The 144,179-nt window shown below is 43.1% G+C and overlaps 2 protein-coding genes, 5 long non-coding RNA genes and 1 pseudogene across 8 annotated transcripts; all 8 read left to right on the plus strand.

Moving 5' to 3' along the window:
- The first annotated feature begins 3,255 nt into the window (after nucleotides 1-3,255).
- Nucleotides 3,256-9,615, plus strand: LOC310864801 (ras-related protein O-RAL-like). Its single transcript, XM_083773587.1, has 3 exons — nucleotides 3,256-3,276; nucleotides 5,593-5,719; nucleotides 8,341-9,615. The coding sequence occupies exons 1-3, from the start codon at nucleotides 3,272-3,274 to the stop codon at nucleotides 8,443-8,445; spliced, it is 237 nt and encodes a 78-aa protein (XP_083629713.1). The 5' UTR covers nucleotides 3,256-3,271; the 3' UTR covers nucleotides 8,446-9,615.
- Nucleotides 9,616-51,187: 41,572 nt separating this feature from the next.
- On the plus strand, nucleotides 51,188-56,292 carry LOC310863929 (fibronectin type III domain-containing protein 7-like; the record flags this gene model as incomplete). The annotated part of the gene is made up of 11 exons (XM_083772464.1): nucleotides 51,188-51,326; nucleotides 51,442-51,702; nucleotides 51,794-52,054; nucleotides 52,555-52,815; nucleotides 52,961-53,265; nucleotides 53,387-53,619; nucleotides 53,851-53,917; nucleotides 54,639-54,719; nucleotides 55,170-55,213; nucleotides 55,713-55,973; nucleotides 56,113-56,292. The coding sequence occupies 7 exons, from the start codon at nucleotides 51,188-51,190 to the stop codon at nucleotides 53,876-53,878; spliced, it is 1,488 nt and encodes a 495-aa protein (XP_083628590.1). The 3' UTR covers nucleotides 53,879-53,917; nucleotides 54,639-54,719; nucleotides 55,170-55,213; nucleotides 55,713-55,973; nucleotides 56,113-56,292.
- A 713-nt stretch (nucleotides 56,293-57,005) lies between these two features.
- LOC310864670 lies at nucleotides 57,006-59,425 on the plus strand. Its single transcript, XR_014569752.1, has 5 exons — nucleotides 57,006-57,074; nucleotides 57,796-57,876; nucleotides 58,303-58,346; nucleotides 58,846-59,106; nucleotides 59,246-59,425. It is a non-coding gene; the product is annotated as an uncharacterized lncRNA (long non-coding RNA).
- Nucleotides 59,426-60,926: 1,501 nt separating this feature from the next.
- LOC310864132 lies at nucleotides 60,927-62,501 on the plus strand. Its single transcript, XR_014569720.1, has 4 exons — nucleotides 60,927-61,009; nucleotides 61,438-61,481; nucleotides 61,981-62,241; nucleotides 62,381-62,501. It is a non-coding gene; the product is annotated as an uncharacterized lncRNA (long non-coding RNA).
- Nucleotides 62,502-64,052: 1,551 nt separating this feature from the next.
- On the plus strand, nucleotides 64,053-65,659 carry LOC310864238. The gene is made up of 4 exons (XR_014569725.1): nucleotides 64,053-64,135; nucleotides 64,596-64,639; nucleotides 65,139-65,399; nucleotides 65,539-65,659. It is a non-coding gene; the product is annotated as an uncharacterized lncRNA (long non-coding RNA).
- A 1,551-nt stretch (nucleotides 65,660-67,210) lies between these two features.
- LOC310864083 lies at nucleotides 67,211-68,815 on the plus strand. Its single transcript, XR_014569709.1, has 4 exons — nucleotides 67,211-67,293; nucleotides 67,752-67,795; nucleotides 68,295-68,555; nucleotides 68,695-68,815. It is a non-coding gene; the product is annotated as an uncharacterized lncRNA (long non-coding RNA).
- Nucleotides 68,816-70,368: 1,553 nt separating this feature from the next.
- Nucleotides 70,369-71,953, plus strand: LOC310864044. The gene is made up of 4 exons (XR_014569700.1): nucleotides 70,369-70,451; nucleotides 70,890-70,933; nucleotides 71,433-71,693; nucleotides 71,833-71,953. It is a non-coding gene; the product is annotated as an uncharacterized lncRNA (long non-coding RNA).
- Nucleotides 71,954-72,033: 80 nt separating this feature from the next.
- Nucleotides 72,034-107,807, plus strand: LOC310863930 (H(+)/Cl(-) exchange transporter 4-like; annotated as a pseudogene). Its single transcript, XR_014571061.1, has 15 exons — nucleotides 72,034-72,130; nucleotides 72,271-72,489; nucleotides 72,595-72,602; nucleotides 73,684-73,764; nucleotides 74,314-74,385; nucleotides 80,621-80,743; nucleotides 82,334-82,540; nucleotides 84,258-84,338; nucleotides 96,675-96,797; nucleotides 96,888-97,007; nucleotides 97,711-97,999; nucleotides 99,217-99,402; nucleotides 102,719-102,915; nucleotides 103,381-103,518; nucleotides 106,681-107,807. The product of XR_014571061.1 is annotated as a H(+)/Cl(-) exchange transporter 4-like (transcript).
- Nucleotides 107,808-144,179: the final 36,372 nt, after the last annotated feature.

The following is a 144,179-nucleotide window of genomic DNA, read 5'->3' on the forward strand; positions in this document are numbered from 1 at the left end:
TTACGTATTTTCTTCCAATTACCGGTACACACCCGGTTATCCTTTTAGCCTAAATGTCTGACTATACCTTGTGGTGTTTACATTTTGTTTTCCTTTTTTAAGATACATTTTTGGGCCTTTTCTGTCTTTATTTGAATATAGTAGTAGTGGAGAGTGACAGGAACCAGGGAGAGAGACAGTGAGTGACGCGCAGCAAAGGCCAAGTGCTCAGGAATCAAACCTTTGACATGCTGTCAGGCTGCATTGGAGCCTATATGTGATTGCACCTTAATTGCTAGGCCATCGGCGTCCCCGCTGTTTACATTTCTGACTATAACATTTATAGTCAGAAATGTAAACAGCGGGGACGCTGTTTAGTGAAGTATGAATCAAAACCCTATATGAAGCCTTGAATTCATGGACATTTTCGTTAGTTTTTGTCACATTCCTGAGCCAATAATTTGATGACCAGCGACGACTCCGGTAGGAGACTCATGAGTACTCAGTTGAGTCTCCTACTGAGCAGCCACCCGGCCATCGAATTATTGGCTTAGAAATGCAAAAAACCCATGTCCATCAGTCCATGAATTCAAGGCGTCATGGGGTTTGGGTGAACTGCTCCTTCTGCGAACGCTTTGGATATTTTCTAGTGGGCCGTGATCCAGAAAAGGTTGAGAACCATCATGCACTACTATAGTCTGTCTGACTCTGATCCCGAGGGATTGAATTGGGATGTAAATGTGCAATGCAGTTGAGGTCATGAATTGTGGTGTTTATAACGGAGCCATTGCAAAGTACTTGTATTCTGTTGTGCATGTCCGATGTAAAGTTCTGAAGGACAATAACTTGAACTTGTATTGTGATGTGTGTGTGTTTATATAGGTCTACCGGGCGTGTGAGCTGAGATGGCGGCGTGCTCTGAGGCCTGTGCGGTGGGCTCAGGAGGAGACTCCTCTGGAAGTGAGGTGAGCGTGCTGTTCCATTTGGAGCCGTGTGCTGATAACCCTGTTTCTCTTGAGGTTGGCAGTGGGTGGCCGCCGGGGCTCAGGAGGTAGCGCGGTTGCTTGGGAACCAGAAGGTTCCCCAACCAGTTCGATTCCCGCTGCTCCTGGGTTCATGGTTATGCGTCCCTGAGCAATACACTGAAACCCTAGGTTGTCTCTGCTGCCATCAGTCTGTGAACTGGTACTATGTAAGGCATATACAGTAGAGTAGGCTGTTGTATTACTTTTGAAAAAGGTGCTACAGTAGCTACATTATATAAATAAAAATGGATCTTATCTAATTCCGAATAATTACCAATAAATGAATAAACTCATGGGTCATTAGCACACAATTCTAGGATCATTTTCAGATCAAATTGTAGCCCACAGTAAAATGTCAAGACGGTGTGAGATAGTATCTAATTTCCTTGTTTTGCTTTCCCGACAAACACAATACGGAAATGCATGCATCTCCGTTATCCCACAGCCAGCGTTGTGCAGGCATGTCATGTTTGAACGGCTAAATCAAATGAAATGATGTCCCATCAGCAGAACTAAAAAAGTTGCCAAGCTTTTAAAACAGACTATAAAGAGGCCGGGCTCCGGAATGCTCTCATTTAGTCAGATTTTGCAGTTTGCTTTTTTGTGTTATTTATTTATTTCCCCCCACAATTAGTCCCCACAACAACAGTCGGTGGGAAATGCTCTCGCCACAGAATTTACTAGTATTCTGGCCATAATAATCATTCTGGTCGGCCCCAGCTGTTGGTACAGAAGCGCTTCCCGGCGCTTGATTGACACCGCATTTTTTATTTTGACGACGCATGCGCACTGGCGCACCGCTTATGTGCAGCCCTGATTATTAAAATGGGCTTAAATTGACACTTCACTGTCATCTGTTCTCTAGTTAGATTAGGTATCACAATCCGTGGCTGGATGAGGTTACAGTTGCCATTACATTAAAGTTGGATATTATTACATCCATCAAAATGTCAGCCACACTAATCCTCATTTCCGTGGCGTGTGTTTGTGCGTCTTCCTCCTCCTAGATTCCAAAGGCTCTTGTCGTCCTCATCAAGTGTTGGAGAGAAGAGGAGAGGAGAGGAGAGGAGAGGAGAGGAGAGGAGAGGAGAGGAGAGGAGAGGAGAGGAGAGGAGAGGAGAGGAGAGGAGAGGAGAGGAGAGGAGAGGAGAGGAGAGGAGAGGAGATACCTGCTGGGCCGAGGCCGAGGGGCTGACAGTACACAGAGGAGATACCGAGGGAGGGCTGTAAGGTAGGCTAAAATCAAACGCACCTTGTGCAGATTCTTGTTCTTTTTCTGTTAATTCATGGAAACTGTCTCCTGCTCAGAACCACCTGTCCACTAATAGAATATACTGTTCTGTTGATTTGTTACTTTTTAAAGTAAAACTCTAGCAAAAAAAATAAAGTCAACAAGGCAGTTTTTTCCTTTTTGTATTTGTATTTGTATTTTATATTTTTTGAGGATCATGTATGAGAGTCAGTCTATTTGTCTCTTTGCTTTGACTTTCACAGAGCAGAGAGGGGGGGGGGGGGGGGGGGGCTGTAAGGTAGGGCATTCACTTCTAGTAATTTTTACTAGTTGACAAGTTGTTTAGTTTGCTAGTTGACTAGTTGTTTAACTACCTATTATGTAAAAATATATATATTTGTACATTTAAAAACTGTGTAGATTGGTGACTATAACTATAATCTACCTGATCTTGAGGCCTACAAAAAATATATTTGTATTTTTTTCTTATTTAGTACCAACAAGGTAGTGGATTAACAGTGGATGTACTAGTCGACTAGTTGAATAGTCCACTAGTTGCTTAAAGCCCTTATTGTAAGGTAGGCTAAAATCAAACACACCTTGTGCAGATTCTTGTTCTTTTTCTGTTAATTCATGGAAACTGTGAAAGTGTGTCAGAACTTACTGTTCTGTTGATGTGTTACTTTTTAAAGGTATTTTCTCAGAGCAGCAGAAACAACATGGCCTCCGGGAAGAACAAGAACCAGAGCTCTCTGGTTCTCCACAAGGTGATCATGGTGGGCAGCGGAGGTGTGGGGAAGTCTGCACTCACCCTGCAGTTCATGTACGATGAGGTGAGTTCCATCATGGTGAGGTGAGGTGTGGGGAAGTCTGCACTCACCCTGCAGTTTCCTGTACGATGAGGTGAGTTACATCATGGTGAGGTGAGGTGTGGGGAAGTCTGCACTCACCCTGCAGTTCATGTACGATGAGGTGAGTTCCATCATGGTGAGGTGAGGTGTGGGGAAGTGTGCACTCACCCTGCAGTTCATGTACGATGAGGTGAGTTACATCATGGATCAACAACACACTTTAGACCTGAGGATTTCTACTAAATGTCTTCTAAATCCTGACGGTTTTCTGAAAATCCTGTGTTTCTGTGACAGTCGTTCTCAAACATTTTCATGTCAAGGACCCCCAGAATTATCTGTATTTGCGCACCGAGTCCCAGGATGCAGGGATGGTCTTTTAGAAATGAGTCCCAGGATGCAGGGATGGTCTTTTAGAAATGAGTCCCAGGATGCAGGGATGGTCTTTTAGAAATGAGTCCCAGGATGCAGGGATGGTCTTTTAGAAATGAGTCCCAGGATGCAGGGATGGTCTTTTAGAAATGAGTCCCAGGATGCAGGGATGGTCTTTTAGAAATGAGTCCCAGGATGCAGGGATGGTCTTTTAGAAATGAGTCCCAGGATGCAGGGATGGTCTTTTAGAAATGAGTCCCAGGATGCAGGGATGGTCTTTTAGAAATGAGTCCCAGGATGCAGGGATGGTCTTTTAGAAATGAGTCCCAGGATGCAGGGATGGTCTTTTAGAAATGACTCCCAGGATGCAGGGATGGTCTTTTAGAAATGACTCCCAGGATGCAGGGATGGTCTTTTAGAAATGGGTCCCAGGATGCAGGGTTGGTCTTTTAGAAATGAGTCCCAGGATGCAGGGATGGTCTTTTAGAAATGAGTCCCAGGATGCAGGGATGGTTATTATTAACCTAATAAAACTATTGAATTCACAAAAGTAGCTACGCTTTGCGCCACCAGAGCGAGCCACATCACTTCCTTGTTGTGCTCGGCAAGTAGGCTATGTGACGGGAGAATAGCGCTTGATGTCTTTACGGGGCTGCCTGGAGCCACACATTCACAGTCATATGAGCCGGGCGGTGCTTACACTCCCGCACGGCATGTGTTTGTAAAGCAATCAATGCCAGCCAAGGTGCGCGCCACCGAGTGGCACGCTACGAGCTTGTAGGTCTGCTATTTTTGAAAATTCTTAAAAATGCGGCACTAATGTTTGAATATATATTCTTTCAGAGCTAACTTTTTTTTTTCCCTACGTCTCATTGTACTAAATGGGTACAATGAGTTTGTTCTTCATAGGCGTAACTGATGAAGGTCTTCACAGCGAATGAATTGGCCTACAGCCTGTTAGCGAATCACCAAACATCACAGCCTGTTAGCGGGCATGTTTTGTCTGTGTCGAGTATATATGAATAGAGACGGCACCGGGTTTCTCCTCCATCCACTTGCATTAACCCATTTTGACCTGAGATCAGATTCTATAAATGTCGTCTACATCCTGACAGTTTTCTGAAAAAGCTATGTTTCTATGTCAGTCGTTCTTTGATTTTTCAAAAATAGCAGACCTACAAGCTCGTAGCTTGTAGATCTGCTATTTTTCAATAGCAATACGATATCGTATCGTATCGCAATGTCCAGAATTGAATCGCCATCAAATCGCATCGTATCAGGAAGAGGGGTGAATCGCATCGCCAGGAGATTCCATGTATTGCTTGTTTTGATTAGGTGTGGAATGGTGCTGGTTTGAACCACGGCTAGAATGCTGTTTCAACCAATCAGATTGCTTCCTCGAAACTACCTGTGGTATAATTCCTCTTGACTGTGTGTGTGTGTGTGTGTGTGTGTGTGTGTGTGTGTGTGTGTGTGTGTGTGTGTGTGTGTGTGTGTGTGTGTGTGTGTGTGTGTGTGTGTGTGTGTGTGTGTGTGTGTGTGTGTGTGTGTGTGTGTGTGTGTGTGTGTGTGTGTGTGTGTGTGTGTGTGTGTGTGTCTCCCAGGGTTGGACTGACTGCCTGAGGGAGGAGGGGGTGGGTTGCTTGTGTTTCATGTGTTCTCTGCTCTCCTCTCAGCTCCCTGCCCTTCCCCTCTTCTCTTCTCTGCTCTCGTCTCATCACTTCTCCTCTCCTACATTGTAATAGTTTGTATTGTATCTACTTGTGGTACACAAAAGAGATGCCCTTTGTTACAACGTATGTCTTTTACAGACAGTTTACGAGTCTCTGTGACTGTTATGCCCCGACCAGCGACCCTCTCCATGCCTAACTTGATACCAAAATAGATTATCGTCCCCGCTCTCTTTCTTTCTTTCTTTCTTTCTTTCTTTCTTTCTTTCTTAGATACTGGGCTACTGTTTGCTGGGAAGATAAATGGCTGATTTAAATTCATTATTTATTTATTGCCAACATAGCTTTTGGCAGGTGCTTGAAAAGCACATTTGCTACTTCTCTACTAGCGACCTTAATGGACACTTTTTTATCTCCCCTGTGTGTGTGTGTGTGTGTGTGTGTGTGTGTGTGTGTGCGCGTCTCAGGGAGCAGATCCTGCGTGTGAAGGGGGAGGAGGAGGGAATTCCTCTCCTGCTCCTGACGAGCAGAGCCGCCGAATGGGGCGTCCGGTACGTGGAGACGTCGGCCAAGACGCGCGCCAACGTGGGCAAGGTAACCCTAAACTCTAAATCTAGGTACAGCGACCTTTAACCCATTTAGGCCTGACGTCAAAAAATCTAAAAATAAGTCTTCTGAAAGAATATATATTCAAAGATTTGTGCCGCATTTTCACGATTTTTCAAAAAATAGCAGACCTACAAGCTCGTAGAGCGCCACTCGGAGGCGCGCTATGAGCTTGTAGATCTGCTATTTTTCAATAGCTAAAGTATAACATAAAGATTAGTTAAAACACCAAAAGGGGCTGCACGATTAATCGAATTTTAATCGAAATCGCGATTTTTGGATTTGGGCTATGGACCAGAGCTAAGCGGCGAGCGGGTGCTGCTGCAGAACATCATCATCATAATAAGGGACCTACTGTCCCTTATTATCGTAAAGTCGTATTTTGCATCGAGGAGCCAATAGCCATGTGTGTCTGACTGTGTTGACTGTGTACGTCGCCTCGGCTAAAAACAAAAGGGAAGCCTGTCTTACGTTTTGCTGTACGACCTGTTGCATCAGCGTGCTAAAAAATAGCTGATCTGCAAGCTCACAACGTTTCGCCTCCGCAACGCGCTGTGAGCTGGTAGATCGGCTATTTTCAGCACGCGTAAAAATGGAGGATGAGACGTTCAGAAACTTTTGTCTTCACAGTACAAGCATCAGCTGTCACAAGTTGAAAAGAGATGTGGCATCATTACTTTTCACATGGCCCATAATATGACGAGACAGAATCAAAATGGAAAAGGATTAGGCCTACAGATTCAGTGGCATTTCACATTGCAAAAGGGTGCAGGAAGAGTGGGCACCTAAACATTGACCCATTTTGACCTGATTAAAAAAATGTTTTCTACGTCCTGACAGTTTTTTGAAAAAGCTATGTTTCTATGTCAGTATTTCTTTGATTTTTCAAAAATAGCAGACCTACAAGCTCGTAGGTCTCGTAGATGAGCTTGTAGATCTGCTATTTTTCAATAGCTAAAGCATAACATGATGCTAACACCAAAAGGGGTTCTCGCCCAAAATGGGTTAAATTGGCTATTTTTTAAGAATGTATTTGGACATAAATATTTGTATTTCTTTCATAAAATAAAGTTGGGTAGTGTACACTGTTTATCTTTCACTCAATAGAAACGGCTCCTGTCGCAAGTTGAGGATGTCATATGACATTATGTCCAGTCCATGTGTGCTCCAGCCCCAGGGAATGTATGGGATGCACATGCTAATGTGTTTCTAAAGGAGTCTACTAAAAGATTGAAATTCAACTCCCGTGGGAATTTGAGTTATTAGCATATGTGACCATACCATTAACATCCTATATAAGGCAAAAAAGTACAAATTCTTTAAGTAGCATGTGACATATGGAATTAGGGGGTTTTCATGATTCTAAATCCATTCCAAGCATTAGTTTTACACAAATACACTCCTTGGGCTAAATTAGGCCATATCCACCAAATGTGCTGACCTCATCACGTTTGTGATGACGGCTATGGCCGTTCTCCTTTGTAGTCTATATGTATGGGGTCCAGATGGCGTATTGGTGAACTCGTGTGTTTGATGCCTAGTCGGCGACCAATCGTTTAGTGTGAAATTAAAGCCACAACGATATAATGACAGACGATTTAAAAAAAAAAAAGACTGTTGTGTGAAATACATGACGATCTGATGAAGCGTCTGCTTCAAATGGGCTGTAATGGTGACATAAAGGGTTACTAAAAGTATCTCTCTCCCTCCTTTCTCTCTCTCTCTCAATTCAATTCAACAGGCTTTATTGGCATGACGTTTTACAAGTGTTGCCAAAGTACAATCAGATATGACAAACAACAACATAACAACATAATATCAATGATATGAAAAAATAAATAGAAATAATATAAAATAAAGCAGGTGGTGCAGAAAATAAAACATGGCATACTGTATGTGTGTCCTACTGGTTGTCCCTTTTCTTGTGACAGGAATTGACATATTTTGCAGCCAAATCTGCACATTCTTTCTGTTCCCCCAGAAGGACTGGTAATCTTTCCCTTTCTGTCATACTTCGGAATTCTGGGAAATTTCTTTCAAATTTTGGGAAGAACTCCTCTCTAATATTTGTGTAGTTTTTACATTGTGTTAAGAAGTGTAACTCTGTCTCTATAGCTCCGTCATCACAGTGTGTAGTTTTTACATTGTGTTAAGAAGTGTAACTCTGTCTCTATAGCTCCGTCATCACAGTGTGTAGTTTTTACATTGTGTTAAGAAGTGTAACTCTGTCTCTATAGCTCCGTCATCACAGTGTGTAGTTTTTACATTGTGTTAAGAAGTGTAACTCTGTCTCTATAGCTCCGTCATCACAGTGTGTAGTTTTTACATTGTGTTAAGAAGTGTAACTCTGTCTCTATAGCTCCGTCATCACAGTGTGTAGTTTTTACATTGTGTTAAGAAGTGTAACTCTGTCTCTATAGCTCCGTCATCACAGTGACAGCACAGCCTCTCCTCTCTGGGCAGCCTGTCTGTCTGTGTCTGCCCTTCTCTATTGCCAGACTATGATCGCTCAGTCTCTCTCTCTCTCTGTGTGTGTGTCTCTCTCTCTCTCTCTCTCTCTCTGTCTCTGTCTCTCTCTCTCTCTCTCTCTCTCTCTCCCTCTCTCCCAGGTGTTCTTTGATCTCATGCGTGACGTTCGTAAAAAGAAACTGTTGGAGAGCAAAGAGAAGAACGGCTCTAGTGGCAAGAAGCCGAAGAGGTGCTGCGTCCTCTAACCCCCTCTAGTGGCAGGAAGAAGAACCCCCGACGCACTCAGAGAAGCTTAATACAATGTGCCAAAGCAAAAAGGGAAGCGTGTCGCAGGGCCGGGCGATACGGTCAAATCAATATATATCACAATTTATTTCAAACATTAGACGAAGGATTCTTTTATACTCTTTGTTTTACAGGGCCTATAGAGCGTCGCAGTCCCGCCCCCCTTTCATGACGACGCCAGGCCCAGGAAATAGTTCCCAATGCATTTTTCCCTCATAGACATTTCAAAACGTATTTATTTAAAGACCTTTTATCAGCGTCGTACGAAGCCAACTCTTGAAAAACAACAAAAAAAGTGTTGTAACCTGCTGTTTTCAACTTCTTTCTAATTATTTGTTCAGCCCGAAAAATTGTGTTTGTTGTCATGATTTGTCACGACAAGAGTTGGCTTTGTCGGCGGCGTAAATGTCTTTAAATAAATACTTTATTTATTTTCCGGTTCTCTTGAGGGAGGCGGGTCTGCGACGCTGCTCTATACTGTAAATATTATGGTTGCAACACAGCTGAACAAAGTCTTTGATTTAATCTAAAATCTAAAATAGCCACCCTTGTACAACGACTCAATTTGTTGTGGAGAGAAAAAAAGAAAACGGCTTCTCGGTTATTTGATTAACCTACTAGATTAAGTTGGTTATTGCTTCTAAATATCTGTATCATTTTGGTTCTTTAATTGCCCAGCCCTATGTTGTATAAACAGGTGGTTTATAATAAGGAAATGGAAACATGTCACATGTGATTCCTAAGATGTGACTAAATTTGACTGAGGGACTGCCATTGGACTTTTTTTCTTTTTTCGTTTTGTCATGTCATGTGAAAGCAGGGACTCCCAGCTTCAAATTGACATATTGGTTGTTCAGTTTGGCCTACCAGTTTTGGAGATATGGCTTATAGAGTAATGTCTGGCAGCGAGTTGAGAAAACAAGCTTGAAAGGTTCACTTCTGTGGACTCTAACATTACACCTAGCTACATGTTTAAGCATTTATTTCATATTTACATGTCTTCTGTGGTCTCTAGCATTACACCTAGCTACATGTTTAAGCATTTATTTCATATTTACATGTCTATTTCAGCTCTGACACTTATTTCAGACATGCTCTACTATGTGACGAGTCTGCCTGTGCTATTAACTCTTTGTTTTTTTTAAATAAGCTTTTCTCCATTGGTGAAAAGCTGGAGTTTGCGCGATGGCAGCAGGCTCTCAGTCAAATCTGGTCACATATATTATAATTATATAATGTATACCATATATTATGATATACATAATGCATATTATGCCAATCACTGTGTTGAGTCAAACTATTTCACCTTTCTATGTTGCCGTATACAGTTCAATAAATAGTGAAATAATATTAAATATATAAATAAATAATGAATAATATTTTAAATTAGTTGGTTTATAGTTATTTGTTTTCGTTCATTTGTTATTTTTAGTTAGTCAGTTATTTTGCATGTGTTTAATATTATATATAGATAAAACTAATAGGAGAGATAACAGATAATGTATGGTGAGACATCTAGATATGTGATATAGGGCTCCTGGACTAATAAGAGAGATAACAGATCTACATCTAGTTGGATGCTATGTATGTAAATCTAGATAAAATGTGTAGAATGTGATAAAGCTCAAGGACCAATAAGATAATAGAGGGTATGCACGTCACGTGACATTATCATAACTGTAAGTTATGCAGGAATGCCCACTGCCCCACTTAGTGGCAAAAAACTACTTTCAAACTTTCATACATCCAAACAGAAAAGTCCTATTTGACTGCATTAAATGACTTTAAACAACCTTAAATTAACTTTGTCACTCAATTTTCCACTCGATTTGCCATTCACTTTATGCATGTGCATACCCTCTATAAGAGATAACGGGCAAACTTTGGTCAATACAATATGGGTCTATTTGGACACACGCACGCACACACACACACACACACACACGTTGCTTCGCCACAACAATGACTAACATTTAGAACATACACGCAAAATATTTGCCGCCTTGTGGTGACCACGGACACATGCAGAATACACAACTATGCATTCTAGCTGCTGGTGTTTATAACGATACTAATTATATAGCTTCCGGCTAACTTATTATTATTAATGTCCTCACTGTATTATTTACTGCTATTATTTTAATGTTTTATTCCTGCTTTTCTTTTCTTTTTTTCTCCAACTTTGAGCTGCATTTTATTTCATTTCATGAAAGGTGCTACAAATAAATAAATACATTTTATTATTATTGTTTAGTTTTATTAACGCACAGTGCGCATGCTAACTTCATAGTTAGGCTGCCTAACTATGAAGTTTATAACGATAATAATTATAAAACTATGAATTCTACTGGTGTTTATTTGGGGGTCCTTGACATGAAAAGGTTTGGGAACCACTGCTTTATGGTGTCGTCCACAGTTAACAGTTTTGTTTTGAGTTGTGCTTGAAATGTAGGCTACTGTAATTCTGCAATATGTCAAGTGTAATGCTTAATTGGGTCGTCCACTCACAGTTGACAGTCTTTGTATTGAGTTTGTGCTTAAAATGTACTGTAAATTCTACAAACATCAATCAGTCAATGAATTAATAAACAAACAATCAATCAGACAGGTCCATTTGGTTCCATTTGTACACTCTCAGAGTTAAATGAACATTGATATTACAATGTAAATGGGGGTCTCAGAGATATAAATGCCATTAAATGGGGGTCCGTAGACTAACGCATGTAAAACCGGGGGTCCTTGAAATGAAACGGGTTGAGAATCACTGCTAGAGCCGTAAATATGGAACCAGTGCTTTGAGCTGCGTGTGTTGCAGAATGCATGGAAAAGTGGGTATTAACGCCATCTGGTGGTGGAATTTTACTGACAGAGGTAGCATTATACTTCTTCCGTACAACAGTGTTTTACAGTCAGTCCGTCAAGTCTGTGTTTAGTCAATTTATCTATCTTCATGGATATTAATACGTGTTTAAGTGTTTTATTGTTGTTCTAAAAAAATAGAAGATTATTTAACATAAACTGTCGATTCAAATAAAGAAAGTTTTACAACAAATAAAGTGTCTTTTTTACGTCATGAAGAGACACAGCTACTAGCTAGCTGCTCAGCTAGCGGCTAGCTGGCTAGCTAGTCTTCTGTGACTCGGCACTGCGGCTGCGCAGTCGTCGAAAACAGCCGAAGTACGAACCCTAAACATCGGCTGTTTTCGACGCGCGTCACCGTCGTACGGATGAAATACACATCGGCTGTTTTCGACTCCCTCCATTTGGTAGCACAGAATAGATACAGCAGAATGTAGTCTCTGATGCCACCTGGTGGTGACAGCCGACAACTGCAGGACTCCGTCGAATGAGCAAATTTTGAATTTCCTGTTGGAGAGCTAGCAAATTTAAGACATCCGGTTGCCTTCAGAATAAAATAATTAATAATAATTCGACAGTGCTGTGACGGGCCTAGCTAGCCAGCTAGCCGCTAGCCGCTAGCTGAGCAGCTAGCTAGTAGCTGTGTGTCTTCATGACGTAAAAAAGACACTTTATTTGTTGTAAAACTTTCTTTATTTGAATCGACAGTTTGTGTTAAATAATCTTCTATTTTTTAGAACAACAATAAAACACTTAAACACGTATTAATACCCATGAAGATAGCATAAAGCTATCGATAGCTAAAGCTAACTTATTGTAATTAATGTCCTCACTGTATTATTTACTGCTATTATTTTAATGTTTTATTCCTGCTTTTCTTTTCTTTTTTCTCCAACTTTGAGCTGCATTTCATTTCATGAAAGGTGCTACGAATAAATAAATAAATACATTTTATTATTATTATTATTTAGTTTTATTAACAGCCGAGCGGCTGTTTCCGGTGGGGCGGTTGTATTTTGAAAGGAAAGCGGAAACACTTGAAGAATTAACTTGACACGTCGCAGTAGCTTTTATTTTGTAAAACCGGAAGTGAAGACACACAGCTACTAGCTAGCTGCTCAGCTAGCGGCTAGCGGCTAGCTGGCTAGCTAGGCCCGTCACAGCACTGTCGAATTATTATTAATTATTTTATTCTGAAGGCAACCGGATGTCTTAAATTTGCTAGCTCTCCAACAGGAAATTCAAAATTTGCTCATTCGACGGAGTCCTGCAGTTGTCGATTGTCACCACCAGGTGGCATCAGAGACTACATTCTGCTGTATCTGCGCTACCAAATGGAGGGTGGTGAAACACTGTTGGACGGAGAAGTATAATTGTAGCTCTGTCAGTATAATTCCACCACCAGATGGCGTTAATACCCACTATTCACTGCATTCTGCATCACAGTGCAGCTCAAAGCTCAGCTCAGCTCAACAGTTCTACAAACCCACAGCGCGTTGCATCCACGACGTGTTGTGGTCTTGTAGATCTGCTATTTTCGGCGCTCGACACCGTCCTGCGACGAAGCACAAATGTAAAGAAATTAGCAAGATCTACCAGCTCACAGCGCGTTGCAACCACGACGTGTTGTGGGCTTGTAGATCTGCTATTTTCTGTCATACGACGGTGCTCAAATGGAAAGAAACTTTAAATGAATGGATGTGAATTAAACTAGTTATTTAACTACTAATAATGAATGGATGTGAATTAAACTAGTTATTTAACTACTACTAATGAATGGATGTAAATTAAACTAGTCGTTATTTAATTTATAACTATTAATAATGAATGGATGTGAATTACACTAGTCGTTATTTAATGTATAACTATTAATAATGAATGGATGTGAATTAAACTAGTTATTAACCTACTAATAATGAATGGATGTGAATTAAACTAGTCGTTATTTCATTTATAACTATTAATAATGAATGGATGTGAATTAAACTAGCTCTTTATGTGAATTAAACTATAGTTGTTTATCTCATTTAACTACTATTTTGTGAATTAAACTAGTTGTTATTTCATTTATATAAACTTGGTTACCTGATGTGTTTTAATATTTATATAAACTTGATTGATGTGTTTTATGTATACAAATTTGATAACATGATGATTGTCAGTAAATAAAAAGAGAATAAAACATTTAAACATATAATTTAGAGAAAAACACAAGCAGACTTTTGGCAACGCCGCTTCAAGCCTGCTTCTGATTGGCTCGTTTGCCATGAGTGGAATAGTTAGAGAGTGGCGACACGCTTTGATCTCTATGGGCTGTAGTTCCACACGTTGGAACTATCCCATTGAGATAGAATGAGCACTTCCGCATTCCTTTATTACAATGGGGGGGGGGGGTCAACGCTACTGACGTCATCTCTCTCACTAGATTACTCTGGGTCGGCGATGTTGGTCTTCAGGGTTGATGACGTCGGCAGCTCAGCCTAAACAGCTCGAGGCAGCCGGATGAACCGTTAATGTGTTTTATTTACTTTTATAGATGGAGTAATTAATCAATGACGTAGAATTGATCCTTAATTGATGTAAACAGTCCACGTGTGAAGCCGACAGTCTGAATAGAGCATTAGTATTCATAATAAGTGACATCATCAGTTCTGTTTAGCTGATTATAGCTACAGTAGCTCATCTTACAGCTGGAGTCAACAGAGGATATACATATTAATAAAGTGATGAGTATTAATGACATGAAGTCATATTAAAGTCCATGTGATTGGCTCACATGGAGCTGCAGTTGTGAAGGTTGAAGGTAAGAGCACTTATTAACAAGTATTTGTTAACAGTTTGCAGAATTACAGTACATTTCAAGCACAACTCAATACAAAGACCGTTACTATATGACTGGACGACACCATTAAGTATTACACTTGTTTACAAGAGGGTCCACCATGTTCAATTAAATTGTTGTTTCATCTGAAAAGATCACAGGATCTATTGAATGTGACAAACTGACATATTGATCTTAGTGAAGTATTTAGACAGGTACATGGGTATCTTAGTGAAGTATTTAGACAGGTACATGGGTATCTTAGTGAAGTATCTAGACAGGTACATGGGTATCTTAGTGAAGTATGTAGACAGGTACATGGGTATCTTAGTGAAGTATTTAGACAGGTACATGGGTATCTTAGTGAAGTATTTGGACAGGTACATGGGTATCTTAGTGAAGTATTTAGACAGGTACATGGGTATCTTAGTGAAGTATTTAGACAGGTACATGGGTATCTTAGTGAAGTATTTAGACAGGTACATGGGTATCTTAGTGAAGTATTTAGACAGGTACATGGGTATCTTAGTGAAGTATTTAGACAGGTACATGGGTATCTTAGTGAAGTATCTAGACAGGTACATGGGTATCTTAGTGAAGTATCTAGACAGGTACATGGGTATCTTAGTGAAGTATTTAGACAGGTACATGGGTATCTTAGTGAAGTATTTGGACAGGTACATGGGTATCTTAGTGAAGTATTTCTACTGTACACATATACTGTATGTGTATAAATACATGTGTATATGTGTGTACTCCAGGATGGTACACGCGGGGTACATCGGGCTGGAGAGGGACCGTCCTCTCATCAGAGTCCCGTTTCCCCACCTGGCCATAGGGACGGTTCTGTTGGCTCTGACTGGACTGATCCTCTGTCTGGTTCTGTCTCTGATGTACCACTACTCTGAGAGTACTTATACTCACTGTCTGGTACGTACACTGTACTGTACTGTACACTACACTACACTACACTACACTACACTACACTACACTACACTACACTACACTACACTACACTACACTACACTACACTACACTACACTACACTTATGTATTTAGCTGCCAGGGGCAGGTGGGCAACCCTTAGTGTTTTATTTAGCTGCCAGGGGCAGGTGGGCAACCCTTAGTGTTTTATTTAGCTGCCAGGGGCAGGTGGGCAACCCTTAGTGTTTTATTTAGCTGCCAGGGGCAGGTGGGCAACCCTTAGTGTTTTATTTAGCTGCCAGGGGCAGGTGGGCAACCCTTAGTGTTTTATTTACCTGCCAGGGGCAGGTGGGCAACCCTTAGTGTTTTAATTAGCTAACAGGGGCAGGTGGGCGACCCTTAGTGTTTTATTTAGCTGCCAGGGGCAGGTGGGCAACCCTTAGTGTTTTATTTAGCTGCAAGAGGCAGGTGGGCGACCCTTAGTGTTTTATTTAGCTGCCAGGGGAAGGTGGGCAACCCTTAGTGTTTTATTTAGCTGCCAGGGGATTCATTTACCTGCCAGCAGAGCCGTAAGCCAACACAAAGTGACTTGATTAGCTGTCATTTCTCCCAAAAAGAGGCTAAAAGTCAGCTGTGGTCTACTACTATAACAGCTGATCTGTTTGGTCTGTGTGTGTCTGTTAGCATGCAGGTGGACATGAAGCTGATAGACCTGGATGAAACCAGCTCCTCGCCACTCGCCCTACACACTTGCCCTCGATATGCGCGTTCACGCGAGGCTGCGCCATATTAAGTGTCGTCCGAAACCAAGCAGCCTTGAGTGGAAGTGGCTTATAAAGCCCTCAAGAGTGAGTCTGTGCCGATCTAGACTCTCTGTCCGCATGGAAACCGCCACCTACAAATGTAAGTACCACCACAAATAAATGATAAATAAACTCCTCCTAAACAATCTTCATCTGATGCAGAATAGACAACGCTCTAACTGATGTTCACAAGGGCTCTTTATTTACCCCACCGTGAAAAGCTATAAATTAAACCATACAAACAAAACAACTTTTAACAATGATTTATAAACACCATGGATGTATATGACATGTCATTTTTGACAGTCACGCTGTATTTCCTTTTTCCATATTAATGAAATCCACATGTCACACAAACGTACACGATGCAATGCAATATAACTGTACAAACAAAATAACAGGTAACACAATTGCATGATGGTAACCATGGCAACGAATGGTGTCTGTTTCCTGTTTCTGCACAAGGAGGGCAAGTGTATTTCCAAACTGTTTTTTATACCCAGGACCCTAATCAAGGGAACTTGATTCAGCTGGAGGGGCACTTCCTGACGAGGGAACCTCCCGAGAGCACTTCAAGTCAAGGGACTGGTTTCAGAAAGGGCCACGGGGAGAACATACAGTCTTCATCATGGCCCCTGAAGAGCCCCAGGAAGTCAGGAACCTGATGGATCAGAGTGCCCTGCTCACTACAGGTAATATGCACGCTCGCACACACGCACACACACACACACACACACACACACACACACACACACACACACACACACACACACACACACACACACACACACACACACACACACACACACACACACACAGGAGATGTTTATTGTTTATACATTTTGAAAACTTTAAAAATGGCACATTCCGTAAATATGAAAATGTCTAGCAGGGGGAGTGTTTACTGGGTAGGTACCCTCACATGTTCTCCCCGTGTCCCCTAGGGTAGGTACCCTCACATGTTCTCCCCGTGTCCCCTAGGGTAGGTACCCTCACATGTTCTCCCCGTGTCCCCTAGGGTAGGTAGTAGGTACCCTCACATGTTCTCCCCGTGTCCCCTAGGGTAGGTACCCTCACATGTTCTCCCCGTGTCCCCTAGGGTAGGTAGTAGGTACCCTCACATGTTCTCCCCGTGTCCCCTAGGGTAGGTACCCTCACATGTTCTCCCCGTGTCCCCTAGGGTAGATACTCTCACATGTTCTCCCCATGTCCCCTAGGGTAGGTACCCTCACATGTTCTCCCCGTGTCCCCTAGGGTAGATACCCTGACATGTTCTCCCCAAAAACATGCAGTAATCCTGGTCTCTAAACTACCTCCCCCTGGCCAGTCACATACATGGAATGCAGAGAGACTGCATATAGATATATATAGAAGATAGAGTTTTTATTAAAGTGTCCTACATCATAAGATGCCCAGCCCGCACGGGCTTAATAATAATAATAATAATAATAATAATATATACGATTTATATAGCGCTTTTCTGGGTACCCAAAGTCGCTTTACAGAAAGAAGTACAGACATATTTATTAGAAAACTATTTAAAAGGTTTAAAAGGTTAAAAACTAGAAATAAAAATCTGTGTGTGTGTGTGTGTGTGGGGGGGGGGGGAGGGGGGCAGGGGGGGGGGGTTATGTAGGGAAAGCCCGTTTGAAAAGGTGGGTTTTGAGTGTGCTTTTGGTCATTTCGGCTTACAAGACACTCACAAATTTGTACATACATAATGATACATATACACAAATAGACAGTTACTCATGGATACATCGTTCTCCAACGTAACTGCCATGCCTTCTCTACGAATTTTCTTAAAACAAAAACTTCATTACTGAACAACCAATTTAACATAAAACATTCAGACAAATCTGGGTACTTATCCTGAATTCTTTCAAATAAAGAGTTTCTTAAATCATGGTATAGTGGACAATAGAATACAACATGAAACTCATCCTCTACAACTCCCAGGTCACAAAGAGCACACAGTCGCTGCTCCTCAGGAATGCCAGTATATCTGCCAACCTCAACTGCCAGAGGTAAAGCACCACATCTTAACTAAATGCCTAAATTGCACAGAGGGACCTCTGTCCCCCCCCCCCCGAACCTCAAATGACGTCACATTGTAGGCTCTACAACTACGACTTGTATTCGGCTCTAAAATAAGAGTATGAATCGGCCCTAAGGTTCAGTCATGTAGTCCTCTTTGAATTGAATATAACTTCTTATCATCATTGACCCGAACATGAAACTATGGTTACAAATCTTTGAATATATATTCTTTCACAGCAAACATTTTTAACTCAAATATTTGCCTCTGGTGGACAATATTTTCAGATGGGGGTCGTTTTCTTTCTTCAGAAAAGCGTCAGGATTGATTTTCAGGACATTATTTTGGTCTAATGTGCTCTCAGGTCTCCATGGGTTTAACAACGGTATGTGCACCGTGCTTCTTCAGATGCTGCTGGAGGCCATCGATGTTCTGAAACCAGAGGTGTGGCGCAGAGAAGGTACATTCATTTAACTCTGAGTTGTCATGGCAGATTATATGATAATGCCACTACACTGCCGCTGTTTGGTCTGTGAGTATAGTTCATTATGCATCCTATGAGCCTTTTACTAAGAGGAGGCATAATGAACGATACTCACAGACCAAACAGCTGCAGTGTAGTGGTATTATCCTGTAATCTTTGATTAAGAAAGGAAAGAGGCCGCACAGCTCGTAGTCACAATGCTATAAACTTTATTAATCCAACGTTTCTGCAAGCAGGATGCCTTCTTCAGGGTATGAAGAAGGCATCATGTTTGCCGAAACGTTGGATTAATAAAGTTATTAATTACTACTACTACTATAATATTAGTAATAAAACTTTATTTGTATAGCACCTATATATTTCATGACATGAAAATGATGGCAGTAATGCAATACACTGAGGACATGAATAACAACAAATAATTTAAAAGTTCAACTAAAAGCAGTGTAGTGTAGAAGTGAGTCTACAGAGGCTGCCTGTGGAAGGTACAGTGTTATTAAACTACAGAGGCTGCCTGTCGAAGGTACAGTGTTATTAAACTACAGAGGCTGCCTGTCGAAGGTACAGTGTTATTAAACTACAGAGGCTGCCTGTCGAAGGTACAGTGTTATTAAACTACAGGGGCTGCCTGTCGAAGGTACAGTGTTATTAAACTACAGGGGCTGCCTGTCGAAGGTACAGTGTTAATAAACTACAGAGGCTGCCTGTCGAAGGTACATTGTTATTAAACTACAGAGGCTGCCTGTCGAAGGTACAGTGTTATTAACCCATTCTGACCTGAGATCAGATTCTAAAAATGTCTGTTTGAAAATGACAGTTTTCTGAAAAAGCTATGTTTCTATGTCAGTCGTTCTTCGATTTTTCTAAAATAGCAGACCTACAAGCTCGTAGTGCGCCACTCGGTGGCGCGCTATGAGCTTGTAGATCTGCTATTTTTCAATAGCTATAGCTATAGCTATAGCATAACGTAATGCTAACACCAAAAGGGGTTCCCGCGCAAAATGGGTTAAACTACAGAGGCTGCCTGTCGAAGGTACAGTGTTATTAAACTACAGAGGTTGCCTGTCAAAGGTACAGTCTTATTAAACTACAGAGGCTGGCGTCGAAGGTACATCTGATTAAGACGACCCCCATTTTTCAAGACTCATTTGTGGAAAAAGAACATTGAATGTCAAATAGTCTAGTCCCTGATTATAATACGACCCAGTTATTTCCATTAGGAAAAAAACATTATTTCAGACCAATATGATATGTGATTTCAGTATCTACTATGTTCTATCTGTTCTTAACTAATATTCTGCTCTCTCCTGTTCAAGGTGTAATGGAGTGGGACATGATTGCAGTGAGTGGAGCCAAACAAACCAGAGATGAGAGCTCAGCCCAGCATGAATTGATAGTCAGGTTTTCTTTGAATATATATTCTTTCACAGCAAACATTTTTAACTCAAATATTTGCCTCTGGTGGACAATATTTTCAGATGGGGGTCGTTTTTTTTCTTCAGAAAAGCGTCAGGATTGATTTTCAGGACATTATTTTGGTCTAATGTGCTCTCAGGTCTCCATGGGTTTAACAGCGGTATGTGCACCGTGCTTCTTCAGATGCTGCTGGAGGCCATCGATGTTCTGAAACCAGAGGTGTGGCGCAGAGAAGCAGCTGCTGGAGGCCATCGATGTTCTGAAACCAGAGGTGTGGTGCATAGAAGGTACATTCATTTAACTCTGAGTTGTCATGGCAGATTATATGATAATGCCACTACACTGCCGCTGTTTGGTCTGTGAGTATAGTTCATTATGCATCCTATGAGCCTTTTACTAAGAGGAGGCATAATGAACGATACTCAGACCAAACAGCTGCAGTGTAGTGGTATTATCCTGTAATCTTTGATTAAGAAAGGAAAGAGGCCGCACAGCTCGTAGTCACGATGCTATAAACTTTATTAATCCAACGTTTCTGCAAGCAGGATGCCTTCTTCAGGGTATGAAGAAGGCATCCTGTTTGCCGAAACGTTGGATTAATAAAGTTATTAATTACTACTACTACTATAATATTAGTAATACAACTTTATTTGTATAGCACCTATATATTTCATGACATGAACATGATGGCAGTAATGCAATACACTGAGGACATGAATAACAACAAATAATTTAAAAGTTCAACTAAAAGCAGTGTAGTGAAGAAGTGAGTCTTGAGCTGTGCTTTAAAAGTGTCTACAGAGGCTGCCTGTGGAAGGTACAGTGTTATTAAACTACAGAGGCTGCCTGTCGAAGGTACAGTGTTATTAAACTACAGAGGCTGCCTGTCGAAGGTACAGTGTTATTAAACTACAGGGGCTGCCTGTTGAAGGTACAGTGTTATTAAACTACAGAGGCTGCCTGTCGAAGGTACAGTGTTAATAAACTACAGAGGCTGCCTGTCGAAGGTACATTGTTATTAAACTACAGAGGCTGCCTGTCGAAGGTACAGTGTTATTAACCCATTCTGACCTGAGATCAGATTCTAAAAATGTCTGTTTGAAAATGACAGTTTTCTGAAAAAGCTATGTTTCTATGTCAGTCGTTCTTCGATTTTTCAAAAATAGCAGACCTACAAGCTCGTAGCGTGGCGCGCTATGAGCTTGTAGATCTGCTATTTTTCAATAGCTAAAGCATAACGTAATGCTAACACCAAAAGGGGTTCCCGCGCAAAATGGGCTAAACTACAGAGGCTGCCTGTCGAAGGTACAGTGTTATTAAACTACAGAGGTTGCCTGTCAAAGGTACAGTCTTATTAAACTACAGAGGCTGGCGTCGAAGGTACATCTGATTAAGACGACCCCCATTTTTCAAGACTCATTTGTGGAAAAAGAACATTGAATGTCAAATAGTCTAGTCCCTGATTATAATACGACCCAGTTATTTCCATTAGGAAAAAAACATTATTTCAGACCAATATGATATGTGATTTCAGTATCTACTATGTTCTATCTGTTCTTAACTAATATTCTGCTCTCTCCTGTTCAAGGTGTAATGGAGTGGGACATGATTGCAGTGAGTGGAGCCAAACAAACCAGAGATGAGAGCTCAGCCCAGCATGAATTGATAGTCAGGTTTTCTCCAGGCTAGCAGAAAAACGGCGACAGCTGAATGTCCAAAACAGGTCTAAGTCCACCATGGTTATTTTATTTATTTTCCTGAGCACAGAGCATGATTTGAATCATTTTATATAGGAGCATGCAGCACATATTTCACCACATATGAGTGTGACGATGCAGTGAGCCTCGTCACACTCATTCAGCCAAACTTTAGGCCATAATTGTCGTACTCGTTCAGTGCTAACCTTAAACATTAGCACTTTGGTGGACTTAAAGTCTGCTACAGCTCAGGAAGACGTCCAGATTGAAACACACCACACACCACACATTATAACTGAAATGTATCATTGTTACAGCTTGTGAACCAAACATGTTTATGGTTAACAAATATTATGTTATATTATTATTATACAAATGTAGAATCTATGATCCTATGTCCTAGGATAGGTGGTGGTGTAGCAAAGATTAGGCACAACATTTGGAATAGAATTATACCGTTTTATATTCTGTGCTTTATTGTTGCTACACTGCCTGTCTTTGGTTTAGGGGTAGGGTTAGATAGGGTTATTGTTGCTAAACTGCCCTCTGTCATTGTTGCACATAGGACTAAGAGACTATCAAAAACGAAATTACGTTTCTCCTAGTGTCTTTTTAACTAGGAGAAACGTGATTTCGTTTTTTTCTGCTGCTACAGTTGGGAAGAATGACAAAATAAAGCAATCAATCAATCATTGCACTGAATTATTGTTACATATTCCTGTAAATGTTTTGGAAATGCATTGGTAAAAATGTGTGGGAATCCTGCGACACGATCATAGTGCCCTTAAATTATTTGATCTGTGTTTATTACTTAGTGCTGATGTTTTATTGTGTATCTTTGTTTTATCCAGTGTTTTATTGTCCACTAATTGTCAGTAGATTAGTGTAATGCTTTTTTTTAACTTGTAGTCAGCTCAATGAATGAACTGGTTGGTGGTGACGTGTAATATTTCACCACTACACCCATAGGTGTCCCTGACAGACTTATCAAAGTTCCTCTCCACCTGTAAACAAGAAAGTGCTCCTTGGCGTTGCTGAAATGGTGAATATTTTCAGCTCCATCCATAGTTTTAAAGAATTAAATGTTTCTTCTGTATTCTCTTTTTTTGATAGCTAGAGTCTGGTGTTCATAAGAAAATAATAACATGCTTCTTTCTCTGTTGGTGTCAACAAGCAGCCTAAATTACAATGGGTTCAATCTATGACTTAACCTTCAGGAATGAAATAATGTAACTATAATTCATGGGTTAATTATTATCCATTTAAGTTTTTTCACGGTACATTATGTGGTCTGTTATATTGTAGGCCTATAGTTATTTTAACCCTATTTTCAAATATAACTTTCCTCATCAACTCTACAAAAGGCATCAGGGGAAATGGTTATAGAGCTGTTACTGATTTTGTCCACTTGAGGGCGTCAGAGACCCTATTTTCCTTTGAGGGACAAAGGCCGTTGAATAAGAACAGAACTCAGAACTTTGCAAGGGTGATAATGAATATAATGCTTTATGAAAACAATAGCAATCTCTAGCAGTCACTTTGGGACAAATAACATTTATTTCCCCTCAAAACTATTTAAATAGTAGTCTAGGCCGCACACGCAGTCACGCACACACGTACACCTGTACCTGTCTAAATACTTCCTTAATGTAAACGAAGTCCACACCCACAACACCAGAGGGAGTGCAACAAACCATGTACAACCCAGATTCGGCACAAACAAGGGACTAAATTCTTTTCGCTCCTATGCCACCAAAATGTGGAACGCCCTACCAACAGTCATTAAGACATGTGAATCCCTTGACTCCTTCAAAACCGCTCTCAAAGGGCACCTACGGATGGCTGCAATTCGAAACTGGCCTCTGTAAAATCTGAATCCCCCCCACCCCCCCCACCCCATTTTCCCTCACTGTATATTGTATCTTTTCCCTTTTTTGCTTCCCATATGATGAATTTAGCTACATAGAAATGTCTATTTGTATGTCTCTAAATGTTTGTATGTCTTTAAATGTTTTGATGAATTGAACAATGTGGACCCTGTTGTAAACAAGTGTAATGCTTAATTGGGTCGTCCACTCACAGTTGACAGTCTTTGTATTGAGTTTGTGCTTAAAATGTACTGTAAATTCTACAAACTGTTAATAAATATTTCAATCAATCAATCAATCACACACAGGTACAACCCAGCCTACGGCCCCGCCCCTACTTGAATATTATGTCACTCCATTCAGCCATCCTGTCAGCCAATCACATCGCGTCGTTCTCCGCACGTGACCTGCCCCGCGTCATTTTGATTGAATGATTGAAAGCATTTGTGTCGGCGTCTTATCACGGCCAGGAGGAGGACCGACCATGTTGTTGTTGAATGATTCCTTTTCCACTCACGTCGGCAGGTTAACATTACAAAACATAACAGCCAAAACCCAAAACCATCCCTGACGGACCAGCGGCGGACCCCCTGGCTGTAGCCATTTAAACCCTGTGCTAACCGTACCTGCTACTGGTAAAGGATTTATCATTTTGAGAAGGGCTTTCATAAATGGTGGATTTATTGCGTGGTTTGACAGAGGAACTGTTTTAAGTTGTTTTTTTGTTTTGAGAGAAAGGTAGGAACTGTGGAACATTTAGGAGTGAGCCTCTTGAGTTGTGTGAATTTAATTATTTCGTTTGGTTTGTATGTAGAAGGTTGCTGTGAAATGAAATGTAAGGTATTTAAACCAAATGTGTTGGAAAAAGTAACCTTTCAGTTGTGTTGACACACTGACGCCACACAGCTGAGTCAAATGACTAATTGGCATCACCAGTGCAATGGGATGAATCTAGAGTTGTAATGCATGCCGTCCATTGACAGCCCATTGATCCACATTGAATTTACAATCTGCTTGTATTAAACAATACTAAACTCCCCAACGTTGCAGCTGTAGGGCAAGCTTGAATTATAGCCTACTCTCAATCTGCAAAGCAAATTTGTTTCATAAAAATACACCGCAGACGTGTTGTAAGTGACGTTGAGCTACTGGAAGCACTTGTTTTTAATTAATGGGTAGTGCTGCTGCCTCCTGCATTGTGACAATTCGAAACAGGTGGTAGGCATGGCTGTTCAGTGACTTCCAAAAGTACTCGACATTACTTGTAATTTGTATTTTAAATTGCTTTCTAGAAGCGGATAAGCTATTGACTCTACAAACTATTGTGCATAGGGTTACATTTTGATATTGCACTTTTAAATATTCTTTAAAGGATCCCTGGTTAAAGACAAATAGGCCTATGCCTTAAGACATTATACTTAACCCTCTATAACAAATCTTAAAATGGAAACTATTTTATTTCTTTCATAAATAAATAATCTTTCACTTTCACTGCCCCTGTTGCAAGTTGATTTATGTCATGTCCATATGGTCTATCCCTATGGAATGCATACCGTATGCTAATAAAAAACAGCTTAATACTTCCTAAGATTAATATAGGCATCAAAGCAATATTTTAAATACTTTTTTATGCATTCCATGGCGCTGGACCACACATGGACATCATCAACCTGCAACGGGAACAGTTCCTATGGAGTAAAATATTCTCTATTTATGAAAGAAATAATATATTGAAGGTGTTATGTTACAGAAGGTTTATTTTTACATTTTAGTTATAGATGTCTTAAGGAATATTTGTCTTATGTTTCTATTACTGTGAGTGATATGGTCAGCTTCTGATGTCTTTCTTTCTTTCTAGATGTGGATGGAGATGACCATAGATGCCCTGGTCTCCTGTGTCCCCATGTCTGAGTGGCCTCCAGGCCGACCACCCCATCCTGGCTGCTAAGATGTCCATGTGAAGGTCACCAGGGTTCTGAGTGGCCTCCAGACCGACCACCCCATCCTGGCTGCTAAGATGTCCATGTGGACATTATGAGTGTTTGTATAGAGAGAAGCATGGCTGAAGAGCTTTGCATATCAGTCGTTTCTTGCTGCTGCCAAAGTCAAATTGTGATATCTGTAGTGTTTAGTACATGGCCGCTTATGAGATGTAGATATAAGTCCACCTGACTGGTGGAACTAGCCTTGTGATACATACTGGGTGTGCTCTTTGGTCCTTCACAAAACAAAAAAACTAAAGTAAACAAAATGCCACAAACTCACTAAAAGCTGCACAAAGTCACACAAATCAAGGGATGTCCGACAGTCCGTGTCCAACTCCTAATTGCCGATATCAACAGATATATATATATATATATATATATATATATAGGCTTTTTCCAGTGGTGGAAACATAACTCAAACGTTTTACTTAAATAAAAGTAGGCTATAAATACTGCAATATAGAAATACTCCGTTACAAGTAAATTCAACATGTACTCGAGTAAAGGTACAAAGGTTTTGGTATAAAAATGCACTTAAAATACCAAAAGTAATTATTAATAATTACTCATGCAAAATGTCTCATCTAAAATTATCTAATCTCTCATCTCAAGTTTTCAAATGTATAAAAATCATTTGAAAATAGCAGATCTACAAGCTCACATGTGTCTTATTGTATTGTGAGCTTGTAGATGTTTTTAATGTAAAAAAATAAATAAAGTAAAATTAAGGGTTAGGGTTATTACTTTTTAATGCCTTTATCGGCCGACAATATCGGACATCCCTAACAAAAAAAAATATCAAATGTGTCTACATTTCAAAGTGCCACTAAAACTTCACCAATAAATAAAAAAACATCCACAAGGTCCATAAATTAAATGCCACAAAGGTTTGACAAACATGCCGAAAAAATGAAGAAATTACAAAAGATACGTTTCATAAACATCTTCTGCCGTATGTCCATAGAACAAGCCAGTACAGTGTGTCATTGTCTAGGTCACCTAAGCCACGATCACCATTCGGTGGCCGGTATTTGGGGCAAATGGTCATTACGTGTTCCACAGTCTGTAGTGGATCCTCGCATTCACAGTGGGCACTGTCCGAGATGTCCCACTTCTGCTTTGAGGGTTGTCCACTCCTTGCAGGGGAGGTGCTGGCAAAGAACATATTTGGGGTCCTCAATGTATTCCACTGGTCCCTCTGTCTTGCCTTCACCCAGGATGCCTTGGAGGTGTCAGCTGGTGTTGTGTGGAGCAGTTCTTGGGCCTGTGTTGGCAAAGGGGCACTGTGACTTGAGGCACGTGTGCTGTGGCAAAGGGTGCCGTGACTTGGTGTGTGTGTGTGTGTGTGTGTGTGTTGTGGCAAAGGGCACCGTGACTTGAGGCACGTGTGCTGTGGTGTCTCTGATGACCTTGTGGAGGAGATGGCTGGGATTCACTCAGCCGTGCCTTCCCGGTGAGGGCCAGCGTGGCTGCTTCTCGTCTGACCTCTGTTGGAGTGATCCCAGCGAGAGCAGGCAGTTTGTTTGGGGTGGCCCATCCTGTGTTGAGGGCAGCATCCAGCTTCTTGACATGAGAGCTACGGCTCCAGACTGGGGAACAGTACTCTGGTCGTCTGCATAGCCATACTACATTGATGTTGTTGCAGGGAGGTCGTGGATGTAGCTGTTGAACAGCAGTTACTGGTGTGGAACCGAAAAGCTTCACAAACATGCCAAAAATTTCTAGTTTTTAATCTAGTTTATTTTCAAATAAATTAGTTTTTACTTCTGTTTTGTGAAGCAACTTTGGGTACCTTGAAAAGTGCTATATAAATTGTATGTATTATAAAAAAAAACGCAATTGTCGCCACACAGACATCACAAATTCCTATTGGCAGCAGCAACAAGTGAGTGATGTGCAAAGCTCTTCAGCCATTCATAGACTATAACCACCATGTCTTCCTTCCAGATGCTGAGAGGCTCAACCGGAGCCCCTACAGGTGGATATCTGCGGCTCTCACTGTCCATGGATGAATCTGCATGGGGGGCTCTGAAGGCGGCTCAAAGTAAGAAACCACTTAGACTTTTCTATTACTGTGAGTGTTATGGTCGGCTTCTGTTTTAAATGTTCTCTATACATTTTGTGTATGATGTGAAAGGACACACTGTACGTATATCTGGCTCTTGGTCACTTTAATTCATCTTTCGTTCTTTCTTCCTTAGGGTGGATGGGTCGTGGTAGACGTCGTGGAAGGACAGAGATCCGTTTCAAAGCTTCCCTCCCGGAGGACTTCTGCTGTGAGTAGGAATATTTCTTGTTGGGATGGATATCTGTTGTACTGTTATGGTATGAAGTATAGCATGGCAGTATGATGCCTCCTAGTGGCACTGTGGTTGAATGTCTGTCAGCTCTCCAAGCTAATCAAAGTCTTAATGACACTTTTGTTAACCACTTCAACCCCAGCATCTCTATTCTGGGGGAAGCGTTCAGCCAAATTAGCAGATCTACAAGCTCACACTGCGTTGCAACGTGTTGTGAGCTTGTAGATCTGCTATTTTTGGCAAATCAATTTGTGTAGAGTGAAATCGGAGCATATACCAAATGCTCTCTTTAAAGGTCTGTTTTATCAAATCTATAGAGCGTTTAAGTGGTTCTGAATATGCAGCTCAACAAAAGCTAATTTGGTCTTTATTTCTTTCTTTCTTAGGACGGAGATCTGTGTAGATGCCGGAGGACTTCAGACCTGGGCCTGCCCGGTGAGGAACCGCACAGTAAGAACCACTCTAGGCCTTTCATGATTATGAGGTTTCTTTTTACTGGACGATTATTGTCGCTTAAATAAATTGCAATTAAATATTTAAGTGTGGCCCGGATGGTTAGCTCAACTGTCTGGGCACCTAGGCTGCCAAGCCAGCCGGATGGCGTGCTGCGGGTTCGACTCCCGACGGCCTTTGCCGCGTGTCACTCCCCATCTCTTTCCCCCTTTCCTGTCTATATACTGTTCACTATCAGTAAAGGCATAAAAAGCCCCAAAACCAACATGAGGGCTATGGCTCCAGACTGGGGCACAGTACTCAGCGGTGGGGAACACCAGAGCCTCGGTACCGGCTAGACGCCGTATCGGTGCGGCACAGGCGGTGGTCTTTCTCTTGACGCTGTCAGGTGTTGTTTAAAGGACAGTGTTCTGTCCAGCTTCACCGCAAGATATGATGGGGAGGAATGGGACTGTAAAAATATACAAATGAAATGACACCACTGCTATCACCGAAGAGCACACCCTAATTGATCACGTCTAGGAATTTCAACAATTTAGGCAGTTATCACATACTTTATACAGAGTGACTTACAGTAAGCAACAACGACACATAGTAATACATCAAATTCATAAACAATTGTCATCAAGAATAAGAAGTAATCTAAGAACCTAACAGTAGACTATTGGCAGCAACAACAAGGGAGTGATGTGCGAAGCTCTTCAGCCGTTCATAGATGATAACCGCTATGTCTTTCTTCCAGATGTACTGCAGGTCTCCCGCTGTCCAGGAATCTGCATTCCTCTGAAGACGACTCAAAGTAAGAGACCCTGTTAGGCCTGTCAAAAATAACCCTAACTTAAACGTTTATTACTTTAAGTGATATGTTTAGCTTCTGTTTAAATGTTCTCTATAAATAAAAGTTTGATGTACTAGGATGTATATATGTTGTGACAGGATAGAATATATATCTGGCTCTTGGTCACTCTAATCAATCTTTCTTTGTTAGGATGAAGATCGTGGTGGATGTCGCTGGAATGCCGTTGCTGGACAGGGGGCGCACACACATACACACACATACACACCCCCCCACACACACACACACACACACACACGGAAAGGCTAATTTGGTGTGTTTTTTTTTCTTTGTTAGAATGGAGATATCGATAGACGAGCTGATGTTCCCTGGACAGAGATCCGTTCCAAAGCCCCCCCCCCCCCCCCCTGGGGGCTTCCTCAGAGGACTCTGATGAGCTGTGAGTAGGAACAGTTCTTGCTTGTTTCTGAGGATGGATAACTGCTTTTGTTCTGTTATGGCACGAAGAATGCCATCATTTACAGTAATCCAAATGTTTTAAATATTTTATGATAAATCTAAATGACTCCGCACAATAGTTTGAGAGTCAATATCTCATCTGCTTTTAGAAGCACTTGAATACAAATTACAAAAGATGTTGAGGACTGTACATGTGTTGATGCCTCCTAGTGGCACTGTGGTTGAATGTCTGTCAGCTTTCCAAGCTAATCAAAGTCTTAATGACACTTTTGTAACCACTTCAACCCCAGCATCCCTATTCTGGGGGAGCGTTCAGCAAAAATAGCAGATCTACAAGCTCGCACTGCGTTGCAACGTGTTGTGAGCTTGTAGAGCTAATGGTTTCTTTCTCTCTCTCTCAGGATGGAGATCATAGTAGACACAGCTGGAGCCTCTAGAGATGGAGATCTGCAGGTCTGTCCATAGATGGATGGGAGGACGGAGGACGGAGATCTGGGTAGACGCTGGAGGACTTAGGACCTGGGCCTGCCCCGTGAGGAACTCAACGGTACGAACCGCTTTAGGGTTAGGGCTTTTTGAGGCTTCGTAAAAAGCCAATAATCGTCCGTTGCCGATAATTGGTCGATCCCTATTCTTAAACGTTACTGTAAGTGTATGTGTATGTTGTGACAGGACACGCACACACACAGCAAAGCTAATTTGGGGTGTGTCTCTTTCGTTCTTTGTTAGAATGGAGATCTCAGCCGATGCCCGAGATCCGAAGCTTTCCCCGGGTGTTTCCGCTGAGGACTTCTGGGTCGCTGGGAGGCTCGGACGGAGCTGGAAGGTTCGGTAGACGCCACTGGAACCCATTTAGGCCTGTCAGAATCTAAGGTTTTATAATGGCCGATTTAATTGTCGTCATACTAACATTCTAAATAAAACTTTGGCTTTTGTAGGCTTTGTAAACAAAAAGCTGCACATGGCATAATTCAATAACTTTATACACTAAAAAAGAAGTAAATTACAAAGTGACACATTTAGAGCTTGTAGAGCCTCGGTACCGGCTAGACGCCGTATCGGTGCGGCACAGGTGGGGGTCTTTCTCTTGACGCTGTCAGGTGTTGTTTAAAGGACAGTGTTCTGTCCAGCTTCACCGCAAGATATGATGGGGAGGAATGGGACTGTAAAAATATACAAATGACACCACTGCTATCACCGAAGAGCACACCCTAATTGATCACGTCTAGGAATTTCAACAATTTAGGCAGTTATCACATACTTTATCCAGAGTGACTTACAGTAAGCAACAACAACACATAGTAATACATCAAATTCATAAACAATTGTCATCAAGAATAAGAAGTAAGCTAAGAACCTAACAGTAGACTATTGGCAGCAACAACAAGGGAGTGATGTGCGAAGCTCTTCAGCCGTTCATAGATGATAACCGCTATGTCTTTCTTCCAGATGTACTGCAGGTCTCCCGCTGTCCAGGAATCTGCATTCCTCTGAAGACGACTCAAAGTAAGAGACCCTGTTAGGCCTGTCAAAAAGAACCCTAACTTAAACGTTTATTACTGTAAGTGATATGTTTAGCTTCTGTTTAAATGTTCTCTATAAATAAAAGTTTGATGTACTAGGATGTATATATGTTGTGACAGGATAGAATATATATCTGGCTCTTGGTCACTCTAATCAATCTTTCTTTGTTAGGATGAAGATCGCGGTGGATGTCGCTGGAACGCCGTTGCTGGACAGGGGGCGCACACACACACACACACACACATACACACACACACACACACACGGAAAGGCTAATTTGGTGTGTGTTTTTTTTCTTTGTTAGAATGGAGATATCGATAGACGAGCTGATGTTCCCTGGACAGAGATCCGTTCCAAAGCCCCCCCCCCCCTGGGGGCTTCCTCAGAGGACTCTGATGAGCTGTGAGTAGGAACAGTTCTTGCTTGTTTCTGAGGATGGATAACTGCTTTTGTTCTGTTATGGCACGAAGAATGCCATCATTTATAGTAATCCAAATGTTTTAAATATTTTATGATAAATCTAAATGACTCCGCACAATAGTTTGAGAGTCAATATCTCATCTGCTTTTAGAAGCACTTGAATACAAATTACAAAAGATGTTGAGGACTGTACATGTGTTGATGCCTCCTAGTGGCACTGGTTGAATGTCTGTCCGCTTTCCAAGCTAATCAAAGTCTTAATGACACTTTTGTAACCACTTCAACCCCAGCATCCCTATTCTGGGGGAGCGTTCAGCAAAAATAGCAGATCTACAAGCTCGCACTGCGTTGCAACATGTTGTGAGCTTGTAGAGCTAATGGTTTCTTTCTCTCTCTCTCAGGATGGAGATCATAGTAGACACAGCTGGAGCCTCTAGAGATGGAGATCTGCAGGTCTGTCCATGGATGGATGGGAGGACGGAGATCTGGGTAGACGCTGGAGGACTTCAAACCTGGGCCTGCCCGGTGATGAACTCAACGGTATGAACCGCTTTAGGGTTAGGGCTTTTTTAGGCTTAGTAAAAAGCCAATAATCGTCCGTTGCCGATAATTGGTCGATCCCTATTCTTAAACGTTACTGTAAGTGCATGTGTATGTTGTGACAGGACACGCGCACACACAGCAAAGCTAATTTGGGGTGTGTGTCTTTCGTTCTTTGTTAGAATGGAGATCTCAGCCGATGCCCGAGATCCGAAGCTTTTCCCGGGTGTTTCTGCTGAGGACTTCTGGGTCGCTGGGAGGCTCGGACGGAGCTGGAAGGTTCGGTAGACGCCACTGGAACCCGTTTAGGCCTGTCAGAATTTGAGGTTTCATAATGGCCGATTTAATTGTCGCTCAAATAAATTACAAGTAACAATTTAATTGCGTCATACTAACATTCTAAATAAAACTTTGGCTTTTGTAGGCTTTGTAAACAAAAAGCTGCACATGGCATAATTCAATAACTTTATACACTAAAAAAAGAAGTAAATTACAAAGTGACACATTTAGAGCTTGTAGATCGGTTGCTTCCATTATTTCTTTAAAATGTTTGAAAATATATGAACATTTTCAACATGGAGACGATTATGACTATTATCCCTAAAAAAGTATCTCAAATACTTGGCGATTAGGTAATTGTGACAGGCCTAAATCCTTCTAGTTGTGTTTTTTTTATATCATGTTCTGTAATCAGTTAGCGTTGACTATAGACTTTTTTTAGGAACAAGATCATCATGCCGGTGAAGAGCACGTTTCTAGCCAATGGAGCAACTATTTCTGATCACCTTTGGAGTTACATCACAGCAAGGTAACACACACACACACACACACACACACACACACACACACACACACACACTATGATCATGACATGACATCAGCTTGTGACTGCAACTTGTTCCTGTTCGCAGATGACTCGGCACTGCTAGTCTCGGACAGGAACAAACTGCAGGTTGAAAAGGCCCTCAGCTCTGAATTCGGTAGAATCTGTACCTGGCTCGCTGATAACAAACTATCCTTACACCTGGGAAAAACTGAATCCATTCTCTTTGGATCTAATAGTAATCTCAGCAAGGCAGATGGCTTCTTGGTTAGAGTTGGTGACAATGTTATCACACGTAAAGATGAAATTACCTACCTAGGTTCCATCCTGGAGGCTAATCTTTCCGGTGATAAAATGGCGGCCATCGTAATCAAAAAAGTCAACCGAAGAACAAGATTCCTTTACAGGATCTCCTCACTGTTCAACAAAAACACCTTGAAGACCTTAACAGGAGCCCTCGTACAAGGTTTCTTTGACTATGCATGCACCTCCTGGTACCACAGCACCTCAAAGGCCCTTAAAACAAGGCTCCAGACCTCCCAAAACAAACTGGTCAAGCTCCTACTTGGCCTCACCCCCCGAACCTACCTCACTCCTGCCCACTTTGACAGGCTGGAATGGCTTAGTGTCGACGACTGAGTACAGCATCTTGCAATGGGTCTGGTCCACAAGATTCGATACACCACCAAGATTCCCATGTACCTGTCTAGATACTTCCTTAATGTTAACGAAGTCCACACCCACAACACCAGAGGAAGTGCAACGAACCATGTACAACCCAGATTCGGCACTAACAAGGGACTAAATTATTTTCACTCCTATGCCACCAAAATGTGGAACGCCCTACCAACAGTCATTAAGACATGTGAATCCCTTGACTCCCTTTTTCCCCCTAACTGTATACGTTTATTTTCCCTCCCTTCCCCATAGTGTCTTTTTTGTACGTCTCTAAATGTTTTGATGAATTGAACATGGTGGACCCTCTTGTAAACAAGTGTAATGCTTAATTGGGTCGTCCACTTACAGTTAACAGTCTTTGTATTGAGTTTGTGCTTGACATGTACTGTAATTCTGCAAACTGTTAATAAATATTTCAATCAATATTGTTTTATGAACAAAGTAGTAATGAGCATTTCTTTCTTTTCTTTAGGACGTTGCTGGTCTCCTGTGTGGCTCCATCTGGAGGTCACCAGGGTTCTGAGTCACTCAGATCCTGACTGGTAGTGGTGATATGTAGATGTGATCAATCAGGGCTCTTTGAAAATAATAAACAATAAAATAATAAACCAATATAAATAACTAGATAATAATATAAATAAATGGATAAAACGTACGATAAAAAAATAGATTATATTATAATAAAATAGTTAAATAAAATAAATAAAATAAATAAAATAAATAAAATAAATAAAATAAATAAAATAAATAAAATAAATAAAATAAATAAAATAAATAAAATAAATAAAATAAATAAAATAAATAAAATAAATAATACATAAAATTAAAATAAATATAATTAGTAATATAGACAATAATACATAAAATAAATTAAATTATCAATATAGTAATGCATAAAATTAGTAATAACAGTAATACATAAAATAAATAAATGCATACAAAATAAAATTAGTAATAACAGTAATACATAAAACAAATAAAATTTGTAATGCATGAAGTAAAATTAGTAATAACATAGTAATCCATCAAATAAATACAATTAGTAATATAGTTATACATAAAATTAGTAATAACATAGTAATATATAAAATACAATAGTAATACATAAAATAAATACAATTACTTTGTATTGTAATTATAGAATGACTTAAAAAAACAAATATCAATCACATCTACATATCACAACCAGGCTATATTGCCAGCAGGCAGGTGGACTGTAGACTCACTCACTACAGTCACAATGTGTTAAACTGTGTTTTGACCCAACTGGCCTCCAACGAGAGGCGAGCATGGAGCCGGACATCTGATGATACACGAGAGAAGATGCCATAGTAAAAAAAAAGAATTGTAATAAAAGTAATATGTTTCATGTTGATTGTAATTTATTCATGATGCCATATATCTGTAAATATTCATTTTCTTGTTAATAAATTATTGCATTTATACCCGGGTGTCCGTTATGGGTCCATTACCCCTAGATCAAATGGTTCATAACAAGGATGAGGAATACAGTGGTACTATTTACATGTTTAAGGAATATTTAGTTATAGTTAATGTATTTTACAGATTTAGACCATCTAAAACCTAGCCGAAGGTTTTCTGAAAACCTTCAAATTCTTATTAAAACAATAAATAAAGGATGTAGACGGGTGGATCCCGGCATGAATGGTATAACGTATAGGTTTCACCAGGTCTAAATGAGCTAAAAGGAGGCATCAGGTCTTCAAATGAAGTGTGGAAAGCTGAATGAGGTGATGTACCTCAATGTAAAGAAGTCTTTAATAATGCTTTTCTGGGTTTTATCAGAGCTTGTGTTGAACTCTTTCTACAAACTGACTGTCACTTTTAGGCCAACACTTCCCTCTAGTGGTTACTCAGAGTATTGACAGCCTTATGCGTTTCAGACGTCTACAATAAATACAGTAGTAATACTACACAGTACATACATACTGCTGCAAATGTTTGTTTTCTTTAACCAGGCAGAACAAATGTAATAAAATATAATTTAACAATCGAATTAATAGATCTAGTTTATAACTAGTTATTAGTTAATTAATACAATACATAATAGACAATGTTATTTTTTTTCTTAAATATAATTTAAAATGTATTGATGAATAGAACTACCGGTAGTTTGAACTTAATGGAACAACTAGTTATTAGTTAATACAATAAATAATACTAGAACATTTTTATTTTCTTAACCCAGGCAGAACAAATGTAATATATTAATTAATGGCTCTATTTTAATGGGACAATTAGTTATTTTTATTATTAATCAATAATCTAATCAAACTATCACCAATAATGATAAGCTCCGGAGAGCTATCTTTGCAGCCTGCCTTGTCGATGGACAGTTTGGACCAAAGGGGAACATTTTTTAGATTAACCACCGAGGCAGTACAGGTGGTGGAATCAGACAGGGACTAAATTATTTTCGCTCCTATGCCACAAATGTGGAACGCCCTACCAACAGTCATTAAGACATGTGAATCCCTTGACTCCTTCAAAACCGCTCTCAAAGGGCACCTACGGATGGCTGCAATAAGAAACTGGCCTCTGTAAAATCTGAATCCCCCCACCCCCCCCCCATTTTCCCTCACTGTATATTGTATCTTTTCCCTTTTTTGCTTCCCATATGATGAATTCCTGTTCTGTACTTTAGCTACATAGAAAATTAGAAATGTCTCTAAATGTTTGTATGTCTTTAAATGTTTTGATGAATTGAACAATGTGGACCCTGTTGTAAACAAGTGTAATGCTTAATTGGGTCGTCCACTCACAGTTGACAGTCTTTGTATTGAGTTTGTGCTTAAAATGTACTGTAAATTCTACAAACTGTAGAATTGAGCTGAGCCCAGCATGTCTTTGGGGGAATCCCCACCATTAACATTGCAGCAGTAGCAACAGACGGAGCATCCGGGATTTCCTTGGCGCTGGTGACATTGCTGACTACACTGGACCATTGATTGATTGATTGAACACAGCTGGTGCAAACATTTCGTCTCACTCAGGAGTCTGTAGGCTACACTACTATAGTATATTACTACATAGCCTACATAGTTACTGTACTATACTATAAATCTACACTTGCAGCTTATATTGTTAGTGTTTATTTGTTATTTATGTTTATTATTATTATATATCGCGGTGCTGTAGTTCTGAGCCATGGAAGGACAGACGCTCCAACATTCTGAGAACTTCAACAACTCCAGAAGAACAGAACGGGGTTTTCCACAACAAGAAGTAAATGTAAAGAACGAGAGGCCAAACGGGTAATAATAACAGCAATAGCGGTCAACGTAACGAGGTATTTTATTTTAGAGTTGATCTGTGTTGTTTACTTTGAGAGACGAGTTCAGCTTCTACATGTTTTCTATTTACATGTATGTGTGTTTGGTCAGTCTAATATTGGACCGTTCAGCTGCGCGTTATTTCTACATGTTTTTCTACTGTATCATACAGTAGAAGAGCCTATTAGCCTAATATTACTGACATACATACAGTCTGTATGTATGTCAGTAATATTGGGCGCGTTCTGAAATGAGCAACAATACAAACTAATAGGCGAGTTAATGCTTTAGCTCCGAGAGGAGGGTCCGTGTCAGGATATCCCTGATAGTACGGTAGCTTAGCAAAAAAATGTGGACACGGCTGACAAAAGCGCCAATTTTTTTCCACATGTTCTCCATAACCATACGTTTCATTTTGGAAGGGGAGCCACGTCATCAAGATGTCAGAAGGCGGCCATCTTGGCGTTCAAAGATGGCCGCCATGGAATATCTATAAGTGCCACTATCTCAGCTTCTAAGCCACTTAGAAGGTCAATCTTGGTGTCAAAATATACATTATTTGGGTCAAGGAATGCAATAAGGTCATTGAGAATATCACTAGATGTTTATTTGTGCCAATATCAAATAAATAGGTAATTCTAGCAACATATTTACATCATCTTCAACTCTTTTAGCAGTCAGATACATTGAGAAATGGAGCATGAAGTGAATGATAACAACATTCAAATTATCTGTTACATTTACAACTGCAAAGAGCTGTGCAATTCCAGTGTGCCTTTTACATGAGCACCTGTAACCTGTCACAGGACTGGCTCTCATGTGAGAGCCAGTCAGGGCAAACCCTGACTGGCGTCACACTTAAAGACACATAAGGTTGTGGCGTCTTTAAGTGTTATTTAAGACCTTCTCAGACTCCTCCCTGCCAGTGGCGGGAGGTGTTCGTTCCGAAACCGAGGTACAGAATTTCATTTATGAACTCAGCACAGGGCATCATTAATGTCCTGTGGGTTTAAGAGTGGTGACGTCAGACGCCCAAAGCCTCAGGGTTTATAAGGCCTGTGTCTGCGTCACCGCCTCACTCGAACACTTTTCCTTCTGCCAAGAGCAAAACAAAAGGGTGTTCAGCGAAATATTTCGCTCACTTACTTAAATAACCATGGTTACTAAAGTAACCTTCATGTTCTTTTAAGTTGTGTTCGCGAAATATTTCGCTCTATGGGACCTTATGAACTCCCGTATCCTGAACTAGCCAGTGAGTCCTAGGACTTGAGGATAAATAAGGGCTGGGGATAAACCTTAGGTTTGTAGCCCGGTCCCACAGGGTGGAAAGGTGACAGTCTTAGACTGTCAGTGTCTTCCCGGAGCGGCTAACTGGGGTAGGGCGGCGACTGCCCCAGGCAGCCTGGGTTTTATAGAGGGAGGAGGGGCGTTGCCTCATTTCCACTAGAGCTCTTGTGGGATGGACTTGATCGGAGTCCATTTATGGTGCGGCAGCTCCCAAGACCGCGTGCGCTAAAGAGGGCACTGCCACATCTAGGTTATAGTATGTGGCGAAGGTCGAGGGGGAGGACCAGCTTGTCGCTGTGCAGACATCCTGGATTGAGACACCCTTGTGGAGTGCCCAGGATGCTGCCATGCCTCTTGTGGAATGAGCCTTTAGCGTTAGCGGGGGCTCCACTCCCTGAGTGGTGTAGGCCAGGCGAATGGCCTGCACTATCCAGTTTGAGATAGTAACCTTTGTGACAGGTTTTCCCATGGTTCTGTCACCCCAGGATTATGAACAGTTGATGACCTATCCTTGAGGGGCCTGTTCTGTCCATGTATGTGCGGAGCACTCTCACTGGGCAAAGGCAGTTCAGCCTCCTGTCCTCTTCAGTAGCGAATGGAGGGGGGTGGAAAGCCTGTAGAGGTCCACCGGTACGCAAACTGAGAAAGCGGGTCATTGTTGATTGGGCTCTGACCTTCTGAATTGTTGCGACAACATTCGGAGGGAGACCGGCCTCAGTCAGCATTAGCCTCTCACGGGCCAGACCCATAGGTCTAGGTCCTTGGGGAAGGGGTGGAAGATTTCTCGTCCCGCCTGCGTGAGAAGATCCGCCCGTAGAGGGAGCTGCCATGGTTGGCTGTAGAGGAGGGGGGCTATCTCCGTCCTCCAGACGCCCCAGGCTGGTGCTACTAGTAGTACCGTCAGACCCCGAGTCCTCACTCTGTCCAGAGTGGGAAGAATGAGACTCAGTGTGGCGTATAGGAGGGACCTGGGCCATTGGTGTGCTAGAGCGTCTAGCCCCAATGTCAATGGTCCTCCCATGGCGAAGAAGAGAGGGCACTTCGTGTCCTGCTCTGAGGCAAAAAGGTCCACCTTGGGTGTCCCGAACCTGTCCCAGATCTGGTTCGCTACCTGGGGATGTAACGACCAGTCTGCGTAGCGGAGGGGTCCTCTGGACAGCAGGTCCGCCCCTGTGTTTAGAACACCCGGGACGTGACACGCTGTGATGGATAGTAGACGAGCGTCGCACCACATCGTGAGTCTCAGAGCCAGCTGGTGTAAGCGAGGGGACCTGAGTCCCCCTTGCTTGTTGATGTAGCACATAGTTGTTGTGTTGTCCGTCCTGACCAGGACGTGACAACCTCGGATGCGCGGTTCGAAATCCCTCAGAGCGAGGAATACCGCCATCAGCTCCAGATAATTGATGTGGCAGGACCGTAGTTGTTCTGTCCACATCCCTCTGGTTGTAGTGCCCTCCAGTGTGGCTACCGAGCCAGTCATGCTGGCGTCTGTGGTGACGACTTTCCTGGTCAGAGGTCTGCCCATAGAGACGCCCTCTGAGAGAGCCCGTCTGTCTGCCCACCATTTCAGGGCCAGCACGCATTGTGACGTCACTGTTACCCTCTGGTGGCGATGGTGCATAGGTATGCGTCATCCAACGTTGAAAAGGTCTCATATTCAGCCTGGCTAGGCGGGTTATGTGAACCACTGAGGCCATAAGCCCCGCCATCCGGAGGCATGCATGAAAAGGAATCGAACGATCCCTCTTGAATGATGCCGCGGAATGTATTATTGCCTCTATTCTCTCTTGGCTCGGGCGAGCTGTGAAAGAGATTGGTATAGTGTTATACCGATGAAGTCTATAGACTGTGTCGGAGTTAACATGCTCTTCTCCTGGTTGATTTGAAACCCGAGAGAGGTTGGTGGCAGACGCGGGTCCCTCTGTAATCTGTCCACCATCACTTACATGAGCACCAAAACCAAACAGAATAGGAATACATCAAAGTAAAGTCCAAAAACGAACCATAATTGTGTACATATATTGCCAGAATTAACAAAATTATCTATTATTGGCAGATTCAGTCACTTATTGATATTCCCTATAGTTATATTGCATTCCTTGACAAAGAAACTGTATATATTGACACCAAGTTTGACCTTTTAGGTGGCTTAGAAGCTGAGATAGCTGCACTTACATGGCGGCCATCTTTGAACGCCAAGATGGCCGCCTTCTGACATCTTGATGACGTGGCTCCCCTTCCAAAATGAAACGTATGGTTATGGAGAACATGTGGAAAAAATGTGGCGCTTTTGTCAGCCGTGTCCACATTTCTCTAAAATATGGCCCTAAGCTACCGTACTATGAGCAGGTAGAAATGGAGTCGAGCCGTACTTAACCAGTGGGTTAAATATCGTTTCCCTAAAGTAAAGGTATCAGAACCGGGGATGAAACAACCTAACAAAGCTCATGAAGACAAACAGGACCATGTTTTCACAATGCAATCTTACGGAAGCAGAACTGCGCATGCGGACGAGGGTTGACTGGACTACATTTTCATTTAAGTCTGATTTAAGCGCTTGTTTCACCCCTGACTTAATATTTTACATTCCTGTGTGAAGTTTACCAACTCTATCTCTGTTCTGATATGTTTACTTTTAGATAACGATAATGTGAACCAGGTTTAATCCATTGTTTGTGGACGGCTCGACTACAGGAACCTCATCTCGGCTCGACTGTGTGTGTGTGTGTGTGTGTGTGTGTGTGTGTGTGTGTGTGTGTGTGTGTGTTTGCGCGTGCCTACACGTGCGCAGATGATAAGGTACAGTGTAAGAAAAGAGAGAAGTACTGTCACTTAATTTCAGCTCCATTTACAACATATAGAAGAAAATATAGGCTTTGCTGCCACCTAGTGGTGACAATGGACAATCACAGAATGATACATCAAGTGATGTATGCGGTCTGCAGATTGTGTGTATGGTCCTGAATAATTATGTCACATTTCAGCAATGAGAAATTCAGATCCTTCCTTCTTAGGATATCATCTTAAAGTGTACATTTTATCCTCAATAACAACACTCCCCCCACCTATCTCTCTCCCCAGCCCCGTGTGCCCCAGTGAGTGTTAGTGCCAGTCTGGTTTGTTCCAACTCAGCCAATGTGAACTGGCAAAGAAGTCCCAGTGCCACATCTTACAATGTGACTGCAGTGGGTCAGGATGGACACATACATGGCTGCTCCACCAACAGTACCAGCTGTCAGATACCCAACATGCACTGTGGCCAGAACTATACCATCACAGTGACACCATATGCTGACTCATGTGCTGGGAATCCCAGCATTCCTCTTCACTTCAGTGCAGGTACACAGGGAGAACAAAATATGTACTAACTAGAAAGGTGTAATTTTGGGAAATTGAAAGTGTGGTTGCATTGACACAAGTCACGAGGAATCCACTGGGAACTGAATTCTGTCTTACCATTATATATTTAATACATAATATAATATTATATATTGCGATATCATGTGAAGCATGACAACAGTGACAACAGTCAGTGTGTGATACATGAAAAAGAATTCCGGACCGAGAACAATAGTGTGTTTCCTCTAGCAACCACACTAATGCGACTAAAGACTATGTATTAATATGAACAGTCTCCAACAGACTAATTTGATAGACTAATTTGTACTTTTGTTTGATCAATTGAAGCACAAATTAAAGAGAATAATCATTCTTTCTCTCCACTTCTTCCCTCCATCTCTCCAGGTCCCTGCGCCCCCAGTAATGTTTCTGTTTCTGCATCATGTGGGGCTAGCACAGTGTCCTGGTCCCCTGTTTCAGGGGCCAACATGCACATAGCAACAGCAACGGACACGAACACACCTGTAACTCAAGCACTGCAAACACCTGCTCTTTCACTGATTTACACTGTGGTGGAAACTACTCTGTCAGTGTTGTAGCTGTTGACAGAGGTTGTCACAGTGAACCAAGTTCAGCTGTGGAACTGAAATCAGGTGAGAAGATGTTCACGAAAAACACTAATGCTGCTTTTGACCTGTTAGGTTTATTCATGTTCTCTTCCGAAAGATTTATTTGGAATGAATGGATTCGAACCTAGGTTGGACTTAGTGACTTGATTGCTAAATGAATAAACAAATACATAATATAGTAGAACATTTTACTTGAAAACGTTTCTGAAAGTGTGTGATTTCCTTTCGAAATTAATTTAATTCCTTGAACATCATTATGATATAACAACATGTCAACATTGTGTTTTGCCTTTGTCTCTTCTCAGTTCCGTGTGCCCCAGTGAATGTTAATGCCAGTCTGGCGTGTCCCAACTCAGCCCATGTGACCTGGGTAGGAAGCTCCAGTGCCACATCTTACAATGTGACGGCAGTGGCTCAGGATGGACACATACATTACTGCTCCACTAACAGTACCGGCTGTCAGATACCCAACAACATGCACTGTGGCCAGAACTATACCATCACAGTGACACCATATACTGACTCATGTGCTGGGAATCCCAGCACTCATCATCACTTCATTGCAGGTATTCAGAGAGAACAAGATTTAAAATCTTAAAGCTATGCATCTGAACAGTCTTCAACAGACTTTTAGAACATTGTTTTTAATCAGTTTTTTCTCTCCACTTCTTCCCTCCATCTCTCCAGGTCCCTGCCCCCCCAGTAATGTTCATGTTTCTACAGAATGTGGGTTTAGCACAGTGTCCTGGTCCAATGTTTCAGGAGCAGATATGTACATAGCAACAGCAGCAGCACATAATGGACACGAACACACCTGTAACTCAAGCGTTGGAACCTCCTGCTCTTTCACTGATCTACACTGTGGTGAAAATTACTCTGTCAGTGTTGTAGCTGTTGACAGAGGTTGTCACACAGAACCAAGTTCAGCTGTGGAACTTAAAACAGGTTAGAAGATGTTCACCACAAAACACTGCAGTGCTGCTTTTTACCTGTTGGGTCGTTTTAATTAGGTGTCGATTACATTATATTAAATGGCTTCAAATCTAGATATAGATGAATGCATGAAATTAAATGATTAAGTGGAGGAAGTCAAAAATAAATTAACTACCACACAATGTAAATTAATTTAAAATTATGTTTCCACTCAGAAAACAATCTTTTATTTTATAACACATTGCCATGTTTCCCCTTAATAATTTGCAGGTTCAAATCTTAATTTACAATTGTCTTAATGGTAGTCTGGAGCCCTGCTACATTTATTTTCTTGTTACTTCATTATTAATGCTGCTGTACAATGTTTAACTCTGTATCCGTCCTCTCTTTGCAGTGCCATGTGTTCCTAACAACGTCTCAGTAGCACCTGACTGTATCAGGAACACTGCTGTTGTGTCCTGGTCTGCCAGCAAGGGGGCAGTACAGTACTCTGTGTCTGCCTGGAGTAGTCAAGGCCATGCCTCGAATACCACCTGCATGTCCTCTGATCTCAACTGTACTCTTACAAACATCACCTGTGGCTCCAACTACACTGTAGATGTAAAGGCTATTGATGGAAACTGCTCCAGTGACCCGAGTCAGACCCTGACATTCAGCTCAGGTAAGACATGGAGAACATATACTGTATGTATGCACAACAAAGGCCAAAGGCAACGTAATGCTGCTTTTGGATAGTCTCCACTTAAGAAAGATTTAAGTCGAATCAATGGAAGTGAATGAATGAATGAATAATTATGTTACATTTCAGCAATGAGAAATTCAGATCCTTCCTCCTTAGGATATCATCTTAAAGTGTACATTTTATCCTCAATAACAACACTCCCCCCACCTATCTCTCTCCCCAGCCCCGTGTGCCCCAGTGAGTGTTAGTGCCAGTCTGGTTTGTTCCAACTCAGCCAATGTGAACTGGCAAAGAAGTCCCAGTGCCACATCTTACAATGTGACTGCAGTGGGTCAGGATGGACACATACATGGCTGCTCCACCAACAGTACCAGCTGTCAGATACCCAACATGCACTGTGGCCAGAATTGACACCATATGCTGACTCATGTGCTGGGAATCCCAGCATTCCTCTTCACTTCAGTGCAGGTACACAGGGAGAACAAAATATGTACTAACTAGAAAGGTGTAATTTTGGGAAATTGAAAGTGTGGTTGCATTGACACAAGTCACGAGGAATCCACTGGGAACTGAATTCTGTCTTACCATTATATATTTAATACATAATATTATATTATATATTGCGATATCATGTGAAGCATGACAACAGTGACAGTCAGTGTGTGAAACATGAAAAAGAATTTCTATGTACTAATATGAACAGTCTCCAACACTAATTTGATAGACTAATTAAGATGCTCAGCATACGTTTTGTACTTTTGTTTGATCAATTGAAGCACAAATTAAAGAGAATAATCGTTCTTTCTCTCCACTTCTTCCCTCCATCTCTCCAGGTCCCTGCGCCCCCAGTAATGTTTCTGTTTCTGCATCATGTGGGGCTAGCACAGTGTCCTGGTCCCCTGTTTCAGGGGCCAACATGCACATAGCAACAGCAACGGACACGAATGATGGACACGAACACACCTGTAACTCAAGCACTGCAAACACCTGCTCTTTCACTGATCTACACTGTGGTGGAAACTACTCTGTCAGTGTTGTAGCTGTTGACAGAGGTTGTCACAGTGAACCAAGTTCAGCTGTGGAACTGAAATCAGGTGAGAAGATGTTCACGAAAAACACTAATGCTGCTTTTGACCTGTTAGGTTTATTCATGTTCTCTTCCGAAAGATTTATTTGGAATGAATGGATTCGAACCTAGGTTGGACTTAGTGACTTGATTGCTAAATTAATAAACAAATACATATTATAGTAGAACATTTGACTTGAAAACGTTTCTGAAAGTGTGTGATTTCCTTTCGAAATTCATTTAATTCCTTGAACATCATTATGATATAACAACATGTCAACATTGTGTTTTGCCTTTGTCTCTTTTCAGTTCCGTGTGCCCCAGTGAGTGTTAGTGCCAGTCTGGTTTGTTCCAACTCAGCCAATGTGAACTGGCAAAGAAGTCCCAGTGCCACATCTTACAATGTGACAGCAGTGGGTCAGGATGGACACATACATGGCTGCTCCACCAACAGTACCAGCTGTCAGATACCCAACATGCACTGTGGCCAGAACTATACCATCACAGTGACACCATATACTGACTCATGTGCTGGGAATCCCAGCATTCCTCTTCACTTCAGTGCAGGTACACAGGGAGAACAAAATATGTACTAACTTGAAAGGTGCAATTTTGGGAAATTGAAAGTGTGGTTGCATTGACACAAGTCACCAGGAATATATAATATTATATATATTATATTATATTATATATTGCAATATCGTGTGAAGCATGACAACAGTGTGTGAAACATGAAAAAGAATCTCGGACCGAGAACAATATTGTGTTGCCTATAGCAACCACACTAATGCGACTAAAGACTATGTACTAATATGAACAGTCTCCAACAGACTAATTTGCTAGACTAATTAAGATGCTCAGCATACGTTTTGTACTTTTGTTTGATCAATTGAAGCACAAATGAAAGAGAATAATCATTCTTTCTCTCCACTTCTTCCCTCCATCTCTCCAGGTCCCTGCGCCCCCAGTAATGTTTCTGTTTCTGCATCATGTGGGGCTAGCACAGTGTCCTGGTCCCCTGTTTCAGGGGCCAACATGCACATAGCAACAGCAACGGACACGAATGATGGACACGAACACACCTGTAACTCAAGCACTGCAAACACCTGCTCTTTCACTGATCTACACTGTGGTGGAAACTACTCTTTCAGTGTTGTAGCTGTTGACAGAGGTTGTCACAGTGAACCAAGTTCAGCTGTGGAACTTGAAACAGGTGAGACACTCACCAAAGACACTGATATTTAGCATATATCTCTGGGAGATTACTTGGGCTACAATCTAGACATGGATGAGTGTAAGAAACGAGTAAAGGGGGAGGAATGAATCATTTAGCCACCCCACAATGCAATCTCATGAGAACTAAAAATAAACAACATACTGTACGTATAGCATGTCCACTCATCATAATACTGATTTTAGATCTTAATTGTTACAATTAGTTACATTTCTTTCTTGTTCCGATCAGTTCTAATCATTTACTATACAGAATATCTTTGAGCCCAGTTATATTGTGTAATGTTTAACGCTGTATTCCATCGTCTCTTTGCAGTGCCATGTGTTCCTACCAGCGTCTCGGTAGCTCCTGACTGTATCAGGAACACTGCTGTTGTGTCCTGGTCTGCCAGCAGGGGGGCAGTACAGTACTCTGTGTCTGCCTGGAGTAGTCCTATGAATGCCACCTGCCTGTCCTCTGAACTCAACTGTACCCTTAGAAACTTCACGTGTGGCACCAACTACACTGTAGCTGTCAAGGCTATTAACGGCAACTCCTCCAGTGGTCCGAGTCAGACCCTGACATTCAGCTCGGGTAAGAGATGGAGAATTTACGTGCACGAGAACACTTTTACTCTATACACTGACTGACTGCATGCTGCCACCTGTAGATTATTCATCTAATTAAAACAATCCATCATTTTCCCCAGTCCCTTGCCCGCCCCAGAATATAAGCGCCAGGGTCAACTGTTCCTCTAACACCGCGGCCATCTCCTGGAATCCCAGCACCGATGCCCTCAACTACACAGCTTTCGTCACTGGTGGTGACGGAACAGTTTTCCCGTGCACGTCTTCCGACAATACGTGTTCCGTCGAGGGTCTGCCCTGCGGAATTACCTTCTCTGTTCAAGTCAGGGCTCACAAAGCATACTGTGACAGCCAGCTCAGTCCACCAGTCAACATCTCATCAGGTACTGTATGGGTGGCCAACAACAACAACTTGCATTTCTTAAACCCTCGATCATCCGACCAACCAAATTCCCTCTCATGTGTATTCTCCAGCTCCATGCGAACCCCAAGGCATCAACGGCTCCTTGGACTGTCTGTCCAATGAAGCAACCATATCGTGGAACGCAACGTTAGGGGCAGAGATGTACACGGTGACGGCGGTGGGTGGAGGCCACGCGACAAACTGCACTGCTTCCACCAGCACCACGTGTATGGTGGATGACCTTGCCTGTGGCGTCCTCTATACGTTCTCTGTCACCGCCGCCAACAGCCTGTGTGACAGTCGTCCCAGCGCCACCATCCAGTTGCAAACAGGTAACGCATGTTTAAAAACGCAGCTCAGAGACACAGAAACACATGTACACGTATTTTTTTCCCCTGTAATGTCTGTGCGAACCCCGGGGTCTGTTGAGGGGTTTCTTTAAAACATAAAAATTTAAGTTGGTCACAAAAATGAAAAACATGTACACATACAAGCACCAATACAATGCTTTCTTTACTATCCTCACCCTACATTTTAACAGCGGGCGAACAGCGGCGACTCTGGGTGATACAAATCTCCTAGAGGGAGTTCCGTATCACCATTCATGGAGGGTAAACAAAGAAACATTATTTTCATGTTTTCGAATGACGTTCCACCGCCCACTTTTCGACTAGCGCTGGGTCCCATAGACAAATAACGCACTTCCGGAAAATACGCCAGGCTGTGTCACCTGCTGTTAGAACGTACCGTTAGCTTTATAATGTAGAATGCCCATTTAAGTGCTTCACTCAGAAAAGCATCTTCAAAACTCTGAATCCCCCAACCCCTTAAGCCCCATGCCGACCAGTCGACCTCTCAGTTGAGTACAACTGTGCCAACCAGTCGGCACTGCTGTCCTGGACTCCCGCCAGTGGTGCAGTGGAATACTTCGGCTGCGCCCAGGACGACAGTGGCGCCAGGCTGTGCTGTGACAGCTTGGACACAAACTGCACCATAGAGGGCCTTCGGTGTGGAGTCCAGTACAACGTCACTGTACTGGCCTCAGATGGGACATGCAACAGTTCTGTCAGTGACACAGTACGCATTGGAGCTGGTAAGAAATCTCACAGTTGTTACAAGAAACGGATGTTTTGCGATTATTTAAAACCTATTCTATACGATAGTTTCTGTATTCACGTCGCACCACAATGACAGTTGATGTATATGTATTAATGACCAGTCCAACTCTCTCCTTTTAGCTCCCTGTGCTCCAGACAACGTGCAGGTTCGGCTGTTGCCGCAACACACAACACGCAGCACAACACGAACACGCCAGGTGTTGCGTTTCAGCTGGACACAGGTCCCCTGTTCACATGTCCAGTACATGCTGACCATGACGGGTAGTCTCCTCGGGGACAACCAGACCTTGTTCGACCTCTCTCTTGGACAAACTCGACTGCCTACGAGATGCCCCTGCCCTGTGGTTCATCTTACGTCGCCAGTGTGGAAAGCAGGAACTGTGGTGGAAGCAGTGGCCAATCAGTGGCTCGCAGTGGAAATACAGGTACACTGAGACTGATACATATTGTTCAAAAGTCACGTTGGTGCATGTATGTGATTGTGCCGTTCGGGCAGTTCTTATCACAATCAATACTAACGATAAACCCTCCCCTCCACCTCCACAGCTCCTTGTCCTCCCAACAGGAGTGACGTACAGCGGTGTCTTCTCCTCGGCCACAGTCTCATGGAATGCTTCCGTACATGCCGTCACGTACACAGTGTATGACGACAGCGTCTCGCCAAAGTCCCAGGTGTGCAGCACAGGCAGCCTGTCCTGCTCCGTAGTCAACGTCCAGTCACCTGGTCGTCACAGCCAGCAACGAAGGAGGGGAGAGTGGAGAAACACGTGTCACATCAGGTACGCGCTTCAGTGCACATTGATGCCAATGTGAACTGGCAAAGAAGTCCCAGTGCCACATCTTACAATGTGACTGCAGTGGGTCAGGATGGACACATACATGGCTGCTCCACCAACAGTACCAGCTGTCAGATACCCAACATGCACTGTGGCCAGAATTGACACCATATGCTGACTCATGTGCTGGGAATCCCAGCATTCCTCTTCACTTCAGTGCAGGTACACAGGGAGAACAAAATATGTACTAACTAGAAAGGTGTAATTTTGGGAAATTGAAAGTGTGGTTGCATTGACACAAGTCACGAGGAATCCACTGGGAACTGAATTCTGTCTTACCATTATATATTTAATACATAATATTATATTATATATTGCGATATCATGTGAAGCATGACAACAGTGACAGTCAGTGTGTGAAACATGAAAAAGAATTTCTATGTACTAATATGAACAGTCTCCAACACTAATTTGATAGACTAATTAAGATGCTCAGCATACGTTTTGTACTTTTGTTTGATCAATTGAAGCACAAATTAAAGAGAATAATCGTTCTTTCTCTCCACTTCTTCCCTCCATCTCTCCAGGTCCCTGCGCCCCCAGTAATGTTTCTGTTTCTGCATCATGTGGGGCTAGCACAGTGTCCTGGTCCCCTGTTTCAGGGGCCAACATGCACATAGCAACAGCAACGGACACGAATGATGGACACGAACACACCTGTAACTCAAGCACTGCAAACACCTGCTCTTTCACTGATCTACACTGTGGTGGAAACTACTCTGTCAGTGTTGTAGCTGTTGACAGAGGTTGTCACAGTGAACCAAGTTCAGCTGTGGAACTGAAATCAGGTGAGAAGATGTTCACGAAAAACACTAATGCTGCTTTTGACCTGTTAGGTTTATTCATGTTCTCTTCCGAAAGATTTATTTGGAATGAATGGATTCGAACCTAGGTTGGACTTAGTGACTTGATTGCTAAATTAATAAACAAATACATATTATAGTAGAACATTTGACTTGAAAACGTTTCTGAAAGTGTGTGATTTCCTTTCGAAATTCATTTAATTCCTTGAACATCATTATGATATAACAACATGTCAACATTGTGTTTTGCCTTTGTCTCTTTTCAGTTCCGTGTGCCCCAGTGAGTGTTAGTGCCAGTCTGGTTTGTTCCAACTCAGCCAATGTGAACTGGCAAAGAAGTCCCAGTGCCACATCTTACAATGTGACAGCAGTGGGTCAGGATGGACACATACATGGCTGCTCCACCAACAGTACCAGCTGTCAGATACCCAACATGCACTGTGGCCAGAACTATACCATCACAGTGACACCATATACTGACTCATGTGCTGGGAATCCCAGCATTCCTCTTCACTTCAGTGCAGGTACACAGGGAGAACAAAATATGTACTAACTTGAAAGGTGCAATTTTGGGAAATTGAAAGTGTGGTTGCATTGACACAAGTCACCAGGAATATATAATATTATATATATTATATTATATTATATATTGCAATATCGTGTGAAGCATGACAACAGTGTGTGAAACATGAAAAAGAATCTCGGACCGAGAACAATATTGTGTTGCCTATAGCAACCACACTAATGCGACTAAAGACTATGTACTAATATGAACAGTCTCCAACAGACTAATTTGCTAGACTAATTAAGATGCTCAGCATACGTTTTGTACTTTTGTTTGATCAATTGAAGCACAAATGAAAGAGAATAATCATTCTTTCTCTCCACTTCTTCCCTCCATCTCTCCAGGTCCCTGCGCCCCCAGTAATGTTTCTGTTTCTGCATCATGTGGGGCTAGCACAGTGTCCTGGTCCCCTGTTTCAGGGGCCAACATGCACATAGCAACAGCAACGGACACGAATGATGGACACGAACACACCTGTAACTCAAGCACTGCAAACACCTGCTCTTTCACTGATCTACACTGTGGTGGAAACTACTCTTTCAGTGTTGTAGCTGTTGACAGAGGTTGTCACAGTGAACCAAGTTCAGCTGTGGAACTTGAAACAGGTGAGACACTCACCAAAGACACTGATATTTAGCATATATCTCTGGGAGATTACTTGGGCTACAATCTAGACATGGATGAGTGTAAGAAACGAGTAAAGGGGGAGGAATGAATCATTTAGCCACCCCACAATGCAATCTCATGAGAACTAAAAATAAACAACATACTGTACGTATAGCATGTCCACTCATCATAATACTGATTTTAGATCTTAATTGTTACAATTAGTTACATTTCTTTCTTGTTCCGATCAGTTCTAATCATTTACTATACAGAATATCTTTGAGCCCAGTTATATTGTGTAATGTTTAACGCTGTATTCCATCGTCTCTTTGCAGTGCCATGTGTTCCTACCAGCGTCTCGGTAGCTCCTGACTGTATCAGGAACACTGCTGTTGTGTCCTGGTCTGCCAGCAGGGGGGCAGTACAGTACTCTGTGTCTGCCTGGAGTAGTCCTATGAATGCCACCTGCCTGTCCTCTGAACTCAACTGTACCCTTAGAAACTTCACGTGTGGCACCAACTACACTGTAGCTGTCAAGGCTATTAACGGCAACTCCTCCAGTGGTCCGAGTCAGACCCTGACATTCAGCTCGGGTAAGAGATGGAGAATTTACGTGCACGAGAACACTTTTACTCTATACACTGACTGACTGCATGCTGCCACCTGTAGATTATTCATCTAATTAAAACAATCCATCATTTTCCCCAGTCCCTTGCCCGCCCCAGAATATAAGCGCCAGGGTCAACTGTTCCTCTAACACCGCGGCCATCTCCTGGAATCCCAGCACCGATGCCCTCAACTACACAGCTTTCGTCACTGGTGGTGACGGAACAGTTTTCCCGTGCACGTCTTCCGACAATACGTGTTCCGTCGAGGGTCTGCCCTGCGGAATTACCTTCTCTGTTCAAGTCAGGGCTCACAAAGCATACTGTGACAGCCAGCTCAGTCCACCAGTCAACATCTCATCAGGTACTGTATGGGTGGCCAACAACAACAACTTGCATTTCTTAAACCCTCGATCATCCGACCAACCAAATTCCCTCTCATGTGTATTCTCCAGCTCCATGCGAACCCCAAGGCATCAACGGCTCCTTGGACTGTCTGTCCAATGAAGCAACCATATCGTGGAACGCAACGTTAGGGGCAGAGATGTACACGGTGACGGCGGTGGGTGGAGGCCACGCGACAAACTGCACTGCTTCCACCAGCACCACGTGTATGGTGGATGACCTTGCCTGTGGCGTCCTCTATACGTTCTCTGTCACCGCCGCCAACAGCCTGTGTGACAGTCGTCCCAGCGCCACCATCCAGTTGCAAACAGGTAACGCATGTTTAAAAACGCAGCTCAGAGACACAGAAACACATGTACACGTATTTTTTTCCCCTGTAATGTCTGTGCGAACCCCGGGGTCTGTTGAGGGGTTTCTTTAAAACATAAAAATTTAAGTTGGTCACAAAAATGAAAAACATGTACACATACAAGCACCAATACAATGCTTTCTTTACTATCCTCACCCTACATTTTAACAGCGGGCGAACAGCGGCGACTCTGGGTGATACAAATCTCCTAGAGGGAGTTCCGTATCACCATTCATGGAGGGTAAACAAAGAAACATTATTTTCATGTTTTCGAATGACGTTCCACCGCCCACTTTTCGACTAGCGCTGGGTCCCATAGACAAATAACGCACTTCCGGAAAATACGCCAGGCTGTGTCACCTGCTGTTAGAACGTACCGTTAGCTTTATAATGTAGAATGCCCATTTAAGTGCTTCACTCAGAAAAGCATCTTCAAAACTCTGAATCCCCCAACCCCTTAAGCCCCATGCCGACCAGTCGACCTCTCAGTTGAGTACAACTGTGCCAACCAGTCGGCACTGCTGTCCTGGACTCCCGCCAGTGGTGCAGTGGAATACTTCGGCTGCGCCCAGGACGACAGTGGCGCCAGGCTGTGCTGTGACAGCTTGGACACAAACTGCACCATAGAGGGCCTTCGGTGTGGAGTCCAGTACAACGTCACTGTACTGGCCTCAGATGGGACATGCAACAGTTCTGTCAGTGACACAGTACGCATTGGAGCTGGTAAGAAATCTCACAGTTGTTACAAGAAACGGATGTTTTGCGATTATTTAAAACCTATTCTATACGATAGTTTCTGTATTCACGTCGCACCACAATGACAGTTGATGTATATGTATTAATGACCAGTCCAACTCTCTCCTTTTAGCTCCCTGTGCTCCAGACAACGTGCAGGTTCGGCTGTTGCCGCAACACACAACACGCAGCACAACACGAACACGCCAGGTGTTGCGTTTCAGCTGGACACAGGTCCCCTGTTCACATGTCCAGTACATGCTGACCATGACGGGTAGTCTCCTCGGGGACAACCAGACCTTGTTCGACCTCTCTCTTGGACAAACTCGACTGCCTACGAGATGCCCCTGCCCTGTGGTTCATCTTACGTCGCCAGTGTGGAAAGCAGGAACTGTGGTGGAAGCAGTGGCCAATCAGTGGCTCGCAGTGGAAATACAGGTACACTGAGACTGATACATATTGTTCAAAAGTCACGTTGGTGCATGTATGTGATTGTGCCGTTCGGGCAGTTCTTATCACAATCAATACTAACGATAAACCCTCCCCTCCACCTCCACAGCTCCTTGTCCTCCCAACAGGAGTGACGTACAGCGGTGTCTTCTCCTCGGCCACAGTCTCATGGAATGCTTCCGTACATGCCGTCACGTACACAGTGTATGACGACAGCGTCTCGCCAAAGTCCCAGGTGTGCAGCACAGGCAGCCTGTCCTGCTCCGTAGTCAACGTCCAGTCACCTGGTCGTCACAGCCAGCAACGAAGGAGGGGAGAGTGGAGAAACACGTGTCACATCAGGTACGCGCTTCAGTGCACATTGATGTTAAGAATGCTTCATAGCACTGGCCCTCTAGTCCTGCATGGGGGCCCGGACAATTGCTAGTTTTCTGGTTTGCCATCTAGAGTACCAGGTCTGAATTAGTCCCTGAGCAGACAGAGGAGATCAGCTGCTTCACAACATATAATTTAAACAAAATCATAGATAGCAAATAGCAAAACTTACGTGTTGCTTTTTCCTTTACACTCAAGGATGAAGGAGATGTCACTTGAGAAATGACTGTTGACGTTGGCCATGGACATCACCTGTAAATCTCAGGTACTGACTGTGGAAGGAAAGAGCTTCATCATCACTGACCTGAACCCAGGAACCTACTTCAATACTTTAACGTGTTAGGGGGGGTCTGGAGATCATCTCTGTAGAATAGGAGACCCGCAGACACTAGTTGGACAGGATCATTTCTTTCAGTTTTGCACTGTCTCTGTCAAACATGGCATGGCACTGAACAGCAGGTCTGTAATATGATATAAACTGCTTTTATTTTATATTCTTTGAGAAAACAGATGTCAACGACGCATTTGTTACTCTGAACATTCACTGCGTGTCAGTTGATTTTAATCTTTATCAATGCATAAACGAAAGCACACAACACAATACATCTTCACTTGGTAGTGACTACGTATGTGTTGTGATCTAATTGTTTAAGTATGTATAGGCAGGCCAATTAATTTGTTATTAAAAATGATAAGTCAACAACCTTTTTATGGTTACAAATAAATGCTTCTACATAATATTTCATATTGCCTTTTGAATGCAGACGTGAGCCGATGCTGATTTAAAAAAATGCCAGTTATCTCTCTATTAGTCCATCTCTGTCTTATCTTATCTCTATTAGTCCATCTCTGTCTTATCTTATCTCTCTATTAGTCATCTTAGTATATATATATACATATATCATACATTAGTCTCTATTAGACCATCTCTGTCTTATATTGAATTAATCTTCTTATGTTGTTTTGTTTGTTTTTCCCCCAATAAGACGGGGAAGACATCAATCAGCGACATGTTTTCTGACCTGAGGGACGGACGCAAGCTGGAGGGACTAACAGGCAGCACCCTGGTAAGAGAGAGTGTGTGTGTGTGTGTGTGTGTGTGTGTGTGTGTGTGTGTGTGTGCGTGTGTGTGTGTGTGTGTGTGTGTGTGTGTGTGTGTGTGTGTGGGTGTGCGCGTGTGCGTGCGTGCGTGCGTGCGTGTATTATTTCATAATACATTTCGATTTCAGCTCTGACATTACTTTTATATTCAGACATGCTCTAGAATGTGAAGAGTCTGCCTGTGCTATTAACTCATTTTGGCTTAAAAAAATCATGAAAATGTGTGCAAATCATTGAATATATATTTTCTTTGACACCGAACGCTTTTAACTTAAATCTTTGCTTCTGGAGGTCCTTGGAATAACATATTTTCGGCGGCCACTAAATCGAAACATAGGTTTCTCAGAAAACTCATGATTTAGAAAGCATTTTGTAAAATCTGGTCTCAGTCCTAAATGGTTTTACGCCGCCAACAGCCTGTGTGACAGTCGTCCCAGCGCCACCATCCAGTTGCAAACAGGTAACGCATGTTTAAAAACGCAGCTCAGAGACACAGAAACACATGTACACGTATTTTTTCCCCTGTAATGTCTGTGCGAACCCCGGGGTCTGTTGAGGGGTTTCTTTAAAACATAAAAATTTAAGTTGGTCACAAAAATGAAAAACATGTACACATACAAGCACCAATACAATGCTTTCTTTACTATCCTCAACCTACGTTTTAACAGCGGGCGAACAGCGGCGACTCTGGGTGATACAAATCTCCTAGAGGGAGTTCCGTATCACCATTCATGGAGGGTAAACAAAGAAACATTATTTTCATGTTTTCGAATGACGTTCCACCGCCCACTTTTCGACTATCGCTGGGTCCCATAGACAAATAACGCACTTCCGGAAAATACGCCAGGCTGTGTCACCTGCTGTTAGAACGTACCGTTAGCTTTATAATGTAGAATGCCCATTTAAGTGCTTCACTCAGAAAAGCATCTTCAAAACTCTGAATCCCCCAACCCCTTAAGCCCCATGCCGACCAGTCGACCTCTCAGTTGAGTACAACTGTGCCAACCAGTCGGCACTGCTGTCCTGGACTCCCGCCAGTGGTGCAGTGGAATACTTCGGCTGCGCCCAGGACGACAGTGGCGCCAGGCTGTGCTGTGACAGCTTGGACACAAACTGCACCATAGAGGGCCTTCGGTGTGGAGTCCAGTACAACGTCACTGTACTGGCCTCAGATGGGACATGCAACAGTTCTGTCAGTGACACAGTACGCATTGGAGCTGGTAAGAAATCTCACAGTTGTTACAAGAAACGGATGTTTTGCGATTATTTAAAACCTATTCTATACGATAGTTTCTGTATTCACGTCGCACCACAATGACAGTTGATGTATTAATGACCAGTCCAACTCTCTCCTTTTAGCTCCCTGTGCTCCAGACAACGTGCAGGTTCGGCTGTTGCCGCAACACACAACACGCAGCACAACACGAACACGCCAGGTGTTGCGTTTCAGCTGGACACAGGTCCCCTGTTCACATGTCCAGTACAAGCTGACCATGACGGGTAGTCTCCTCGGGGACAACCAGACCTTGTTCGACCTCTCTCTTGGACAAACTCGACTGCCTACAAGATGCCCCTGCCCTGTGGTTCATCTTACGTCGCCAGTGTGGAAAGCAGGAACTGTGGTGGAAGCAGTGGCCAATCAGTGGCTCGCAGTGGAAATACAGGTACACTGAGACTGATACATATTGTTCAAAAGTCACGTTGGTGCATGTATGTGATTGTGCCGTTCGGGCAGTTCTTATCACAATCAATACTAACGATAAACCCTCCCCTCCACCTCCACAGCTCCTTGTCCTCCCAACAGGAGTGACGTACAGCGGTGTCTTCTCCTCGGCCACAGTCTCATGGAATGCTTCCGTACATGCCGTCACGTACACGGTGTATGACGACAGCGTCTCGCCAAAGTCCCAGCTGTGCAGCACAGGCAGCCTGTCCTGCTCCGTAGTCAACGTCCAGTCCAGTCACCTGGTCGTCACAGCCAGCAACGAAGGAGGGGAGAGTGGAGAAACACGTGTCACATCAGGTACGCGCTTCAGTGCACATTGATGTTAAGAATGCTTCATAGCACTGGCCCTCTAGTCCTGCATGGGGGCCCGGACAATTGCTAGTTTTCTGGTTTGCCATCTAGAGTACCAGGTCTGAATTAGTCCCTGAGCAGACAGAGGAGATCAGCTGCTTCACAACATATAATTTAAACAAAATCATAGATAGCAAATAGCAAAACTTACGTGTTGCTTTTTCCTTTACACTCAAGGATGAAGGAGATGTCACTTGAGAAATGACTGTTGACGTTGGCCATGGACATCACCTGTAAATCTCAGGTACTGACTGTGGAAGGAAAGAGCTTCATCATCACTGACCTGAACCCAGGAACCTACTTCAATACTTTAACGTGTTAGGGGGGGTCTGGAGATCATCTCTGTAGAATAGGAGACCCGCAGACACTAGTTGGACAGGATCATTTCTTTCAGTTTTGCACTGTCTCTGTCAAACATGGCATGGCACTGAACAGCAGGTCTGTAATATGATATAAACTGCTTTTATTTTATATTCTTTGAGAAAACAGATGTCAACGACGCATTTGTTACTCTGAACATTCACTGCGTGTCAGTTGATTTTAATCTTTATCAATGCATAAACGAAAGCACACAACACAATACATCTTCACTTGGTAGTGACTACGTATGTGTTGTGATCTAATTGTTTAAGTATGTATAGGCAGGCCAATTAATTTGTTATTAAAAATGATAAGTCAACAACCTTTTTATGGTTACAAATAAATGCTTCTACATAATATTTCATATTGCCTTTTGAATGCAGACGTGAGCCGATGCTGATTTAAAAAAATGCCAGTTATCTCTCTATTAGTCCATCTCTGTCTTATCTTATCTCTATTAGTCCATCTCTGTCTTATCTTATCTCTCTATTAGTCATCTTAGTATATATATATACATATATCATACATTAGTCTCTATTAGACCATCTCTGTCTTATATTGAATTAATCTTCTTATGTTGTTTTGTTTGTTTTTCCCCCAATAAGACGGGGAAGACATCAATCAGCGACATGTTTTCTGACCTGAGGGACGGACGCAAGCTGGAGGGACTAACAGGCAGCACCCTGGTAAGAGAGAGTGTGTGTGTGTGTGTGTGTGTGCGTGTGTGTGTGTGTGTGTGTGTGTGTGTGTGTGTGTGTGTGTGTGGGTGTGCGCGTGTGCGTGCGTGCGTGCGTGTATTATTTCATAATACATTTCGATTTCAGCTCTGACATTACTTTTATATTCAGACATGCTCTAGAATGTGAAGAGTCTGCCTGTGCTATTAACTCATTTTGGCTTAAAAAAATCATGAAAATGTGTGCAAATCATTGAATATATATTTTCTTTGACACCGAACGCTTTTAACTTAAATCTTTGCTTCTGGAGGTCCTTGGAATAACATATTTTCGGCGGCCACTAAATCGAAACATAGGTTTCTCAGAAAACTCATGATTTAGAAAGCATTTTGTAAAATCTGGTCTCAGTCCTAAATGGTTTTACGCCGCCAACAGCCTGTGTGACAGTCGTCCCAGCGCCACCATCCAGTTGCAAACAGGTAACGCATGTTTAAAAACGCAGCTCAGAGACACAGAAACACATGTACACGTATTTTTTCCCCTGTAATGTCTGTGCGAACCCCGGGGTCTGTTGAGGGGTTTCTTTAAAACATAAAAATTTAAGTTGGTCACAAAAATGAAAAACATGTACACATACAAGCACCAATACAATGCTTTCTTTACTATCCTCAACCTACGTTTTAACAGCGGGCGAACAGCGGCGACTCTGGGTGATACAAATCTCCTAGAGGGAGTTCCGTATCACCATTCATGGAGGGTAAACAAAGAAACATTATTTTCATGTTTTCGAATGACGTTCCACCGCCCACTTTTCGACTATCGCTGGGTCCCATAGACAAATAACGCACTTCCGGAAAATACGCCAGGCTGTGTCACCTGCTGTTAGAACGTACCGTTAGCTTTATAATGTAGAATGCCCATTTAAGTGCTTCACTCAGAAAAGCATCTTCAAAACTCTGAATCCCCCAACCCCTTAAGCCCCATGCCGACCAGTCGACCTCTCAGTTGAGTACAACTGTGCCAACCAGTCGGCACTGCTGTCCTGGACTCCCGCCAGTGGTGCAGTGGAATACTTCGGCTGCGCCCAGGACGACAGTGGCGCCAGGCTGTGCTGTGACAGCTTGGACACAAACTGCACCATAGAGGGCCTTCGGTGTGGAGTCCAGTACAACGTCACTGTACTGGCCTCAGATGGGACATGCAACAGTTCTGTCAGTGACACAGTACGCATTGGAGCTGGTAAGAAATCTCACAGTTGTTACAAGAAACGGATGTTTTGCGATTATTTAAAACCTATTCTATACGATAGTTTCTGTATTCACGTCGCACCACAATGACAGTTGATGTATTAATGACCAGTCCAACTCTCTCCTTTTAGCTCCCTGTGCTCCAGACAACGTGCAGGTTCGGCTGTTGCCGCAACACACAACACGCAGCACAACACGAACACGCCAGGTGTTGCGTTTCAGCTGGACACAGGTCCCCTGTTCACATGTCCAGTACAAGCTGACCATGACGGGTAGTCTCCTCGGGGACAACCAGACCTTGTTCGACCTCTCTCTTGGACAAACTCGACTGCCTACAAGATGCCCCTGCCCTGTGGTTCATCTTACGTCGCCAGTGTGGAAAGCAGGAACTGTGGTGGAAGCAGTGGCCAATCAGTGGCTCGCAGTGGAAATACAGGTACACTGAGACTGATACATATTGTTCAAAAGTCACGTTGGTGCATGTATGTGATTGTGCCGTTCGGGCAGTTCTTATCACAATCAATACTAACGATAAACCCTCCCCTCCACCTCCACAGCTCCTTGTCCTCCCAACAGGAGTGACGTACAGCGGTGTCTTCTCCTCGGCCACAGTCTCATGGAATGCTTCCGTACATGCCGTCACGTACACGGTGTATGACGACAGCGTCTCGCCAAAGTCCCAGCTGTGCAGCACAGGCAGCCTGTCCTGCTCCGTAGTCAACGTCCAGTCCAGTCACCTGGTCGTCACAGCCAGCAACGAAGGAGGGGAGAGTGGAGAAACACGTGTCACATCAGGTACGCGCTTCAGTGCACATTGATGTTAAGAATGCTTCATAGCACTGGCCCTCTAGTCCTGCATGGGGGCCCGGACAATTGCTAGTTTTCTGGTTTGCCATCTAGAGTACCAGGTCTGAATTAGTCCCTGAGCAGACAGAGGAGATCAGCTGCTTCACAACATATAATTTAAACAAAATCATAGATAGCAAATAGCAAAACTTACGTGTTGCTTTTTCCTTTACACTCAAGGATGAAGGAGATGTCACTTGAGAAATGACTGTTGACGTTGGCCATGGACATCACCTGTAAATCTCAGGTACTGACTGTGGAAGGAAAGAGCTTCATCATCACTGACCTGAACCCAGGAACCTACTTCAATACTTTAACGTGTTAGGGGGGGTCTGGAGATCATCTCTGTAGAATAGGAGACCCGCAGACACTAGTTGGACAGGATCATTTCTTTCAGTTTTGCACTGTCTCTGTCAAACATGGCATGGCACTGAACAGCAGGTCTGTAATATGATATAAACTGCTTTTATTTTATATTCTTTGAGAAAACAGATGTCAACAACGCATTTGTTACTCTGAACATTCACTGCGTGTCAGTTGATTTTAATCTTTATCAATGCATAAACGAAAGCACACAACACAATACATCTTCACTTGGTAGTGACTACGTATGTGTTGTGATCTAATTGTTTAAGTATGTATAGGCAGGCCAATTAATTTGTTATTAAAAATGATAAGTCAACAACCTTTTTATGGTTACAAATAAATGCTTCTACATAATATTTCATATTGCCTTTTGAATGCAGACGTGAGCCGATGCTGATTTAAAAAAATGCCAGTTATCTCTCTATTAGTCCATCTCTGTCTTATCTTATCTCTATTAGTCCATCTCTGTCTTATCTTATCTCTCTATTAGTCATCTTAGTATATATATATACATATATCATACATTAGTCTCTATTAGACCATCTCTGTCTTATATTGAATTAATCTTCTTATGTTGTTTTGTTTGTTTTTCCCCCAATAAGACGGGGAAGACATCAATCAGCGACATGTTTTCTGACCTGAGGGACGGACGCAAGCTGGAGGGACTAACAGGCAGCACCCTGGTAAGAGAGAGTGTGTGTGTGTGTGTGTGTGTGCGTGTGTGTGTGTGTGTGTGTGTGTGTGTGTGTGTGTGTGTGTGTGTGGGTGTGCGCGTGTGCGTGCGTGCGTGCGTGTATTATTTCATAATACATTTCGATTTCAGCTCTGACATTACTTTTATATTCAGACATGCTCTAGAATGTGAAGAGTCTGCCTGTGCTATTAACTCATTTTGGCTTAAAAAAATCATGAAAATGTGTGCAAATCATTGAATATATATTTTCTTTGACACCGAACGCTTTTAACTTAAATCTTTGCTTCTGGAGGTCCTTGGAATAACATATTTTCGGCGGCCACTAAATCGAAACATAGGTTTCTCAGAAAACTCATGATTTAGAAAGCATTTTGTAAAATCTGGTCTCAGTCCTAAATGGTTTTACGCCGCCAACAGCCTGTGTGACAGTCGTCCCAGCGCCACCATCCAGTTGCAAACAGGTAACGCATGTTTAAAAACGCAGCTCAGAGACACAGAAACACATGTACACGTATTTTTTCCCCTGTAATGTCTGTGCGAACCCCGGGGTCTGTTGAGGGGTTTCTTTAAAACATAAAAATTTAAGTTGGTCACAAAAATGAAAAACATGTACACATACAAGCACCAATACAATGCTTTCTTTACTATCCTCAACCTACGTTTTAACAGCGGGCGAACAGCGGCGACTCTGGGTGATACAAATCTCCTAGAGGGAGTTCCGTATCACCATTCATGGAGGGTAAACAAAGAAACATTATTTTCATGTTTTCGAATGACGTTCCACCGCCCACTTTTCGACTATCGCTGGGTCCCATAGACAAATAACGCACTTCCGGAAAATACGCCAGGCTGTGTCACCTGCTGTTAGAACGTACCGTTAGCTTTATAATGTAGAATGCCCATTTAAGTGCTTCACTCAGAAAAGCATCTTCAAAACTCTGAATCCCCCAACCCCTTAAGCCCCATGCCGACCAGTCGACCTCTCAGTTGAGTACAACTGTGCCAACCAGTCGGCACTGCTGTCCTGGACTCCCGCCAGTGGTGCAGTGGAATACTTCGGCTGCGCCCAGGACGACAGTGGCGCCAGGCTGTGCTGTGACAGCTTGGACACAAACTGCACCATAGAGGGCCTTCGGTGTGGAGTCCAGTACAACGTCACTGTACTGGCCTCAGATGGGACATGCAACAGTTCTGTCAGTGACACAGTACGCATTGGAGCTGGTAAGAAATCTCACAGTTGTTACAAGAAACGGATGTTTTGCGATTATTTAAAACCTATTCTATACGATAGTTTCTGTATTCACGTCGCACCACAATGACAGTTGATGTATTAATGACCAGTCCAACTCTCTCCTTTTAGCTCCCTGTGCTCCAGACAACGTGCAGGTTCGGCTGTTGCCGCAACACGCAGCACAACACGAACACGCCAGGTGTTGCGTTTCAGCTGGACACAGGTCCCCTGTTCACATGTCCAGTACAAGCTGACCATGACGGGTAGTCTCCTCGGGGACAACCAGACCTTGTTCGACCTCTCTCTTGGACAAACTCGACTGCCTACAAGATGCCCCTGCCCTGTGGTTCATCTTACGTCGCCAGTGTGGAAAGCAGGAACTGTGGTGGAAGCAGTGGCCAATCAGTGGCTCGCAGTGGAAATACAGGTACACTGAGACTGATACATATTGTTCAAAAGTCACGTTGGTGCATGTATGTGATTGTGCCGTTCGGGCAGTTCTTATCACAATCAATACTAACGATAAACCCTCCCCTCCACCTCCACAGCTCCTTGTCCTCCCAACAGGAGTGACGTACAGCGGTGTCTTCTCCTCGGCCACAGTCTCATGGAATGCTTCCGTACATGCCGTCACGTACACGGTGTATGACGACAGCGTCTCGCCAAAGTCCCAGCTGTGCAGCACAGGCAGCCTGTCCTGCTCCGTAGTCAACGTCCAGTCCAGTCACCTGGTCGTCACAGCCAGCAACGAAGGAGGGGAGAGTGGAGAAACACGTGTCACATCAGGTACGCGCTTCAGTGCACATTGATGTTAAGAATGCTTCATAGCACTGGCCCTCTAGTCCTGCATGGGGGCCCGGACAATTGCTAGTTTTCTGGTTTGCCATCTAGAGTACCAGGTCTGAATTAGTCCCTGAGCAGACAGAGGAGATCAGCTGCTTCACAACATATAATTTAAACAAAATCATAGATAGCAAATAGCAAAACTTACGTGTTGCTTTTTCCTTTACACTCAAGGATGAAGGAGATGTCACTTGAGAAATGACTGTTGACGTTGGCCATGGACATCACCTGTAAATCTCAGGTACTGACTGTGGAAGGAAAGAGCTTCATCATCACTGACCTGAACCCAGGAACCTACTTCAATACTTTAACGTGTTAGGGGGGGTCTGGAGATCATCTCTGTAGAATAGGAGACCCGCAGACACTAGTTGGACAGGATCATTTCTTTCAGTTTTGCACTGTCTCTGTCAAACATGGCATGGCACTGAACAGCAGGTCTGTAATATGATATAAACTGCTTTTATTTTATATTCTTTGAGAAAACAGATGTCAACGACGCATTTGTTACTCTGAACATTCACTGCGTGTCAGTTGATTTTAATCTTTATCAATGCATAAACGAAAGCACACAACACAATACATCTTCACTTGGTAGTGACTACGTATGTGTTGTGATCTAATTGTTTAAGTATGTATAGGCAGGCCAATTAATTTGTTATTAAAAATGATAAGTCAACAACCTTTTTATGGTTACAAATAAATGCTTCTACATAATATTTCATATTGCCTTTTGAATGCAGACGTGAGCCGATGCTGATTTAAAAAAATGCCAGTTATCTCTCTATTAGTCCATCTCTGTCTTATCTTATCTCTATTAGTCCATCTCTGTCTTATCTTATCTCTCTATTAGTCATCTTAGTATATATATACATATATCATACATTAGTCTCTATTAGACCATCTCTGTCTTATATTGAATTAATCTTCTTATGTTGTTTTGTTTGTTTTTCCCCCAATAAGACGGGGAAGACATCAATCAGCGACATGTTTTCTGACCTGAGGGACGGACGCAAGCTGGAGGGACTAACAGGCAGCACCCTGGTAAGAGAGAGTGTGTGTGTGTGTGTGTGTGTGTGTGTGTGTGCGTGTGTGTGTGTGTGTGTGTGTGTGTGTGTGTGTGTGTGTGTGTGTGTGTGTGTGTGTGTGTGTGGGTGTGCGCGTGTGCGTGCGTGCGTGCGTGCGTGTATTATTTCATAATACATTTCGATTTCAGCTCTGACATTACTTTTATATTCAGACATGCTCTAGAATGTGAAGAGTCTGCCTGTGCTATTAACTCATTTTGGCTTAAAAAAATCATGAAAATGTGTGCAAATCATTGAATATATATTTTCTTTGACACCGAACGCTTTTAACTTAAATCTTTGCTTCTGGAGGTCCTTGGAATAACATATTTTCGGCGGCCACTAAATCGAAACATAGGTTTCTCAGAAAACTCATGATTTAGAAAGCATTTTGTAAAATCTGGTCTCAGTCCTAAATGGTTTTACGCCGCCAACAGCCTGTGTGACAGTCGTCCCAGCGCCACCATCCAGTTGCAAACAGGTAACGCATGTTTAAAAACGCAGCTCAGAGACACAGAAACACATGTACACGTATTTTTTCCCCTGTAATGTCTGTGCGAACCCCAGGGTCTGTTGAGGGGTTTCTTTAAAACATAAAAATTTAAGTTGGTCACAAAAATGAAAAACATGTACACATACAAGCACCAATACAATGCTTTCTTTACTATCCTCAACCTACGTTTTAACAGCGGGCGAACAGCGGCGACTCTGGGTGATACAAATCTCCTAGAGGGAGTTCCGTATCACCATTCATGGAGGGTAAACAAAGAAACATTATTTTCATGTTTTCGAATGACGTTCCACCGCCCACTTTTCGACTATCGCTGGGTCCCATAGACAAATAACGCACTTCCGGAAAATACGCCAGGCTGTGTCACCTGCTGTTAGAACGTACCGTTAGCTTTATAATGTAGAATGCCCATTTAAGTGCTTCACTCAGAAAAGCATCTTCAAAACTCTGAATCCCCCAACCCCTTAAGCCCCATGCCGACCAGTCGACCTCTCAGTTGAGTACAACTGTGCCAACCAGTCGGCACTGCTGTCCTGGACTCCCGCCAGTGGTGCAGTGGAATACTTCGGCTGCGCCCAGGACGACAGTGGCGCCAGGCTGTGCTGTGACAGCTTGGACACAAACTGCACCATAGAGGGCCTTCGGTGTGGAGTCCAGTACAACGTCACTGTACTGGCCTCAGATGGGACATGCAACAGTTCTGTCAGTGACACAGTACGCATTGGAGCTGGTAAGAAATCTCACAGTTGTTACAAGAAACGGATGTTTTGCGATTATTTAAAACCTATTCTATACGATAGTTTCTGTATTCACGTCGCACCACAATGACAGTTGATGTATTAATGACCAGTCCAACTCTCTCCTTTTAGCTCCCTGTGCTCCAGACAACGTGCAGGTTCGGCTGTTGCCGCAACACGCAGCACAACACGAACACGCCAGGTGTTGCGTTTCAGCTGGACACAGGTCCCCTGTTCACATGTCCAGTACAAGCTGACCATGACGGGTAGTCTCCTCGGGGACAACCAGACCTTGTTCGACCTCTCTCTTGGACAAACTCGACTGCCTACAAGATGCCCCTGCCCTGTGGTTCATCTTACGTCGCCAGTGTGGAAAGCAGGAACTGTGGTGGAAGCAGTGGCCAATCAGTGGCTCGCAGTGGAAATACAGGTACACTGAGACTGATACATATTGTTCAAAAGTCACGTTGGTGCATGTATGTGATTGTGCCGTTCGGGCAGTTCTTATCACAATCAATACTAACGATAAACCCTCCCCTCCACCTCCACAGCTCCTTGTCCTCCCAACAGGAGTGACGTACAGCGGTGTCTTCTCCTCGGCCACAGTCTCATGGAATGCTTCCGTACATGCCGTCACGTACACAGTGTATGACGACAGCGTCTCGCCAAAGTCCCAGCTGTGCAGCACAGGCAGCCTGTCCTGCTCCGTAGTCAACGTCCAGTCCAGTCACCTGGTCGTCACAGCCAGCAACGAAGGAGGGGAGAGTGGAGAAACACGTGTCACATCAGGTACGCGCTTCAGTGCACATTGATGTTAAGAATGCTTCATAGCACTGGCCCTCTAGTCCTGCATGGGGGCCCGGACAATTGCTAGTTTTCTGGTTTGCCATCTAGAGTACCAGGTCTGAATTAGTCCCTGAGCAGACAGAGGAGATCAGCTGCTTCACAACATATAATTTAAACAAAATCATAGATAGCAAATAGCAAAACTTACGTGTTGCTTTTTCCTTTACACTCAAGGATGAAGGAGATGTCACTTGAGAAATGACTGTTGACGTTGGCCATGGACATCACCTGTAAATCTCAGGTACTGACTGTGGAAGGAAAGAGCTTCATCATCACTGACCTGAACCCAGGAACCTACTTCAATACTTTAACGTGTTAGGGGGGGTCTGGAGATCATCTCTGTAGAATAGGAGACCCGCAGACACTAGTTGGACAGGATCATTTCTTTCAGTTTTGCACTGTCTCTGTCAAACATGGCATGGCACTGAACAGCAGGTCTGTAATATGATATAAACTGCTTTTATTTTATATTCTTTGAGAAAACAGATGTCAACGACGCATTTGTTACTCTGAACATTCACTGCGTGTCAGTTGATTTTAATCTTTATCAATGCATAAACGAAAGCACACAACACAATACATCTTCACTTGGTAGTGACTACGTATGTGTTGTGATCTAATTGTTTAAGTATGTATAGGCAGGCCAATTAATTTGTTATTAAAAATGATAAGTCAACAACCTTTTTATGGTTACAAATAAATGCTTCTACATAATATTTCATATTGCCTTTTGAATGCAGACGTGAGCCGATGCTGATTTAAAAAAATGCCAGTTATCTCTCTATTAGTCCATCTCTGTCTTATCTTATCTCTATTAGTCCATCTCTGTCTTATCTTATCTCTCTATTAGTCATCTTAGTATATATATACATATATCATACATTAGTCTCTATTAGACCATCTCTGTCTTATATTGAATTAATCTTCTTATGTTGTTTTGTTTGTTTTTCCCCCAATAAGACGGGGAAGACATCAATCAGCGACATGTTTTCTGACCTGAGGGACGGACGCAAGCTGGAGGGACTAACAGGCAGCACCCTGGTAAGAGAGAGTGTGTGTGTGTGTGTGTGTGTGTGTGTGTGTGTGCGTGTGTGTGTGTGTGTGTGTGTGTGTGTGTGTGTGTGTGTGTGTGTGTGTGTGTGTGTGTGGGTGTGCGCGTGTGCGTGCGTGCGTGCGTGCGTGTATTATTTCATAATACATTTCGATTTCAGCTCTGACATTACTTTTATATTCAGACATGCTCTAGAATGTGAAGAGTCTGCCTGTGCTATTAACTCATTTTGGCTTAAAAAAATCATGAAAATGTGTGCAAATCATTGAATATATATTTTCTTTGACACCGAACGCTTTTAACTTAAATCTTTGCTTCTGGAGGTCCTTGGAATAACATATTTTCGGCGGCCACTAAATCGAAACATAGGTTTCTCAGAAAACTCATGATTTAGAAAGCATTTTGTAAAATCTGGTCTCAGTCCTAAATGGTTTTACGCCGCCAACAGCCTGTGTGACAGTCGTCCCAGCGCCACCATCCAGTTGCAAACAGGTAACGCATGTTTAAAAACGCAGCTCAGAGACACAGAAACACATGTACACGTATTTTTTCCCCTGTAATGTCTGTGCGAACCCCGGGGTCTGTTGAGGGGTTTCTTTAAAACATAAAAATTTAAGTTGGTCACAAAAATGAAAAACATGTACACATACAAGCACCAATACAATGCTTTCTTTACTATCCTCAACCTACGTTTTAACAGCGGGCGAACAGCGGCGACTCTGGGTGATACAAATCTCCTAGAGGGAGTTCCGTATCACCATTCATGGAGGGTAAACAAAGAAACATTATTTTCATGTTTTCGAATGACGTTCCACCGCCCACTTTTCGACTATCGCTGGGTCCCATAGACAAATAACGCACTTCCGGAAAATACGCCAGGCTGTGTCACCTGCTGTTAGAACGTACCGTTAGCTTTATAATGTAGAATGCCCATTTAAGTGCTTCACTCAGAAAAGCATCTTCAAAACTCTGAATCCCCCAACCCCTTAAGCCCCATGCCGACCAGTCGACCTCTCAGTTGAGTACAACTGTGCCAACCAGTCGGCACTGCTGTCCTGGACTCCCGCCAGTGGTGCAGTGGAATACTTCGGCTGCGCCCAGGACGACAGTGGCGCCAGGCTGTGCTGTGACAGCTTGGACACAAACTGCACCATAGAGGGCCTTCGGTGTGGAGTCCAGTACAACGTCACTGTACTGGCCTCAGATGGGACATGCAACAGTTCTGTCAGTGACACAGTACGCATTGGAGCTGGTAAGAAATCTCACAGTTGTTACAAGAAACGGATGTTTTGCGATTATTTAAAACCTATTCTATACGATAGTTTCTGTATTCACGTCGCACCACAATGACAGTTGATGTATTAATGACCAGTCCAACTCTCTCCTTTTAGCTCCCTGTGCTCCAGACAACGTGCAGGTTCGGCTGTTGCCGCAACACGCAGCACAACACGAACACGCCAGGTGTTGCGTTTCAGCTGGACACAGGTCCCCTGTTCACATGTCCAGTACAAGCTGACCATGACGGGTAGTCTCCTCGGGGACAACCAGACCTTGTTCGACCTCTCTCTTGGACAAACTCGACTGCCTACAAGATGCCCCTGCCCTGTGGTTCATCTTACGTCGCCAGTGTGGAAAGCAGGAACTGTGGTGGAAGAAGTGGCCAATCAGTGGCTCGCAGTGGAAATACAGGTACACTGAGACTGATACATATTGTTCAAAAGTCACGTTGGTGCATGTATGTGATTGTGCCGTTCGGGCAGTTCTTATCACAATCAATACTAACGATAAACCCTCCCCTCCACCTCCACAGCTCCTTGTCCTCCCAACAGGAGTGACGTACAGCGGTGTCTTCTCCTCGGCCACAGTCTCATGGAATGCTTCCGTACATGCCGTCACGTACACAGTGTATGACGACAGCGTCTCGCCAAAGTCCCAGCTGTGCAGCACAGGCAGCCTGTCCTGCTCCGTAGTCAACGTCCAGTCCAGTCACCTGGTCGTCACAGCCAGCAACGAAGGAGGGGAGAGTGGAGAAACACGTGTCACATCAGGTACGCGCTTCAGTGCACATTGATGTTAAGAATGCTTCATAGCACTGGCCCTCTAGTCCTGCATGGGGGCCCGGACAATTGCTAGTTTTCTGGTTTGCCATCTAGAGTACCAGGTCTGAATTAGTCCCTGAGCAGACAGAGGAGATCAGCTGCTTCACAACATATAATTTAAACAAAATCATAGATAGCAAATAGCAAAACTTACGTGTTGCTTTTTCCTTTACACTCAAGGATGAAGGAGATGTCACTTGAGAAATGACTGTTGACGTTGGCCATGGACATCACCTGTAAATCTCAGGTACTGACTGTGGAAGGAAAGAGCTTCATCATCACTGACCTGAACCCAGGAACCTACTTCAATACTTTAACGTGTTAGGGGGGGTCTGGAGATCATCTCTGTAGAATAGGAGACCCGCAGACACTAGTTGGACAGGATCATTTCTTTCAGTTTTGCACTGTCTCTGTCAAACATGGCATGGCACTGAACAGCAGGTCTGTAATATGATATAAACTGCTTTTATTTTATATTCTTTGAGAAAACAGATGTCAACGACGCATTTGTTACTCTGAACATTCACTGCGTGTCAGTTGATTTTAATCTTTATCAATGCATAAACGAAAGCACACAACACAATACATCTTCACTTGGTAGTGACTACGTATGTGTTGTGATCTAATTGTTTAAGTATGTATAGGCAGGCCAATTAATTTGTTATTAAAAATGATAAGTCAACAACCTTTTTATGGTTACAAATAAATGCTTCTACATAATATTTCATATTGCCTTTTGAATGCAGACGTGAGCCGATGCTGATTTAAAAAAATGCCAGTTATCTCTCTATTAGTCCATCTCTGTCTTATCTTATCTCTATTAGTCCATCTCTGTCTTATCTTATCTCTCTATTAGTCATCTTAGTATATATATATACATATATCATACATTAGTCTCTATTAGACCATCTCTGTCTTATATTGAATTAATCTTCTTATGTTGTTTTGTTTGTTTTTCCCCCAATAAGACGGGGAAGACATCAATCAGCGACATGTTTTCTGACCTGAGGGACGGACGCAAGCTGGAGGGACTAACAGGCAGCACCCTGGTAAGAGAGAGTGTGTGTGTGTGTGTGTGTGTGTGTGTGTGCGTGTGTGTGTGTGTGTGTGTGTGTGTGTGTGTGTGTGTGTGTGTGGGTGTGCGCGTGTGCGTGCGTGCGTGCGTGCGTGTATTATTTCATAATACATTTCGATTTCAGCTCTGACATTACTTTTATATTCAGACATGCTCTAGAATGTGAAGAGTCTGCCTGTGCTATTAACTCATTTTGGCTTAAAAAAATCATGAAAATGTGTGCAAATCATTGAATATATATTTTCTTTGACACCGAACGCTTTTAACTTAAATCTTTGCTTCTGGAGGTCCTTGGAATAACATATTTTCGGCGGCCACTAAATCGAAACATAGGTTTCTCAGAAAACTCATGATTTAGAAAGCATTTTGTAAAATCTGGTCTCAGTCCTAAATGGTTTTACGCCGCCAACAGCCTGTGTGACAGTCGTCCCAGCGCCACCATCCAGTTGCAAACAGGTAACGCATGTTTAAAAACGCAGCTCAGAGACACAGAAACACATGTACACGTATTTTTTCCCCTGTAATGTCTGTGCGAACCCCGGGGTCTGTTGAGGGGTTTCTTTAAAACATAAAAATTTAAGTTGGTCACAAAAATGAAAAACATGTACACATACAAGCACCAATACAATGCTTTCTTTACTATCCTCAACCTACGTTTTAACAGCGGGCGAACAGCGGCGACTCTGGGTGATACAAATCTCCTAGAGGGAGTTCCGTATCACCATTCATGGAGGGTAAACAAAGAAACATTATTTTCATGTTTTCGAATGACGTTCCACCGCCCACTTTTCGACTATCGCTGGGTCCCATAGACAAATAACGCACTTCCGGAAAATACGCCAGGCTGTGTCACCTGCTGTTAGAACGTACCGTTAGCTTTATAATGTAGAATGCCCATTTAAGTGCTTCACTCAGAAAAGCATCTTCAAAACTCTGAATCCCCCAACCCCTTAAGCCCCATGCCGACCAGTCGACCTCTCAGTTGAGTACAACTGTGCCAACCAGTCGGCACTGCTGTCCTGGACTCCCGCCAGTGGTGCAGTGGAATACTTCGGCTGCGCCCAGGACGACAGTGGCGCCAGGCTGTGCTGTGACAGCTTGGACACAAACTGCACCATAGAGGGCCTTCGGTGTGGAGTCCAGTACAACGTCACTGTACTGGCCTCAGATGGGACATGCAACAGTTCTGTCAGTGACACAGTACGCATTGGAGCTGGTAAGAAATCTCACAGTTGTTACAAGAAACGGATGTTTTGCGATTATTTAAAACCTATTCTATACGATAGTTTCTGTATTCACGTCGCACCACAATGACAGTTGATGTATTAATGACCAGTCCAACTCTCTCCTTTTAGCTCCCTGTGCTCCAGACAACGTGCAGGTTCGGCTGTTGCCGCAACACGCAGCACAACACGAACACGCCAGGTGTTGCGTTTCAGCTGGACACAGGTCCCCTGTTCACATGTCCAGTACAAGCTGACCATGACGGGTAGTCTCCTCGGGGACAACCAGACCTTGTTCGACCTCTCTCTTGGACAAACTCGACTGCCTACAAGATGCCCCTGCCCTGTGGTTCATCTTACGTCGCCAGTGTGGAAAGCAGGAACTGTGGTGGAAGCAGTGGCCAATCAGTGGCTCGCAGTGGAAATACAGGTACACTGAGACTGATACATATTGTTCAAAAGTCACGTTGGTGCATGTATGTGATTGTGCCGTTCGGGCAGTTCTTATCACAATCAATACTAACGATAAACCCTCCCCTCCACCTCCACAGCTCCTTGTCCTCCCAACAGGAGTGACGTACAGCGGTGTCTTCTCCTCGGCCACAGTCTCATGGAATGCTTCCGTACATGCCGTCACGTACACAGTGTATGACGACAGCGTCTCGCCAAAGTCCCAGCTGTGCAGCACAGGCAGCCTGTCCTGCTCCGTAGTCAACGTCCAGTCCAGTCACCTGGTCGTCACAGCCAGCAACGAAGGAGGGGAGAGTGGAGAAACACGTGTCACATCAGGTACGCGCTTCAGTGCACATTGATGTTAAGAATGCTTCATAGCACTGGCCCTCTAGTCCTGCATGGGGGCCCGGACAATTGCTAGTTTTCTGGTTTGCCATCTAGAGTACCAGGTCTGAATTAGTCCCTGAGCAGACAGAGGAGATCAGCTGCTTCACAACATATAATTTAAACAAAATCATAGATAGCAAATAGCAAAACTTACGTGTTGCTTTTTCCTTTACACTCAAGGATGAAGGAGATGTCACTTGAGAAATGACTGTTGACGTTGGCCATGGACATCACCTGTAAATCTCAGGTACTGACTGTGGAAGGAAAGAGCTTCATCATCACTGACCTGAACCCAGGAACCTACTTCAATACTTTAACGTGTTAGGGGGGGTCTGGAGATCATCTCTGTAGAATAGGAGACCCACACAGACACTAGTTGGACAGGATCATTTCTTTCAGTTTTGCACTGTCTCTGTCAAACATGGCATGGCACTGAACAGCAGGTCTGTAATATGATATAAACTGCTTTTATTTTATATTCTTTGAGAAAACAGATGTCAACGACGCATTTGTTACTCTGAACATTCACTGCGTGTCAGTTGATTTTAATCTTTATCAATGCATAAACGAAAGCACACAACACAATACATCTTCACTTGGTAGTGACTACGTATGTGTTGTGATCTAATTGTTTAAGTATGTATAGGCAGGCCAATTAATTTGTTATTAAAAATGATAAGTCAACAACCTTTTTATGGTTACAAATAAATGCTTCTACATAATATTTCATATTGCCTTTTGAATGCAGACGTGAGCCGATGCTGATTTAAAAAAATGCCAGTTATCTCTCTATTAGTCCATCTCTGTCTTATCTTATCTCTATTAGTCATCTTAGTATATATATATACATATATCATACATTAGTCTCTATTAGTCCATCTCTGTCTTTTTTTTTTTTTTGCGGCTTACGCCTTTTATTGATTTTTGAAGGGACAGACAGTAGGCTGACAGGAAACGGGAGAGAGATGGGGGGGATGACATGCAGTAAAGGCCGTGTCGGGCTCGGGAGTCGAACCCGCGGCACACTGCGACTGGATTACCAGTCCGGTGCCCAGACCGTTACGCCACGGCCTGGGCCGTCCATCTCTGTCTTATATTGAATTAATCTTCTTATGTTGTTTTGTTTGTTTTTCCCCCAATAAGACGGGGAAGACATCAATCAGCGACATGTTTTCTGACCTGAGGGACGGACGCAAGCTGGAGGGACTAACAGGCAGCACCCTGGTAAGAGAGAGAGTGTGTGTGTGTGTGTGTGTGTGTGTGTGTGTGTGTGTGTGTGTGTGTGTGTGTGTGTGTGTGTGTGTGTGTGTGTGTGTGTGTGTGTGTGTGCGTGTGTGTGTGTGTGTGTGTGGGTGTGCGTGCGTGGGTGTGCGTGCGTGCGTGTATTATTTCATAATACATTTCGATTTCAGCTCTGACATTACTTTTATATTCAGACATGCTCTAGAATGTGAAGAGTCTGCCTGTGCTATTAACTCATTTTGGCTTAAAAAAATCATGAAAATGTGTGCAAATCATTGAATATATATTTTCTTTGACACCGAACGCTTTTAACTTAAATCTTTGCTTCTGGAGGTCCTTGGAATAACATATTTTCGGCGGCCACTAAATCGAAACATAGGTTTCTCAGAAAACTCATGATTTAGAAGGCATTTTGTAAAATCTGGTCTCAGTCCTAAATGGTTTTACCGCCATTTGCTGCTATCCTTCTGCATACAAGTAATTTCCTTCCAAAATGCAAAAGCTAAAATTGTCCTTTCCCTTTCTCCACAGACCAAAGAGCGCGGCTCCACCAGAGTTCACGCTCTGATCAACAAAGTACTTCAAGTCCTGCATCAAAACAACGTGAGTGCACTGATCACATCTCTGGCCTGTTTGTTTCATCGTCTGTCTCATTTCATTCAGTCAACAGATGCTGTAATCTAATTTATATGTTATTAACATATGCTGGATTCAGCACGCACGCACGCACACACACATTTACTTTGTAGATTTTGATTATTATTGCAAAACATACCTTTACCACTTCAGCACTATACACATTTTGGCCATTTGCAAATAGCCGATCTACAAGTTCACAATGCATCGCAATGCGACGCTTTCTCCACCAGCGATATTGGGCTGCTGGTGTTTAAGAGGGAGGAGTATTATTTTGGGTTAGGGTTATTCAGGGTTTTTAAATCACACCCGTGTGAAGTGAGGGGCGCTCTTATCATACGTCATCATACATCATCTCATTCTGACCAATCACAATTTGCGTCCTCAGTTTTGTCATCAAGGTTTTTGTTGAGTGCACAGGGGTTAGGGTTACACACACAGGCTAAACACAAAAAAATAGTCATAGGAAACAGTAGCAAAACAATGTGTGTGTTTTCACAAACCCTCAAAGCTGGACATAGAAGGGGCTAGCGCCCCTCAAACCTAAATATTGATGGGATATTTGGTGTGTGTGCCAGCCTTCCAGGAATTGATGACCTTTTCCCTAAGCTCCTTGCACAGAGAGCCTTTTCAGCCCTTGAAAAACAAAGGTCCATTTGACTCGTGGCAAACGGAAGATCTATTTACATTTCTCTCCTCTGTTTAAGAGTTTAATTAAATTCAACGTTTCTATCAGATAAATGGAAAAGATGATGAAATCTGTGTCGTTTTCAGAATACCATGGATTGAGATTTAGTTCAAGGAGCAAGCTGGGTGGCTCCTTTCAATGATTGTTGGATGAAGGTTAAAAAAAAGTTGTTCCAAGCCCACAGCACTTGGAGTACATCAACGTTTTAGGTTTATGGCAAACAAGGCCTCCCCAGGCTCCGTTCAGCTTGCTTGGATAATACTACTTCCGATAGACTGGAAATGTGGCTTTTCAAAATAAGAACTCTAGCGCTGTAAGTGTTAATACAACTTGAATCTGACCTCGCAAGTGGAAAAGTAATGTTTACATTGACAGATGATTGCCTGGACTAATGGTGGATGACTATGAGTCATCACACACTCACTTCACAGCTGTCTAAAGAGTATACTTTTTTTCTTTAAGATGGCGTCGGCTCCTGAGTGGAGCCATCTGGTGGTGGTACATTTTATTCAACCAAATCAACTAACAGACTAATAATCTCATGACATTTAGTCGACTCGACACACAAACATTTCAGGTGACAAAAAAGTGCAAAAAGTGACATTTTGTGAGCTTGTAGATCTGCTGTTTTCACTAGTTTGGGTACCAGGCAAACAATGACTTTCTCTTTTGCGACTTGAGCTAAAACGCTTTCGGAATGCATATTTATAAAAGTCATTCATCCTGACAGGTTACATGATTTATCCCCCCTCCCCAATGCAACACAGTGATGGTATTTTGCACGCACACAGACAAGTGCTTGACTTAACCCATTCTGACCGGCCACCCATTTTGGTGTTAGCATCATGTTATGCTTTATCTATTGAAAAATAGCAGACCTACAAGCTCATATTGCGCCACCGAGTGGCGCGATATGAGCTTGTAGGTCTGCTATTTTTGAAAAATCAAAGAACGACTGACATTTTTTTAATCTGATCTCAGGTCAGAATGGGTTTAATCAGACCAGTGTGTGTCCAGTGGAAACCTTGTATGAATCTGATCTCAGGTCAGAATGGGTTAAACATGGACAACGAGTCTTGCTCAAATGTAGAAATGAGATGGCATAGTTGTCTGAATGTAGAACTCGAGATATTTTTTTTTATTTAGTTTGCAGCATTGCCCATCCCTACTCTCTTAACCCATTCTGAACGGGAACCCATTTTGGTGTCAGCATCACGTTATGCTTTAGCTATTTAAAAATAGCAGATCTACAAGCTCATATCGCGCCACCGAGTGGCGCGATACGAGCTTGTAGGTCTGCTATTTTTGAAAAATCGAAGAACGACTGACATTTTTTAGAATCTGATCTCAGGTCAGAATGGGTTCGTCAGACCCAGTGTTTGTCCGGCGGAAACCTCGTATGAATCTGATCTCAGGTCAGAATGGGTTAACTCTCAACCTCCCCCCAGGCCCCCATGATGGAGCTGACAGCACACCAGAGCAGCGTGGGTAATGTGCTGCAAGCAGGGAACAGCTGATGGCCCAGGGCAACCTCACAGAGGAGGAGGGAGAGGCATGGACCGACAGGCCAGGTACACGCACACACACACACACACACACACACACACACACACACGCACGCACACACACACACAGAGCGTCAAGTGGCTGCTGGCTGATCTGCTGTTTGTGCTCCGAAAACAGCTGATCTGCACCAGGTTTCAAAATGAACCCCAAAAACATGGTAATTGTGCTTACCAATGCTTACCAATGTCTCTGTGAGCTTGCTGGCTGCAGTGTAGCTTGTTCGTTAGCTGTCACTCGTTCATTAATTTGTTTCACCTGTGTACTCTCAGAAGCGCATTGAAGTGAAGTGGGCATAGTGTGTGTGTCACTGTGTTAGTCTCTTCTGCCGTCATGCAGGACTTTCAAATTATTGTAAACACAACATGAACATAGTACTCTTATTATGCATATCGCATTCTCGCCAAGATATATTTCTGAGTAAATAAATAAATAATACTAATGATAAAAAAGAAATAAACAAATGGTTCAAGCCCATAAATTAATATTCAAGTGCCAAACCTAACGAGCGAACAGCCCGTGTGTGTGTGTGTGTGTGTGTGTGTGTGTGCGTGTGCGTGTGTGTGTGCGTGTGTGTGTGCTTGTCTATGCCTCAGAATATTTTGATAGTACTTTGGAATGTATCAGTGTCACTTGCACTATACTTGCCGTGTTCTTGTTCAGTCTACAGTACACCAAGTCGCTTCAACAAATATAGCAAATCTACAAGCTCACAACGCGTCAGAATTTGTTATTTTTGGTGATTGTTCCTCCCAAAATAGTGACTGTTTACTGCTGTAGGCCTAGTTTATGACTTTCAGCACCAGAGACAGCTCCCCCATGGCTGTGGGACTAGTTTATGACTTTCAGCACCAGAGACAGATCCCCCATGGCTGTGGGACTAGTTTATGACTTTCAGCACCAGAGACAGCTCCCCCATGGCTGTGGGACTAGTTTATGACTTTCAGCACCAGAGACAGATCCCCCATGGCTGTGGGACTACTAGATTATGCAGACTGTGAGACTAGTTTATGACTTTCAGCACCAGAGACAGATCCCCCATGGCTGTGGGACTACTAGATTATGCAGACTGTGAGACTAGTTTATGACTTCAGGACCACAGACAGCTCCCCTCACTGCTGTGGCATTAGGCTCTATTTGTAAATAACTCTTCATACTTATCCGGGCCTCTTCCGACTTCCTTCACAGGCCAGATTAACCCTTTGTGGTGCCCGGTATTACGACCAGGGCTTGGCGCTTAGCATTTTTCCAAGTAGCACGTGTGCGACTAAGTTGAAAAATCTAGTAGCACACAAATTATTTTAGGAGCACGATGAAAAGTTATCAAATAATGTGTTTTTGAGGGGCGCTAGCCCCTCATATGTATACCGGTATACCTAGCTTTAGTCCCCACACATCTCATGATTTGCCATTGACGATAAACTAAATATGACGTAAATTAAACATCAAAACATTAAATGCCATTGACATTGAAAGGAAAATGTCATATGTACATAATATGCAAACCAGCTATTAAACCAATCACAGCTAGGTATTCTGATGTACGAGATGATTCATGATGATGTATGATGATAAAGAGTGTCCCTCACTTCACCCAGGTGTGATTTTTATTAAGTGGTGCAAACCACTTCTACATCCAGCTTACAATGCCCGGTACGTGTTTGTGTGTGTGTCTGTGTGACGTGTTTGTGTGTGTGTCTGTGTGAGCATGGAACGAGAGGAGTATGTGACATGGCTGCCACCTGCTGGACGCACGGGAGTTGCACCACTTGGTTCACACTGGTGTGATTTTTCTTTAATAAAGTGATATGAGGTAGGGACGGGCAATATGGCAAAATATTATATCACAATATCTTTTCAGCAATTATCAAAATATTGATATTCATCAGGATATAATTTTTATGTTTATTTTTATACAATCTATATAACCAATTTGTTTTTATGCTGATAGACTTTTTTTTAATGCAGATAGATAGATAGATAGATAGATAGATAGATAGATAGATTAATTTAATTAAATTATTATCTATAGCTATCTATCTATGTTGCTCATGGATGCATGGATGGATAGACAGACTATCCGTTTTTATCCTGCTGTTCTATCATGTGATATTCGATGCTGGGCAAGATGATCGATTGTGAATTAAATTGTAACATTCTCCTTGGCTTTGACTGCTTCAGACAGAACATCTGACACACAGCTACGGTAGACTATTAATTTACTAAGCTGGTAACTTACTCGGCTGCCTACCGCTGCTCGTTAAGCAGGTTACACAATGGATGGACCACTGATATTTATCCAGCCAGGTCGGTGATTACTAATATCATTCATGCTGTGCAACACATGCTTTTGTAAGCGACGCTAAGGATTGTTTTGACCGATAATAATCCGTCATGTGCGTGCGCACGTGCACTCTTTATTTGTGCGTGCAGCCGTGAACAGTGTTTCTCCCGCATTTGGTTAAAAGTTGGCGTTCGAACTTTACAAATAAGTTTAGTATTAAACGTGTCGGGGACGCTATCATGCTGCGTTCACTCTGACGCTCTAGTCTGTGCTGCCTGCGAGGGAACAACAGACACACACGGCATATGAGCACAGAGTGCTAAAAGGGGGAGGGCCGAGGGCGGTGCGGTAGAAGCAAGGGGAACAGATCTTCAAGCTAAAATGCATCGAGCCTCGACACGTTGTTAGCTTGTAGATCTGCTCTTTTTGGCGAACGACACCGCCGTACTACAAATATAAATGTAGGTATAGAACTGAACCAGCTCAGTGGCCTTGTGGTTAGAGTGTCCGTCCTGAGACTGGGAGGTCGGGGTTTAATCCCCGGCCGGGTCATACCAAAGACTCTAAAAATGGGACCCAGTGCCTCCCTGCTTGACACTCAAGGGTCTGATTGGGGGGGGTTAGTCCCTGCTTGACACTCAAGGGTCTGATTGGGGGGGGTTAGTCCCTGCTTGACACTCAAGGGTTGGATTGGGGGGTCAGTCCCTGCTTGACACTCAAGGGTTGGATTGGGGGGTCAGTCCCTGCTTGACGCTCAGCATCAAGGGTTGGATTGGGGGGTCAGTCCCTGCTTGACACTCAGCATCAAGGGTTGGATTGGGGGGTCAGTCCCTGCTTGACGCTCAGCATCAAGGGTTGGATTGGGGGGGGTTAGTCCCTGCGACATACTAGCGTTATGTCCAGAAGGTAAGCAAGAACACCATATACCAACTGTGTGTGTGTGTGTGTGTGTGTGTGTGTGTGTGTGTGTGTGTGTGTGTGTGTGTGTGTGTGTGTGTGTGTGTGTGTGTGTGTGTGTGTGTGTGTGTGTGTGTGTGTGTGTGTGTGTGTGTGAGACTGTGTGTGTGTGTGTGTGTGTGTGTGTGTGTGTGTCTGGCGTGACATGTAGGGCAGGCTACCACGATGACTCAGCTGGCTGCTACCAGCCACCTCCACAGTGGAGGTGCTGAGTCAGTCGTAAGTGGTAACTAAGTGGTGGTTTGTTCAAAACCTACAATCCACTAAATGATCACTCCCGTTCAGAACGGCAATGCTGAGTGCAGAAAACCCAGCTCGCAGCAACACAGTCAGCAGCATTCTGTACCCACATGTTTGGGAGTTTAAGCCATTTTGGGGCGGGAACCCCTTTTGGCATTATGTGATGCTTTAGCTATTGAAAAAAATAGCAGATCTACAAGCTTGTAGTTCCGCTATTTTTTAAAAGTCTTGAAAACGTGGAACAAATCTTTGAATATATATTCTTTCAGGGCGAATGTTTTTAACTCAAATCTTTGCTTCTGGTGGGGGGGGGGGGGTCCCTGGAACTACATGTTTTCAGATGGGGGGTCATAACCATAACCCCCCCCTGGTGGGGGGGGGGGGGTCCCTGGAACTACATGTTTTCAGATGGGGCGTCATAACCATAACCATAACCACATCATTCTGTATTCTGTATCTTCCTCCTCCAGGGAGCCGGGTCGTACCTCCTCAACTACTTCCTGTACATCCTGTGGGCTCTGCTGTTCTCCTTCCTGGCCGTGTCCTTAGTGAGAGTGTTCGCTCCGTACGCCTGTGGCTCCGGGATCCCTGAGGTGAGCAGAGGTCCAGACGGGTCACTGGTGGACTGGGTTTCTGAACCGCCCACAGCCCTCCTATGAGACACAGACTGGTTTCTGAACTGCCCACAGCCCTCCTATGAGACACAGACTGGTTTCTGAACTGCCCACAGCCCTCCTATGAGACACAGACTGGTTTCTGACCTGTCCACAGCCCTCCTATGAGACACAGGCTGGTTTCTGAACTGCCCACAGCCCTCCTATGAGACACAGACTGGTTTCTGAACTGCCCACAGCCCTCCTATGAGACACAGACTGGTTTCTGAACTGCCCACAGCCCTCCTATGAGACACAGACTGGTTTCTGACCTGTCCACAGCCCTCCTATGAGACACAGACTGGTTTCTGACCTGCCCACAGCCCTCCTATGAGACACAGACTGGTTTCTGACCTGCCCACAGCCCTCCTATGAGACACAGACTGGTTTCTGACCTGCCCACAGCCCTCCTATGAGACCCAGACTGGTTTCTGAACTGCCCACAGCCCTCCTATGAGACACAGACTGGTTTCTGAACTGCCCACAGCCCTCCTATGAGACACAGACTGGTTTCTGACCTGCCCACAGCCCTCCTATGAGACACAGACTGGTTTCTGAACTGCCCACAGCCCTCCTATGAGACACAGACTGGTTTCTGACCTGCCCACAGCCCTCCTATGAGACACAGAGTGGTTTCTGAACTGCCCACAGCCCTCCTATGAGACACAGACTGGTTTCTTGGTCTTCAACCAGCCAAAATTCTCACATGTCTCCCCCCTGCTCCGCTCCCTCCACTGGCTCCCGGTCCCTGCCCGCACAGAATACAAAACTCTGATGCTGGCATTCAAAGCAACCAAAGGTATGGCTCCCCCATATCTTACAAGTATGATTGAACCCTACAAACCCTCCCGCGCACTCAGATCAGCCAACGCAGGGAAACTGGAAGTACCATCACTAAAAACGCCGGGACAACGCTCCACACGTCCCAAACTCTTCTCCCTTCTGGCTCCAAAACTGTGGAATGCACTTCCCATTGCAGTCAGAACTGCAGCATCACTCCCAATCTTCCGCCGTAGCCTGAAAACCCACCTTTTCAGACTCCATCATGGCCCATAGCACTTACCCTAACCCCTTAGATAGCATTTCTGTTGGCTTAGATAGCATTTGACACAGACTTATAGCATGTTATGTAGACAGCACTATAATTGTATTGTATATAGTCATAGCACGCCATAGTACATATGTATAGCATAGTAGTGAATATGTATAGTTTATTATGTATAGTGTATGTATAGTTTCATCATATAGATATTCCACTGTTCCTTCTTAGCTTACGCATGTTTCATGATAAATGCTTTTATGTGATGTATTCCCATGCTTTTGTTCTTGCTTAAATGTAAGTCGCTCTGGATTAAGAGCGTCTGCTAAATGCCTAAATTGTAAATTGTAAATTGTAAATTTCTGAACTGCCCACAGCCCTCCTATGAGACAGACTGGTTTCTGAACTGCCCACTGTCAGTCAGCCAGTCAGCCAGTTGAACCTGACTGTCATTACCGAGACGTATTAATCTTCTATGTTCTGCCACACAGATCAAGACCATCCTCTCTGGGTTCATCATTCGGGGCTACCTGGGGAAGTGGACACTGCTGATCAAGACGGTCACCCTGGTCCTGGCGGTGTCGTCGGGCCTCAGCCTGGGGAAGGAGGGGCCTCTGGTCCACGTGGCGTGCTGCTGTGGGAACCTGTTCTGTAGCCTGTTCTCCAAGTACAGCAAAAACGAAGGGAAGAGGAGAGAGGTGGGTTTAGTGGATCCCTTGTCCACTAGTCCCTCCTTAGTGGAGCCCTTGTCCACTAGTCCCTCCCTAACATCTTACGCCAGGGCTCCACTGGGCGCGTCTGCGTCGCTTCTGTGTCGCATCAGCGTCAGCGTCGGGAATGTTCCCTTTTAATCAATGGAGGGTGGCTCCACTGCCCGCATTGCGTTGCGTTGTGCTGCGTTCGGTGACTAAAAAATTGCCCCGGTTCGTTTTTTGACGCACGCACGCGTCCAGTCATGTATAAAAGAATGTTGCTGACGCGCAGTTTTCAAAAGCCCGCAGTGGAGCACCTCTAGCGTGACGTTGACGTTGTCATGACGCGAGCAGGACGCGACGGAGACGCAGCGCGCCCAGTGGAGCCCTGGCGTTAGCCTTGTTTGTATTTGTTGACAAAATTGTCAATATATTTAGCCTTAGTTTTAGTCATCATACAATTTAGGCATTTAGCAGAGACTCTTAATCCAGAGCGATTTACATTAATGATGGGGAATACAAGCTAATAAAAACTGCAGGCTTTCTAGTCCTGGAAAGTTGCAATGCGAAAATGGAAGCCATCGTTCTCACGATAATGAAAATCTAAACATTTTTGTAAACAAATCTTTAAAAAAAAAGAATCTGCCTAATGATGATGTCACTGGAAGACGGTTTCTAAACTGCCCACAGCCCTCCTATGAGACACCGACGAGTAGAAAGAAATCGTGCCATTTTATCGTGATTATTAGTGAGGACCTGTTATATGAAGATAGGTTGAAAAGTGGTGAAGTGGAACTTTAAGCAAGAACAAAAAAGCATGGGAATCACATAAAAAGCATTTATCATGAAACATGCGTAAGCTAAGAACGTAACAGTGGAATATCTATATAATTAAACTATACATATAAACTATATATGAGCTCAGTTTTGATTCAGCTTTCCTCAGTGAAGAACAGTAGTCAATGTACGTTGACTACGTTTTATGCAAATGTGTAAAATAGGTGTGATGGAAGATGGAGGAATGCACATTATTAATAAAAGTCTACGGGCGAGTTTTGTAACCAAACATGAACGGTGTATGTGTCTCTGACCAGGTCCAATCATTAAGGGTGTATGTTTCTCTGACCAGGTCCAATCATTAAGGGTGTATGTGTCTCTGACCAGGTCCAATCATTAAGGGTGTATGTGTCTCTGACCAGGTCCAATCATTAAGGGTGCATGTTTCTCTGACCAGGTCCAATCATTAAGGGTGTATGTGTCTCTGACCAGGTCCAATCATTAAGGGTGTATGTGTCTCTGACCAGGTCCAATCATTAAGGGTGTATGTGTCTCTGACCAGGTCCAATCATTAAGGGTGCATGTGTCTCTGACCAGGTCCAATCATTAAGGGTGCATGTGTCTCTGACCAGGTCCAATCATTAAGGGTGTATGTGTCTCTGACCAGGTCCAATCATTAAGGGTGTATGTGTCTCTGACCAGGTCCAATCATTAAGGGTGTATGTGTCTCTGACCAGGTCCAATCATTAAGGGTGTATGTGTCTCTGAACAGGTCCAATCATTAAGGGTGTATGTGTCTCTGACCAGGTCCAATCAGAAGCAGCCAAAACGTTAAACCGCTGTATGTGTCTCTGAACAGGTCCTATCATTAAGGGTGCATGTTTCTCTGACCAGGTCCAATCAGAAGCAGCCAAAACGTTAAACCGCTGTATGTGTCTCTGAACAGGTCCTATCAGCAGCAGCGGCCGCTGGGGTGTCGGTGGCGTTCGGAGCTCCTATTGGAGGAGTTCTCTTCAGTCTGGAAGAGGTGGGTTCAAATTAAAACAGTTTGACTGCCCTAAATTATCCCAGTCATTCTTCTCATTTGCCGGAAATTGAACTTTGAAGACCCATTGCATATTATTTCATAATGTGACAATATCATCTCAAATGAAAGAGGAATCTTTCCTCTTTACTCAGATTTTTTCTTTATGTTTGTAGCATGTTGCGTTCTTTAGATACAGGCAGTTTTATACAGCTCGGTTTCACCCTAAACAGGCCTCTCTGAAAATGCTTTGGTATTTCGTTTAATTTGTTTGCAGCACACTTCTATTATGCCCATAACATATTCTATATTATAGTGACAGAGACATACCATATATCAAATGAAAGCTGTAACGCTCTACTTTCACCAGGAACAGAGATAGAATCTCTATCATCTTTAGTTTTCAAGATGTGGCCATTTGAATGAGTCTATCACTTTTCAGTCTACCACTGTTCAGACTCTCGTTTTTGACCAGTCACATTTATATACCCATATCATATTTTTCTAATGATGTGAACATCTCACGGAATATACCAATTGAACGAGGAGCATTTCCTCTTTATCCAGAAAAAAAATTTATGTTTCTAGCATGTTGCATTCTGTAGATAGAGGCAGTTTTATACCTTGCTCAGTTTCACCCCAAACATGCCTCTGTAAAAATGATTTTGGAGTCATTTTCTTTTTTTTGAAGAACACTTCTATTTTGCCCATAACGTATTTTCTACCATAGTGACAGAGACATACCATATATCAAATGAAAGCTGTAACGCTCTACTTTCACCAGGAACAGAGATAGAATCTCTATCATCTTTAGTTTTCAAGATGTGGCCATTTGAATGAGTCTATCACTTTTCAGTCTACCACTGTTCAGACTCTCGTTTTTGACCCGTCACATTTATATACCCATATCATATTTTTCTAATGATGTGAACATCTCACGGAATATACCAATTGAACGAGGAGCATTTCCTCTTTATCCAGAATTTTTTTTTATGTTTCTAGCATGTTGCATTCTGTAGATAGAGGCAGTTTTATACCTTGCTCAGTTTCACCCCAAACATGCCTCTGTAAAAATTATTTTGGAGTCATTTTCTTTTTTTTGAAGAACACTTATATTTTGCCCATAAGGTATTTTCTATCATAGTGACAGAGACATACCATATATCAAATGAAAGCTGTAACGCTCTACTTTCACCAGGAACAGAGATAGAATCTCTATCATCTTTAGTTTTCAAGATGTGGCCATTTGAATGAGTCTATCACTTTTCAGTCTACCACTGTTCAGACTCTCGTTTTTGACCAGTCACATTTATATACCCATATTATATTTTTCTAATGATGTGAACATCTCACGGAATATACCAATTGAACGAGGAGCATTTCCTCTTTATCCAGAAAAAAAATTTATGTTTCTAGCATGTTGCATTCTGTAGATAGAGGCAGTTTTATACCTTGCTCAGTTTCACCCCAAACATGCTCTTCAAAAATGCTCTGTAAAAATGATTTTGGAGTAATTTTCTTTTTTTTGAAGAACACTTCTATTTTGCCCATAACGTATTTTCTATCATAGTGACAGAGACATACCATATATCAAATGAAAGCTGTAACGCTCTACTTTCACCAGGAACAGAGATAGAATCTCTATCATCTTTAGTTTTCAAGATGTGGCCATTTGAATGAGTCTATCACTTTTCAGTCTACCACTGTTCAGACTCTCGTTTTTGACCAGTCACATTTATATACCCATATCATATTTTTCTAATGATGTGAACATCTCACGGAATATACCAATTGAACGAGGAGCATTTCCTCTTTATCCAGAAAAAAAATTTATGTTTCTAGCATGTTGCATTCTGTAGATAGAGGCAGTTTTATACCTTGCTCAGTTTCACCCCAAACATGCCTCTGTAAAAATGATTTTGGAGTCATTTTCTTTTTTTTGAAGAACACTTCTATTTTGCCCATAACGTATTTTCTACCATAGTGACAGAGACATACCATATATCAAATGAAAGCTGTAACGCTCTACTTTCACCAGGAACAGAGATAGAATCTCTATCATCTTTAGTTTTCAAGATGTGGCCATTTGAATGAGTCTATCACTTTTCAGTCTACCACTGTTCAGACTCTCGTTTTTGACCCGTCACATTTATATACCCATATCATATTTTTCTAATGATGTGAACATCTCACGGAATATACCAATTGAACGAGGAGCATTTCCTCTTTATCCAGAATTTTTTTTTATGTTTCTAGCATGTTGCATTCTGTAGATAGAGGCAGTTTTATACCTTGCTCAGTTTCACCCCAAACATGCCTCTGTAAAAATTATTTTGGAGTCATTTTCTTTTTTTTGAAGAACACTTATATTTTGCCCATAAGGTATTTTCTATCATAGTGACAGAGACATACCATATATCAAATGAAAGCTGTAACGCTCTACTTTCACCAGGAACAGAGATAGAATCTCTATCATCTTTAGTTTTCAAGATGTGGCCATTTGAATGAGTCTATCACTTTTCAGTCTACCACTGTTCAGACTCTCGTTTTTGACCAGTCACATTTATATACCCATATTATATTTTTCTAATGATGTGAACATCTCACGGAATATACCAATTGAACGAGGAGCATTTCCTCTTTATCCAGAAAAAAAATTTATGTTTCTAGCATGTTGCATTCTGTAGATAGAGGCAGTTTTATACCTTGCTCAGTTTCACCCCAAACATGCTCTTCAAAAATGCTCTGTAAAAATGATTTTGGAGTAATTTTCTTTTTTTTGAAGAACACTTCTATTTTGCCCATAACGTATTTTCTATCATAGTGACAGAGACATACCATATATCAAATGAAAGCTGTAACGCTCTACTTTCACCAGGAACAGAGATAGAATCTCTATCATCTTTAGTTTTCAAGATGTGGCCATTTGAATGAGTCTATCACTTTTCAGTCTACCACTGTTCAGACTCTCGTTTTTGACCAGTCACATTTATATACCCATATCATATTTTTCTAATGATGTGAACATCTCACGGAATATACCAATTGAACGAGGAGCATTTCCTCTTTATCCAGAAAAAGAAAATTACGTTTCTAGCATGTTGCATTCTGTAGATAGAGGCAGTTTTATACCTTGCTCAGTTTCACCCCAAACATGCCTCTGTAAAAATGATTTTGGAGTAATTTTCTTTTTTTTGAAGAACACTTCTATTTTGCCCATAACGTATTTTCTATCATAGTGACAGAGACATACCATATATCAAATGAAAGCTGTAACGCTCTACTTTCACCAGGAACAGAGATAGAATCTCTATCATCTTTAGTTTTCAAGATGTGGCCATTTGAATGAGTCTATCACTTTTCAGTCTACCACTGTTCAGACTCTCGTTTTTGACCAGTCACATTTATATACCCATATCATATTTTTCTAATGATGTGAACATCTCACGGAATATACCAATTGAACGAGGAGCATTTCCTCTTTATCCAGAAAAAAAATTTATGTTTCTAGCATGTTGCATTCTGTAGATAGAGGCAGTTTTATACCTTGCTCAGTTTCACCCCAAACATGCCTCTGTAAAAATGATTTTGGAGTCATTTTCTTTTTTTTGAAGAACACTTCTATTTTGCCCATAACGTATTTTCTACCATAGTGACAGAGACATACCATATATCAAATGAAAGCTGTAACGCTCTACTTTCACCAGGAACAGAGATAGAATCTCTATCATCTTTAGTTTTCAAGATGTGGCCATTTGAATGAGTCTATCACTTTTCAGTCTACCACTGTTCAGACTCTCGTTTTTGACCCGTCACATTTATATACCCATATCATATTTTTCTAATGATGTGAACATCTCACGGAATATACCAATTGAACGAGGAGCATTTCCTCTTTATCCAGAATTTTTTTTTATGTTTCTAGCATGTTGCATTCTGTAGATAGAGGCAGTTTTATACCTTGCTCAGTTTCACCCCAAACATGCCTCTGTAAAAATTATTTTGGAGTCATTTTCTTTTTTTTGAAGAACACTTATATTTTGCCCATAAGGTATTTTCTATCATAGTGACAGAGACATACCATATATCAAATGAAAGCTGTAACGCTCTACTTTCACCAGGAACAGAGATAGAATCTCTATCATCTTTAGTTTTCAAGATGTGGCCATTTGAATGAGTCTATCACTTTTCAGTCTACCACTGTTCAGACTCTCGTTTTTGACCAGTCACATTTATATACCCATATTATATTTTTCTAATGATGTGAACATCTCACGGAATATACCAATTGAACGAGGAGCATTTCCTCTTTATCCAGAAAAAAAATTTATGTTTCTAGCATGTTGCATTCTGTAGATAGAGGCAGTTTTATACCTTGCTCAGTTTCACCCCAAACATGCTCTTCAAAAATGCTCTGTAAAAATGATTTTGGAGTAATTTTCTTTTTTTTGAAGAACACTTCTATTTTGCCCATAACGTATTTTCTATCATAGTGACAGAGACATACCATATATCAAATGAAAGCTGTAACGCTCTACTTTCACCAGGAACAGAGATAGAATCTCTATCATCTTTAGTTTTCAAGATGTGGCCATTTGAATGAGTCTATCACTTTTCAGTCTACCACTGTTCAGACTCTCGTTTTTGACCAGTCACATTTATATACCCATATCATATTTTTCTAATGATGTGAACATCTCACGGAATATACCAATTGAACGAGGAGCATTTCCTCTTTATCCAGAAAAAAAGAATTACGTTTCTAGCATGTTGCATTCTGTAGATAGAGGCAGTTTTATACCTTGCTCAGTTTCACCCCAAACATGCCTCTGTAAAAATGATTTTGGAGTAATTTTCTTTTTTTTGAAGAACACTTCTATTTTGCCCATAACGTATTTTCTATCATAGTGACAGAGACATACCATATATCAAATGAAAGCTGTAACGCTCTACTTTCACCAGGAACAGAGATAGAATCTCTATCATCTTTAGTTTTCAAGATGTGGCCATTTGAATGAGTCTATCACTTTTCAGTCTACCACTGTTCAGACTCTCGTTTTTGACCAGTCACATTTATATACCCATATCATATTTTTCTAATGATGTGAACATCTCACGGAATATACCAATTGAACGAGGAGCATTTCCTCTTTATCCAGAAAAAAAAATTATGTTTCTAGCATGTTGCATTCTGTAGATAGAGGCAGTTTTATACCTTGCTCAGTTTCACCCCAAACATGCTCTTCAAAAATGCTCTGTAAAAATGATTTTGGAGTAATTTTCTTTTTTTTGAAGAACACTTCTATTTTGCCCATAACGTATTTTCTATCATAGTGACAGAGACATACCATATATCAAATGAAAGCTGTAACGCTCTACTTTCACCAGGAACAGAGATAGAATCTCTATCATCTTTAGTTTTCAAGATGTGGCCATTTGAATGAGTCTATCACTTTTCAGTCTACCACTGTTCAGACTCTCGTTTTTGACCAGTCACATTTATATACCCATATCATATTTTTCTAATGATGTGAACATCTCACGGAATATACCAATTGAACGAGGAGCATTTCCTCTTTATCCAGAAAAAAAAATTATGTTTCTAGCATGTTGCATTCTGTAGATAGAGGCAGTTTTATACCTTGCTCAGTTTCACCCCAAACATGCCTCTGTAAAAATGATTTTGGAGTAATTTTCTTTTTTTTGAAGAACACTTCTATTTTGCCCATAAGGTATTTTCTATCATAGTGACAGAGACATACCATATATCAAATGAAAGCTGTAACGCTCTACTTTCACCAGGAACAGAGATAGAATCTCTATCATCTTTAGTTTTCAAGATGTGGCCATTTGAATGAGTCTATCACTTTTCAGTCTACCACTGTTCAGACTCTCGTTTTTGACCAGTCACATTTATATACCCATATCATATTTTTCTAATGATGTGAACATCTCACGGAATATACCAATTAAACGAGGAATATTTCCTCTTTATCCAGAAAAAAAAATTATGTTTCTAGCATGTTGCATTCTGTAGATAGAGGCAGTTTTATACCTTGCTCAGTTTCACCCCAAACATGCCTCTGTAAAAATGATTTTGGAGTAATTTTCTTTTTTTTGAAGAACACTTCTATTTTGCCCATAAGGTATTTTCTATCATAGTGACAGAGACATACCATATATCAAATGAAAGCTGTAACGCTCTACTTTCACCAGGAACAGAGATAGAATCTCTATCATCTTTAGTTTTCAAGATGTGGCCATTTGAATGAGTCTATCACTTTTCAGTCTACCACTGTTCAGACTCTCGTTTTTGACCAGTCACATTTATATACCCATATCATATTTTTCTAATGATGTGAACATCTCACGGAATATACCAATTGAACGAGGAGCATTTCCTCTTTATCCAGAAAAAAAAATTATGTTTCTAGCATGTTGCATTCTGTAGATAGAGGCAGTTTTATACCTTGCTCAGTTTCACCCCAAACATGCCTCTGTAAAAATGATTTTGGAGTAATTTTCTTTTTTTTGAAGAACACTTCTATTTTGCCCATAAGGTATTTTCTATCATAGTGACAGAGACATACCATATATCAAATGAAAGCTGTAACGCTCTACTTTCACCAGGAACAGAGATAGAATCTCTATCATCTTTAGTTTTCAAGATGTGGCCATTTGAATGAGTCTATCACTTTTCAGTCTACCACTGTTCAGACTCTCGTTTTTGACCAGTCACATTTATATACCCATATCATATTTTTCTAATGATGTGAACATCTCACGGAATATACCAATTGAACGAGGAGCATTTCCTCTTTATCCAGAAAAAAAGATTATGTTTCTAGCATGTTGCATTCTGTAGATAGAGGCAGTTTTATACCTTGCTCAGTTTCACCCCAAACATGCCTCTGTAAAAATGATTTTGGAGTAATTTTCTTTTTTTTGAAGAACACTTCTATTTTGCCCATAAGGTATTTTCTATCATAGTGACAGAGACATACCATATATCAAATGAAAGCTGTAACGCTCTACTTTCACCAGGAACAGAGATAGAATCTCTATCATCTTTAGTTTTCAAGATGTGGCCATTTGAATGAGTCTATCACTTTTCAGTCTACCACTGTTCAGACTCTCGTTTTTGACCAGTCACATTTATATACCCATATTATATTTTTCTAATGATGTGAACATCTCACGGAATATACCAATTGAACGAGGAGCATTTCCTCTTTATCCAGAAAAAAATTTTATGTTTCTAGCATGTTGCATTCTGTAGATAGAGGCAGTTTTATACCTTGCTCAGTTTCACCCCAAACATGCCTCTGTAAAAATTATTTTGGAGTCATTTTCTTTTTTTTGAAGAACACTTCTATTTTGCCCATAAGGTATTTTCTATCATAGTGACAGAGACATACCATATATCAAATGAAAGCTGTAACGCTCTACTTTCACCAGGAACAGAGATAGAATCTCTATCATCTTTAGTTTTCAAGATGTGGCCATTTGAATGAGTCTATCACTTTTCAGTCTACCACTGTTCAGACTCTCGTTTTTGACCAGTCACATTTATATACCCATATTATATTTTTCTAATGATGTGAACATCTCACGGAATATACCAATTGAACGAGGAGCATTTCCTCTTTATCCAGAAATTTTTTTTATGTTTCTAGCATGTTGCATTCTGTAGATAGAGGCAGTTTTATACCTTGCTCAGTTTCACCCCAAACATGCCTCTGTAAAAATTATTTTGGAGTCATTTTCTTTTTTTTGAAGAACACTTCTATTTTGCCCATAAGGTATTTTCTATCATAGTGACAGAGACATACCATATATCAAATGAAAGCTGTAACGCTCTACTTTCACCAGGAACAGAGATAGAATCTCTATCATCTTTAGTTTTCAAGATGTGGCCATTTGAATGAGTCTATCACTTTTCAGTCTACCACTGTTCAGACTCTCGTTTTTGACCAGTCACATTTATATACCCATATCATATTTTTCTAATGATGTGAACATCTCACGGAATATACCAATTGAACGAGGAGCATTTCCTCTTTATCCAGAAAAAAAATTTATGTTTCTAGCATGTTGCATTCTGTAGATAGAGGCAGTTTTATACCTTGCTCAGTTTCACCCCAAACATGCCTCTGTAAAAATTATTTTGGAGTCATTTTCTTTTTTTTGAAGAACACTTCTATTTTGCCCATAAGGTATTTTCTATCATAGTGACAGAGACATACCATATATCAAATGAAAGCTGTAACGCTCTACTTTCACCAGGAACAGAGATAGAATCTCTATCATCTTTAGTTTTCAAGATGTGGCCATTTGAATGAGTCTATCACTTTTCAGTCTACCACTGTTCAGACTCTCGTTTTTGACCAGTCACATTTATATACCCATATCATATTTTTCTAATGATGTGAACATCTCACGGAATATACCAATTGAACGAGGAGCATTTCCTCTTTATCCAGAAAAAAAATTTATGTTTCTAGCATGTTGCATTCTGTAGATAGAGGCAGTTTTATACCTTGCTCAGTTTCACCCCAAACATGCCTCTGTAAAAATGATTTTGGAGTCATTTTCTTTTTTTTGAAGAACACTTCTATTTTGCCCATAAGGTATTTTCTATCATAGTGACAGAGACATACCATATATCAAATGAAAGCTGTAACGCTCTACTTTCACCAGGAACAGAGATAGAATCTCTATCATCTTTAGTTTTCAAGATGTGGCCATTTGAATGAGTCTATCACTTTTCAGTCTACCACTGTTCAGACTCTCGTTTTTGACCAGTCACATTTATATACCCATATCATATTTTTCTAATGATGTGAACATCTCACGGAATATACCAATTGAACGAGGAGCATTTCCTCTTTATCCAGAAAAAAAAATTATGTTTCTAGCATGTTGCATTCTGTAGATAGAGGCAGTTTTATACCTTGCTCAGTTTCACCCCAAACATGCCTCTGTAAAAATGATTTTGGAGTAATTTTCTTTTTTTTGAAGAACACTTCTATTTTGCCCATAAGGTATTTTCTATCATAGTGACAGAGACATACCATATATCAAATGAAAGCTGTAACGCTCTACTTTCACCAGGAACAGAGATAGAATCTCTATCATCTTTAGTTTTCAAGATGTGGCCATTTGAATGAGTCTATCACTTTTCAGTCTACCACTGTTCAGACTCTCGTTTTTGACCAGTCACATTTATATACCCATATCATATTTTTCTAATGATGTGAACATCTCACGGAATATACCAATTGAACGAGGAGCATTTCCTCTTTATCCAGAAAAAAAGATTATGTTTCTAGCATGTTGCATTCTGTAGATAGAGGCAGTTTTATACCTTGCTCAGTTTCACCCCAAACATGCCTCTGTAAAAATGATTTTGGAGTAATTTTCTTTTTTTTGAAGAACACTTCTATTTTGCCCATAAGGTATTTTCTATCATAGTGACAGAGACATACCATATATCAAATGAAAGCTGTAACGCTCTACTTTCACCAGGAACAGAGATAGAATCTCTATCATCTTTAGTTTTCAAGATGTGGCCATTTGAATGAGTCTATCACTTTTCAGTCTACCACTGTTCAGACTCTCGTTTTTGACCAGTCACATTTATATACCCATATTATATTTTTCTAATGATGTGAACATCTCACGGAATATACCAATTGAACGAGGAGCATTTCCTCTTTATCCAGAAAAAAATTTTATGTTTCTAGCATGTTGCATTCTGTAGATAGAGGCAGTTTTATACCTTGCTCAGTTTCACCCCAAACATGCCTCTGTAAAAATTATTTTGGAGTCATTTTCTTTTTTTTGAAGAACACTTCTATTTTGCCCATAAGGTATTTTCTATCATAGTGACAGAGACATACCATATATCAAATGAAAGCTGTAACGCTCTACTTTCACCAGGAACAGAGATAGAATCTCTATCATCTTTAGTTTTCAAGATGTGGCCATTTGAATGAGTCTATCACTTTTCAGTCTACCACTGTTCAGACTCTCGTTTTTGACCAGTCACATTTATATACCCATATCATATTTTTCTAATGATGTGAACATCTCACGGAATATACCAATTGAACGAGGAGCATTTCCTCTTTATCCAGAAAAAAAAATTATGTTTCTAGCATGTGAAGTCTGAACAGTGGTAGACTGAAAAGTGATAGACTCATTCAAATGGCCACATCTTGAAAACTAAAGATGATAGAGATTCTATCTCTGTTCCTGGTGAAAGTAGAGCGTTACAGCTTTCATTTGATATATGGTATGTCTCTGTCACTATGATAGAAAATACCTTATGGGCAAAATAGAAGTGTTCTTCAAAAAAAAGAAAATGACTCCAAAATCCACACAGAAAACATTTAGGCAAACATAACGAACGTGTAGTCCCATGAACAACCACTAGATGGCAATGATGCTCTTATGCTGGCAATTCTGATGAATGAAGTCACATGTGATGTGTAAAAGCTTTAGAAATACAGCAAAACAAATGTATTTTCTCTTACCCTTGCCTTTGCCTTTGGCTTTTCCAGGCCTTGCTGGACTGGATCTGGGGGGTGAGGGTTGAGGCTGGCTGATCTCAGCACCTAGAAACATCAAATAAATAGATATATTTATTTATATGATGTGCAAAAAAAATACATTTACACAGTACGCCAACTTGAATGTAACAAGTCTCACCAATTACAACAGGCCTAATGTATTTAGAATAATACAAGTAAATAATACAAGTAAAATAAATAATCTTACCTCCAGACACAACACCTGCACCAGCGTCGTCCTAAATGCAAAAATATGATTTATTGACGTATAATCACACACACACACACACACACAACCGCAAAATAAGCTTTATTGACATATAATCGTTCAACATGCGTGTATAGAAACATACTCATTCAATGATTAGCTTTATCACACACACACACACTCCCGTTCTCTCTGTGTGGCGGTGGCGAGCGACACGACTTTACGATGATCCTCGTTCCACTGCGTCGTGGTTCCCTCGCTCGAGCAGTTTTGGTTTGGGGGCCGCTAACCCCCAAACGGTGAGAGATCTACCCATTATCACAAATTCCACACGCACTCCAGAGGGCCACTATAGTTCCACACTCACTCCAGAGGGCCACTATAGTTCCACACTCACTCCAGAGGGCCACTATAGTTCCACGCTCACTCCAGAGGGCCACTATAGTTCCACACTCACTCCAGAGGGCCACTATAGTTCCACACTCACTCCAGAGGGCCACTATAGTTCCACACTCACTCCAGAGGGCCACTATAGTTCCACGCTCACTCCAGAGGGCCACTATAGTTCCACACTCACTCCAGAGGGCCACTATAGTTCCACACTCACTCCAGAGGGCCACTATAGTTCCACACTCACTGTAAATATAGAATGAGTTTATCAAATAACATTTCTTGGAGTGATACTAGACCACAAAATCAGCTGGAAACCCCATATTTCATATGTACGAGCTAAGATGGCAAGAATTGTCTCTATACTGGGGAAATCAAAACTAATTCTAAATCAAGGGGCACTGTACATTCCGTATTATTCCAGGTTTTACCATATCTTAATTATTGTGTGGAGATCTGGGGTAATACCTATAAAAGTAACTTAAAACATTGGTCATATTACAAAAGAGAGCAATAAGGATTGTGAAAAATGTCACATCACGGCCACTATAGTTCCACGCTCACTCCAGAGGGCCACTATAGTTCCACGCTCACTCCAGAGGGCCACTATAGTTCCACACTCACTCCAGAGGGCCACTATAGTTCCACACTCACTCCGAAGGGCCACTATAGTTCCACACTCACTCCGGAGGGCCACTATAGTTCCACACTCACTCCGGAGGGCCACATTGCATATTACTTTCATAGCAAATCCTGAAAAGTTACATTTTAATTTAATTTCAAATGCCTTCAATTATAGTTACTCTATGAACTAAATATACATACATCGGACATAAAAAAAGGTCAATAACAATTTTATACTATTCATTAAGCTACTAATTTAGACTGAAGTAATTAAACTCTGATATTAACCTGAGGGCCACACAGAGCATATCAACAGTGGGACTACTTACTTAGTAGTTGTCCATCCTCTTAACAGTTTGACGGCCACATTTTCACGGATCTAAAGCACAAATTATTTCCGCGTATGCTGCAAAGGTAATAAAACAATCTTGCCAGCGTAGAATATTTGATTAAAATGTGGGTAAAGCGTTTTATGGAGTCAAACTGTGAAGATGAATATCCTTAAATAAAGATTATTATTAAACCCTGTCTTTTCCTCCTCAGGTGAGCTACTACTTCCCTCTGAAGACGTTGTGGCGGTCCTTCTTCGCCGCCCTGGTGGCGGCGTTCACCCTGCGCTCCATCAACCCGTCTGGTGCTGTTCTACGTGGAGTACCACACGCCCTGGTAGGAATAATAACGGTTCCATTTGTACCCTCTCAGAGTTAAATTAACATTGACTTTACATGGTTACATTGTTCTGTCCAATATAAACAGGTACATGGCAGAGCTGGTTCCGTTCATCCTGCTGGGCGTGTTCGGCGGGCTGTGGGGGACCCTCTTCATCCGCGCCAACATCGCCTGGTGCCGACGGCGCAAGACCACCCAGCTGGGCAGGTAGGAACCTCTAAGACCACCTCTAAGACCACCTCTAAGACCACCTCTAAACCCACCTCTAAGACCGCCTCTAAGACCGCCTCTAAGACCGCCTCTAAGACCGCCTCTAAGACCGCCTCTAAGACCACCTCTAAGACCACCCAGCTGGGCAGGTAGGAACCTCTAAGACCGCCTCTAAGACCACCTCTAAACCCACCTCTAAGACCACCTCTAAGACCACCTCTAAGACCGCCTCTAAGACCACCTCTAAGACCACCTCTAAACCCACCTCTAAGACCACCTCTAAGACCACCTCTAAGACCACCCAGCTGGGCAGGTAACCACCGTTAACCTGTTCAAAACAGGAACCCCTTTTGGTGTTCCAAGCATTATGTTATACTTTAACTGTTGAAAAATAGCAGATCTACAAGCTATTTTTTTAAAGTCGTGAAACTGTGCCTCAAATCTTTGTTATATGTATTTGGTCCGCAACCACCAGGTACCCGGTTCTGGAGGTGGTTCTGGAGGTACACTAAACCCTGTTCCCTCCCCCAGGTACCCGGTTCTGGAGGTGGTTCTGGAGGTACACTAAACCCTGTTCCCTCCCCCAGGTACCCGGTTCTGGAGGTGGTTCTGGAGGTACACTAAACCCTGTTCCCTCCCCCAGGTACCCGGTTCTGGAGGTGGTTCTGGAGGTGACACTAAACCCTGCTCCCTCCCCCAGGTACCCGGTTCTGGAGGTGATGGCGGTGACTTGCATCACGGCCCTGGTGGCGTTCCCTAACCCGTACACGCGGCGCAGCACGTCGGAGCTGATCTCGGAGCTGTTCAACGACTGCGGCGCCCTGGAGTCCTCGCAGCTGTGCGACTACGTCAACAACCCCAACATGTCGCGGCCCGTGGACGACATCCCCGACAGGCCCGCGGGCCCCGGGGTCTACAGCGCCCTCTGGCAGCTGGCGCTGGCGCTGGTCTTCAAGATCGTCATCACCATCTTCACGTTCGGCATGAAGGTATATTAATAATAATAATATTATTATATTATTATTATTATTATTATTCACGTTCGGCATGAAGGTATATTAATAATAAATATTATTTTATTATTATTATTATTATTCACGTTCGGCATGAAGGTATACCGTCTCTTAAACCCCATTTAGGCCTCAGAATTAGACCTCAAAATTAAAAACAAATATTCTTCACTATTTTTGAAAGTTCATAGCGCGCCACTCGGTGGCGTGCTATGAGCTTGTAGATCTGCTATTTTTCAATAGCTAAATAATAACATATTTACAATAATAATATTTAAAACACCAAAAGGGGTTCCTGCGGTTAAATTAGGGTTAAATAACTAAGCCCATTTAAAAAGAAAAAAGGCTTCTAAACTGTTTCTACAGCTCCATCTCAATGAATTAGAATATTTTGTAAAAGTTCATTTTCACCTGTAATATAATTAAAAAAGTGAAACTTCCATTCCATTATTCTCAACTCATAAAGTGAAGTATTTAAAACATTTTTTTGTTTTAATCTTGATGAGCTACAGAGTACAGCTCATGAAAATAAAATCATCATCATTCATCTCAATGAATTAGAATATTTTACGAGACCACTAAAAAAATGATCTTTTTAAAACGAGAAATGTCGACCATCTGAAAAGTATATTAATGTATGCAGTTACTACTTGGTCTGGGCTACTTTTGAACACATTATTTCACACATTTTCACCCCCCCCCCCCTTTTTCCCCTCACTGTATATTCTGTTTCTTTTCCCTTTTTGCTTCCTTTATGATGAATTCCTGTTCTGTTCTTTAACTATATAGAAGTGTCTATTTGTACGTCTCTAAATGTTTTGATGAATTGAACATGGACCCTGTTGTATTAGTGTAATGCTTAATTGGGTCGTCCACTCACAGTTAACAGTCTTTGTATTGAGTTTGTGCTTGAAATGTACTGTAATTCTACAAACTGTTAATAAATATTTCAATCAATCAATCAATCAATCAATCAATGGGGCGTGGCATGGAGGTGATCAGCCTGTGGCACTGTTGAGGTGTTATGGAAGCCCAGGTCTGCTTTGATAACAGCCGTAAATAAATTTTAGTCAGACAGTCAGTGTGTGTCCAGTGGAAACCTCTATGAATCTGATCTCAGGTCAGAATGGGTTAATTGTTCAGTCTCATGTCTCACATGTCTCCCCCTCCCCCATGTGCCCCTCCCCCTCCCCCAGATCCCGTCGGGCCTGTTCATCCCCAGCATGGCGGTGGGCACCATCGCCGGGCGCATGGTGGGCATCGCCGTGGAGCAGATGGCGTTCCACCACCACGACTGGATCATCTTCAAGAACTGGTGCCGCCCGGGAGCCGACTGCGTCACCCCCGGACTCTACGCCATGGTGGGGGGGGGGCCTGTCTGGGTGAGTGTTAGACTCTACACCATGGTGGGGGGGGGGGGGGGGGCTGTCTGGGTGAGTGTTAAGGCTCATACATAGTCTGGGTTTTCGGTGGTGAGGTGACCACGAACTACAACATGACGTCACTGAGCCGCGGTGAAGAGAAAACCACCGCCACCGCTCCAGCCCTTCTCTCTGTTTTTACTCACCACCGCTCAACGTTATTTCAGCTCCGGTGGTCACCTCACCACCGCCGCTCGCCGTGCTCATGCAGGTGAGAGAGAGGGAGACAGACGCCGTCGGTTGGTTTTGGTCGCAGGAAAATTAACCCATTCTGACCTGAGATCAGATTCTAAAATATGTCTTCTACATCCTGACAGTTTCATTATTAACCCATTCTGACCTGAGATCAGATTCTAAAAGTGTCTTCGATTTTTAAAAAATAGCAGACCTACAAGCTCGTAGTGCGCCACTCGGTGTCGCGCTATGAGTTTGTAGATCTGCTATTTTTCAATAGCTAAAGCACGACATGATGCTAACACCAAATGTGGGTCAAAAAATGGGTTAACCCGTTTTGACCTGAGATCAGATTCTAAAAACGTCGTCTACATCCTGACAGTTTTCTGAAAAAGTTATGTTTCTATGTCAGTCGTTCTTCGATTTTTTTCAAAAATAGCAGACCTACAAGCTCATAGCGCGCCACTCGGTGGCGCGCTATGAGCTTGTAGATCTGCTATTTTTCAATAGCTAAAGCATAACATAATGCTAACGCCAAAAGGGGTTCCCGCCCCAAAATGGGTTAAAGGATTTTTAGTTTTAGACGTTTTTTGTCTCTCGAATGTATAGTTTTCGTTTAGTTTTTAGTCACATTTTAGTCGACCCGGAATGTCTTGGTGTTAAGTCTAGTTTTAGTCGACTAAATGTCATAAGATTTCAGTCGACTAAATCTATGGTTGATTTAGTCGACTAAAATGTATTTTGGCGGGCCTTGATGCCGTCGTAATGGCTGATTTTACACTCAAAAACATTGTTTAATAACTGTCCTCCTGTAGGACAGCGCCACCTAGAGGGTTAGGCTCTTCATCTGGTCAAACTCAAGATGTCAGTGATCCACCCACTTAAATAGACACCCACGGCCACGGGTTTGATTGATTGATTGAAATATTTATTAACAGTTTGTAGAATTACAGTACATTTCAAGTACAAACTCAATACAAAGACTGTTAACTGTGAGTGGACGACCCAATTAAGCATTACACTTGTTTACAACAGGGTCCACATTGTTCAATTCATCAAAACATTTAGAGACATACAAATAGACATTTCTATGTAGTTAAAGAACAGAACAGGAATTCATCATATAGGAAGCAAAAGGGAAAAGATACATATACAGTGAGGAGAAAGGGGGGGGGGGTAGGGGGATTCAGATTTTACAGAGGCCAGTTTCGAATTGCAGCCATCCGTAGGTGCCCTTTGAGAGCGGTTTTGAAGGAGTCAAGGGATTCACATGTCTTAATGACTGTTGGTAGGGCGTTTCACATTTTGGTGGCATAGGAGCGAAAAGAATTTAGTCCCTTGTTTGTGCCGAATCTGGGTTGTACATGGTTTGTTGCACTCCCTCTGGTGTTGTGGGTGTGGACTTCGTTTACATTAAGGAAGTATTTAGACAGGTACATGGGTATCCTAGTGGTGTATCGAATCTTGTGGACCAGACCCATTGCAAGATGCTGTACTCACGTTAGTAGTCAGTGGGTGGAACCAACACAACATGGTCATTAGATCAATTAATAAAATATCATTAAATACAGTACAAATACACATTTCTCAAATCCACAACAGTGGAATAAGCAAAAGGACATTGTGAAGTTGCCCGAGGGCCAAGGCTCCAAAAACGTCAGCGATGCTTTTTGTGGATTTTATTTCTCCCAACTTCAGCTCCGGTGCAGATATTCACAATGAAAGAATATCAAACTGCAAAAACAATACTGGCCAAAAGTACAAAATGAAGAACTCAAGAATACCTAATGCAAAACTTAGGACAATGGAAAAATAACCAAACTGCACTAGGCTATGCCCCTGGACTGGGCCCTAGCAGCTCTCTCACTGGGCTGTCAGCATGATGCCTGCCCGAGCATCACTGACTAGCTCTGCCTGCAGTCTCCCCTTTATAGGGGAGGATCCTACCACCCACAGAGAAGCAATTAACCATACACAGCTTACCTTAATCAGTGTGTGTGTGTGGGTATAGGGCACGGGCTGCCCCGTGGAATGCACTTCCCATTGCAGTCAGAACTGCAGCATCACTCCCAGTCTTTGATACAGACTTATAGCATGTTATGTAGACAGCACTATAATTGCATTGTATGTAGTCATAGCACGGCATAGTACATATGTATAGCATAGTAGTATATATGTATAGTTTATATGTATAGTTTCATTATATAGATATTTTACCGTCCCCGGGACGTCGGGACGCCGTTAATCTCGAGCCCTGATATGTATAGTTTATATGTAATGTTTCATTATATAGATATTCCACTGTTACTTTCTTAGCTTACGCATGTTTCTTGATAAATGTTTTTATGTGATGTATTCCCATGCTTTTTTTGTTCTTGCTTAATGTAAGTCACTCTGGATTAAGAGAGTCAGCTAAATGCCTAAATTGTAAAATGTGACAGACATCATGATTATTATAGAATCTAAGACTGTGATTCACATAATCAGGTATTATTACTTAGGCAACAATTCAAATATATACAGCATACGATAAAGAAATTATTTAAAAAAATGGCTGATGGGGAAGTCCTCGTTCATTCCCTTTGGGGACATTGTATTTAAAGTGTAAATCCAAAAGGATTCACGTTGTAGCAACAATCTATTCAGATCCCCTCCTCGCCTGCATGGGGGGGGGTGTGTGTGTGTGTGTGTGTGTGTGTGTGTGTGTGTGTGAGCGCGCGTGTGCGTGTGCGCGCGTGTGTCGTGCGCACATGCAACCATTCGGGTGTGATTGACCATGAACATGTTTACTGCACCCCCGGCTTCTAAAGGTCACAGCCTTTGGATACATAATAACCCATGAGTGTGTGTCTCTGGGTGCGCTCAACTGCTCTGAAGAAGATTAGTAGTAAACAGAGAGCAGCCACAGATGTGCAACGCTCGCTCACTCACACACACACACACACACACACACACACACACACACACACACACAAACCTGTCCTCTCCTCAGAGGCTCAGGTGTGTAGCCTGAAGCCCAATCTCAAAGACAGTTGATCAACAAGGTTAAATCAGGCTCTCTCATTTTAACCTCCTCTCTCTGTCTCTCTCTCCCCCCATGCAGTCCACGGCTTCGTCGTCCCTGCTCTCCATGAGGCCCCAGACCCCCCCGCGGGGACGACGAGGAGGAGGACGGCGTGGACGTGCCTGACGGACAGGCGGCGTGGAAAAAGGCCCCGCCCCCCCTGCCCACCCCGGAGGAGAAGATGAGGCAGGTGGCCAAGAACGTGCCCACAGACATTGTCCCTATCAACGTCACAGGTAGGACACCAACAAACGCCCTCCTCCAGTCATCTGATTAGCTCTTTTGGACATCTAGTTTTCCTTTGGCCCTTTGGACATCTAGTGACCAGACCCTGTGAGCGGTGCCGTCATTCATCATAAAATATATTAGTTCTGTGTCATGTTCTAGCGCCGCCCCACACCACCCACCTAGTCTCATTAGCGTGACCTTCCTATTTGAGGCTGGTTTGGCCTCATCCAATCTAATGTTCTCACCTACTACTACTACATTATTAACCTTTTCACTGTCCGTTGATGTTTCTGTGCTTTGAGTGGATACATTGTATCTGCCCAGCCACAGTGAATGAAGCTGTATGTCTGCCAGCCTCGTCTCCTTTACTATTCCGTTTTTATCTCCCCTCCCACAAACTGACTGTGTGTGTGTGTGTGTGTGTGTGTGTGTGTGTGTGTGTGTGTGTGTGTGTGATGCGGATCCTGAAAAAGTTTCCTCTCAGCCGCCCCCTCCCCGAGGCTCTGAGTCAATCTACCGCTGCGGAATGGATCGAGGGGAAATTGTGTTACGTACGTGACATAATTCAGCCCCAGCTCAGCTCCAGTACAACCCGGGTGCGCCACAAACGTGTGAGTAGGAACAAACTTTCCTTCTTGTGGCAGCACAGACGATCGAAAGCGATTCAGATCATTCTAAATGACAGCGAGTACCCCGACCCGCCTCCCTGCCCCAGTGACGCCACGATGGTTAAAAACCACTATGAAAATAAATGTCGCAGCCAGACAATGATCAGTGATCCACTCCCATTACCACCGTGGGAAAATAGCCTACAACCAGTACGGCCCGCTGCCTTTCCCATCACCTCCCACTTTACACCTGATGAAGTAGGGTCTGTTTTGCACAGCCTACCAAATGACAGGGCTAGTGGCATAGATGGGGTAACCTATGAAAGTCTTAAGACTGCACAGTCATGTGAGAAATTAACATCAATCTTTAATGTCTGCCTGGACAATAAGAGAGTGCCCGAATCCTGGAAAGGAGCCATGATTCACCGTATCCCAAAAAAAGACAATGTACCTGATGATCCATCTACATGGAGAGACATTTCCCTCCTCCCCACCATCTATAAAGTGTTCATGAAATGTATCCTGTCTCGTGTGCTTCCCTGGCTGACAGACAATAGGTGAATCCCAATTGGGAGTGTAGACACTGAGCAGTGCGTATTTCTGGGTATATGACGTCACAGCGCCGCGCCGGAGTGCTACCCAATCCAAAGGGCTCTAAATACTCGTTCATCCAGTGCACTAGGGCCACGCACTATTTTTCCCCGCCCGAGCCCGCTTCCAAAGACCAGTGGGGATGTACCCAATGGCATCTTGTCACCTAAGCAGAAAGCATACATAAATAGACAGGGGATGAATGAACATGTTTTCTGTCTTAAAACTGGGATCGATGATTTTAAACATGAATCCTGTAAATTATACTCTGTATTCCTGGATTTCCGTGATGCTTTTGGTTCTCTGACCCATAATGTAATGATTAATGCCTTAGAATCAATACATCTACCTGGGGTATTTATTGACATTATTAGGGATGTGTATGAAACATCATTCATACAAGTCATCTGTGGGAAACAGCTGACAGACCAAAACCTCTCCAAGTAGGCATTACAACAGGCTGCCCATGGAGTGCCATTAACTTTGTTCTTGCCATCAATGGGTGGATTAAGTGGTTGTGTGACTGTGCCCCACACAATGTGCTGTCCCCAAACCCCATCCAGGGTTATGAGGACGACGTACAGTTAGCCTCTCGGGAAGAGAGTGTTATTAAAAACATGCTCGCTAGAACAGATAGATTTCTGGACTGGTCCGGTCTAGAGGCAAAACACACTAAGTGTGCTGTTCTCTACCAGAGGCCTAGTGGTGGCAACCGCTGGTATAAGTCTAAGGCTGACAAAACCCCTGAGTTCACCATCAACTCACAGCCCATACGTGTGTATGACCTACATGAGTCATACAACTACCTAGGGCATAGATTTAATATTGCAGGGGAATGGAAAGAACAGGTTGAGTACATTACATCTGAGTTTACAGCTAGGCTGAACCTGATTGACGCTTCACCACTACCACTGCTGATGAAGTTGGAGGCTATCAGGCAGGTTGCCCTGACTAGAGTACAACACCTCTTCTCCAACGTTCATCTGGCATGTAAAACACTTAGTGATCTAAATGACAGTGTAGTTCACTCTGTGAGGAAGTGGTTCGGGCTCAACACCCACACCACCAGAGACATTATTTTCCAGTCCAAACAGGACGTTGGGTTTGGCGTGCCGAACGTGGAGTGGATATATAACGCCACAAGGCTGGCTCACTTGATAAACATGCTAAACAGTGATGACACGACTGTCAGGGAACTTTCTAGATCTTCTCTGTTTCTAGATATGAAACGGCGTGAAGTGCCGTCCTGGCAGCAGAGGGCGAGCCAAGTTTCCTGGGGCCCAACCTTAAAATGGACTCACATGCTACTGGGTTTGGGGTGTCGTCAGATTGGCCTGACCTCAATGACCTCTGTGTGAGAACTGGAGTATCTCTGTGCTGGGTTCGACCTGACTCTCAATCTGTAGCAGTTTCTGAGGACATTATTACCAGCTGTTCGATCTCAGTAAGCAGTACTGTATACTGTAATTGATACGGAACACCATGTATCACCAGTCAATGCACGGAGGTACCTTATAATGCTACAACAGCAAAAACAACAACAACACTGGACTGGTTTAAAACTACAGGGGAAGCTAGCTTGCCTTCCCGATGCAGACCACACCGTATCTCATACAATATTCAAGAATTATGCAGTCGATGAGGACATAGTCACCTTTACAGTCAAAGCCAGATTACAGGTCCTTCCAACCAGACTCAATCTCTCTCTGTGGTACCCTAACACGTTTCCTCCTCATTGTCTGCACCATGACCACACTCCACTTACAGAAACACTGTCACATATTCTTAATGGCTGCTATGTATATAAGGGGATGTACATTGCTCGGCACGACAGAATTGTTGACCTATTAGCTAAGGACATAAGTTCATATGTTTCATCATCTGCCAAAATGTATAAGCACTCACGTGTCTCAACTGCCATGTTCATGCACAATAATGAAAATGATGCTTTTTCAGATGTCACAGCTAATACACCAGATATTGTTGTTGTTGATGAGGACAGTAGAGAAGTGACCATTTTGGAAGTGGCATGTACATTTGACCACAGTATGGAAGAGGCATTCCTTACCAAGGTGCTTAAGTACCAGCGTATTAAGGATGCTATTATGCAGCTTGGCTACAGATGTAAACTACTTGTGTTCATATTTGGAAGCCTCGGTAATGTCCACAAATCAGTCGTGAGGGGCCTGCAGATTGCAGGCATGCCCAAGCCGAGAGCTAAGGCATCGGCAAAATTCTGTTCAGTGTCTGCAATATTTGGCAGTCGCCATATATGGAGAAGGCGATGCTTTCTGTACCCGTGATCTGTATCTGAAGCACTTGTTATAGAGTTTTCTCAAGTTTGCGCATCCACTACTGTTTGTGTTGAAGAAGTTTCTTGTAAAATGTGAATACAAATAAATATGTTAAGTGTGTGTGTGTGTGTGTGTGTGTGTGTGTGTGTGTGTGCGTGTGCGTGTGCGTGTGCGTGTGCGTGTGCGTGTGCGTGTGCGTGTGCGTGTGCGTGTGCGTGTGCGTGTGCGTGTGCGTGTGCGTGTGCGTGTGTGTGTGTGTGTGCGTGCGCGTGCGTCTCAGGGAGCAGATCCTGCGTGTGAAGGGGGAGGAGGAGGGAATTCCTCTCCTGCTCGTGGGGAACAAGTCGGACCTGGAGGATCGGCGCCAGGTGTCGGCCGACGAGGTGACGAGCCGAGCCGCCGAATGGGGCGTCCAGTACGTGGAGACGTCGGCCAAGACGCGGAGGCGCGCCCTTTCATATTTACATGTCTATTTCAGCTCTGACACTTATTTCAGACATGCTCTAGTATGTGAAGAGTCTGCCTGTGCTATTAACTCTTTTAAGCTTTTCTCCATTGGTGAAAAGCTGGAGTTTGCGCGATGGCAGCAGGCTCTCAGTCAAATCTGGTCACATATTATATTATAATTATATAATGTATACCATATATTATGATATACATAATGCATATTATGCCAATCACTGTGTTGAGTCAAACTATTTCACCTTTCTATGTTGCCGTATACAGTTCAGCGCTACAATGGCACTGCTTTAAGCACAATCTGTACTTCATAATATATGTATAAAACAGTGGTTCCCAAACTTATTCATGTCCTCAAATTGACACAATTCTTTCCCGTGGACCCCCATTTGAAAAGATATGCCAGGGACCCCCATAAGAGAAGATTATTTAAAAGATATGCCAGGGACCCCATAAGAGATTTTATTCGCAACCCGTTTAATGTCAAGGACCCCCAGTTTGACATGCATTAGTCTACGGACCCCCGTTTAATGGGGTTTCTCTCTCTGGGACCCCCAATTTATATTGTAAAATCAATGTTAATTTAACTCTGAGAGTGTACAAATTTGATGATGTGTCGAGTTGCTTTGCACAATTAGAGAGTACCATTTAGTTCCATGTGTTACACTCTCAGAGTTACAGACCCATAAGGGTTCCATTTGGTTCCTAACTATCATTTAGCTGGGGACCCCCTGGAACTCCCCCAAGGACCCCTGGGGGTCCCCGGACCCCACTTTGGGAACCACAGATTTAAAAGATGGATTTTTGGACGAAACAAAAGTATTTATTGTAAACCAAAAAGTGTAAAGCTTTACATTGCAATGATAGTAATGATTGCTATAGATGTTCAGTTAAAATCTATAGGCTATGTAGTCGGCCACCAACCAACCCCCCATCTGAACATCTGAACCCCCCCCCCCCCCCCCCCCAGAAGCAAAGATATGAGTTAAAAACATTCGCTCTGAAAGGATATATATTCAAAGATTTGCACCACATTTTCTCGATTTATTTTTTCTCCAAAAATAGCAGATCTACAAGCACCGAGTGCCTATGAGCTTGTAGATCTGCTATTTTTCAATAGCTAAAGTGTAACATGAGGCTTAAAACACCAAAAGGGGTTCCCGCCCAGAATGGGCCAACCTTAAGTCCAAAGTGTGTAATGAAAAGTGAAGTGTGAGTGAACATCTGTCCACTCTTTGTTGGTGTTAATTTAACCAAAATTGGACCCATCAGGGTTCATTTGGTTCCATTACTACACTCTTCAGAGTTCAAGTATTTGACTGTGAATGTACTGGTGTTTTATTTTTGTATTAGTTGCCAGTGTTTAAATTTCAAAGAAAAGGTTGAACATAAAATGTGTCGTATTGAGTTGTAATTCTGCATAGAATTGGTCTCGACCCAGGATTGTACTTTTTGCTCACGTTGTGCAATATTTATCGTATTGTATTGATGAGAAATCTACCCTGACCATGTTTAGGTCTAATATTGTAATAATAATAATATAGAGTGTATAATGAAAGATGTTCCATAATCATTCATAGCATTAAGGGCCCTTAATGCGTCTAAAGGTGTTTTCAAACGAGCAGTGATTTAAGACGCCTATACTTCATTTTCAATGAGAACTGCGTTTTTTTGCTTTTTCCTGTACATGCGGAGAAGTCAACGACAAGCGCATTGACGCGGCCGCGGTCCCTACACTTTTTACATGAGGGTCCACCATGTTCAATTCATCATAACATTTAGAGGAGGTAAAAAGGAAAAAACATACTCTAGTCTATAGTGAGGGGAAAAAGGGGGTGGGTGGGTCAGGGTCCATTTTGTTCAACAAATAACAGATCTACAAACCCCCCAATGCGTTGCATCCGTGACGCCTTGTGGGCTTGTAGATCTGCCATTTTCTACACCGTCATACCACGGTTCATAAATGTACCGATGGAAAGCGTGAAATAATATTATTAAATGTATAAATAAATAATGAATAATATTTTTAATTAGTTGGTTTATAGTTATTTGTTTTCGTTAATTCGTTATTTTTAGTTAGTCAGTTATTTTGCATGTGTTTAATATTATATATAGATAAAACTAATAGGGGAGATAACAGATAATGTATGATGAGACATCTAGATATGTGATATAATGCTCCCGGACTAATAAGAGAGATAACAGATCTACATCTAGATGGATGCTATGTATGTAAATCTAGATAAAATGTGTAGAATGTGATAAAGCTCAAGGACCAATAAGATAATAGAGGGTATATATGCACGTGACATCATCATCATAACTGTAAGTTATACAGGAATGCCCACTGCCCCACTTAGTGGCAAATAACTACTTTCTGGCCTTGACAGCCCATACATCCAAACAGAAAAGTCCTATTTGATTGCATTAAATTACTTTAAACAACATTAAATTAACTTTGTCACTCAGTCTTCCACTCGATTTGCCATTCACTTTATGCATGTGCATACCCTCTATAAGAGATAACGGGCAAACTTTGATCAATACAATATGGGTCCATTTGGACGCACGCGCACACACACACACACACACGTTGCTTCGCCACAACAATGACTAACATTTAGAACATACACGCAAAATATTTGCCGCCTTGTGGTGACCACGGACACATGCAGAATACACAACTATGCATTCTAGTTGCTGGTGTTTATAACGATACTAATTATATAGCCTAACTATGAAGTTTATAACGATAATAATTATAAAACTATGAATTCTACTGGTGTTTATTTGGGGGTCCTTGACATGAAAAGGTTTGGGAACCACTGCTTCATGGTGTCGTCCACAGTTAACAGTTTTGTTTTGAGTTGTGCTTGAAATGTAGGCTACTGTAATTCTGCAATATGTCAATGAATTAATAAACAATCAATCAGACAGGTCCATTTGGTTCCATTTGTACACTCTCAGAGTTAAATGAACATTGATATTACAATGTAAATGGGGGTCTCAGAGATATAAATGCCATTAAATGGGGGTCCGTAGACTAACGCATGTAAAACCGGGGGTCCTTGAAATGAAACGGGTTGAGAATCACTGCTATAGAGCCGTAAATATGGAACCAGTGCTTTGAGCTGCGTGTGTTGCAGAATGCATGGAAAAGTGGGTATTAACGCCATCTGGTGGTGGAATTTTACTGACAGATGTAGAACTATACTTCTTCCGTACAACAGTGTTTTACAGTCAGTCCGTCAAGTCTGTGTTTAGTCAATTTATCTATCTTCATGGGTATTAATACGTGTTTAAGTGTTTTATTGTTGTTCTAAAAAATAGAAGATTATTTAACATAAACTGTCGATTCAAATAAAGCAAGTTTTACAACAAATAAAGTGTCTTTTTTACGTCATGAAGAGACACAGCTACTAGCTAGCTGCTCAGCTAGCGGCTAGCTGGCTAGCTAGTCTTCTGTGACTCGGCACTGCGGCTGCGCAGTCGTCGAAAACAGCCGATGTGTATTTCATCCGTACGACAGTGACGCGCGTCGAAAACGGCATGTGTATTTCATCCGTAGGACGGTGACGCGCATCGAAAACAGCATGTGTATTTCATCCGTACGACGGTGACGCGTGTCGAAAACAGCCGATGTGTATTTCATCCGTACGACGGTGACGCGCGTCAAAGAGCCGATGTGTATTTCATCCGTACGACGGTGACGCGCGTCGAAAACAGCATGTGTATTTCATCCGTACGACGGTGACGCGCGTCAAACAGCCGATGTGTATTTCATCCGTACGACGGTGACGCGCGTCGAAAACAGCATGTGTATTTCATCCGTACGACGGTGACGCGCGTCGAAAACAGCATGTGTATTTCATCCGTACGACGGTGACGCGCGTCAAACAGCCGATGTGTATTTCATCCGTACGACGGTGACGCGCGTCGAAAACAGCATGTGTATTTCATCCGTACGACGGTGACGCGCGTCGAAAACAGCATGTGTATTTCATCCGTACGACGGTGACGCGCGTCAAACAGCCGATGTGTATTTCATCCGTACGACGGTGACGCGCGTCAAACAGCCGATGTGTATTTCATCCGTACGACGGTGACGCGCGTCGAAAACAGCATGTGTATTTCATCCGTACGACGGTGACGCGCGTCGAAAACAGCCGATGTTTAGGGTTCGTACTTCGGCTGTTTTCGACGACTGCGCAGCCGCAGTGCCGACCCACATATGGTGTATGGGAAATGTAGTGTTTGAATGTAGTTCTATGGTCCATCCACATGTTTTACAGATCTAATTGGTCAATCCACATGTTTTACAGATCTATTGGTATTCATATGGGAAATGTAGTCCTGAAATGTAGTTCTTCCATCCACCCACATATGGTGTATGGGAAATGTAGTGTTTGAATGTAGTTCTATGGTCCATCCACATGTTTTACAGATCTAATTGGTCAATCCACATGTTTTACAGATCTATTGGTATTCATATGGGAAATGTAGTACTGAAATGTAGTTCTTCCATCCACCCACATATGGTGTATGGGAAATGTAGTGTTTGAATGTAGTTCTATGGTCCATCCACATGTTTTACAGATCTAATTGGTCAATCCACATGTTTTACAGATCTATTGGTATTCATATGGGAAATGTAGTCCTGAAATGTAGTTCTTCCATCCACCCACATATGGTGTATGGGAAATGTAGTGTTTGAATGTAGTTCTATGGTCCATCCACATGTTTTACAGATCTAATTGGTCAATCCACATGTTTTACAGATCTATTGGTATTCATATGGGAAATGTAGTCCTGAAATGTAGTTCTTCCATCCACCCACATATGGTGTGGCGGGAGGGGTGCAGGACGCCATCCCATTGGCGGGAGGGGTGCCGGACGCCATCCCATTGGCGGGAGGGGTGCCGGATGCCATCCCATTGGCGGGAGGGGTGCAGGATGCCATCCCATTGGGGGGAGGGGTGCCGGACGCCATCCCATTGGCGGGAGGGGTGCCGGATGCCATCCCATTGGCGGGAGGGGTGCAGGATGCCATCCCATTGGCGGCAGGGGTGCAGGATGCCATCCCATTGGGGGGAGGGGTGCCGGACGCCATCCCATTGGCGGGAGGGGTGCAGGATGCCATCCCATTGGTGGCAGGGGTGCAGGATGCCATCCCATTGGGGGGAGGGGTGCCGGACGCCATCCCATTGGCGGGAGGGGTGCAGGATGCCATCCCATTGGCGGCAGGGGTGCAGGATGCCATCCCATTGGGGGGAGGGGTGCCGGACGCCATCCCATTGGCGGGAGGGGTGCAGGATGCCATCCCATTGGGGGGAGGGGTGCCGGACGCCATCCCATTGGCGGGAGGGGTGCAGGATGCCATCCCATTGGCGGCAGGGGTGCAGGATGCCATCCCATTGGGGGGAGGGGTGCCGGACGCCATCCCATTGGCGGGAGGGGTGCAGGATGCCATCCCATTGGCGGGAGGGGTGCAGGATGCCATCCCATTGGCGGGAGGGGTGCAGGATACCATCCCATTGGCGGCAGGGGTGCAGGATGCCATCCCATTGGCGGGAGGGGTGCAGGATGCCATCCCATTGGCGGGAGGGGTGCAGGATACCATCCCATTGGCGGGAGGGGTGCAGGATGCCATCCCATTGGCGGGAGGGGTGCCGGACGCCATCCCATTGGTGGGAGGGGTGCCGGACGCCATCCCATTGGCGGGAGGGGTGCAGGATGCCATCCCATTGGCGGGAGGCGTGCCGGATGCCATCCCATTGGCGGGAGGGGTGCAGGATGCCATCCCATTGGCGGGAGGGGTGCAGGATGCCATCCCATTGGCGGGAGGGCTGCAGGATGCCATCCCATTGGCGGCAGGGGTGCAGGATGCCATCCCATTGGGGGCAGGGGTGCAGGATGCCATCCCATTGGCGGCAGGGGTGCAGGATGCCATCCCATTGGGGGGAGGGGTGCCGGACGCCATCCCATTGGTGGGAGGGGTGCCGGACGCCATCCCATTGGCGGGAGGGGTGCAGGATGCCATCCCATTGGCGGCAGGGGTGCAGGATGCCATCCCATTGGGGGGAGGGGTGCCGGACGCCATCCCATTGGCGGGAGGGCTGCAGGATGCCATCCCATTGGGGGGAGGGGTGCCGGACGCCATCCCATTGGCGGGAGGGGTGCAGGATGCCATCCCATTGGCGGGAGGGGTGCCGGACGCCATCCCATTGGCGGGAGGGGTGCCGGACGCCATCCCATTGGCGGGAGGGGTGCCGGACGCCATCCCATTGGTGGGAGGGCTGCAGGACGCCATCCCATTGGCGGGAGGGGTGCAGGATGCCATCCCATTGGCGGCAGGGGTGCAGGATGCCATCCCATTGGCGGGAGGGGTGCCGGACGCCATCCCATTGGCGGGAGGGGTGCCGGACGCCATCCCATTGGCGGGAGGGGTGCCGGACGCCATCCCATTGGCGGGAGGGGTGCCGGACGCCATCCCATTGGCGGGAGGGGTGCAGGATGCCATCCCATTGGCGGGAGGGCTGCAGGATGCCATCCCATTGGCGGGAGGGGTGCCGGATGCCATCCCATTGGCGGGAGGGCTGCAGGATGCGATCCCATTGGGGGGAGGGGTGCCGGACGCCATCCCATTGGCGGGAGGGGTGCCGGACGCCATCCCATTGGGGGGAGGGGTGCCGGACGCCATCCCATTGGCGGGAGGGGTGCAGGATGCCATCCCATTGGGGGGAGGGGTGCCGGACACCATCCCATTGGCGGGAGGGGTGCCGGACGCCATCCCATTGGTGGGAGGGCTGCAGGACGCCATCCCATTGGCGGGAGGGGTGCAGGATGCCATCCCATTGGCGGCAGGGGTGCAGGATGCCATCCCATTGGGGGGAGGGGTGCCGGACGCCATCCCATTGGCGGGAGGGGTGCCGGACGCCATCCCATTGGCGGGAGGGGTGCCGGACGCCATCCCATTGGCGGGAGGGGTGCCGGACGCCATCCCATTGGCGGGAGGGGTGCAGGATGCCATCCCATTGGGGGGACGGGTGCCGGACGCCATCCCATTGGCGGGAGGGGTGCCGGACGCCATCCCATTGGTGGGAGGGCTGCCGGACGCCATCCCATTGGCGGGAGGGGTGCAGGATACCATCCCATTGGCGGGAGGGGTGCCGGACGCCATCCCATTGGCGGGAGGGGTGCCGGACGCCATCCCATTGGTGGGAGGGCTGCAGGACGCCATCCCATTGGCGGGAGGGGTGCAGGATGCCATCCCATTGGCGGCAGGGGTGCAGGATGCCATCCCATTGGGGGGAGGGGTGCCGGACGCCATCCCATTGGCGGGAGGGGTGCCGGACGCCATCCCATTGGCGGGAGGGGTGCAGGATGCCATCCCATTGGGGGGAGGGGTGCCGGACGCCATCCCATTGGCGGGAGGGGTGCAGGATGCCATCCCATTGGCGGCAGGGGTGCAGGATGCCATCCCATTGGGGGGAGGGGTGCCGGACGCCATCCCATTGGCGGGAGGGGTGCAGGATACCATCCCATTGGCGGCAGGGGGTGCAGGATGCCTTCCCATTGGCGGGAGGGGTGCAGGATGCCATCCCATTGGCGGGAGGGGTGCAGGATGCCATCCCATTGGGGGGAGGGGTGCCGGACGCCATCCCATTGGCGGGAGGGGTGCAGGATGCCATCCCATTGGCGGCAGGGGTGCAGGATGCCATCCCATTGGGGGGAGGGGTGCCGGACGCCATCCCATTGGCGGGAGGGGTGCCGGATGCCATCCCATTCGGGGGAGGGGTGCCGGACGCCATCCCATTGGCGGGAGGGGTGCAGGATGCCGTCCCATTGGCAGGAGGGGTGCAGGATGCCGTCCCATGGGCGGGAGGGGTGCAGGATGCGGTCCCATAGGCGGGAGGGGTGCAGGATGCAGTCCCATATGCGGGAGGGGTGCAGGATGTGGTCCCATTGGAGTTACCACATCGAGACCAGAGCCATAGAGATACAGAGTTACAACATTGAGACCAGAGCCATAGAGTAGACAGAGTTACCACATTGAGACCAGAGCCATAGAGTAGACAGAGTTACCACATCGAGACCAGAGCCATAGAGATACAGAGTTACAACATTGAGACCAGAGCCATAGAGATACAGAGTTACAACATTGAGACCAGAGCCATAGAGTAGACAGAGTTACCACATTGAGACCAGAGCCATAGAGTAGACAGAGTTACCACATCGAGACCAGAGCCATAGAGTAGACAGAGTTACCACATCGAGACCAGAGCCATAGAGTAGACAGAGTCAAACTGAACAACCAATGTTTCCATTTGAAGATATGATTCCCTGCTTTCACATGACATGAAAAAAACAAGAATCGTCCTCAGGACAGGTTCTAAATGGGATGATGTTGTTTCTCCTCAGAGAGTGGTGCCACTACCAGAGCCCACAGCTCCATGAAGACCCCAGAACCTCCTCCTGGAGCCCACAGCTCCATGAAGACCCCAGAACCTCCTCCTGGAGCCCACAGCTCCATGAAGACCCCAGAACCTCCTCCTGGAGCCCACAGCTCCATGAAGACCCCATAACCTCCTCCTGGAGCCCACAGCTCCATGAAGACCCCAGAACCTCCTCCTGGAGCCCACAGCTCCATGAAGACCCCAGAACCTCCTCCTGGAGCCCACACCTCCATGAAGACCCCAGAACCTCCTCCTGGAGCCCACAGCTCCATGAAGACCCCAGAACCTCCTCCTGGAGCCCACAGCTCCATGAAGACCCCAGAACCTCCTCCTGGAGCCCACACCTCCATGAAGAGTCCAGAACCTCCTCCTGGAGCCCACACCTCCATGAAGACCCCAGAACCTCCAGAACCGTGTAAACCTGGAGCTCTCCCAAACCCCCTCCCTCCCCATATTTGAACCAGAGACGGGTGGAAACCTTTTTCTGCGGTAACACTTTTTTGTGTAGCTTTCCGTTTTTTTAAACAGCTTTTGTCCCCCCTCAAGATTTGCCATTGACAATGAACGGAGAAATGACGTCAGAATTCCTCTAAATATGACGTAAATTAAACATTAAACGCCGTTGACGTTGAAGGGAAAATGTACGTCATGTGTAAAAGCAAATCAGCAAACCAATCACAGGCAACAGGCATTTTGATTGGCCAGTATGAGATGATGCAACATGATGTACGATGATAAGAGCGCCCCTCACTTCACACGGGTGTGATTTTTTTTTTTTTTTAACCAGAGACTGTAAGAACAATACGTCACTGAGGGGCGTGGCTTCTCTCAGCACAGCCAATAGGAGCCCTAGAGAGGGGCGGTGCTTCTCTCACTACAGCCAATAGGAGCCCTAGAACTTTATCATCAATTTAAACATTTGTGGGACCATAATTTACAAAACCACATATCCTAACCCTTTACATATTAAAACACATTCATCGCCTGGGGGGTATTAAGGACCACAAAATCAGAGGAGGTAGGGTTAAGGACTACTAAATCAGAGCACCCAGCGATTTACAGAACGGAGCACATTTAGCGACGCACCAGGCGCTATCCCAGATGAAGCTGAAGTAGCTAGATGTAGCCAAAATACACCCGAGGCGATCGACAACAACGGGAGATATGAATCATTGTACTGCGACTAGCAACTGGACCGCGGTGGGCCACATAATCTTTGCTTAGAATTGGACGGAATGATTTAGATCAAGAGTTATTCATGTTTTAAGATTTTCGATCTCGTCGGCTAAAATGGGTGGAACATTTGCGATGATGTCCCAACTGGAAAATAACATTGAATGTTGTGCAACAGACGCTCCCAGCCTGTGGAACGATGCGATCGGTTTTGATATCAATAAATCTTCGTCCTTTTATTAATCTCCGTCCTGAGCACTGGGCGTTACTAATTGATAGAACGGAGAACTCCGTCCTTGCGACCATGAGACCAGTTTCTGAAACGGTCTATACTGATATGGTATTTCTAGGGTTAAGGTTTCATACAGGGTTACATTTCTACGACATTCTGAACACACCGCTGGGCAAAATGCTAGCATTCTGAACACATCGCTGGGCAAAACGCTAGCATTCCGCATGTGTAGCTTTTTTCGTACTTTTCACACATTTATACGTGAAACATGTCAGTTGTATATTTACATGTGAATATCAGGCATTGTATTGTGCATTGTTTGCATAACTTTTCAGAATGAAAATTGGATAAAGCCAGAAGTCATCATTCTTTATCTATAGTACAGATATATTATAGATACAATAATCATTCTTATTTCATTTTGTTCATGTTTAAAACGAGGAAATATTCAATATCTATAGGCTATGTGAACACGTTTTAAATGCCAAATTCTGGTTTTATTTTTTATTTGTTGTACCTCTTGTTGGGGGTCCCCCAGGTCAAATATGATCATTTTGGGGGTCCCCAGGTCAAATATGATCATTTTGGGGGTCCCCAGGTCAAATATGATCATTTTGAGCCATAGAGTCAATGTGGGGGTCCATAGAGCTGATTAGAGTCGATGTGGGGGTCCATAGAGCTGATTAGAGTCAATGTGGGGGTCCATATGCTGATTAGAGTCGATGTGGGGGTCCATATGCTGATTAGAGTCAATGTGGGGGTCCATATGCTGATTAGAGTCAATGTGGGGGTCCATATGCTGATTAGAGTCAATGTGGGGGTCCATATGCTGATTAGAGTCAATGTGGGGGTCCATATGGCTGATTAGAGTCAATGTGGGGGTCCATATGCTGATTAGAGTCAATGTGGGGGTCCATAGGGCTGATTAGAGTCGATGTGGGGGTCCATAGGGCTGATTAGAGTCAATGTGGGGGTCCATAGGGCTGATTAGAGTCAATGTGGGGGTCCATAGAGCTGATTAGAGTCAATGTGGGGGTCCATAGGGCTGATTAGAGTCAATGTGGGGGTCCATATGCTGATTAGAGTCAATGTGGGGGTCCATAGGGCTGATTAGAGTCAATGTGGGGGTCCATATGCTGATTAGAGTCAATGTGGGGGTCCATAGGGCTGATTAGAGTCAATGTGGGGGTCCATATGCTGATTAGAGTCGATGTGGGGGTCCATAGAGCCGATTAGAGTCAATGTGGGGGTCCTTATGCTGATTAGAGTCGATGTGGGGGTCCATATGCTGATTAGAGTCAATGTGGGGGTCCATATGCTGATTAGAGTCAATGTGGGGGTCCATATGCTGATTAGAGTCGATGTGGGGGTCCATAGAGCCGATTAGAGTCAATGTGGGGGTCCATATGCTGATTAGAGTCGATGTGGGGGTCCATATGCTGATTAGAGTCAATGTGGGGGTCCATATGCTGATTAGAGTCGATGTGGGGGTCCATAGGGCTGATTAGAGTCAATGTGGGGGTCCATAGAGCTGATTAGAGTCAATGTGGGGGTCCATAGAGCTGATTAGAGTCAATGTGGGGGTCCATAGAGCTGATTAGAGTCAATGTGGGGGTCCATAGGGCTGATTAGAGTCAATGTGGGGGTCCATAGAGCCGATTAGAGTCGATGTGGGGGTCCATAGAGCTGATTAGAGTCAATGTGGGGATCCATATGCTGATTAGAGTCAATGTGGGGGTCCATAGAGCCGATTAGAGTCGATGTGGGGGTCCATATGCTGATTAGAGTCAATGTGGGGGTCCATATGCTGATTAGAGTCAATGTGGGGGTCCATAGGGCTGATTAGAGTCAATGTGGGGGTCCATATGCTGATTAGAGTCAATGTGGGGGTCCATATGCTGATTAAAGTCAATGTGGGGGTCCATAGGGCTGATTAGAGTCGATGTGGGGGTCCTTGACATGAAACAGTTTGAGCCTCCGAGTCTAACTAACATAAATTACATAATGTCATGTAATGTAAGAGCTGGGACTCGATTAAAAAATGTTATCTAATTAATCAGAGGCTTTGTAGTTAATTAATCTAGATTAATCGCATTTTAATCGCATATCAATATTTAACCCGAGAACAGTGAGAAACCTTTTTTTTTCAAATGTTTTGTGTATCCCAGTGAATAGTGACTACGGGATTCCACTAATTTTCAACATTTTACTGTCATTAATATACCTTAGAGTTGTTGTGTGGACATAATAAGAAAGTCCCCCCATTCTGTGTTGCCTAGAACTGGAGGTCTGAAATAGAATCAGTAACATTATGAAGTACATCTCAGTGACATCACAAAAATGTACTTCATAATGTTACTGTTTTTTTCAGACCTCCAGTTCTAGGCAACACAGAATGGGGGGACTTTTTTATTATTTCCAGTGCACACAACTCCATAGAAAAATGCGTTTTATCCAACAGTGATAGGCAGGTGATATATATAGGCAGCAAGTGCCTTATATATAAAGTGTCTTCAGTGTGTATATGAATACTCAAATGTGCTTTACATGGCTGGGCATGAGAAAACAAATACAAACTACTTTATTATGGGGAAAACAAAAAGGTGCGATTAATTTATATTTAATATATATAATAATTAAATTAATTAATATAGATATATAACTCTATGCCTCAGACAGACAGAAGCAGACATTGGAGTAGGAACTGATCTGTTTAAAGTGTTTCCGTCTGGTCCTCGACCTCTTTTAAACGTTGCACACCCGGATGCTGATGCTGATGTTGTTGTGGAAAAAACTTTAGCAAAGACAGTGATTTTGCTGCTCATAATAAATGATACAGTAGCAGGAATTATGTTACATATATTGAACCGAGCCGTCTTGTCTGAACGAGCGGGTTCATTTGGTTCCATTGCCAAAGTTAAAATACGTCACGTGTCTCTACAGCCATAAGAGCCATTAAAGCAGCGAAACTAAAGGGACTTTTTATTTTATTTTTACCAACCGACAAACCAACCTGTTCTGAGACTGGAACAGTCTTAAGGTCAGTTTACACCTTTTTGATGAATTGAACATGGTGGACCCTCTTGTAAACAAGTGTATAGCGGCTATACATACGCGAGTCAGAACCCAATGGTAGTAAAGTTTCTGACATGTTTAAGACTTTGGGTCGGCAGATAGAATGAGCTGACCCGGGGGGGGGGGGGGGGGGGGGCTTTATGGTGTCGTCCACTCACAGTTAACAGTTTCTGTATTGAGTTGTGATTGGAATGTACTGTAATTCTGCAAACTGTTAATAAATACTATTGCTGAATCAATCAAAAAAAAAAAACGTCATTCACACACACACACACACACACACACACACACACACACACACACACACACACACACACACACACACTCACACTGATTGATTGATTGAAATATTTATTAACAGTTTGCAGAATTACAGTACATTTCAAGCACAAACTCAATACAAAGACTGTTAACTGTGAGTGGACGACCCAATTAAGCATTACACTTGGGTCCACATTGTTCAATTCATCAAAACATACATACAAATAGACACTTCTATGTAGCACACACACACACACACACACACACACACACACACACACACACACACACACATTTCGATATTTGAATCCACAAATTACAATTAATTTTACAAGGAAACAAATATAACGGGGTTGACAGTTCATGTTCACTTAGGGATACACATGGCACCTCCTTCTCCACACAGATAAACTGCCTATAACAGACGAGACAGAACAGTATTTGGCAAGTTGTTTGGCTTTGCTTTTTGTCATGCCAGCTATTCTTAGGCCACTCATGGTCAGTTTATGCACATGGCCCAGGCTTCCGAATATCAGTATGGCAAATCTACAGCGATACCCCAAGTTTGTTATACTTCCAAGTAATGGTTGATACTTAGAATATTTATCTTGGAATGCCTGGTCCATGTACAAATCAAAGACACAGCCCACCTCCAGAATCAGGACCTCCTTGTGTCTGGTGTCAACAAAGACAACATCAGGTGTATTTGGGATGTTAGCAAAGACATCGCATGCACAGCTAAACCAATCTGGTAACACTCTTGAATGTTTATACATTGCTGCACTAGATGGCACATACTTTCGAACTGCATCAGACACTAGGTCAACAATCCGGTCGTGGCGAGCAATATATAAGTTTTTGTATGCACTACATCCATTTGTTATGTGTGCGATGGATTCTAGGTGTTGTTCAGAATCATGATGGTTTATACAGAGTGGAGTGTGGGTGTCGGGATACCAGATTGACAGATTGTACTTGGTTGGTAATACTTGTAGTCTTGCTTTGATGGTGAATTTTAAAACATCCTCCCCAATAGCAGCATTTTTGTACATCGAATGTGAAACAGAGTGATCAGCTGAATCAACGCAGGCCAACTTTCCCTGCAGTCGAAGGCCACGCCAATGTTCTTTGGCTTCAGCCTGTTTCGTGCTAAGCAGAACCCTTCTTGCCGTTTCTTCCTGTAGTCTAGTGTCCGCACCCTGGTGGGTGAGGGTAGCCTTCACTACCACGCTGGAGTCTGTAATTAATCCATCAGAGATGGGCACATTTTCGTTGTTTTTTGCCCATTTTAGCTGGACTCCTGTTCGATGGCAAAGGTTGTTGAGATCTGGCCAATCAGACCAGACCCCGAAGCCCTTGGCTTGTGAGTCCAGTTTCCCAGAGTCTTTCCTCCTAAAGCCTAGGAAGTTATTCTGGTCTGCAGCAGCCAGGGGTACCTTCCTCCTGCGCAGGTCCAGTAGGAGTGATGCCCTGGCCATTTCTCTGACGGTGCCATCATCATTATTGAGCATGTGCAGTAGGTGGCTTAGCCGTGTTGCTGCATAAGTCCACTCTACATTTGGGACCCCCAGCCCCCCTTCGCCATATGAAAGGAAGAGTATGTCTCGTGTGGAGTGTGAGTTTAGGCCAACCCATTTTCTGGCCAGCTTGACAGTTCTATTTGTCATGTCTCTCAGTGCATGTTGTGGGATGTGTACATTGGCAAATAGGTGTTGTATCTTCGCCAGGGCCACTTAAGTTCTCTCACAGCCTCGAGCTTCATGACTATAGGGAGGGGGGACAGATCGATCAGGTCGAGTCGACGGTGAAACTCTCTGGTGAGCTCCTCGACTTGCTCCCCCCACTCACCAGCGATGTTGAACTTATGGCCCAGGTATGGGTACGTCTCATTACGGGCGTACACCCTGATGGGTTGTCCCATAATTAGGAAGGAGGGAGGCTTGTCTTTCTTGGCCTTGTACCAGCGGTTGCCGCCGCTGCGGCGTTCGTGGAGCACGGCACATTTTGTGTGTTTCACCTCCAGCCCACACACACACACACACACACACACACACACACACACACACACACACACACACACACACACACACACACACACACACACACACACACACACACAGAGAGACCGTTCCATTAAGGTCAGTTTACACCTCATTCACACACAGAGAGAGAGAGATAGAGAGAGATATTCACACAGAGAGAGAGAGAGATATTCACAGAGAGAGAGAGAGAGACCATTCCATTCAGGTCAGTTTACAATTTACAATTTAGGCATTTAGCAGACGCTCTTAATCCAGAGCGACTTACATTAAGCAAGAACAAAAAAGCGTGGGAATACATCACATAAAAAGCATTTATCATGAAACATGCGTAAGCTAAAAAGTAACAGTGGAATATCTATATAATGAAACTATACATATAAACTATACATATATACTATACTATGCTATGCTATACATATGTACTATGACGTGCTATGACTACATACAATGCAATTATAGTGCTGTCTTCAAAACATGCTATAAGTCTGTATCAAATGCTACCCAAGTCTACAGAAATGCTATCTAAGGGGGTGGGGTAAGTGCTATGGGCCATGATGGAGTCTGAAAAGGTGGGTTTACCTCAAAATACTCCACTTTATCTCTGAATGAGTCACATGTTCAGTCAGTGACTGAATGAACAGTGAATTAATTATCTATCATTTCTGAGTGTGAAATGAATACAGTATGTTCTGTCAACAATGAGTAGTAGCCTATGAATGATTATACAGACTGTGTGTGTGTGTGTGTGTGTGTGTGTGTGTGTGTGTGTGTGTGTGTGTGTGTGTGTGTGTGTGTGTCACTCCCAATCTTCCGCCGTAGCCTGAAAACCCACCTTTTCAGACTCCATCATGGCCCATAGCACTTACCCTAACCCCTTAGATAGCATTTCTGTTGGCTTAGATAGCATTTGACACAGACTTATAGCATGTTATGTAGACAGCACTATAATTGTATTGTATATAGTCATAGCACGCCATAGTACATATGTATAGCATAGTAGTGAATATGTATAGTTTATTATGTATAGTGTATGTATAGTTTCATCATATAGATATTCCACTGTTACCTTCTTAGCTTACGCATGTTTCATGATAAATGCTTTTATGTGATGTATTCCCATGCTTTTGTTCTTGCTTAAATGTAAGTCGCTCTGGATTAAGAGCGTCTGCTAAATGCCTAAATTGTAAATTGTAAATTGTGTGTGTGTGTGTGTGTGTGTGTGTGTGTGTGTGTGTGTGTGTGTGTGTGTGTGTGTGTGTGTGTGTGTGTGTGTGTGTGTGTGTGTGTGTGTGTGTGTGTGTGTGTGTGTGTGTGTGTGTGTGTGTGTGTGTGTGTGTGTGACTGTGTGTGTGTGTTACCCTTTTACAGTCTATGGTTACCTCAGTCTGAGCAAGTAGGCAAGGCAATTTTATTTATATACCACCTTTCATACACGTTCAAACATTCAAAGTACAGTACAGCTCATTTAAAGCCCAGATTATATCAGGCTATCTATCAAGCCTAGTTGATACTAGACTAGCAGCAATTTGCAACTCTAGATTTTTTTATAATGGGATGAATCTAGAGTTGCAATACCCTCCATTGACTCCCCATTTATCCAATTTGCGTTTGCGATCTGCTTGTATTAAACGACATTAAACTCACCAACATTGCAGCTCTAGGCCAAGCTTGAATTATCCTCTTTCAATCTGCCGAGCTTGTGTGTCATAAAAATCCACCATAGACATGTTGTTATGAGACATTCTGTGCAGGTGATTCTTTTTCCAAGTGTTGCAGTTTGGAAGCACTCGTTTTTATTAACGGGTTGCGCTGCTGCCTCCTGCATTATGTGCAAATTCGAAACAGGTGGTACGCAGGGTGACTTTGACGTGCGCTTCCAAACTCCTGCACAGAATTTCTTGAGTATTATTGTACAAGTACACTGTCTTACTGTCCTGCTGTCTCTCCTCCTGCAGATAAACCAAGATGCGAGCGTAGTCAGCGTACAAATACATGCAGGAGTTGTGGCGCAAGAAGCAGTCGGACGTGATGCGTTTCCTGCTGCAGTACCGCCAGCTGTCCAATCTCTACAGAGCTCCCCGACCCACCAGGCCCGACAAGGACCGCAGGCTGGCATACAAGGCCTAGCAGGGTGAGTGTTTACTGGGTCTGTAGGCTGGGATACAAGGCCTAGCAGGGTGAGTGTTTACTGGGTCTGTAGGCTGGGATACAAGGCCTAGCAGGGTGAGTGTTTACTGGGTCTGTAGGCTGGACTACAAGGCCTAGCAGGGTGAGTGTTTACTGGGTCTGTAGGCTGGGATACAAGGCCTAGCAGGATGAGTGTTTACTGGGTCTGTAGGCTGGCATACAAGGCCTAGCAGAGTGAGTGTTTACTGGGTCTGTAGGCTGGGCTACAAGGCCTAGCAGGGTGAGTGTTTACTGGGTCTGTAGGCTGGGATACAAGGCCTAGCAGGATGAGTGTTTACTGGGTCTGTAGGCTGGGATACAAGGCCTAGCAGGGTGAGTGTTTACTGGGTCTGTAGGCTGGGATACAAGGCCTAGCAGGGTGAGTGTTTACTGGGTCTGTAGGCTGGGATACAAGGCCTAGCAGGGTGAGTGTTTACTGGGTACTTAAGGACTGTAGGCTGGACAATTACAGCTCCTTTTAACCCATTCATGACGGGAACCTCTTTTGGTGTTTGAACTCTTTGAGGGTTTAAAGTCAAATCCCATGTCAAATCCCATTTTCTCAATGGGAGAAATGCGTTTTTGAATGATTTATTGAAAATTCTCTGTTGTGACTCTGCGACAATAAAAGACCTTCAGAGAAAGCTTGACAAGTTTGCTTCCAGGAAAAAAATGAATTGAGTTGATACAATGTTTAGTTTTTGTGTTGGAAGCCATTTAAAAAAAAATGCGCTTACACAATGTAGTGTTTTTAGCACATGAAAAAAAGATACAGCCGTTTTAAGGTTTATTTTGGTAACAACTTTTTTTCTACAGGGAGCACATACCTATGACATATCTCATTTTAAAGGGTGAGTTGTCTAGTTCAATAATAAAAAAATAAAAAGTTTCCCACATGTACCACTGTAGATATTTTGCCATCTATAAATAGCAAGGTCAGTCATGAGCAAACTGACCAACCCAGCTAAAACTGCCTACTGCCCCCTACTGGAACAAGATAGAAACTCAATGTTATTCTTTCCTGAAACTAGGCATTTTAACGAAGATTTTGATATACAATATGTTTACATAGTCTTACCAGTACCCTAGTCTATTCATTCATGTATCTCAAAAACCTGTTATGAAGAAACACAGTTTTGATAAAAAAACACATCCAATGACATAGTTTTGAGGACTTGGTGCCTAGGATATGTATAAAAATTTAGACTTGAATGTATACTGCATTATATAAAAAAAAAATTGGGTTCTTACCATCTACCGTTACAGAGTAAATCACAGTTGAAACTCGCTTAGTCAGAACATAAACCTCAGAATAGTGTAAAAATAGACATGAGATGTATCTCGGATTTGAAAAGTGCAAGTTTTATTTCTTTTTTTCTTACAAACATAAAATTATAATAAATATAGAAAATAAATAATGCAATAGGACACCCACTGCCCCCCCTCCTCCCCCCCTGAACCACCGGAGATCTGCTCCAGTACATCTGTGATGAGACTAACCGCTATGCAGCGCAGTCCATCGCAAAGGTGTGTATTGTGTATATTCCACACGGATGTGTCTGTGATCGAGCTGAAAAACTTCTTCGGCCTCTATTTCCTTACTGGCATCGTGAAGAAGCCAACCCTCGTGTCCTACTGGTCTAGGTGTAAGGCTAATGAGACACCGCAGTTCAGGAGAACCATGAAACGCTGGAACGTTGGAAGTGCTACAATCCTCTTAAACCAGTTAAATGGGGCGTGAAGAGTTACTGTCTTGCCGAGTCAGCAACAGGCTACCTCTGGAACATGAGGCCATATACAGGAGTAAGCTGTGGGCTTGACAAGATCGTGACGGAGCTTCTCGGTCCGTTGGCCAACCAAGGCTACCATTTATACATGGACAATCTGTACAACTCGGTCGACAGGTGTACTTTGCTACTGTCTTTGGGAACCCATGTATGTGGGACCATGAGGAAGAACAGGGAGATGAAGCGGCTTAGCAAACCAAATGACATGAAGCCGGGCGAGACTCTCATGCGCCACAACATGACGGGGTGATGCTGTTGGCTTGGCGGGACAAGAAGGTGGCGAAGATGTGCACCACCATCCACCCACACACGATGGTCAAAGTCACTGAGAGCGATCTGCTTGTATTAAACGACATTAAACTCACCAACATTGCAGCTCTAGGCCAAGCTTGAATTATCCTCTTTCAATCTGCCGAGCTTGTGTGTCATAAAAATCCACCATAGACATGTTGTTATGAGACATTCTGTGCAGGTGATTCTTTTTCCAAGTGTTGCAGTTTGGAAGCACTCGTTTTTATTAACGGGTCGCACTGCTGCCTCCTGCATTATGTGCAAATTCGAAACAGGTGGTACGCAGGGTGACTTTGACGTGCGCTTCCAAACTCCTGCACAGAATTTCTTGAGAATTATTGTACAAGTACACTGTCTTACTGTCCTGCTGTCTCTCCTCCTGCAGATAAACCAAGATGCGAGCGTAGTCAGCGTACAAATACATGCAGGAGTTGTGGCGCAAGAAGCAGTCGGACGTGATGCGTTTCCTGCTGCAGTACCGCCAGCTGTCCAATCTCTACAGAGCTCCCCGACCCACCAGGCCCGACAAGGACCGCAGGCTGGCATACAAGGCCTAGCAGGGTGAGTGTTTACTGGGTCTGTAGGCTGGGATACAAGGCCTAGCAGGGTGAGTGTTTACTGGGTCTGTAGGCTGGGATACAAGGCCTAGCAGGGTGAGTGTTTACTGGGTCTGTAGGCTGGACTACAAGGCCTAGCAGGGTGAGTGTTTACTGGGTCTGTAGGCTGGGATACAAGGCCTAGCAGGATGAGTGTTTACTGGGTCTGTAGGCTGGGATACAAGGCCTAGCAGAGTGAGTGTTTACTGGGTCTGTAGGCTGGGCTACAAGGCCTAGCAGAGTGAGTGTTTACTGGGTCTGTAGGCTGGGATACAAGGCCTAGCAGGGTGAGTGTTTACTGGGTCTGTAGGCTGGGATACAAGGCCTAGCAGGATGAGTGTTTACTGGGTCTGTAGGCTGGGCTACAAGGCCTAGCAGGGTGAGTGTTTACTGGGTCTGTAGGCTGGGATACAAGGCCTAGCAGGATGAGTGTTTACTGGGTCTGTAGGCTGGGCTACAAGGCCTAGCAGGGTGAGTGTTTACTGGGTCTGTAGGCTGGGATACAAGGCCTAGCAGGGTGAGTGTTTACTGGGTCTGTAGGCTGGGATACAAGGCCTAGCAGGGTGAGTGTTTACTGGGTACTTAAGGACTGTAGGCTGGACAATTACAGCTCCTTTTAACCCATTCATGACGGGAACCTCTTTTGGTGTTTTAAGGATTATATTATAATTTAGCTATTGAAAAATAGCAGATCTACAAGCTCATAGTGCGACACCGCGCTATGAGGTTGGGGTTCCTGGAGCGACATATTTTCAGATAGGGGTCTGAAAGACTCACCGCTGAGGTGAGTCTGACCCTAACCTGGGATAGTGTACAGTAGTAGTGTGGACGTACACACAGCCTGCAGTCCACCGCTGAGGTGAGTCGGATCAAAGTTAAATCTGTACATTGAAATGGGAAAGAGACTTTGGACACTCCCACTGCAAGCTTTGGCCATTAAAACATTTTTCTCATACTCTGGTTTTGTGAGGAAACTAGACAAGACAAACTGAAGGTTTTATTATAGTTATTTTATCAGTATGTGACGTATCAATGATTACATCTATCTAGAACACTCTAATAGAGGGTGTGCCCAGCTCCATGCCAAAGCTTTTTCCTGCAGTAAACACTGATAGTATAGTATAGTATAGTATAGTATAGTATAGTATAGTATAGTATAGTATAGTATAATATAGTATAGCTCAGCTCTAATGCCTTCATTAGAGCTATGGGTGGGTCTTCCTGCGCTCGCATGAAATGCAGACCAGCCTCTCCTCTGTTGCGGAAATATAAATACGTACCTATACTTACCAATACAAAGGCGGCTTGTGTTATTACTAGAAAGCCTACTTTCCACTCTGAGCTCCCCACCACATGTATAAAATGCATTCTTATTGGCCAGAAAGGGATTATTTTTTATATCTGCAGGGGCGCAATGGAGTAACAAAGTATTTTTAATCTTTTTCCGGTAGGAAAAAGATTCCTTTCTGGCCAAAACATGCATTTTCTACGTGTGATGAGGGGCTGATCCAAACGATATCCTCTCCCTAAAGACGGGGAGGAACTGTGATCATCTCCATGCAATCAGTACATTGGCCCCCTTCAGTCTGCATACCAGGTGGACATTGGGTTTGATGATGTCATCTATTCTACATGCTAAACAATGCATTCACACACTTTGACACCCAGGGCAATACAGTTAGAATCATGCTTTTTTTAAACTTCTCCAGTGTCTTCAAAACTATCCGGTCACAACTGCTTGCAGAAGCTTGTGTTGAAGGGGGGGGGGCATGGTTTGGTGGCATGGATCTAAGAATCTCTGGGGCAGACTGCAGTATGTGAGACTGCAGGGTTGTCTGTTCGGAGGTGCTGGACGTGTACATCACAGGCACTCCCCAGGGCTCAGTGCTGTCACCTTTCCTGCTCACCCTATAGACATCTGACATCCACTTCAACTACAAGACATGCAGTGGTCAGCTGCATCCCTCCATCTCAGGGCACAGCACTGTGTTTATGTTTCAGTGTGCTGGGTGCCATTTACGTTAGTTGAAGCGTTTTCTTTTTTACAAATGTGCTACATTTCATGATCTAGAATAGATTAACGTATGAGTAAACTAAGGCACCAGTACTTGTTTTAGATGTTAGGTATATGTATTTATGACATTGAGAAATATTTTGTGGTGCCGAAATCAATAACACATTTTACAAGCAAAAACAGCAGCACTGTGTTCTATTCCAACAGGCTACCTCATTAGCGTATGTTTACGTCATTAGCATATATTTTTTTGTTTCAACAGGCTACGTCATCTATCGTATCCGTGTGTGCCGTGATGGTCGTGAACGCCCCGTACCGAAGGGAGCCACCTACGGCAAGCCCGTTCACCACAGAGTCAACCAGATCAAGTTCGCCCTGCAGCCTGCAGTCCACCACTGAGGTGAGTCTGACCCTAACCTGGGATAGTGTACAGTAGTAGTGTGGACGTACACACAGCCTGCAGTCCACCGCTGAGGTGAGTCTGACCCTAACCTGGGATAGTGTACAGTAGTAGTGTGGACGTACACACAGCCTGCAGTCCACCGCTGAGGTGAGTCTGACCCTAACCTGGGATAGTGTACAGTAGTAGTGTGGACGTACACACAGCCTGCAGTCCACCGCTGAGGTGAGTCTGACCCTAACCTGGGATAGTGTACAGTAGTAGTGTGGACGTACACACAGCCTGCAGTCCACCGCTGAGGTGAGTCGGATCAAAGTTAAATCTGTACATCGAAATGGGAAAGAGACTTTGGACACTCCCACTGCAAGCTTTGGTCATTAAAACATTTTTCTCATACTCTGTTTTGTGAGGAAACTAGACAAGACAAACTGAAAGTTTTATTATGGTTATTTTATCAGTATGTGACATAAAGCCTGTTGTAGTCGATTCAATGTTAATGTTGTGCATGGGAAGGTGTTGTAGGGCACAGCCTGTTGTTTCACCTGGGCATAGGCAGGGAAACGGGGCACAGCCTATTTGGGGATACCACTCTGTCTCAGGTGCACAGCTGCAGGGAAATGGGGACGCCAAGGGAAGCCAACTCTATAACATTGGAAGGATTAGACCCTTCCTCACCCAGGAGTCAGCCCAGCTCCTCATCCAGACATCAGTCAGGTCAAAACCTGACTATTGTAACGCCCTCCTTACTGGCCTACCGGCATGCACACTTAAGCCTCTCCAATTGATCCAGAATGCCACAACACGCTTGGTCTTCAACGAGCCAGAATTCTCACATGTCACTCCCTTTCTCCGCTCCCTCCATTGGCTCCCGATCGCTGCCCCTCCCCTTCTCCGCTCCCTCCATTGGCTCCCGGTCGCTGCCCCTCCCCCTTCTCCTCTCCCTCCATTGGCTCCCGGTCGCTGCCATCAACATAATGCATAATGTGATTTCTAGGTTGTCCATCATGGGAACGGACCAGATCCCTGCGAGGATCAGATAGCTGAGAGAGGAAGGTAACTATTACCCTAAACACTAACCCCTAAACCTAACCCTAACCTCTTTTTATTGAATCTTTCACTGATGGACATCTCAGGGGTAGGTACTGTAGACACAGTAATGATCATCATCTCAGATCCCATTCCTTAAGTAACATGACATATTAAAGCTAATACAAAATATTCTATTTTTGAGGGGCGCTGGCCCCTCCTATGTTTAATTTAATTAAGTTTGTCTTGTCTAGACAAACATTCAAAACGCCATTGACAATGGACAGAGTTTAATGTTTGTCTTGTCCATTGACAATGGACAGAGTTTAATGTTTGTCTTGTCACTAACACAAACATTAAATGCCATTAACACCCGAGCGGCAAGAGTTCTCCGTCCTATCAATTAGTAACACTCGTCGCCCAGGACTGAGATTAATAAAAGGACGGTGATGTATTGATATCAAAACCGATCGCATCGCTCCACAGGCTGGCGTGAATCTAAATCTAAATAATTCCGTCCAATTCCAAGCAAAGATTATGTGTTAGTCGCGTTAGAATTAATCATACCTCCCGTTGTTGTCGATCTACAGTATGTCAATGGTGCTCAACTGTTTTCATGTCAAGGACCTCCAGAATTATCTGTATTTGGCCGCGGGACCCCTATCTGTTCCAGAAACCCCCCAGAAGCAAAGATTGAAGTTAAAAACGTCCACTGGGAAAGAATATATATTCAAAGATTCACACCACATTTTCACGATTTTTCTACAAGCTTGTAGCGCGGCACTTGCCGCACTATGAGCTTGTAGATCTGCTATTTTTCAATAGCTAAAGTATAACATAATCCCAAAAGGGGTTTCCGTCCTGAATGGGTTAATGGAATAAATACCCCCGGGCGTTTAACTTAACAATGAACAGTGTCTGTTTTGTCTGTCACTGAGCAAATCGGCATATACATGTTATGTTATGATATCGTCATGATGTGAGATGATTGGTAAAAAGCCCCTCACTTCACACGGGAGTGATTTTATTCAAACAATGCGATGCTGCCTCATCAGAGTTGGTGTTGTGACTATATATTGTCAGTTACTTGCATTAGAGGGGGAGAGGTGGAGTTAGCTGCTTTAGCAGACAGTTTGAGAGGGGGAGAGGTGGAGTTAGCTGCTTTAGCAGACAGTTTGAGAGGGGGAGAGGTGGAGCTAACTTTCTGTTTCTATATCTCAGACACGAGGAGCTGCCATGTGGATGAAACAGCAGACGCAGGACATCGACTCTGCTTCGGACACAGAGAGCAAAGACCTGCAGCCGCCGTCTGTGTCTGTGAGCCATCACCAACACCACTGAGGGGAGGAGATTGTGTTTTCAGCCAGGTTGGCATTTAATGCTCCTCCCACCTCCGGTGAACTCACATTTCTGACGATGAGGCACAAGAACACTTTGTTCACTATATGAGTATATTTATTGGTTTTACACTTGGGTGACTTTGTGAGTGTGTGTTGGTGTTTCTCGCTTATCAAATCAAGGAGACAACAAGAGAAACAAGACAGATGTAGTAATGCCCCATTTAGACTGCAGTCACATCCAGTCAAATCTGATTCAAATCTGATCGACCGTTCACACTGCATCTGCAAGTGACCAGATGGGATCTGTCACAGATCTGTGTTCAGATTGGCAGCTGAATCCAGTCTGAATCAGATCTGTGCCAGATTCAGATTGGAATGCGATCTGTTTAAATAAGTGACTCTAAACACAAACAAGTCACATGGAATCAGATTTATTTTGCGTTCAGACTGAGACTGATCTCCTGAATGAGATTTGAATCAGACCACCTCTGAATGTGGCTCAAGTCGCATTTGTAAAAAATTGTGTTTAGACTTAATGTAATCTAATCGGATTCCAGTCTGGATGTTTCACAGATCTGATTCAGATTTGTTTCTTCTCAAAAACGTTTGAAGCGCAATTTGAAGCGCCTCTTTGTTAGAGGTTTGGCTTGTGTTAACAACCTCATGATGTTAACTCCAAGTGTTGATGAGATTCATACCTCCAAATATAGTTGCTCTGTAGATTTATTTTTTAATTCTCTCAGTGCTCAATATTTCATGTCAAGGACCCCCAGAATTATGAGTATTTGGCCGCCGACCCCCATCTGAAAATATGTTGTTCCAGAGACCTCCCCAGAATTGATTGATTGAAATATTTATTAACAGTTTGCAGAATTACAGTACATTTCAAGCACAAACTCAAGACAAAGACTGTTAACTGTGAGTGGATGACCCAATTAAGCATTACGCTTGTTTACAACAGGGTCCACCATGTTCAATTCATCAAAACATTTAGAGACGTACAAATAGACACTTCTATTTCAGCTATGAACATTTGTTATTTTAAATAATAAATGTTTTATTTATTTAAAATAAATAAATATTTTATTGTTGAATTAAAGAATATAACATTATTTAAATAAATAATGAGCATTTCTAAGCATAAGATAAATTGGGCTACAGTACCGTTCAGTGACAAGCACTTTGTTATTCTATTTTGCTTTCCATTCAGTCTTTTGTCGAAGCACTTCAATCTATATTTGCTTCATATTTAATATTGTAAGGCAGTGATGGTCCCCAGCTAACCCTAATGGGACTGATCGAGGGTAGCTACTGGGACGTAAGTCGGGACTTGATCACCCCGGCTGGGTCACCTGAGTGATGTGATCAAACTAGCAATATAATACTAGCAATAGAATCTCAGTTAAATGTAATAAAAGCAACCTTAATGCCTCAAATCTGTGATCTCTTCAGCTGGTCGGCCTAAAACATCATTACATCTTTAGATTTAGTTATGCTTTATTGAAACCCCAACTTCACTTCCTGCTGTCTTCTTCTGTGGTGTTAAATAAATGGTAAATGGTGCATTTATATAGTGCCTTTATCCAAGGCGCTTAAATATCCTGACCGTTGTTCTAATGCTCTATGTTGTGATTAGGGATGTCTCTAACGGATAATTTTCCATTCGGTTACCCCATAGCTAATTAACGATTTTATTTATTTTCTTTTAACCCAAAATGTATGTAATCTTATCTAGTGTTCTCTTGCACCTCCCTGAGTGTTTAGAATGATGACATCTCTCCATAACTAAATAACACCATCAGGAACATACATTTATTATTTTTAAAGTTAACCGTGAAGCCCATCATTATATTCAGATTTGTTTTAACTGCTATCCGGTTAGCCATTGACATCCCTAAGTGTGTATCGTCTATTTTCAGCATAGAGGGAAGAAAGAGCAGACCACGTACCAAACAATGCATTGCACTGTGAGCTTGTAGATCTGTTGTTTTGGCTGAATGTTTATCAGAGCTTGTAGCTCGGTTATTTTGGCCGAATGTTCACACTGAGGAGATGTTCTACACACTTCAGCCAGCCAGAGAAGAAGGCCTCGTCTGTGATCAACAGGTACAGCATTTATGATTGATTGATTGAAATGTTTATTTCACAGTATGTAGGTACATTTCAAACAAAAGTATACAGGTCAATACAAAATCTACTGCTACGACGATAAAACCAGAAAAAACACTTGTTTACATTAGTGTTGATTTCGTTGACTAAAACTAAGACGAAAAATGTTCGTCGACTACCTTTTTTCACTGATGGAAACTAAATGAAAACTAAGCTATGATTACTAAAACTGATGACTATATATACTAACAATTTTGTCAACAGATAAAAACTTTTAAATGCTATAGGAAGAGATCCAGTATAAGTCATTTTACACTTGATTGCATGCTGAAAATAGCTGAGATCTACAAACTCGTGTGTCGCAGCGCAACACGTGAGCTTGTAGATCAGCTATTTTCAGCAAGTGTAAAATCAGTCATTACGACGGCATCACGGCTCACCAAAGTACATTTTAGTCTACTAAATCAACTGTGGATTTAGTCGACTAAAATCTTATGATATTTAGTCAACTAAAACTAGACTAACACTAAAACATTCCAGGTGACTAAAATGTGCCTGAAACTAAATTAAACTATTGAGAGAGTAAGAGACTTTGACTAAAACTAAAATCAAAATTTGCTGCCAAAAACAATACTGGTTAACATCAGGGTCCATTGCAGCTGTCCGTAGGTGCTCTTTTTGAGAGCGGGTTTGAAGGAGTCTAGGGATTCACACCTAACTTTATATGGCATAGGAGTGAAATGCATCACAGTTTTACAAGTAAATGGGTGAAGTTTGTTTTTGTGCATAGTTCCAACATTGTCTGTCCACCTATCATTAATTCATTCATTTAAATTAAACATTTATGAATATTCATATATTTTTAATGCTTATGAATATGATCACTGGATAAAGCCTGATAAATGGATTAATGCCTGATAAATGCCTACATTGTAATATAAAGTAATAATAATAATAATAGTTGTAGTTATATATAATTTAATATTATACTAGTTTAATTCACAAACATTAATTTAAAGTTTGTAAATGCTGTCATTAAAATGCTTACTATAAAAAAATACTAAAACAGCTAAAATACTAACATTCATGGTCATAAGCTCATAAAACAATGCATAGTGATTCCATGATTCATAATAAAGTAACAGAGCAGGCTCTGAATGAGAAGAGCCGCCGGGCGAATCCCCGTCATTAAGAACGGACGCAGAACGGATCGTTCACGGAAGTGACCGGATTGGTTTCGTTCACCAAAAAGAACTAGTTCTTTTGATTCGTTCGTTCATGACCGACTCATCTCTGACTACACTCGACCATTGATTGATTGATTGAACACAGCTGGTGCAAACAATTCGTCTCACTCAGGAGTCTGTACACTACTATAATATATTACTACATAGCCTACATAGTTACTGTACTATACTATAACTCTACACTTGCAGCTTATATTGTTAGTGTTTAGTTGTTATTTATAATAATAATAGTTATTATATATCGCGGTGCTAACTGCTAAAGACGTGTGGAGCCATGATGGAAGGACAGTCGACGCTCAGAACAAGAAGTAAATGTAAAGAACGTATTTTCCACAACGAGAGGCCAGACAGGTAATAATAATAATAATAATAACAATAGCGGTCAATGTAACGAGGTCTTTTATTTTAGAGTTCTGTGTTGTGTTCTACATGTTTTCTATTTACACATGTGTGTTTGGTCAGTCTAATATTGGACCGTTCAGCTGCGCATTATACATGTTTTATCAATTTACACTTTTCTACTGTATGTATGTCAGTAATATTCGGCGCGTTCTGAAATGAGTAACAATACAAACTAATAGGCGAGTTAATGCTTTAGCTCCGAGAGGAGGGTCCGTCAGGATATCCCTGAGCAGGTAGAAATGGAGTCGAGCCATACTTAAAACATCAGGTTTTCACCCCAAGGTCTCTACAGAATGACCTGGCTTATTAATATTTATGCTGACAATCTCCCAGAACAGAGCCATGCCTCCAAACATGAATGTTGAATATTGTAATTAAATTACTGTATGCAAATTTAAATTGTATTAAAGCTTGTGTTGAACTGTGCTTTCTACAAACTGTTAATGACTGTGACTTTTAGGCCAACACTTCCCTCTAGTGGTTACTCAGAGTAATGACAGCCTTACGCGTTTCACCACGCAGAACAAATAATGTAATAAAATATCATTTAACAATCTAATTAATATATTTATTATTAGGAAAAACGAGTTATTAGATAATACAATAAATAATAGACAATGTGTTTATTTTCTTAAATAAATAAATATCATTTAAAATGTATTAATTAATAGAACTAGTTTGAACTTAATAGAACAACTAGTTAATACAATAAATAATACTAGACAATATGTTTATTTTCTTAAACCAGGCAGAACAAATGTAATAAAATATTAATTAATGGATCTATTTTATTAATAGGACAGACGGAAGGCAATTGATCTTTTGGAAATTAATATGGAAGAAACTGTTTAATGTGTGTACCGTCACTTTATTACCATTTCTTTAAAGACAGGCAGCGCTGGTTGGCAGGTATAAATACATATATAAAGTCCTACATATTTGTGCCAACATTGTGATTAGATTGATTTTATTTTTATAAACAGTCTACAAAGTAATTTGAGCTAAAGTTGTCAAATAATTGTCTGAGCTTGTAGATCTGCTATTTTTGAAAAGTCAAGAAAATGTGGCGCAGCTCTTTGAATATATATTCTTTTAACTCATATCTTTGCTTCTGGGGGTCCCTGGAACAACATCTTTTCAGATGGGGGTCGGCCGCCATCATTTTTGTCACAGGCCTGCTGCCGCTCGCCGTCTACCACTTCAGAGTGACCGCGGTCAACCTGCCCACCTCTCTGACCCCGTGGTCTGCACTGACCCCATCGGTGACCTCTGACCCCGTGGTCTGACTGCAGAGACCCTATCGGTAAGTCAGTCGACGCTCGTTAAATCGATAAATGACTAAACTGTTGAAGATGGAGTGTAAGTGATGTGTTTAAAGCGAGTCTTCATTTTGACAGCAAATTTCATAGTCCTTTGAATAAAAAAATTGTCATATTTCTGTCATCTAAAATGTTTTAGTGTGTCTACTGAATATCAAGATTTTAGTTGATTTCATTCTGCAGTACAATTTTCGTCTACAGTTTAATTTGTTGACACATTTTCATGATTTTTCAAAAATAGCAGACCTACAAGCTCGTAGCGCGCGCTTGATTCCAACTCATGAACTGTTTTGCAACGTGATTCTCTCTGCAGGACTACATGGTGCACGTGACAGATGGAAGGTGCCTTGGCCATAGAAGTGTGAGGTCATCTCTGCGCCGGGAACGGACGGTCCCCCTGGGAGCTGGACGCACTGCAGGCCAAGACGCGCACGCTCCAAGACAGGTGTGTGTTTATCAGGCAGCCTTATCAATAATATCTCTCAATTTTACAAGTGGGAAAAGTACTAAAATAACGAGTAAAAGTATCAATACCGGCCGCTATGTAGAAATACAAGTAAAAGTCCAGAATTCAAAATGTACTTGAGTAAAAAGTATGCACAATGTCCCAATTCACAAATCTTCAAAGGTTTTGAAAATAGCAGATCTACAAGCTCTCTCTACTATTTTCAACTGGCTAAAATGTATAGGGCTGACGGGGTTATTGTATGTTTTGTAATATTAATCTACAAAGAAAACATTTCTAATAATTGTAGTGGAGTAAAAAGTACAATATTTGACTGTGATGTAGTGGAGAAGAAGTAAAGGTATCAAAAATTGGAAATACTCCAGTAAAGTAAAGAATACCTCAAAATTGTACTTTTAAATTTAGAAAATGTCTTCTAAATTCTGACAGTTTTCTGAAAAAAATGTTTCTATTTCAGTCGTTCTCAAACATTTTAATGTCAAGGACCCCACAAATATATGTAATTGGCCACTGACCCCCATCTGAAAATATGTTGTTCCAGGAACCCCTCAGAAGCAAAGATTTGAGTTTGCTCTGAAAGAATATACATTCAAAGAATTGCACCGCATTTTCACGATTTCTCAAAAATAGCAGATCTACAAGCTCATAGCACGGAACTCGGTGCCGCGCTATGAGCTTAAAAAAAATAATACTTTCATTACCTTATGGGTGGACTAAAACCGCATTGCTTTTATTTTGAAGCCCATGTATTCTCACAGTGCACGCAATCTGCACGTCAACTGTGCACGTGAATTGCATGTGATTGAGAACCTGTCTTCCTTCCTTCACCCCCCTCATATGCCAAAATGTCGGCTTTTTGGATTTATTGGTGACGACGTCGGTGAATGAAGCCCAGCTGAGCATGCAGCTCCACAACACGGTAGGAGCATGATTACCAAACTTCCTCGCAGGAGGACAAGTTAAATCCCATTATGCTTTATTGCTTTATTTAACCCCCTCTAACCCGCCTCGCCAATAAAGTTAACTTAAAAGGTGTGTTAAGATGCTGCATCGTAAGGCGGTGTTGCGCCCTGAATGTGTCATGCTTCTGAAGTTCAGAACGCTTGGGCGATGTGCCGTGAGCTTGTGGATCGTCTGTTTTCGGCACACGAGTCGACACCGTTGAACCACAAAGTAAATATGGCAAAACGTGCACACATCAATGCCTGCCAGGCTGCCAAGTCTCAACAATATAATCACTGGTTGGCTTGTTATTGTGTTTTCAGAACGTGGTTGTTTAATGGTTGTCTCACTCATCTCATGGTGATAGTAAGCAGCGTGCCATGTAGGTTGTGAAAGTGGCACGTCCAGGGTCCTCCTTATCGAAGAACAACTAAGAGAGCTACCTCTAATGTTGTCATTATTAAAATAAAATGCTAGTATTTACATAACTTGTAACTTCACTGTGTAAAGCAGTTGAAAGGAGGATTTTCAAATGTCCATAAATCGTAATCCAGGAGAGCTGTCATTGGTGGATCTTCTGCCATTCAAATTTCTGATTTAATTGTACCGTGCCTTTGTACCGCGCCGTCCCGACATGTAAAAGCTTCTGACGAAAGTTATACTAAAGTGTGTGTGGGGGCGGGGTGCGGGCAAACTCTGACTGTTAAAGTGAACGAGTATGGTGGCACTGGGAACTTCATAAATTCTAACTTCTAGCCGGCAATAAAATAATTACGATGAACGATGAACACGATGCAGTACAGAAGAAAACCTTCACGGAATGAATAAATGCTCAGTTCTCCAAGGTAATCTAAAGCCTTTTCCGGTTATTACTGTATCATTTATACAGCATGGCCTGTATTTATTGTACACTTCGCTGCTCCTGCGTATGATTGTGGCTTTCATGTGTAAGCATGTCGATGGCAAATCAAATTATGTTGAACCTCGAAGGTGAGACGTCTTAACTGGGTGTCTCAAAGCTGGACTGAACTGATCAGCGAAATGATTTGAGCACACTGGCAGTAGGCCAATACAAGGAAGTAACCAGCCCACACACACCTTTTACATTTTGTTTTACAGTGGTTGGATCCGGATGAAATGTTGCATATAGTCCTATATACGGTACCTCATAGTTGACTTAAGTCACTGACTGTCCATGCGAAGTTGGAGATTCTCACAGGAGTGAGCCATGCTGTTATCTTGTTATTTGTGGGGTGCTAGCCCCTACAACGTCTGGATTTCAGACATGAAGTCAAGCCAAGTTTTATTCATGCCCCACCAAAACATCATCATGCCCCCAAAAATCATCATTCCCCAAATACATGGGCGTCATGTGCAGCCAAGACTATAGACCACCGAAGTCTGACAAAATGTATACATCCTAACTGGCTCCCCCATTCTGAATCCCAATAGAATTTTCTTATATCTTGTCAAATAACTGTTTTCCAAAAATAAACAAATGATCCCAGCAGTTTCACTCATATGGGTATGAAGCTCCCATATGAGTTATGAACTCCCACAGGCAAGCTATCTGCAGAAATATGTTAAATATGTTAAAATTATTTCACTAATTGGTCTTATGTAAACATCATGTATGGGCTCTTTAGACAACACAACACTCCCTCACTGTGTGTTGCTGTTTATCGCTGCAGCCCTTGCTCCTTCTGTTTCAGTCCTTTGATAGTTCCAAATCACCCGTTGTTACAGCAGAGAGCGGAGATTGTCTGTAAATGTAAACACTCAGAACACGCATGTAATATTTCATAATACATTTCGATTTCAGCTCTGACATTACTTTTATATTCAGACATGCTCTAGAATGTGAAGAGTCTGCCTGTGCTATTATCTCATTTTGGCTTTAAAAAATCATGAAAATGTGTGCAAATCTTTGAATATATATTTTCTTTGACACAGAACGCTTTTTACTTAAATCTTTGCTTCTGGAGGTCCCTGGAATAACATATTTTGAGATGGGGGTCAGCGGCCACTAAATTGAAACATAGGTTTTTCAGAAAACCCATGATTTAGAATTTTGTAAAATCTGGTCTCAGTCCTAAATGGTTTTACCGCCATTTGCTGCTATCCTTCTGCAAGTAATTTCCTTCCAAAATGCAAAAGCTAAAATTGTCCTTTCCCTTTCTCCACAGACCAAAGAGCGCGGCTCCACCAGAGTTCACGCTCTGAACAACATCAACAAAGTACTTCAAGTCCTGCATCAAAACAACGTGAGTGCACTGATCACATCTCTGGCCTGTTTGTTTCATCGTCTGTCTCATTTCATTCAGTCAACAGATGCTGTAATTTAATTTATTTGTTATTAACATATGCTGGATTCAGCACAAATGCACGCATGCACACACACATTTACTTTGTAGATTTGGATTATTATTGCAAAACATACATTTACCACTTCAGCACTATACACATTTTGGTCATTTGCAAATAGCCGATCTACAAGTTCACAATGCATCGCGATGCAAGGTTTTTGTTGAGTGCACAGGGGTTAGGGTTACACACACAGGCTAAACACTCAAAAATAGTCATAGGAAACAGTAGCAAAACAATGTGTGTGTTTTCACAAACCCTCAAAGCTGGACATAGAAGGGGCTAGCGCCCCTCAAACCTAAATATTGATGGGATATAAATGGGATAATAGATGGGATATAAATGGATAAAGTGTTAAATTATTGTGATGCTGTATTAACTACTTTTTGCTGGGGACCCCCTGGAACCCCCCTGCAGTGTTTTATTAGACTAAGAGTAATGTTAACTCCATAGACGCATATAAAAACAGAAAAAGAAGAAAGAAGTTTACTTGTTTTTTAATCCTTTTTGTATTTATTTGTTTTCTTTTAAAGGAAAATAATGGCTGGTATCCTGGAACGACAGCGGTACAGGGTGGGAGAGGTTCAGATGTGATCAGGTGTGTAGGGTGACCCTGCCTGTGGGAGATGGGCTAGTTAGGCTGACCCTACCACTCCCTCAGGCACGCCCGGAAGGTCCCCTTCCGTGCGTGTGATGATCGGACTTCGCTGTCTGGTTGTCCACGCGGCCCTTACTTACACCTGCCATCTCGTCTGGAAGTCCCTTGGTGTCCACGCGGCCCTTACTTACACTTGCCATCTCGTCTGGAATCCTCCAACAGAGCAGCCTCCTCCTCTGAAGACAACTGATGGTGGAGACAAAGTACGAACCCCCTTAAGGAACAAAAGTCACAAATTCGGACTTGAACTGTCGCTCAAAAAAAATGTGATTAGGTTCAGGTTAATTTATTTGTTTGTCCCCGAAGGGCCATTTGGTGTAGAGTAAAGCATAACAGGCAGACCCATGAAAAAACCCATGAATCACATAAAACACAGTAAAAAAAGAAAAAACATGGTACACATAGGAAATATGTGTACCAGCGGGGGCAGCGGCTGTCCACCTCTGAACAGCGCTCAGTGGGTCAATGGAGACCCAATTGGTCTCCGGTTCCAACTCCGATGTTGCAGATTTACCCCCTTTACCCCCCTGCCTGGGGTTTAAGAGGATTTACCCCCTTAACCCCCCTGGGGTTTGAGAGGTAAGACATGATCCAGGCTACTAAAATTTACTCCAGCTATTTTTGAGGCCGTTCTCACAATCTGTTGGGTGTTATTTTCCCTTTATGTTCAGGTTTCCGTACCAGAAAATGATGGAGAAGGAGATAATTGACTCAATAAATGCACTGTAGAACAGTTTCATTAGAGATTTGTCAACCTGAAATTTGGCGAGCCTCCTCAAACAAAAGAGGTGTTGTTGGCCTTTCTTAAACAGCAAATCACAGTTTACATCGAATTTCAGCTTGCTATCAAATGCAAAAAAATGCCCAAGTATTTGTAGCTGGTCACCAGGTCAACTTGCTCACCATGGACAACACTGCTCTGGGGGGGATCTCCTATAATAATAAGAATATCTGGGCCAAGTGGCATTTCTTCCTCAGCCTAGTGGGAATATGCATGCACAGTTTAACCACAATCGGACGCTGCGTTGAGTAGTTGTCGCGATTTGTACAAAACGGGTACAAAGCGGGCTACTCCTGAAAAGTTTAGAAGCCAATCCTAGCCAATGAGGGTGGATTATGAGAAATCAAACAAACCCATATTGATCACATGACTATGGAGAGCATGTGTACCGATTTGCGTAAAAAAAATCACGGGAATCACACGATGTGTTCATGATTTGCAGCATTTTGTTTGAAACTGTGCACTTTGGACTTTGGAAGCCAATTTTAGCCAATCAGGATGTAGCCTGAGAAATCTGAAAGACCTGTTTCGTTGAATGGCTCTAGAGGGACTGTGTACCAATTTGCATGATGTTTGGACAAAATCTGTAGGTGTACTGTCCAAAAACTTGTTTTGCACAAAGTGGCCTCCTGGTGGCACTACTAACAGGCCGTTCTGGAATTTTTGGGGCAGAGGTTCATCGTTGGCATCCAGGGAAAATTTGGCATCGACCGGGTTAACGGTGCCGGAGATTAGCTGTTCACAGACGGACCGACACAAGTGCAAAACATACTCTCTCCCCATGCCTTCGGCCTGGTGGAGACAAAAAGCTTGTAGATCGGCTATTTTTGCTACGACAGTAATATGCAACTTGGCCCTCTGGATTGAGTGTGGAACTATAGTGGCCCTCTGGAGTGAGTGTGGAACTATAGTGGCCTCTCTGGAGTGAGTGTGGAACTATAGCGGCCCTCTTGAGTGAGTGTGGAACTATAGTGGCCCTCTGGAGTGAGTGTGGAACTATAGCGGCCCTCTGGAGTGAGTGTGGAACTATAGCAGCCCTCTGGAGTGAGTGTGGAACTATAGTTGCCCTCTGGAGTGAGTGTGGAACTATAGTGGCCCTCTGGAGTGAGTGAGTGTGGAACTATAGTGGCCTCTCTGGAGTGAGTGTGGAACTATAGTGACCCTCTGGAGTGAGTGTGGAACTATAGTGGCCCTCTGGAGTGAGTGTGGAACTATAGTGGCCTCTCTGGAGTGAGTGTGGAACTATAGTGGCCCTCTGGAGTGAGTGTGGAACTATAGTGGCCCTCTGGAGTGAGTGTGGAACTATAGTGGCCCTCTGGAGTGAGTGTGGAACTATAGTGGCCCTCTGGAGTGAGTGTGGAACTATAGTGGCCCTCTGCAGAGGCGTCTGGGAGAAATGCGAGGCCCTGTGCGAGATGTCGGGGGAATAATAATGAATTAATACTTACTTGCCTTACTTTACTTTGCCTTCCCTTTCCTACAAATATTATGCCCCTCTCCTCTCCTCTCCTGTAGGCCAGAGGTTGCCAGTACTAGAACCACTGGTGGTGTTTGAGCACCCTCTGGTGGTCCACAGAGGAGTCACACCTAGCTGTTAATAGAAGATTTGAGGACGGATTGATTAGACTGAGTTTAGTCAGAGCAGCAGAATTATTGTCTTATAGGAATGGAAAAATGAACGTACTCATTATGCAGAATGTCCCATTTAAAGTTTACAAATGTATAAAACAATAAATCGAAAATAGACGATCTACAAGCTCACAATGCGTCGCATCACGACGCATTGTGAGCTTGTAGATCGGCTATTTTCAATAGGCTGAAATGTATATAGGGCTGAAGTGGTTAATGTTGTAATAATAATTGTAATAATAATAATACAATCTACAAAGTAACTATAGTAGCTAAAGCTGTCAGATAAATATAGTGGAGTTACTGTAGTCTGTAGTAGTAAAAGTGGACATTGGAAATTCTCAAGTAAATCTCAAATATCTCAAAACTGTACTTAGTAGACATGTAAATATCCATGCCTTTATGAATAAATACGTTTATATCCATGCCTTTATGAATAAATACGTTTGTGGATGTTAGCACATTCTGGACGGGAACCCCATTTGGTGTTATACTTTAGCTATTGAAAAATAGCAAATCTACAAGCTCATAGTGCGGCACCGAG

Source organism: Protomyctophum parallelum (assembly GCF_964188405.1).
Source record: "Protomyctophum parallelum genome assembly, chromosome: 9".
Lineage (NCBI taxonomy): Eukaryota > Metazoa > Chordata > Actinopteri > Myctophiformes > Myctophidae > Protomyctophum > Protomyctophum parallelum.

Coding starts and splice junctions, on each gene's coding strand:
- LOC310864801 (XM_083773587.1), top strand. Junction 5,720..8,340: donor CGCGCGCCAACGTGGGCAAG/GTAACCCTAAAC, acceptor CCTCTCTCCCAG/GTGTTCTTTGATCTCATGCG.